General features: G+C 35.6%; 2 protein-coding genes and 1 long non-coding RNA gene across 6 annotated transcripts; 1 reads left to right on the top strand and 2 right to left on the bottom strand.

Moving 5' to 3' along the window:
* Positions 1 to 987: 987 nt before the first annotated feature.
* LOC114084802 (protein SET-like) lies at positions 988 to 2,578 on the bottom strand. Its single transcript, XM_027925831.3, has one exon. The coding sequence runs from the start codon at positions 2,576 to 2,578 to the stop codon at positions 1,709 to 1,711; it is 870 nt and encodes a 289-aa protein (XP_027781632.3). The 3' UTR covers positions 988 to 1,708.
* Positions 2,579 to 29,089: 26,511 nt separating this feature from the next.
* On the bottom strand, positions 29,090 to 93,221 carry Ap4e1 (adaptor related protein complex 4 subunit epsilon 1). 3 transcript variants are annotated; one of them, XM_027926207.3, is made up of 21 exons: positions 93,022 to 93,221; positions 91,316 to 91,387; positions 88,394 to 88,517; positions 81,144 to 81,217; positions 79,897 to 80,018; positions 76,163 to 76,322; positions 74,644 to 74,810; positions 71,622 to 71,695; positions 64,324 to 64,446; positions 64,119 to 64,228; positions 60,357 to 60,496; positions 57,553 to 57,665; positions 57,343 to 57,461; positions 54,215 to 54,517; positions 52,378 to 52,492; positions 45,669 to 45,792; positions 40,880 to 41,138; positions 37,892 to 38,446; positions 35,225 to 35,415; positions 33,407 to 33,564; positions 29,090 to 32,163 (listed from the first exon to the last, which is right to left on the bottom strand). In XM_027926207.3, the coding sequence occupies exons 1-21, from the start codon at positions 93,169 to 93,171 to the stop codon at positions 32,003 to 32,005; spliced, it is 3,414 nt and encodes a 1,137-aa protein (XP_027782008.3). In that variant the 5' UTR covers positions 93,172 to 93,221; the 3' UTR covers positions 29,090 to 32,002. The 3 variants fall into 3 exon arrangements, with proteins under 3 accessions (XP_027782008.3, XP_071464360.1, XP_071464361.1); XM_071608259.1 differs by having other exon boundaries at positions 38,036 to 38,446; XM_071608260.1 differs by lacking the exons at positions 91,316 to 91,387; positions 93,022 to 93,221 and adding an exon at positions 82,782 to 82,879 and having other exon boundaries at positions 88,394 to 88,482.
* Positions 93,222 to 93,359: 138 nt separating this feature from the next.
* Positions 93,360 to 119,498, top strand: LOC139704561 (uncharacterized). Of its 2 annotated transcripts, none has more exons than XR_011706431.1 (2): positions 93,360 to 93,450; positions 119,288 to 119,498. It is a non-coding gene; the product is annotated as an uncharacterized lncRNA (long non-coding RNA). The 2 variants fall into 2 exon arrangements; XR_011706430.1 differs by lacking the exon at positions 93,360 to 93,450 and adding an exon at positions 104,511 to 104,691.
* Positions 119,499 to 139,923: the final 20,425 nt, after the last annotated feature.

The raw sequence follows: 139,923 nt of genomic DNA, 5'->3' as shown, positions 1-139,923 counted from the left end.
CCTAAAACTAAATCTTAAAGGCACAAAGAGTGTCTGCTGTCTGACAAAGCAGGGACTGTCCTCCCAAGGAAGGGAAGAGAGAAGAAACTTTAAAGGAGAGAAGTTACCTGCACATGCTTACACTCTGTCCCAATTTCAGCCTCATCTGTGCAAAGTCCCAGGTCTCGGGAGAGCTTGTGTGGTTCCAGAATCCCAGGAGTTACTCCTGAAGAAAGCTACTAGTGACATCAAATTCCTTCCATTCCCAGAAAGGAGAGCTCAGCTAGAGTGAACACTCACAGTCTCTAGCAAGGCTACTAACATGGCCTTTCCTTACTTGTCCTCACTTTGCTGAGCTGGAGCAAATCTCCACACAGGAGTGTCCTGACAGCCCACCCAGGCAGACGGCCCTCCCAGGCTGTGACATACAGCTAGCTCTTCTTTGCCGGCTACTAAGGCCTTCTGGACCAGTTCCTAGGACAAGGGAGTCTGGGGCTTGGCTCCCAACTCAAGGAGGGACTGGGTGGGAGCCAAAGCTTGGCACAAAGTGAGTGCGGGAGGCTAGTGCGGAAGTAGCAATTTGGTTGTTTTAGGGAGAGAAGCACTTTTTCCGGCCCTGTGTCACTTGTGAAGGAAGAGATTGTGGGATGGTCCCCAGGGAATGACTCAGCTCCTTCTATCTCTGAGAAGCCAGTTTCTCTGCTAAGAGGGTCCTATTTCCTTTCTACAGCAGGCTGGGGTAGTCCCTTTGTGTTCCAGAAATTGTTACTACTTGGTTTCAGACATAAATGTTTTTTTTGTGTGTGTGTGTGTGTGTGTGTACACATTTAGTTTTATTGTAACAAAGCAACTTGTACACTTTTAACGTTTAAAACTGAGCATCATCTTTCCTTTCCAGTGAAAACAAAAAAGAAAATTTAAAAATAAACAAACAAAATTACCATAGAGAATGTCAATTCCAAATAAAATCCTACAGGTTCTGCTGATTCTCCCATTGAGTGGCAGGGCTCAAGTCATCATTAGGAGAGAATTTTATTTTAAAAGTGTCATCTTAAACTGCAAGGATGTCCGTTAAACATCACAATTAAACATGCCAAAGGAGAAGCCATGTTGTCAAAATGCCCACTTAACCCACCCAAACATCTCAAACCCACCCTTTGCTGACCTTCTATAACCCCATTTTTTAAAGTTTTTTTTTCTTTTTTTAAACAAGAAAAAGTAGACAGATACATGTTGGTAAATGCTAACTGTCCATATTCACATAGAGACACAGTGTAATCTCTGAGCCCAATATACAGAGAAAGGAGGAAAAAAGCTAGAATTCTATGCACTACTACACAGGGGCCTAGCACCCTCCAACTTCCAGCAGAGTGAAGGGAGTAGAAGGTTTTTCTTTTTTCCCACAGAGCACGGTGGTGTTGATTCCATACAGTTTTTTGGTTTTTGTTTTGAGACAGGAAGGGATAAAAATGAATTTCGAACAGAAGGGTGTAGAGATTCTTTTCCCATTGTACTCTGCTCAAGGTATTTCCCCCCAAAATAAGTTGAGAAGCATGGTTTGAGAAAAGAGACCTCAAGAACAGGGCGACTGAGCACAAGGGGGTGGGGGGGAGGGGGGAAAAAAGACTGCAACTTGCTCCCAGGGACTGAATTAAAAAAACAAAAAACAAAAGAAAAAAACATAAAACAAAAGAAAGAAAGAAAAAGGTTGGAATCCATCAGTGTTCAATTAGTCGTCTTCTCCTTCATCCTCCTCTCCTTCCTCCCCTTCATCATCATCTTCATCTTCTTCACCTTCATCCTCATCCCCTTCTTCATCAATATCTTCCAATCCTTCTTCTTCTTCTTCATCATCATCATCTTCTTCTCCTTCCCCTTCTTCATCATCCATATCAGGAACCAAATAGTACTGCAATGGATTTGGCCAAATATCATCTTTGATGACCTCTCCTAACTCATCTGCACCTGCATCAGAATGGTCAGTAAACCAGGTAAAGAAGCTCTCTGGTTCTTCATGCTGCCTCTTCCTGCTGGCTTTATTCTGCGTTTGACTTGAACGTTTCGTCAAATCCTTTCCAGATTTCCATTTGATTTCAGTGGACTTTGAAGATGGATCACCACTCTCATTCAGATGAAATTCTTTGGAGAGAACTTTATTTTCGAAGTAAGGATTTTCATCAAAATAAAAATCTATTCTGTAACCTGATTTGATATCTTCAAATTCTGTCACTTCAACTCTGGTCAAATAATGCAGCACCTCTTCATCTTCCTCCCCAAGCAGTGCGGACGCTTGTGGGTGGTTAACAAATGTTGTTACCCAAAAATTTGGGATTTTGGCGATCAATTCTGACCTCTTCTGAAAAAATGGTTGGCGGAGTTTGTTATATTTCTGTTCTACTTTCAATATCTCCTCACTGGCTTGTTCATTAAGTCTGTCTATTTCATTTTGTACTTCATCGATATGTTCAGTTGCTTCTTGTTGTTCTTTTTCTCCCTTCGGCAAACCCAGAGAGGCCGATGAATTCGCCTGCTCAGGGGCGGCAGGCAGTTTGGGTTTTTTTGTTTGAGACTGGAGCGAAGATTGGCGTTTGGGGGCCATCCTATGAGGGAAGTCAAGGAGCAGACCCACAAGTCTCATAGCTCACCAGGGAGAAGTGCAGAGCCATAAATGTTTTGAGTTTAGGTTTGGGGAGTTGGGTATTTGAGGTCTTGTTTTCTTTTCAGCTTTCATAGAGTAGGACATGGAAAGAGCCATTGACATAGATGCATTAAAATATGTTGAAAATTATTTTCTAGAGCCAAGGCCAGACATGGTGTTGCATGCCTGTAATCCCAGCGGCTCTGGAGGCAAGGCTGGAGGATCACAAGTTCAAAGCCAGCCTCAGCAATTTAGTAAGGCACTAAGCAACTCAATGAGACTCTGTCTCTAATAAAATACAAAATAGGGCTAGGGATGTGGCTCAGTAGTCAAGTGCCCCTGAGTTCAATCCCCAGTATTCCCTCCCACCAAAAAAAAAAATAAAAATAAAATAATAATAATAATAATAATCTAGAGCCAAGAGTCAGGAGGCTCAGTCTAAGCCTGCCTATCACCTGGTGATTTCCTACCACCTGATGATTTCCTTATACTTCACCTCTATGGGCCTCAGTGTCCTCCAACTGTAAAAGCAGAGAGTAGTACAAGGTCTTGAATCTTTCTAGTTCCATAGTTCTGTGTTCAATGCATCATAGAAGAGCAGCTCTGGGCAATTTTTTCACTGTAGGTTTTTTTGTAAGGGAACCTATTCATAATTCAATAAGCAATAACTTCTAATAGACTGAAAAATGACTTTTCAATGATTCTCTTTAGAAATTTTGAATGTATCTAAGTTCATGGATTTCAGAAGAAATAATCTCTAAGCCAAAAAAAAAGTGAAGCAAAATCAAGACTACATAAAGACCAGAAATCTGTATAACATGGGCCCCAAGAGTGATCTAGTCAGCCAGACTAGGAGGAGTCTGCTGGGATTCAGGGTCAGGGCTAACTTTCTATATAGAAAATTTCATTCTGAAATTGTGTCAGACCTCAGTAATTATCTGGACAGATAATAGGATAACAAGTAAAGTTGTGAAAGAGTCATTACTGATTTGAGTCAAATATTATAGAATACTGTATCAGAATTATTTAAAAATATATTAAGAAATCCATTCTTCAAAAAAAAAATTAAATGTTTTATGGACATCTCAAATCTATTTTCTTTAACCCATTAAGTCCCAAGTTTTAAATTCTGTGACTATTTCAATGAAATTGACATAGATGCATTAAAATATATTGGAAATTATAATCTAGAGCTTTTTAAATGATTTATTACCATTAATAATATTAATAAATATTATCACTAATCAGTCTCCTATTACTTTTCTCAAAAGAATAGAATTCTAAAAACATTTATTTCAAAATTATCAAAAGGGGTATATTTAGAGCTCCATAAATGGGATGATGGGACATAATATACAATTTCATTGAGATATAATTTATATAATATACAATTCACCTATTTACAGTATATAACTCCATGGGTTTTTATATATGCACAGAGATGTACAACCATTAGCATAGTCAATTTTTGAACACTTTCATCATCTCAAAAAGAAACCTGAGAGCTGGGGTTGTGGCTCGGTGGTAGAGCACTCACTTACCATGTGTGGGGCCCTGGGTTCGATCCTCAGCACTACATAAAAATAAATTTAAAAAAAGAAAGAAAGAAGAAATCTGATATTTTTAGCAATTGCTTCTCTACAGGCTTCAGACATTAGTAGCAATATGAGTCAATCTTTCCTCCCAAAATATGACAAATGAGAACTTCTCAATATTGCAATTGTTCTATAGTCTTAGATTCAGAGCAAGCAAATCCCAATTACATGAGTAATTAAGAGAGATTGTGCTGAATTTCATCCTAGGTTGAGACTCAAACATTCCACTGAAGAAAGAAGCCACATCAACCTCTTCATAGGGGTAGCCTCTGCGGGACAGTGGATTCTGCGAAGTGGACCAGAATGCTCAAGGCTGGCTGCTCCCTTATCTTCCTGTGGTTCCATTGCTGAATGCAAAGTTCATGGCCACATGCTGAGAGTAACATAGGAGGCATTCGGGCACTACCCATGGTAGAGGACCTCAGAATGTGGATCATGAGCTAGGTGCATCAGAAACTGCAGGGGTGGTGGATGGTTCTATTAAAAATATAGGATCCTCGGTCCCATCCCCAAACTACCTGACTCTTGTTGTTACCTCTTATCTTTTCTAACTTTCAAATTGATTTTACCCATTTCTCCCTTGGGCACTTAGCATATCCACACTGCTCTTCTTTTCAAATTTCCATCATCCTGGGGCTTTCAGCCAAGTTCCATCCTCACCAGCTATGAGTGCCTGAAGGACATCTGCCTTCACTGCAGAGCCAGTGGCACAAGGTAACCCATATCATCCTGCCATTGCTGTGAATTTCATATTTGCTGAACTTCTTCCATTTCTCATCTCTCAATTAACTGCCTTCTAAAGTAGCTCTCTGAAATTTTATCTCTAAGGTCAATCACCTAGATGCTGACCTAGAACTATAATTTCCAGAATATTAGGCCCAGTTTTCCCAGGAAGAATTAAGAGTCTCTACCTCTAGAAGCAACATCTATTAGGTCCCCTTTTGGCCCTTTTCTTTCCCAAACCTCTTCTCCAGTAACACAGTATGATCTGGAAGCACCAATATGGGGCAGGAGTGTTCCTGAAACCTGGAGGTAAAAGTGGGCAAAAAGAGCACTGCAGGTGAATGCCATTCTTTTAGCCAATGGAGAAAGAGAATCCTAAAAAATATATGAACCCAGGTTCAGATCAGCCAACCTTGAGTCTCCCAGATAGGAGAGAAAAGGGAAGCCAAGGCCACACAGAGACACAGGGGAGAGGCCTTGAGACACATGTACATTTGGTCCCGGGTGCTCTCAAGTTTAGAGACACTCAATCCCTTCAGTGTCCCCTATTTTAGCTCTCTTTGAGCCAAGGGAAGAGATCTTCATCTCATAAAGGGACCATACAGTCAATGAGTCAATGAAGTGATTAAAAAAAAAAGAATGAGGAAGCTCTAGCCATGTTGTGGGGACGGTTGCTCATAGGAGGGCCAGGTCCCTGAGTGCAGTTCCCCTAGAACAAAATAGGACAACCAGTGATGTTGTACAAGGTCACTTCTGGCCAGTAAGGCCCTACAAAAATGAGGGCTTGCCTCAGACCCCATGTGTCTCATCTGACAACAGGCATTTCTGGAGAGGTCAACTAGCTAGTACGTTATCAGGCCAAAGGCCATTTCCCAAACTCAATCACCCAGATCTCAGCAGGGTGCTTTTCTCCATCTTATGTGATGAAGATCCCTTCCCTCATCATTTATTTGGAAAGGGCAGGGAATTGAATGTGTCCTTCCTACTGCTCAACACAGTAATGAGCATCTTCACTCTTGAGTCTCCAGCCTACTCACCCCTTGCCCTACTATATGTATGACCTCCACCCCTCTTGAACATTTAACCCACTGAAGATGTCACGAAATCTGCTCAGCAACAGTATGGGTCACATGGCAGAACTCATCAGTACAGGAGAACCAGAGACTCACATTCCTCAATCTCTCTGACTTCTCTTCCTCCTTATCTTTTTTCAATTACGTATCCCTTCATGCTTTTGTTCTTTCCTACCAAAGAGATCAAAAAAGCTCAAGGAAAGGAGAGGGACCTTCATGATGTTTGTGCACACATGTGGATGTGCAAACACTTTCTTTTCTAACACCGAAAATCATAGCCAAAAAAAAAAAAATCTTTATTTTTCCTTTTCAAAAGTTAAACCTAGTTGATGAATTTCCTAAAACTCTTTCTGAGCTAACTACAGATAACAGAATTGTGTGAAAGATTCTTGGCTAAACGTAACATCCCCAGACCTTGAATGTGGACAAATGGCCCATGTGCACACCTGCATAATGCCTCTGAGTCTGAACAGGTCCTTTGACCATCACTGGAAGAGGGAAGAAGGAGTAACATCTCCTAGCTCACCCTACTCTTGCTGCCTCTCATCCTGAGTCACAGTGGACTCACTGATGTACTCATCAACACCAGGTTCTTATACTGAGAGACACTGAAGATATTGGGGGAGAGAGACTCCTTCATTCAGGAGAGAACTGCAAGCTTGGCAAAGCTGCTGAACTCAGCCTTTGTAGAGACTGAGTTCCCCCTGGCTCTCCTTCTCTACCTTGTAACTGCCCAAGGAGAAAAGACCCACAGGGGATTGGGTGACCCTCATCATCAAGGCTGGCCAATTCCTTACTTGCCTGTGAGTTCCCAGAGGAAATGCAAACAAATCAGACCACACTTGGCTGCTAGCCAATGAATCTTTGAACTTCTTCAATAAAAAGTCTTTAAAACTTTGATTCTGACCCAAATCTTTTGCTCTAGTATAAAAACTCCAGGGCCTCAAGTGTTTCTGTTTAGAGAAACAGTGTGTCTGTGGCATTTGAATAAGGGCATTTATCTCAAAAATGGTTCCTTGGGTTCCACTATGTTCTATAAGCTCACTGTGCCTCACTTTCAGCCTTTGAAGCTTCCTGAATATCTAGCATGTGCCCTATACCCTTTGCAGCCACCGTTGAATGCATTTACTTGTGAATGTTTCTAACTCCCATCTTCCAACTTTATAAGCCCCCTAATTATGCCTTATAGAAGACCCATAGGTTGCTGAGTTTCTACTAAAACCAGGATGAAAAAGAACAAATTCTCACCAGAAGTTGTTAAAATATAAATAATTTTTTTGAGAAACTGGTAAGATAATACATGTACTTTTTATCTTTTAGACTAAATGCTATATTATATTTGTTTTTCATTCCCTCTTTGCTGATGCTGACTTCTAGAGAAGATTATATGGCAGATACTTGCTCTCCAAAGCCACATTGCCTATCTTTACACAAAAGGACTGAGGAAGAGGGAAAAACAGTTTTTCCCAGATAGGTGTTCCTCTTCAACCCATATATGTTATCCAAATTAACATTCCTACCACCTTCACTTGCACACCTTCATAGATAAACTTTTATTGAGTTCACTTTGGGCCTCTAAGAGGAGTACTGAGGGAAATCAGAGCAGTTGCCAGCATAAACTAATCAGGTTCCTTTTTAAAACCATCCTACCGCCAAGCAACCTAAACAGCATGGACAGTCAGACAGCAGTGGAACCTTCCTTGTGTATCTCCTGGAGATATAGACTTGAGCCTCTTCGAGATATAGACTCAAGTCTCCTCAACCTGAAATCCACCTGCAATACATTAGGAAATCAAAAGCAATGAAAAGTTCCCCTGAGAGCCCAAAATCAGTGGAAAAGAAGCCTTGGAGTAGGGAAGGATTCCATACTCAAAGAGAGAACCACAGCCATACCTAGGACAAATTTTTTAGAAAACTAAAGTGAACAATGGGTTAATTACCCATTTTCATAATTTCTCCCTTAGCTGGGAATGTAGTTCAGTGGTAGAGTGTTTGCCTAGTATGCACAGACTGGATCCTCAGTACAAACAAAAGAAAAGAAAAGAACAAAAGAAAAAAACCCTTCCACTGTGTACAGTGGTGCACACCTCTAATCCCAGCTATTCTGGAGACTGAGGCAGGAGAATCCCAAGTTTGAGGGCCCAAAATTGCCTTCACAATTTTGCGAGACCCTGTTTCAAAATAAAATAAAAGAGCTAGAAATGTAGCTCAGTGGTAGAGCAGCCCTGAGTTAAATTCTCAGGACCCCACCCCCACCAAAATAGCCTTCATATTGCTCTTTTTTTAAAAAAATTTTTATTGTTGGTTGTTCAAAACATTACATAGTTCTTGACATATCATATTTCACACTTTGATTCAAGTGGGTTATGAACTCCCATTTTTACCCCGTATACAGATTGCAGAATCACATCGGTTACACATCCACTGTTTTACATATTGCCATACTAGTGTCTGTTGTATTCTGCTGCCTTCCCTATCCTCTACTATCCCCCCTCCCCTCCCCTCCCCTCCCCTCCCATCTTCTCTCTCTACCCCATCTACTGTAATTCATTTCTCCCCCTTGTTTTTTTTTCCCTTTCCCCTCACTTCCTCTTGTATGTAATTTTGTATAACCATGAGGGTCTCCTTCCATTTCATATTGCTCTTTAATTAACATTTTCATAGAACCCAAATTGTTCATTTTCACCAAATGACTTTGTGACAACAGATGAGAAACAACTTTGTTTCAGAATTAATTTTCTTTTATGGTACACATGTCATAGGGCATTGGGTATTGTAAAATAACATTTTTTTGGTATTCTTAAAGTGCCAGTATAAATTTATATGAGCATAAATGTGTTGGATCTGGTATTTTAGGTTACTACCAAGTCATTTATAAAAATGGACATCACTAGCCAGATTTAAAAAAAAAAAAAAAAAAGAGGATCTAAAGAGATCTGCTCCATTCCCTATTTTGGCATCATTTCTTTTTAGACTTGAGACAATACATGTAACATTACCTCCTCCATCACCACTGAAAATAACGGTTTATTTTAACCACCCATAAAACAATTTCATATTCTATCATAATATTTATGTATTAAGTGTGATACTTGACCTGATTTTGTTCTGTTTTCATTTTTTCTTACCATTACATTCATATGTTTACATGAAAACTTCCAAAATTGGCCAGAACCATGTTGAAGCAGAAAAAATGATGACAGCAAATGAAACAACATGTTTGTAGATATTTATGATGTTGTAACTTTCTAAAGCTTTAAAAGCCAGCTCCTTGTATCAAGATAATATTGGTAGTGCTGGTATTTATGGCAAATCATAAGTGAACATGTTGGGTGCCTATTTTGGGTAACGACTACTTTTAGGGCTATAGAAGAATCTCTCACTGTAGATCACTCTGCTTGACATTACTTGTCCTCAGGAGAATCTCTGGATGACTGTTTAAGAGAGGCTGATCTAAGAAGGAGGTGGCCAGGCTGCATACAAGGGGGTTATGGGCTTTATCACCTGCCCAGGTGAAGAGTGGTTTCTGTTGTCCTCAGGTTGTGCCCTTGAAGCAGGTGAGGATTCACAAAGCCCTATGTCCATTTCTGCTTCTTTTCCTCATCTTTTCCTCCTGCCTACATCCTAATTCTAGTTCTCCCTGTAGACTGATTACTGTGGAACTCAAACACAATTACCTGCCCTATCATTTCTCCATCTGCCTATCTAGGTCCTCTCTCAAGCCATGAAGTCCACACTCCTCTTCCACCCTTCATATATACCTCTAGAGAATAGGACTTAGCTATTCTGTTCATTTGCAGGTTTTTTCCATTTCAGGAAAAAAGTGCCAAAAAACCTTTGGCTGTTTTCAATCAGTGGCATCATTTCATGTTCAGCTTCCCAAATTCTGGTCAGTTTGAGAAAAGAGAAGTTTCTCAGCAGAAGAGCACTATGCGCCTAGTGAAGTTTTAGGAGCTCCCAGAAGAAGCCTGAAATTCTAACATTCATTAGAAATCCTTCTTTTGAGCAATTCACCATGCGGCCATACATTTCTGTGCAGAGTTTGAATACTCTTGAAAGCAATTCATAGTAATCCATTATCATGACATAACACCTTGGCAAGACAACTGTATGTCAAATAGCTGACTTAGCAAATTTTGATCGGAGATGGAAGATGAGGTATGTAAAATGCAGAAAATCCCAGGTCCCATTAAATAGAATAATGATAAGGTGGGCAACACCAAGCACCGAAGGATTATGACAAAAAAAAGAAGTGGGGAGAAGATCCAAAACAATCAAGGTTCAATCAGAAAACAGGAATCATTCCAAAAATTTCCAACAAAGAACTGAATACAGAGAATTAATTACCAAGTTGATGAAAGAGCTGAAAATCTTAGCAAAGATTAGTGATGCTCTCCAGAGTTAGCAAAATTGGAAAGATACTACCAAGCCCTAGGGCTGGCAGAACAGAGGTTAGACAATGTTACTTGCTCTCAGGAGCTTGAGATGTCCAGATGAAATAAAAATTTGAAGTAGATTTACACATATTCCCACTTCCATTTCTGTGTAAACCACCTATTCAGGACTCTTTAAAGACTTATCTAAAGATTACTTAAAAGATTAAAGACAGTCACCATATCCCATGGAACCCAGTCTAGATCCCATTAGGCATCAAAGAAAAAATTGTCATTTTCAGGTCTTTGAATAAACATAAAAGAGAAGAATGAATGTCACCAACCATTTCCCCTGTTCTCTCCTATCCCAGACGACTCTCTCTCCCAGACCATTAGAAGTAGGGAGACCACATATTCTGATTTTCCAAGGACAGTCCCAAAATACACTTTTTTCCTGGCATCCCCTCTTGTTCATCCTAGAATTCCCATCTTGTACTGAAGTATTATTATCAAAAATTTCATTAAAATAAACTGGGATAGATTTCCACTTTACACTTCTTCTACTATAGTTTCAGCTAGTGGCATGTGAGACTCATGCACAGGCACAAATTTATTAATTTAACACATTTGAAAGAAGATGATCTATAATTCCTCTTTTCCCAATTCTTCTCTTATACAATATCCCTTTCATAGATGATTTGCACTAATAAAATTAAGTACATCAACAAGTAGGACCAGCTAACTCCAAGGCTTGGAAGTATCTGTCACTTTTACCAGCCTGTTGTGTCATGGCCAATACACAGACTTTCCAATGCATAAAGTGCTTGGACCACTAATTAGAAGGGTTAGTGAGAAGTTATTAGGGTTAGTGTAGATGAAATATGAGATAAAAAAAAAAAAAGGCAGAACACAAGGGACGTTTTCTGGATGCTCTTGTTATTTTGGTTGTCATTTAGTATATGATGCTAATTTACTATTATTTATTTATTTTGTTATTTGTTTAATATTTTGTAGTGAATTCTTTTGGGAGCAATAAACTAAAAAAACGAAAATGTTTAGTGAAAATTTAAATACCAAATTTCCATTTCACAAGACAGTAGATGATGGATATGTTACTTGAACAAAATGTTTGTCTATATTTACCACCTACTGCTGTGATCTGACTACATAAGAATGAGAAGCATCTGCTTCAGAAATTAACAATCATTTTAAGAAGACGGCATCCAAGGATATTAATTTGTCATATGCAGCTGCAGAAGGTGTGTTTACAAATCATTCCACAAAGCACAACTTTTCATGTGAGCAAATGATTCCCCCCCAAAACTAGGTTTTACTCATTATTGATTCCAAGTTTTCTCATGCATAGACAAAAAACAAATTAACAGTAGAAGAACCCTGCCAACAGTTAAATGATGCTACCTCAAAACCAGTGTTATCAGATGGTTCAGACAGAAAATCAGTTAATTCCAACAATACCTCAATTTTTCATTGAATTAAATTTTAAAATGATTATTCTGCCAAAAGCATTTGACATTATTTTGAATGTTATAAATTCAATTAAAAAATTGACATTAAAGATAGAATTATTTATTTTTGCAATGGTTTTATAAGTACAAATTTGGTAGAGTTTTTTAATTATAATAAAACTAATGTGCATATCAAATTATGACTCTAATAATCAAAAGTGTACTTATAATTCATTGTGTACATAATTTTTAATTATAAATATATTTAAAATTATATTGTAAATTATGATATACTACCAAAGTAGCAACTAATTAAAATTTGTATATACTTTATATATTCAGAGTGCAAGATTTTTTTTAATAAAAATGTTAAATGTTTTTAAATGCTTCAGTATGACAGTTCAAACTTTTTACTATATATCATCAATTACATTTCAGAAAGTCCAAACCTCTAAGGAATACTTTTGAAATCAACTTAAGTATCCTGAGTGACACTGAACTTTTACATAAAACAATCTCCAAATTTGTTCTAAATTAATTGGAAATCTTTTATCAGAGCATCCTTAAATGAAATGCAAAAAAACGAGTTTTTGAGGTTTGTATCAAAATGTGGTTATCAATAGATACAGAAAAAAGGATTTGACAAAATCCAACATTATATCATGATAAATACACTCAGGAGACTAAGAATAGAAGGAAACTTTCACAATCTGATCAAGAAAACCATGAAAAACCCAGTAGTTAACATCATACTTAATAGTGAAAGACTGAAAGCTATCCCTCGAAGTTCAAGAACAAAGCAAGGGCTGCTCACTTTCACTGCTTCTATTTAATATTGTATTGGAGGTTCTAGTCAGGGCAATTATTCAAGAAAAAAAAGTCACTCAGATTGGGAAAAAAGAAAACTTATCTCTATTTTTAATTGACATCTTACATATAGAAACCTTTAAAGAACCTACTCTAAAACAAAACAAGCAAACAAAAAAATCTACCATAATTAATAATAAATTATTTCATCTAAGTTTCAGTATATAAGATGAATATACAAAAATCAGTTGTTTTCTATACAGTAGCAATGACCAATCTGAAAATGAAATTAATGAAACAATTAAATTTACAAGAACATCAAAAAGAATAAAATGGGGCTGGGGATATAGTTCAGTTGAGTAGAATGCTTGCCTCACATGCACAAGGCTCTGGGTTAAATCCCTAGCACCACAAAAAAATAAAATACTTAGGAATAAATTAACCAACAAGGTATAAGACTTATATAATAAAAACTACAAAACATCATTGAAAGAAATTAAAGACATTAAATGCAAAGACATAGTCATGGATTAGGAGATTTAAGACTATTAAAATGGCAATATTCCACAAATTAACCTATAGATTGAGCAGAATCTTTGTCTACTTTTGTTTTTGAGAAATGGACAGAAACCAAAAATATCATATGAAATTGCAAGGAACACAGAACAACCAAGACAAAAAGTTGGAGGACTCATATGTCCCAATTCCAAAGCTACTCCAAAGCTACAATAATCAAGATCATGTGGCACAAGGACAGATGTATGAAACAATGAGGCAGAATTGAGTGTCCAACCAATAAATCCAAATATTTATGGTCAATTGATTTTTGGCAAAGGTACCAAGGCCATTCAATGAGGAAATAATAATCCTTCAACAAATGGTGCTGGGACAACTGGATACCTACATGGGAAGAATACATCTGGGTCTCTGCTTTATAATACAAATAGAAACACAAAATTAATCAAATACTTAAATATAAGCACTGAAACTATAAAACTCTTACAAGAAAGTACAGGTGAAAATCTGCATTACCTTGGATTAAGCAATGATTTCTTAAATATGACACCAAAGATACTATCAAACAAAAAATAAACTAGATGTAATCAAAATGTAATACTTTTTGCTTCAAAGGTCCTCATTAAGAAAGCAAAAAGAGGGGCTGGGGCTGTAGTTTAGTGGCAGAGCGCTTGCCTAGCATGTGTGAGGCACTGGGTTCAATACTTAGTACCATATAAAAAAAATTAAAAAGCAAAATAAAGGCATTCTGTCCATCTACAACTACAAAAAAATTTAAAAAATAATAAAGCAAAAAGAGAGCCCAAAGAATGAGGGAAATATCTGTAAATCATACATCTATTAAGGGTCTAATATATAGAATATACAAAAACTCAAAAGACCAAATTATCTAATTAAAATATAGGCATAGGATTCTATAGACATTTCTTCAAATAAGATGTGATGCTGAGCATGTGAAAACAGAAGTAGAAAAATACAAACCAAAACCACAATGAGCTATTATTTCACACCCACTAGGATAAATGCAATAAAAATAATGGACAATAACAAGTGTTGATAAGGAGACAGAGAAATTGGCTGGTGGGAATACAAAATGGTATAGCTACTATGGAAAAGGGTATGGCTATTGCTCAAAAAGTTAAACATAAAGTTCATTAAAAAAACTCTTATTCACTTCCATAAGTGTCTTAATTTCCATCCTAAGTTATATGGTCACACTATTCAATTTAAAAAAATTAGTCCAGGTCCTCTGTACCATGCACCAAAACATGGAGCACTAATCAGAACACCACACCTTTACTGAGAAGATGATCCCCTCTGAACACCTAGTAGTGTTCCCACAGTTATCTGTGTCCCCACAGCAATTAGCCATTCAGGAATGGTCATTATGTAATTTCCCCAAACTGGAAACTCTCTAGGGCAAATGGCATTGCCCAGGTACCTAAATGATGTAAAGAAGGAAACAAGGAAAAGAGGAAGGGTAGAGGAAAGATTACCTTCACTTTTTAGCTCTATGATCTGTTCATGCAGCTGAAATCCCCAAGGGTCATGTTCCTTCTGTTCTTTATTGTTTGGTCTCTGGAGAATCATGGGAAGCCTAGCATAACTGGTACTTGACCCCTCTCCTCTCTGAGGCTCTCGGATTGGCAGCCATGAAGCCCTGAATCAGACAGAAAAACTGCATTTGGTCTAACACCAGCCTTAGCTCCAGCCTCAGACAGTTGGCCCTGAACTCCAGGGGTTCCTGCTGCCCTGGGCTGGCTCCCAGGACACTAGACAGGGCCCAGTAGTCTGATTTTTTCATACTGTGCCCTGTTGGAGGCTAATTGTGGCACTTTGACTGAAAAATATTTTATTTAGAGGGTCTCAAGTTTATGTGGCTGAAATAATTTATTAACCTTGAAAAGATATTGATGGTTAATAATATCAAACACATTTATTTCATTAAATATATGTATATACATGGGTAGATGTGTCTACATATTTATGTTGAATTTATCTGCTTGTTTATTTGAGGTGATTATTGTTACTACAATACAACAAAAAATGCCAGTAAATAATTAATCATCAGTGATTAACTTGCTGAAAATAGTTTTCCTCTGGCTTCACAATCATGTATTTCAATAAAATAAAATAATCACAGAATTATTTAATTTCCCAATTCAACTACCAAATTAATCTAAAACAATAAACAAGTTACTACAATCTCTCAATTTTCCTTATTCTAGCTGGACTTTTGGCAGTCAGAATGGCTTTAAGTCCACAAGTAACCAGGAAAAGAAAAAGCAAAATTCGTCTTTTTTTTTTTTTTAATTTTTTATTGTTGGTTGTTCAAAACATTACAAATTTCTTGACATATTTTTTTTTCAAAATTCATCTTTTCAGGAGAAAAAGAATCCTTCTCTGTGACAGGCTGTGACTTATCAATCTGCTCACAGACATTAGCATACCCTCTTATTGGCAGAGCTCCCAAAAGGCCAGCTGCTCCTCATCAAAGCCAAGAGGTGTGGAAGAAAAAAAAGAAAAGAAAAATGAAATAAGAAAAAAAGGCAGAGGATATTCAAGAAAGATTATAAAATCCCAGTGCAAGTCCTGACTCCATTACTAAATACCTATATGACCTCAGACAAGTCACTTAAACCCTCTAGGCCTATTTATTCATCAAGAAAATAGGAAAATCTGTGTTACAAAATTTGGGGGAAATTAAGACTAAACACATGATACTGTTTAGAACAGCTTCTAACTCAGTTGCATTTAATGTTTCCGTGTTGTAATAAGAATTTACATTTCCTTGGAGGCCTTTTAGAATGTCATTATAGATAGTAGATAAATCATATGGAGAAGTGACTCTGAAATAAACTTGCAATCTACAAGTTTGGAATCTCCTAATGTAAGGGAGGTTGTTATAAATTGATTTCACACAAAAGACAGAGAGGGCAATAGGTTTCATTTTGAGTGGCAATTCAGGTTAACTAGTAGTGAGTGTGTGAAGTGTTATGATAGGAAAGATTCTGAAGTTAAGTCTTGAATCCAAGAGAAGAGAGATGAGATAGATCGTAACATCGTGATCACAGAAGAGGAAGTGATGAACTGTGTCATTCCTGCTCCTATGTGCTCAAAGGACCTACCTACAATGAGTTTTGTGACCAAGTTCATGAGAAGAACTCAGCCAATGATATTAAACCAAGAAAAGATTTAGTCAAGAATCACTTCATTTAAAAAAATTAACAAAGGAACATGCCAGTACTGATAACATCTAGAGCATAGAAGGAATGACTCTTTAAAAATATCCTTTACCGACTCACACCCTTAACATCTGGGGAAGAAGTAAAGAAGGAATACTGCTGGGCAGTACAGGAGCATGCCATAATTTTCCACATTTAGAAGTTTAATGTCCACAGAGGGAAATCTTATTTAAGAAACAGCCACCCTATCTTCTCTTTCCCCTGAAAAATTATTGCTGTGTAAATCATTAGTCTAAATCAGTAATCCAGAGTACACAGTATTCTCTCACAAAGAACATTCTCAAATACCACTCACAATTCTGATAGGTCAGCTCAGACTGGTCTACCACAGAGTTCTCAGCCTTGGGCTGCTCCAGCAAAGGCTTCTGCTCTTGTGCCCTTCTGCATAGGTATCTCTTTATGCAAACCTTCAGAGACCTTATTCTGATGGGAAGATATAAGAATTCCTCTTCAATTAGTTTTCTTAATCCAACACTGAGTTGTCACAATTAGGGGCTCTTCTTTTGAGATAACTGCACCTACCTAATTTTTGCTGCATTATCTTTAATAACCTGGTCAAATCAAAACAACAAAGTAGTATTCTGTGTCTATACAGAGTGACATTTGCTTCTTAATGACTTCTTTGTGAAATTAAAACCTGGTTAGAGCTCTATATCTTATGGCTAAGAGTGACAAGAACTGGATTTGCCCTCTAGTCTTAAAACAACTACGAAAATGAAGAAACTTTATGAAATCATGATTTTCAGACAGTGAAAAACAACCAGTATAGGATCCCCCTAAGAGAAGGAAAAAAGCAAGGCAAACTATTTGGCCATCCCAGAGCACTGCCTGGAAGCAGTTTCTAGGGCACAGCACAGAAAGGAGAAATCTGAAGAGTTCAGGAAAGCCAGGGTTACTAGAATTGGGGATGGAAATAGTTTGTATCCAACAATCAAAGTATCCCCATGATACAGGGGACATCTCAGAAGGGTAGTGCCCTAGTGGGAATAAATTTAAGGCTGCTCTGGACCCAGATAATAAAGCCAAAAGACAAGTCTTAAAATTATACAACTTATTGCAAGTAATTCAACTGTGTACCCAAACATAAAAGAGTACAATAAAATTCAGCACACAATAACATAAAATTCATAATGTCTGGCATCTAGTAAAAAAAAATTACCAGGCATGTAAAAAGGCAGGAAAATATGACCAATAATCAGGAGAAAATGCAACAATAGAAATGACAGAGATGATAGATTATCAAACCAGGACATTAAGAAAACAGCAATTAAAAATACAATCCACATCCTGGGGTGTAGTTGAGTTACAGAACACTTACCTCACATGTGTGAAGCCCTGGGTTCAATCTCCAGCACTGCAGAAGCAAACATTCCGTATATTTATGAAAGGAGATGAAAACATGAGCATGATGGAGGCAGTGAAGATATTAAAAATACCTAAATGGAATCTCTAGAGATGAAAAAATATGATATCTAAAGTGAAGAACACACTGGATCAGATTAATACCACACTAGATAAAAAGAAAAGTTAGATATAGAAAGGAGGTAAAGAGGAGAACAATACATATTAAACTCTTCCAGAGTAGAGGGAAGAGTTAATTCTTCCTTTGAAAGTACAATTCCCTCTGAACTGCCATTAAAGTTTAAGTATAGCATAATTTAAGGTTAGAATTAGTAGTAAGGAAAGAACAGTCACTGATTTTTCTCCCTATATTTGATTTTTGTGGGAATATACATTGAGGTCTTGGTTGAAAGGTGAGAGGGCTGGGGATGTGACTCAGTGGTAGAATGCTTGCCTAGCATGCAGTAGACCCTGGGTTCAATTCCCAGCACTAAAAAAAAAAAAAAAAGAAAAGAAAAAGAAAGAAGAAATTAATAATAATATCAGAGGCAGCACTGTCCAACAGAAATAAAAACACAAGTCACGCTAACTTTAAATTTTCAACAACAGCAGATGAGGTAGAGGGGGAAGATGGGAGGGGAGGGGAGGGGGGATAGTAGGGGATAGGAAAGGTAGCAGAATACAACAGTCACTAATATGGCATTATGTAAAAATGTGAATGTGTAACCGATGTGATTCTGCAATTTGTATTTGGGGTAAAAATGGGAGTTCATAACCCACTTGAATCAAATGTATGAAAGATGATATGTCATGAGCTTTGTAATGTTTTGAACAACCAATAAATAATGATCAAGTCTTAAAAAAAATTTTTCAAGTGGTCATATCAAAAATAAAAAGAGGTGAAACTAATTTTAATAATATATTTTAACAAAATATAACCCAAATATTATCGTTTCAATAACATTAAGATTTTTAAATATTTTCCATTCTTTTTGTACTAAATCTTTAAAATCCAATGTTTATTTTATACTTAGAAAACATCTCAATTCTAACTAGCCACATTTCAAGTGCTCTCTTACTACCTGTGGCTATTGGCTAACATACTGAACATGGGTCTAAGCAGTTGAATTATTCAGGGTAGTGCTAGTGTTGTATCAAATCCCCAAATCTCAATGACTGACCCAACTAAAACTTATTTTTACTTAAGGGTATAATCTAGGGAAGTCGACAAGGAAAGAGACTCTGCTCTATTCAGGAACTCAAACTCCTTCCAGTTAGCAACACCCATCCTCTCCCTTTTGAAGTCTCACTAGATTCTCTCCATCTAGCCACCTGATAGAGTGAGGGCAGGCAAAATATTTTAGGGGCCATGCCTAAAAATTGTGCACACCATTTCCACCAACATCCATTAGAATAGAATTGGTAAGAATTCAGTCACATAGTCACATGGAAAGTCCAATTACAATGGAGCTGAGAAATATGGAAGAGCATGTGGACATAGTTGTCACAACTGTAGCATTTTACAGATTAGAGCTGATCAATGTCTGATCAGAGTCTGAACAACTGAAGGCCAGCTCTCCTGCACAGCAGAAAAAAAAAATGGCCATGAAAAAATGATTCCATTGAACATTAAGATTCAGTGAATTGGGTTGGGGTGTAACTCTGTGATAGAGTGCTTGCTTAGCACGTGTGAGGCAGTGGGTTCAATCCTCAGCACCACATATAAATAAATAAAATAAAGGTATTGTATCCATCTATAAATAAAAAATTTAAGAAATAAAGATCCAGTGAATTATGCTGAAACTCCATGAGTAAGAGGATGTTCTTCCTCATTGTTCTAGAGAAATGTGTAACAATCTGTTCCCCACTTGACAATAGGGAGAAGAGTAATCTCCTTGAACTAAGAAGAAAGAGTCAGGAACACAATCTGTGACAGAAAAGTCTTGATTTACTTGGAGCAGCCCTGAGACTCTGAATTTCAGAACAAATGAGGATGTAAAATCTATTCTGGTCCTATCGCTCCCTTTACCTTTCAAAGCTGAAAACTAAATCCAAGAAAGAAAAGGAATCTGTTCAAGGTCAGAACTAATTAGATCAGAATTATAAGTTATTATAATTATAAATATACAACTGCAGGTAAATGTTGGCTTCCTGAATTCATTCAGGCAAATGAAGTCAAAGGCAAAGGCAATCTCATGTACTCCTCAGCTAATGCTACAACAATCCTATATAATAAACCATCAGAAGAACTCAGCGGTAACAACAAAAAGCATTTTTTCTCATGTTCATAGATCTGCATGCAGGTCAACTATGTTTAGCTGATCCAACTGGCTTGGTAGGTAACTCTACATCAAGACAGCAGTGCTAGAGGGCTCTAGGCTCCAGAGTTAGGATCCAGCCTTGAAGTTGTAAATTGGGTTCAGCTCCGATTAATGCCATTGAAAGAGCTGCAATTACCAGCATATTATATTCTCATGGAGAATCACAATTATAGAATCACATAGACATTTAAGACCTCTATTCACATTATATTTACTAATATTTTATTGGCTACACTAATAATAATGGAAGGAGAAAGAAGAATGAAACAATAATACAAACTATCACATCTTGTGGATGGTTTAATAGGAAAAGGGGAGAAATCAAAGCTGAGCAACTGTTATCTGTCTCCATAGGTACTGATAGTCTGGCAGCCCTTGTATTCTCCAAAGAAGATACAACACAGATTAATAATATAAGCAACAATCCAGGTTGAAACAATGATTCCACTTTATAGAAAATTGCTCAAGCTTCATCACCAGGGGCCTCCCAAGTTGTTAGGATTACAGGCATGCACCACTGTGCCCAGCATGTCTATTTTTGATGACAGGACCATGTGGTTTTGGTTACTATAGCTTTGTAGTACATTTTGAAATCAAGAAGTTTGATGCTTCCAACACTGTTCTTTTTATTTAAGATTGCTTTGAATATTGAGGATCTTTTGTGGTTACCATATAAATTTTAGGATTGTTTTCCTATCTCAGTGAAGTATGACAGGGGTATTTTAATAGAGATTGTATTGAATGTATACATCACCTTGGGTAGTATAGACATTTAACAATATTAACTTTTCCAATTTACAAACATAGGATATGGTTCCAGTTATTTGTATCCTCTTCAGGTTCTTTTGTCAATATTTATAGTTTGCATTGTAAATATCTTTCACCTTCTTGGTTAAATTTATATCTAGGTTGGTTATTTGTTCATGCTTTCTTGATTTTTCAGATAGCTTGCTACTGACATAGAAACTACTGATTTTTGTATGTTGACTTTGCATTCTGCAGTTCTATTGAATTTATTAATTTTAACCATTTTTTGTGGAATCTCATGATTATATATATATAAAATCATGTAATCTTCGAACAGGCACAATATGGGTATCCTTTCTTTCTTTTGCCTAATTGCTCTGGCTAGAACTTCCAGTCCTATATTGAATAAAATAGAGGCAGTAAAAGTAGGCTTCTTTATCTTATCTCAGATCTTAGAGAAAAACCTTTCAGCTTTTCCCAATTCAGTGTAACATTCACTTGGGTTTATTGTATACGAACTTTATTGTCAGGAGATTCTTTCCCTTAATTTGTTAAGCTTTACTTATTTATCATGAATGGATGTTTAATTTTATCACAACTTTTATGACTATAAAAATTATCATATGGGGCTGGAATTGTGGCTCAGTGGTAGAGCATTTGCCTAGCATGTGTGAGGCACTGGGTTAAATCCTCAACACCACATATCAATAAATACATAAAATAAAGGTATTGTGTTCATCTACAACTTAAAAAAAATTTAAATTATCATATGATTTTTGTCCTTGATCCTATTGAGATGGCATATCACATTTATTGATTTTTTTAATGTTGTCTCTGCATCCTTGGGATGAATACCACTTGATGGTAAATTGATTTTTTTCTCTCTTTTTATGGTGCTGGGATCAATCCCAGGCCTCATACTACTAAGTGCTCTACCACAGAGCTATACCTCCATTACAATGATCTTTTTTAATGTGCTGTTGAATTCAGCTCACTAGTATCTTGTTGAGAATTTTTCAATCTGTTTGTCAGGTACATTGTTGTGTCATTTTCCTTTTTGGTTATAGTCCCTGTCTGGTTTTAGCATCAGGTTTATGCTGGCTTTGTAATGAGTTTGGAAAGAATTCTTTCCTCTTCAATTTTTAAGGATAGTTTGGAAAGAAACAGTATTAGTTCATCTTTGAATGATTGGCAGAATTCAGCAGTGAAGCCACTGGACCCTTGGCTTTTCTTTGAAGGAAGACTATTATTGCCGATTAATTCAATTTTGTTCAGGTCCTCTGTTCATGGTTCAACTATAGTAGTTGTATGTGCTCAGGAGTTTATTCTTTCTTCTAGGATTTTCAATTTATTGGCATACAGTTATTTGAAATTATCTCTTAAATCCTTTGCATTTCTATTGTATCCACTGTAATGTTTTCCTTTCCATCTCTGATTTGAGTTTTTTTTCTCTTTGTTCTCAACAAGGTAAGCATTTATCAACTTTGTCTTTTCAAAAAAGCCATTTTGTTATTTATTCTCTTGTATCATTTTTAAAGTGTCTATTTCATTTACTTCTGCTCTGATCTTTATTATAATGTCTTTGCTACTACTTTTGGATTTAGTTTGTTCTTGTCTATTTCCTTGAGGCAGATTTTTAGCTTGTTTATTTTAGAGCTTTCTACTTTTTTTTCTGGCAAATATCTTTGGTTTAATAGAAGATAGCTAGATTCTTAAACTGTGTTCCAGTTATTATATTTTTTTCCTATTTTGATATTTATTTGTTCTTTTCAGATATACATGATAGTAGAGTGTACTCTTGACATATTATACATACATGGAGTATTACTTATTCTAATTAGGATTCCATTCCTACGGTTGTACATGATGCCTAGCATGTATGAGGCACTGGGTTAAATCCTCAGTACCACATATCAATAAATAAAAGTAGTATTTCATTGGTGGTATATTCATATATGAACATAGGAAAGTTATGTCTGATTCATTCTACTGTCACTTTCTACTATTTTAATGCACATGTTTACTGCTATAAATTTTTCTGTTAGGACTACTTTCATTGTGTCATATAGGTTTTGATTATTGTGTTTCTATTTTCACTTGTCTCAAGGAGTCTTCAAATATCCTTTTTAAGTTTTTCATTAACATATTGGTCATTCAGGAAGATGTTGCTTCACTACCATGTTATTTGCATGGATTTCACCATTCCTCCCGTTATTAGTTATTGTATTCAAAACAGTTACTTGATATGACTTCAATTTTAAACAATTCATTGAAGCTTGTTTTATAGATGAACAAATGGTCTTTCCTGGAGAATGTTCTCTGTGCTGTTGAGAAGAATGTGTATTCTTCAGCGATTGAATGAAACATTCTATAGATGTCTGTTAGGTCCATTTGGTCTAGAATGCTATTTAACTCAGAAGTTTGTTAATGTTGATTTTCTGTATAGATAATCTACACACTAATTAAAGTGGGGTGCTGATGTAATCTACTATTATTCTTTTGTCCTCTCTCTCCCCCTTGTGTCTGTTCCTATTTGCCTTTATATATTTCAGTGTTCCAAGGTTGGGCATATATAATTGTTATGTCCTCTCATCATATTGATCCCTTTATCTGTTTTTACAGTTTTTGAGTTAAAGACTATTTTGTCTGATGTGAGGATAGCTACTTCTACTCTTGTTTGAAAGGTTTCCATTTGCATAGAATTTTCTTCTCATTCCTTCACTTTCCGGCAGATTCATGACCTTATAGGTGAAGTGAATTTCTTTTAGACAGCATATCATTGGTTCTTTTTTTTTTTTAACCCATTCAGCAGCTCTATGTCTTTTAATTTGAGCATCCAATCAATTTACATTCAAGGTAATTAATGATAAGTAAGGACTTACTACTGCCATTTTGTTGCTTTCCTGGTTATTTTATAGATCATGTCTTCCTTTAACTCTCTCTTAAATGTCTTTTTTGTGATTAGGTAATTTTCCTCTAGAAGCCCCAAACACAGACTCCACCTTATGCAATTTTGATAGAACAATTTCCATCTTTTTGTGTTGCCTGTCCCTTAACAAGTTTTACAGTTAAAATCCTTTGAGTAGTTTTGTCTTTTAGTCTTCATATTAAGGCTATAAGTGGATTACATATAATATTTATTGTATCAGAGAATTCTGAATTTCTCTATATACTTACTTACCAGTCCATTTTACACTTTTAGATTTTTTTTTTTTTTTTATCATGTTAGCATCCTTTCCTTTCAGTTTGGAGAACCCCCTTTAGCATTTCCTGCAGAAGAAATCTTCTCATCATGAATTCTCTCAGATTCTGTTTGTCTAGAAAAGTCCTTCTCTCCCCTTCAATTCTACAGAATACCTTCAATGGGTATAATAGTCTTGGTTAAGAGGTTATTTTCCCCTTCCACACACTGCTCATTCCTTCCTGACTTACAAAGTTTCCTCTGGGAAGTCTCATCCTGGGTATATTGAGTGAATTTTATGTTATTTGCTTCTTTTGCTGCTTTCTGAATCCTCTACTGCCCTTGACCTTTTACATATTTCATTACAATATGTCATGGGGCAGTGATATTTGGGTTGAATCTTGTGACATCTGACCTTCCTCTACCTGAATATTTTTCTTTCTCCAGGCTTAGAAAGTTTTCTGTTGTTACTTCCTTGAACAAACTTTCTACCCTTTTTTATTTTCAAGTCTCTGTTGAATGCCAGTGATCCTTAGATTTACTTTCTTGAAGTTGTTGAATGAATCTTGTTTGTTCATTTCTCTTCATCTTTTTTCCTTTTTTCTCCTCTGTGTATTTTCAGCTAGACTGTCTTCAAGTTCACTGATTCTTTCTTCTGCTTGATAATTCTGCTATTGAGGTTCTCCACTGTATTTTTCAGTTCATTCACTATAGTTTTCACACTCTAGGAATTTTTTGTTGTTGTTGTTAAATTCCTCTGGTAAATTTCTGAATTGTTTTCCTATCCTCTCTCAGAGTTTGCTGAATTTCCCCAAAATAGCCTGAATTCTTGTTCTGAAAAATCTCCCATCTCCATGCTGGTAAGCATTCTATTATGCGATCATGTTTTTTCTCTCACCTGGCACAAATTAGCATAAGCTATATGAAACCCTTTTCCATTGACTTATATCTAAAAATCAGATCACTTAACCTTTAGGAGAGACACAGGATTACATTTTTAGGAAACCTTCCTCAAATTGCCTATGGTCCTGTCCTGAATCTACAAGCAATGATCATCCCATCTCCTCATGAAAGTAAACCTTATAAAAGATGAAACTACATTTAAAATAAGTAATGAATTTTTAGACTGACATTAGCTATTTAGAGTTAAGATTACTAATTCTTGCATATTACCTGATCCCAGATTACTTATTTTGAGAAGACAAGTTTTTTTTACAGTCATTCATTTAATAAACTAAGTGTCTATTGCTGAGTGCCTATTGTATAATAGGTAAAAGGGACATAAAAATGTACATATCACAGAGAAAAAGAGAGGACATAAGTTACTAATACCAGAAATAAAAGAGGGACTATGACTACAGATTCCCTGGACATTAAAAGGACCACAAAAAGAAATATTATGAAAGCTCCCCCACAAATTGGAAAACCTAGAGAAAATGAGACAATTCCTTGAAATATAAAAACAATCTGAATAGACTTATGTCTATTAAAAAGAGACTGAACTGATAACTAATAAAACTTCCAAAACAGAAAACACTAGGCCCAGATAGTTTCACAGATGATTTCAACCAGACATTCAAGTAGTTACACCTGTTCTCTACAATCTCTTCCAGAAGATAAGAGCAGAAAGCCTATATCTTAACTCATTGTACAAGAACAGCATTACTTAACACTAAAACCAGGCAAAGATATTACAAGAAAACTTCAGACCAATATCTGTTATGAACATAGATTTTTTTTAAAAAATCAACAAATCAAACCCAAGAATATAAAAGAAGAATTATACACTATAACCAAGTAGGTTCTATCCTAAGTATGTGAGGCTGATTTCAAAAGTTAATTAATATTTAACTCATAACATCAACAGACTAAAGAGGAAAATTACATAATCACATCAATAGCTGCAGAAAAAGCATGTTAGAAAACCCAATGCCTGTGATAAAAACTTTCAGTTAACTAGGAAGAAACAGGAATTTCCTCAACTTAAAAAGAATATCTACAAAAAGAATATCTACAAAAAAATCTACAACTGGCATTAAACTTAATGGTGAGAAACCAGAAGCTTTCCCACAAAGATCAAGAAAACGGCAAAATGTCCCTTCTCACCAATGCTTTTCAACATTACACTGGAAGTCCTAGCTAGTATAATACAGATAAAAAAGAAAGAGAAAGAAAGAAAGGAAGGAAGGAAAGAAGGAAGGGAGGGAGAGAGGGAGGGAGAGGGAGGGAGAGAGAGAGAGAAAGGAAGGAAGGAAGGAAGATTAAAAAAAAGGAGAAAGATAATAAAAGGTATACTGAGAAGGAAAAAAAACTGTCTTTGTTTTAGAATGATCATTTATGCAAAAAATCCAAATGAATCAACAAAAAGAATAGCAACAAAAACCCTGAAATTAACTAGCTATTAGAGCCAGGTTGTAAGATACAGGTTAATACACAAAAGTCAATTGCTTTCCTATATGCAGCAATGAAAAAGAATTTGAAATTAAAACATGATGCCACTTACAATTAGCACCCCCAAAAAATGAACGCTTAAGTGTAAATCTAACAAAGTATAAACAAGATCCTTATAAGAAAAGTGACAAAACTCTGATGAAATAAATCAAAGAGAAAATAAATAAATGGAGAGCATTCTGTGTTTCCAGATAAGATGATTTAAACACTGTCAGTATGTCTCTTTTTCCTGACTTGATCTTTGGAACCAGCGCAATCCAATTCAAAATTCCAGCAAGCTATTTTATGGGTATTGACAAATTGATTCTAAACTTTATATGGAGAGGCAAAGACCCAGAATGGCCATACAATACTGGAGAACAAAGCTAGAGAACTGACACTTCTGACTTCAAGACTTCCTATAAAGCTACAGTAATCAATATAATATCCTACTGGCAAAGCAAGAAACAGGAATAATATATCAGTGAGGCAGAATAGAGATTAGACATTACAAAAATAGTTAACTGATTTTAACAAAGAAGCAAATGCAATATAATGGAGAAAACATGCCGGACCCTTTCAATGATAATGGACCAACTAAACATTCTCAAACAGGAAAAAAAAAATCTAGACACAGACGTTACACCCTTCACAAAAATTAACTCAAAATGGATCACAAACCTAAATGTAAAATGCAAAACTATAAAACTCCCAGAATATAACATAGGAGAAAGTCTATATAATCTTGGTTTGGTAATGAGTTTTTAGATACAACACCAAGGCATGATACATGAAAGAAACAATTAATAAGCTGGGTTTAAGTAAAATTAAACATTTCTGTTCTACAAAAGACTATAAAAAAGACAATCAGATTGAGAGAAAATATGGACAAAGACACATCTGACACCCAAAATGTACAAAGAGCTCAAACTTAATAATAAGAAATGGTTAAAATGGGCCAACGACCATAATAGGCAATCACCAAAGATATATAGATCATACATAAGCACACAAAAAGATGATTGACATATTATGTCATAAGGGAAATGGAAAATAAAATGAGACATCACATACACTTATTAGAATAGCCAAAATTCAAACAACTGATATCACCAAATGCTAACAAGGCAAGTAATAAAAACTTTAGTTCATTGTTGTTGGGAATGCAAGATGGCATAGCCACTTTGGAATAGAGTTTGGCAGTTTGTCACAAAACTAAACATACTTTTACCATACAATCCAGCAGTTTTGTTTTTTACTATTACTCAAGGATTGAAAACATATGTTCAAATAAAAATCTACACACAGATTTTTATAGCAACTTTATTCAAAACTGATAAAACCTGGAAACAAACAAAATGTTCTTCAGTAGGTGAGGTGAGTGGATTAAAAAGCTGTGGTACATCCAGACAATGGATTTTTTTAGCACCAAAAAATAAATGAGCAATCAAACCATGAAAAGACATGGAAGAAACTAAAATGCATACTATTATGTGAAAGAAATGATCTGAAAAAACTATACATACTTTTGACTCCAACTATATGACATTGTGGAAAACGCAAAACTATGGAGACAGTAAAAAGATCAGTGACTGTGGGAGATGGAGCACAGGAAATTTTTAGGGCAGTGAAAATACTTTGTATGATACTATAATGGTGAATATATGTTGTTATACAATTATTCAAACCTATAGAAAATATGCCAAAGGTGAATCCTAATGTAGAGGATAGACCTTGGGTGATAATGTATCAAGGCAGGTTCGTCAACTGTAACAAATGTATCACTCTGTTGGCAGGTGTTGACAATGGGGAAAGCTATAAAAGTCAGGAGTGGGTTATGGGAAATCTCTATACCACCATCCTCTCAATTTTGCGGTGGAAATTAACTTCTCTAACATTAAATAATAAGCTTTATTTTTTAAAAAAAAACTTACATGCTCACATTTGCATGCACGCACGCGTGTGCACACACACACACATACACACATACACTCATTCATACATTTCTTAATCCTAAAAAAAACTCTTTAAATCTCATTATGCAAACACATAAACAAATTAACTATCATGCAATCATTAATCCTGACCCATTTTCTTTTCATTTACAACAGTGGGCAGAGTACATTTAAACTTCTTTTTTCTTTAGTACACAAAAGATAGAGCTTCAAGTTTCAGAACTTTTTTCCTGCTATACAGTGTAGCCAACAAGAGGCATAAATCAATGGCTTTAAACTCCATTTCTAATCTAGCTTTGTGCTTTAGGATACGCAATGAAGAGATAGCTAGAACACTCAGATTCTTTGGTTAATAAGTTTCTAACTGATTTACTTGTATTTTACATATTGAAGTGTCCATAAAGAAAGGGCAACTTTAAATGCTGTGGCCAGCCTAGGATGAGAGAAGGGATACAGACAAACATCCTGAGAATCAGTCCACACTCTAATCTGTCTGAAGCCCACGAAGTTCTCTGATCATCATACTGAAGAGTTATTTTTATTTTTTAGGTTCTTTGGAGGCTGTTATTAGTAAACTATTGTTTTCATCCCACTCTAATTACTTCTGGGTTTGTTTGTTTTTCTTGCTGATGCCTACCAAATCACTTATCAGATAATTCAGCTATTTAAATTATGAAGAACATACAGACCAAAGAAAAGTATAGATCACTTAGTATTTATTATGTTTAACTGAACTTTTTTAAATTACAGAATTCAACTCCAAAATAAGGTAATAAATGGCTCTTAAATTGTTATTCACTTGGGTTTTTCCTAAAATTTTAACACAGCAAAACACCTTAAAGACACATGAATACGTTCTTTGTACTTCCAGTGGCTTACAATCATGAAACAAGAACATGTTTATCCATAAAAAAATTAGACAAACAGCTCAATATTTTAAAATATTAATGACATGAAATAAAAGTAAAGAAAAAATAAAAACAATATACTGCAGGTCTACCACAACTGTTTTGGTAAATGACAATAGAATCTTGTTTAAAATAATGCTCCTTTGCAGAGCATATGCTGTGCTTGGTATGCTTGGCACATTAGCACTTGGTAACTGCTCAGCCTCCCCCTGTAGTTTCTTGAGCAGGACCCTAATTCAGGGTCCACTTTCAAACCCTGAGCCTCTCATCTGCCTGAATCCCCAAGAACCCTTCTGATGGGAGTCTGACCCTTCTTCTTCCACAGCCTCTTAAGGCTTTCCTGTCTTTCCTTATTTTTCTCCAGGTTCAAACTAGATGCCATTTCTAATCTCAGCAACTCAAATAGCTGAGTATCCCTCCCACAACTCTTATCTCAGATGTTGTCCTTTCACTGACTAAATTATGGCTATAACATAAGAGACTGACTCTATCCACAAACATCATTTTCCTTATTTTATGATCACATCCCCTATAATGCAAAAAAGATTGATGATGCCTGATTTAGAACTTAAAAACATTCAATGAGTTTAGGTAGAATATATACTGATCTAAAGTCATTTAATATCTAATCTTTTCTATTATTGTTATTTGCTTTTAAAAATCATAAAAATATAAAAATTGTAAACATTCTACTAAACATTTCAGTAGAAACCCTGTTACTCTGCTTTTTATTTAGAGATTTCAAAAAGAACAAAAGTAATACCATGTTCTTTTTGGCAGACCCAAAATCCTGCTCCAACTCCTAGACCTACCACCATTATACATTTCCCAACACTAGACAGCTCTGTATGCTAAGCGTGTCGCTTGACAACTGCTGCTGCTGCTCCTGAACACAACCTGCAACAGAGCAGCAGAAAACTGATTGTAATCTCTCCCTGAGAGCTGTTCACGTGCTCCCTAGCATCTTACCCTTATCACTCCATACCTGACCCAGCCTCAGGAACCATGCAAACATATATAAGTTAGGACACAAAAAACTGGAGCACCTCCTGCACAAAAGGCTGCATTACTTGCAAAGTGGTAGCATTTCCTTTCTATTTGTCAGAAAAACAAACAGGATCAGGTAAGGTATAGGGGATGCTGCTGACAGGCAGGAACAAAGAAGAGACTGATGAGGCTAACTACCAGTGTTCACCACAACCCCAGAGTCAGCACATTCCCCTCATTATGACAGTACTGAACAAATCTGATCTTCTATTCAAAAGGAAGAACTGATCATGCAGGAAATTCCAGTCACTTATTGCTCTTCTAGCAAGGTTTTACTGCATGTTTTTAAGAGTGAAATTAATAAGATGTTACTTCTAAATGAATAACTTAAACATTAATTTTTAAAAATACAGTTTTTGCTTTTGTTCTACACACAAATGACTAATGAAATCTATCGGCTTTGGGGAATCCCCTCAGCATCTTTACCAGATATGGTTGATGAGATCATCTAAAACCAGAATGCCCGACCTGGGTGATAAAAGTACCACTTCTCAGAGTATTAATGCAATGACTTAAAACTGTATTACCTGAATAGTCTCCACGGTGAAGTGTCAGAAAAAGTGAAACAATAAATATTTTCCACAGCACCATAAGGTTTTATAAAATACTACTTCAGTAAATGTACAATCTCAAGATTTTGGTCCATCATTCATACTAGTCACAACCTCTTTTACTGATAACAATTCTGACAGAGGCCATACAGGCACACTATAACATGAAAATGATTATATTTTACTGAAGAACCTATATGATATACTTCGCTGGTCACTGCTTCAGCTATATCCATTGAGTACTAGTGGACTCAAAGGCCAGGAAAGATGAGTTTCACCATTTATACTCTAATCACAAATTCTGATTTGCCAAAAGGACCTAAGTGGTAACTGACTAAGATATTTGTTATACCAAAAAGTCTTTATATTGTTTGCTTTCATATTGTGCTCTCTGGGTTTTGTTTCTATATGATAATACTTTGTAAATGGCTGAGTTTTAAAAATAAGAATACAATGATTCTCTTTAAATTTTAAAATAAGCACAAAAGGAAAACAGACTGATTTTATAGCCAAATAATCTGGAATTATGTTTAACAAGTTAATAATAGTAAAAAATATGAGACTGAATTTCCCCAATATCCAGCATGCTTGTGTATCTCCTACGTGTGCTATACCAACTGACATAAGCAAAACATAATTGAAAGTATCAATTTACCTACCAACAAACACACTGCATTGCAAAGCCAAATATTAATTAGGTTTGAGATTATCAATTTCATGTCTCCCCTCCATTAATGCAGAGAACCAAGTCTTGTCTTTACTATAAATTAGCTAAAGCTAGAGTAACTTACTATAAAATTATTTGTAACAAAATAAATATTTTCAGTCCCTCTACACTAAATGATATATAAATCATTAGCATTTTATAATATTAGATTAGGTCACTTTTGGGGACACAAACATACTGTACAATCCTGAGTAAAAGGTTAGGGATACAGTTTCTTGGGGATCTTTCTTGACCAGAAATCAAAAAGAAAACACATAAACCACAACTTGTAATAATCCCCATTTGCATTAAAAGTACCATGAGTTCTTTTTACTTTGGTAAATAAGTTTATATATGTAAACCATTTATCTTGATAGAGTAAAATTAAGCAGAGCTTCTGCTAGGATCCCTCCATCACCTTTTGACACTGATATGATAAATAGTCCGGAAGAGCAGAGCAAGAGGATCTGAACCACAGAGCTATTACATTAGTATGAACTCGGCAATGCAGTAAGCAGGGAATGGATGGGAGCATCTGACAGGCCAATAGCCCTTCGTTGCCTAAAATAAAACAAAAATGAAAAATTTTTTTAATATAAAAGGACTTAAATGGACATTTCTCCCAAGAAGATACACAAATGAGCAATGAGACACAAAAAGATGCTCAACATCACTCATTACTAGGAAAATATAAATCAAATCTAAAATGAGATATTACTTCAGATCTAACGGTTGGCAATTATTTTTTTTAAAAAAAATAACAAGTGTTGATAAAGATGTAGGAAAACTGGAACCCCTATGTATTGCTAATGGAAATGTAAAATGGTACAGTTGCTATGAAAATGATGTGGCGATTCCTCAAAAAATTAAATATGGATAGCTGGTCCTATAATTTTTGTTACTCGAGAAGTTAAGGCAAGAGGATCACAAGTTTAAGGCCAGGCTGGGCAATTCAGCTAGACCCTGTTTCAAAATAAAAATTTAAAAAGGAAAAGAAAGTGGGAGGTATCCGTGGTAAAGCACTTGCCTAGCAAGTGCAAAGCCCCGGGTTTAATCCCTAGTACAGGAAGGCAGGCAGGCAGGCAAGCAGCAGTCAGGCATGCATATGGAATTCACATGTGATCCAGCAATACCACTCTTGCTATATAACCAAAAGAACTGAAAATAGGGACATGAACAGATATCTCTATATCTATGTTCACAGCAGCATTATTCATAAAAGTCAAAAAAGAAAATTTGAAATAATAAAAATGAGGTATATTCATGTAGTGGAATAGTATTCAAAACCAAGAAGGAAAGAAATTCTGACATATGCAACTATATGAATCAAGCCTGAAGACATTATGCTAAGTGAAATAAGCCAGATACAAAGGAAAAATATTATATGACTCTGTTAATCTAATATATCTAAAGTAGTCAAATTCATAAAGTCATAAAGCAGAATGGTAGTTGCCAGGGACTGAAGAAGGAAAGGGAAATGGGGAATTAATGTTTAATGAATACAGTTTCATTTGGGGAACATTAAAAAGTTCTAGAGATGGATGTCAGATGGTTGCATAACAATGTGAATGTACTTAATGCCACTTAACTTATAAATTTAAAAATGGATAAAATAGTAAATTTTATGTTATGTGAATTTTTCAATAAAAAATCTTTAATGCGATCTAAAAAACACACTCATCTGAAAATGCTCATAATAGTAAATAAAACTCCAAGCAATCTGACACTTGAACGACTTGATTTGAGTTCTGATTATAAGAAAGCTCCTATAAACACAAGACTGCCTTTACATAATTCTACGAACCTATAATGTCAATAACATGAAGTCTCAGTTTCTGTTGCAGTGTTTTTAGGGCAGAAGGCAGAGCAGCTTGAGATTCTGATGTTTTTATATTTTGCTTCACATCATTTGCAAAGGATAACCAGAGTTTGCCAAAGTCTTCAGTTGAGATTTTTAATGGCCTGAAAATAATTTTTAAAATTAGATTTGTGTGCATAAGAATGAAATTCTTCTAAACACATTTTTAAAAACTCATGGAAATAAAATATAATCACTATAAATCTGGGTCCCACAAAATTTATGTTTTTAAACCAAATATAATTAGAATGCTTACAGTCATTCTCCAACCTAATGAAAACACTGAAAGCAGAAGATATTATTAAATTGCAAATGTCTTTTCAATAAACCACTTGATTTTCTCTTTTTCTGGATATTAGTCATTCCAGTAAAATTTTACCAAGTAATCTCATGAATCATTCAAATATAAAATAAAACCTTTCTTTCGAGTACTCTTTTGATTTGGGGTTGATGTGATATTCTAACAAAGCCAGGTAAAAGAGTAGGAATACAAAGATCTAGTGTTTTAACTAAATTAGACCAAGAAAAAGAATTTAAACAAATATGGTTTTAAAAATAGTTATGAGGGGCTGGAGTTGTGGCTCAGTGGTAGAGCGCTTGCCTAGCATGCATGAGGCACTAGGTTCTATCCCAGGCACCACAAAAAAAAATAAATAAAACAAATAAAATAAAGTTATTGTGTCCATCTACAACCAAAAAAATATTTTAAAAAATAGTTATGACACTAAAAATAATATAGTTAACAATGGGCTTCTCAGGGGGTGGGATTATTATTGGAAACTTTCACTTTCAACTTATATTTTTCCATGGCATTTGAATTTTTATAAGCATTGATTTTACATTTAAGGGGGAAAAAAGATACTTTTAAAGATACAGAGGATTTTATCAGTTCCTACCAAACAACTGTTTGTGTGACACATATTGTACTTCTTCTTACTAATGTTCATCATGAAAAATACTTTCACAGTCCCAGAATAGAAGATCTTCTAAGGCTAGATTTTTCCTTATACAACACCATGCACATAAACCCTCTTTGAAAGATTGATAAACACATTTTTTACTAAAAAATGTTAAGGAATGGACAAAAATTATAGCAGTGTAACATAACTGGATGCGTGGAGATTAAAAAATTGTATAAATATTCACAGGCATTCTGCATTCTTGGTTCAGGCAGCCTTCATTTTTGAAAACTTAAAAAACAGTATATTTATAAAACTAAATTAGAGAAGAAGAGCTAAGAAACTATTTTCAATTATTTTAATAAATCTATACACTGCCTAACATAACACAAATGCTATGTTAATAAACTTTAATAACTGTGTTGGGTAATTTTCTTACCAATCTCTAGAGCTTAACAAACTGACTTTATGAAAAACTGATTAAATGAATGAAATACAAATGAAATTTTAAAAGCTTAAAGAGTCATGCAGAATCTATGACATTATTCCAGTTTAGATATTACTTCCTTTCAGAAGTTTCTCAAGATCACCAACCAACCCCAACCTAAATCAGATGTCACAGTATAATCTCTCATTATGCCACTTATTTTCTCTTAACAGCACAAGTCATAATAACATATATTTATGTGATTGTTCAATGCCTCCTCCCTAGACTAAAAGCACTCTGAAGATAGGGGCTGTGTTCAGTTTTTAATTGTTCTATTGCCCAGCATTTAGTATAGTGCCTCCGTCTAGGGAAAAAAAAAAAAGCCTAAAAAATATTTGCTGAAAGAATAACTAAATTAACATTCCAGAAAATACTTACCTAATGAAATCTAACAGTGATAAGTTTATGGAAAATTCCAGCTGAACAGAATGAGTATCGATCATTTGATAATTTATAAAGCCAGAAAGATTTCCTTCTGTAAAAGGCTTTTCCAACTGTACATTGTAATGAAAGTTTCTGGTGCTTTCTGCTTCCATTACAGGCAAACAACATCCAAGTTGTTCAGTGATCTTTCAATAAAAGTAATAAAAGTATTAAAATAAGGATCAATACCTCTATTATATGAACATCAATTTTCTATTTAATTGAAATGGTAAAAAAGATACTACTGTAAGAAGCTAACAAACTACATTATGAAGATGACCGACAACACACTAGAATAGTACTATACAGGCCAAGATTATGTTCACAAGCAGCATTACAGTTAAAACCCAGGTATAATTTTTTTAAAGAGTACTAAATTCTAGTCTGGTGGCTCTCAATCCTGGCTAGGACCAGATTCTTTTTTTTTTTTTTTTTTTTCCCAAGTATTGTGGATTGAACTCAGGGCCTCATGCATACCAGGCAAGCATTCTACCACTAAGCTATACTCCTAGCTGCTGGCACCAGATTTTTAAAGCTGGAAGAGTTCTTAAAATAACAATAATACAGATTTCTTGCATTCTCATTCTCTACACTTACTCAAGCTGGTAGGGTTCAGGCAACTGGAATAGGTTTTATCTTGGGTTTTATTTATTTTTTTTTTTATATTCCACTAGTGATTCAAATGTACATCTACAGTCAAGAACTTCTGCCCTCGTCAGTGGATCAGACCGTATCTCTTTCAACCCATTCTAACTCATAGAGGAAACTGGGTCAGTTTTGTGGAAGACAGATATACTGGTCAAACTTCACTGCAACTCTACCAAGGACATCTATATGCTAATGCAAGTACACATACTTCCAAAAATCACAATGGTAGTCTTTTGGAGCTGCAGAAGCAACAGAACAGTTGCCTGAACACTCAGTAAGAAGTAATACATAAGTGAGAGAAAAAAAGTAGATAGTAAACACTATATTCTTACTCTTTGATGTTTAGTTTTGTTTTATTAAATCTATGAATTTGATAAAAGTAAATGAAATTGTATAGTAGTTTTGATTTGCATTTCTCCAATTACTGGGAATTTTGAACATTTTTTCATATATTTGTTGATCGACTGTATATTTTCTTCTGAAAAGTGTCTGTTCAGAACCCTACTCTAAGATTTTATCTCATGCCAGTCAGAATGACAGCTATCAAGAATACAAACAACAATAAAGTGTTGGCAAGGATGTAGGGGAAAAGGTACACTCAGACATTGCTGGTGCCACTGCATATTGGTGCAGCCAATCTGGAAAGCAGTATGGAGATTCCTTAGAAAACTTGGAATAGAACCACCATTTGACCCAGCTATTCCACTCTTCAGTCTTTACCCAAAGAACTTCAAATCAGCATACTACAGTGATGCATCCACACTGATGTTTATAGCTGCTCAATTCACAATATCTAAACTGTGGAATGAACCTAGATGCCCTTCAATAGATGAATGGATAAAGAAACTGTGTTGTATATACACAATGGAATATTACTCAGGATTAAAAGAGAATAAAATTATGGCATTTGCAGGTAAATTAATGGAGTTGGAGAATATGATGCTAAGTGAAACAAGTCCATCCCAAAAAAACAAAAGCCAATGTTCTTTCTGATAAGTGGATGCTGATCCATAATGGGGAGTGGGGGTGGTCGGAATGGAAAAAATAGAGGAATTTTGATTGGGCAAAGGGGAGGGAGGGGAGGGGAGGAGACATGGGGGGCAGGAAAGATGGTGAAATGAGATAGATATCATTACCCTAGGTACATGTATGACCACACATATGGTGCAACTCTACATATTATACAACCAGAGAAATAAAAAGTTGTGCTCCATTTGCGTACAATGAATCAAAATGCATTCTACTGTCATATATACCTAATTAGAATAAATAAATTAATTAATTTAAAAAATAGTGTTGATGGGGCTAGGGTTGTGACTCAGTAATAGGGCGCTTGCCTAGCATGTGTGAGGCACTGGGTTCAATTCTTAGCACCACATATAAGCAAAATAAATAAAGGTCCAACAATAACTAATAAAAATTTTTAAAGTGTTGAAAAAATTACAAAAAAAAAAGAGTAAATGAGATATTTAAAGAGTGCAGGAAGAAAGAACCACAAAATATATATTGAAAATAATTTTTTAAAAAAATTTTCATGTGCCATTTATTGCTGTATCACAGATATTAACTCGTTTAATCCTCACAATAACAGGCATATACTGTTAACAAAAGAAAGCTGAGGCACAAAACTGCTAAATGTCTTGACCATGTAACACAGATAATATTAAGCTTTAGAAGCAAGATCTAAGTCAAGCAGTATGAGTCAAAAGCCTACATTCTTTGCTGTGCTTTATCTAAACTCGCTTTGTTTCTATGGCCTTTCCCAATAAAATCATTATTATGCTTCCTTGTCTCTTTTGAATATTTTGTCCCTACTCAGAACAATAAAATAATTATCACATCTCTTACCTATTTTTATTAAAGAGGTAAGAAGGATGTGGAAGAAATTTACAAACCATCAGACAAGCCAACAGCAGAAACACTAAGTAAGCACTATCCATTTAAGGTAGAATGATAAAACATTCATTGTCTTACCTTGAAATTTTCTGCAGGAAAAATTTCTAAGTTAGCACTTTTCAATTCGGAACCACTCTTACTAGCAACTGACCAGACCATTAACAAACAATCATCCTTCCAAATCTTGTAAGAAGATACTGATACAGCTTCATTATTACAGACCTCCATAAGATTTGAATGCATGTACTCAGTAGTTTCTTCCAACAAAGAAGAAGCTAAAGAGATTCCCTTGGCAACTGAAGCTGCAGTAGATGGAGGAGGATGAAAAATTTCCATGTCGTTATCAGCAAACAAAGAAGGTGCAGACAGGCTGCAATCTGAGAGTTTCTCAACCAAGGGCAGTTCTGTGAGAGACTCAGAATCCAAAAGTTGTGAGCTGAAAGAAAATTTCTTGAATTCTTTGTCTTCTTTCCCTTGCAAAGTATTCAAGTAATTATTTTCACAGGTCACCTTTGATAAAGAACTAAGGGAAGAACAGGTCACACTATGAGCACTGGTTGTTTCTTCACTTTGGGCTTCCTTGCCTTTTGATTTCCTTCTGAACTTGTGAGACACTGTGTCTGCTTTTCCCAGCTACAAAAATAAAACATAATAATAATATAAAAAAACTATTTTACTAGTCATGAGTTTTAAAGATTCTTCTATAATTTCAGGTGAGTAATTTACTCACTTGCTAAAATTCTATCTAAAGCATAGATTAACAAAAAAAATCAGAGATGAATAAAATGTTAAGCCCTAAAATTGTGACAGCTACATAACTTTGAACTATTAGTTAAACCTTGTTTCTCATTAAAAACATAAAATTTGAAAAAGAAATAAGGTCAAAAAGTCAGTCATGAACAATTCCTAAAAACTTGCTAGATTTCAGAATATTCAAAATAATTGGATAAATTAATAACTGTGAGAAACTCAGCACCCCCCCACACACACACACCTTTTTTCCCCAGAGTTGTCTTGCAGAAGCCTAAGTTACCCTCAATAAAAGGATGTTCCAAACCCTGATTTAGTAATCTATAATAATTGTGATTTCATAGCCAATGAGTTTATAAACAGGGAAGAAAAGCTGGTTTTACCTGAAGAATCAAATGGCAGAGGCTGACTGAAAAACTCAGCAGGAAAAAATTCTGTAACTGATTAGCAATGTTTGCCACAGACTGAGAAGACAGCAATGGCAAAGTGATCTAACCCTGAGGAATGGTCTAAAAATCTTTTTAAGGACAATCATGGTATAAGTGTATATTGGCCTCCAGAACCTAGAATCAGTCAGCAGACTAGCAGTGTTTTCAGTCCATGTCTCCATGCTCCTGGGGGCTTCAACACTGCATGTGAAGGTAGCTCTTCACATGATTCTAATTAACCAGAATTTTACTTCCCTTTTCATACTTTCTCTATCCCTCTCAAGCCCCAACACCTTCCAATTCTCAACAGATTGAGTTTATTTCATATCTCCCAATTGAGAAGTTGTCAAAAAAGAACATTCCATTAACACACACACACACAAAAAAAAAAAGAGGGGAAAGGGAAGAAGAGAGGAAGTGGACAAATATTTTCCATTTTTGGTAGTTATGGGATTCAGATTAGATGTATATTAGACTACCTGACACTGTCCCTCAGGTCACTCTGTTCCTTTTTTTGTTTGTGTCTAATGCTTTCTTCTGCACTGTCAATCTGCTATTAATTTGAAGCTATAGAAGCCAGAGGGCATCATCATTACAATACATAAAAAGCATTGCACTGTATGTCCAGACAAAACGTCTTAAAAATAAAGGTGAAATAAAAAAGGTGAAGGCGAAAAAATAAACTTTGACGCTTACAATAACATAAAAAAAAAACAACTTACAATAGACCTCAGGCCTACAAATAAGAACTAATTAAAATAGAATACATGACAGTGGCTCAGGAGGCTGAGACAGGAAGGTGAGTTCAAGGTTAGCCTCAGCAAAAGTAAGGTGCTAAGCAACTCGGTGATACCCTGTCTCTAAATAAAATACAAACCAAGGCTGGGGATGTGGCTCATTGATCAAGTGCCCCTGCGTTCAATCCCTGGTACCAAAAAAAAAAAAAAAAAAGGATGACATGAATATACCCTAGATTTATTTAACTAAGAGCTTTAAACATTAGAAAAAAATAAAAAGGATTGCTGGGGAAAAGCAGTCATCAATCAGGTATGATACAGTAAAAGCATATCCAGTTAGTCCCAATCCTGTTGGGGTTGAGAGGCAAAAGGATACATGCTAATTTTATATGGTATAGATTCTTTTCCTGCTTGCTCAGAACAAGCACCTGTCTTTTACTACAACTTTCATTCTTTTATTAAGAAAATAATGTCAGCAAAAGACATTGTAAAAATCATCATAATCCTAATATCTAATTATCATTATCAAAATATCATGTAGTTCCTTCTAGCCTCAATAATTTTATTTTCTTTACGTAAAGCTCTAAACAAGATATAAATAAAACTTTATACACTGCATTTTTTTGTTTAACATACCATAAGTATTTTCATTTCACAATGCAATTCTGATCATTTTAGTGGCTGAAAAATATTCTGAGAGAATATAATTTATGTAACCACTCTCCTACAGTTACACATCTATCTAAAATGATTCCTATTTTTCACTATTAAAATTCCACTTTGAGATGTACTTTTTGCACATATTCAGTATTGTTTTCTATTATTATTAACAATATTTCAATCAAGCCTCCTTCCTTTAGTAAACTGTCCTACTCACCCACAGGGGTGGTAATACCCATAGCCACATGTGTAGCTTTACTTGGACCCTGATTCTTGCCCTAGCTGACAGGACCAGAGAGAACACCTGGCTTAAGCTGACCAGATTTCCTCCTCAGGGACATAAAAGGTATGTTACTGGTCGCTATGGAGTTTAGGAGATGATGAAAGCCAGGGAGGCCACTTCTCGCCATGTATACAGATGAAAGCCAATAACTACGAGGAGCCAATAACAGGAAACACAAATTCTTTGAGGAGCATAACTGATTACTTACCAAATTGATTGTACCTTCTGATCCTAGCCCAACAAATAATGATGAAGCCAACAGCTGCTTTTCTTTCTCCTCTTTAGATTGTGTAAGCACTTGAGACTGATCCCTTTTTGTTATAACTTGATCCATATTCTCTATTGTTAAATTCTCTTGAGGAATAGGTGGAGCTTCCACTTCATCACCAATTTTGCTTTCCTTCTTAGGAAGATAGCCCTCTTTTCCCCACAATTTCTTTATACCTTCTAGCTTCAAGCCACTTGTTCTAGGGAAATACATAAGGAAAGCAAGTAAATTTAATAACTGTCAAATAGTTACTTTCTGGAGTCTTTTTTTTTTTTCAATGCGTTTTATTGCCAATGGCCTTTTAAAAGCAGGTTTAGTATTATATTTTATATACCAGAAGAAAACCTAGATCATTAGATTTCATTTTAGTTATGGCCAGCCTCCCCACCCTCAAACCAAAGAATTTAATGTAACAGAACTCCAAACTTAGTTTTAAAAACCTCAGATCATTTAATTTTCATTTAATTGCTTGAATAAGTTGTACAAAAATAGAAGTACTATAAATCAGTTCCTCTTCTCCATTGACTTTTCAAAAATATCTTTAATTCTGATGGAATAAAATCAGAAATGACTCTTAAGTTTCTTAGCTATATAAAGGGATTAAGCCTAAATTCACAAAATAATAATTCATAAGCATAAATTCACTAAATAAAATCTTGATGAAAGCAAAAAAAAAAACTATTCAAATACACTCCTATGTACAAATTTACTTTTAATCCAAAAGATTTTCTTAATGTGAACACTAACTACATTTTCAACTATTATAAATGTCATTTTGTAAAAATGAAAAGAAGGCTGGTGTTACAGTTTAGTGGCAGAGTGCCAGCCTAGGATGTTTGAGACCCTGGGTTCAATTCCTAGCAACACACACACACACACACAAAAAAAAAAAAAAAAAAAAAATTTTTTTTTGTTTACATAAGAAAAAAGATTTTAGGAAAAAGCACGAGACTTAGGAATTTTTTACAGCTGAGTTGAAGAAAAATTATAATGCTGATTAGAAGCCAGGTGCCCAATTCAAAAAGCTAAGACACAGTATCTCTGCAAAAACGCCACAGTCAAATTTAGCATACAAACTAACCTAATGTTTTCCCAAAAGTTACAACTGTGAATCTGGACTAACTAATACAATCATAAGCACATGTAGAAGTAGCCAGACTGTCTCTATTATTCTCACAAAACTGCATGTATCTGTTAATTACTGGACTGTGGTAATCATTCCACAATGTAAATACATTATCATGTATTTACATTTTGATACATTATCAAAAACACCATGTCGTATACCTTAAATATATGCAATTTTTACTTGCCAATTACATCTCAATAAATCTGTGGAGGGGGGAAAGCAAGAAAAAAAAAGTCTTTGTACTTGGCTCATCTGTCATGTTTCTAATAGCACTTTAAAAATTTATACTACAAAATAGAGTAGATGCTAAATTTAATCTTTAAAAAATGCTCAAAAATATTTGTACTCATTTTATTACTTGCATCTAATTTGCTGGAATCATGATCAATTTGGTTTTCTGTACTAAACTAATTAAAAATAATAGGTAGTAATATTTCATACTGATACTATTAGGTAGTAAGTAGTTGAAAGGAAAATTGAATGCTAATAAATCATTTCTTACAGAGGATTGGTTCATTTCTCCTCATGATTTTTACTGAGAGATATTCCTTTAAAAATATCTTCATTTCCCCCTTTTCTTTCAGGTACAGCACAGATTTATAGAAAGTTTTTAAAAGATAGGGAAAAGAAGTTATCTAAAAAACCTCTTGGAAGACGAACATTACATGCACATGTATAACTACATGAATGGTGTGACTCTGCATCATGCACAACAAGAGAAATGAAAAGTTGTGCTCCATTTGTGTACAATGAGTTGAAATGTATTCTGCTGTCCAATACAACTAGAACAAAAATAATAAAAAGAAATTGGTGAGGATGTGGGGGGGAAAGGTACACTCACACATTGCTGGTGGCACTGCAAAAAAAATTGCAACCAATCTGAAAAGCAGTATGGAGATTCCTTAGAAAACTTGGAATGGAACCACCATTTGACCCAGCTATTCCACTCCTCAGTCTTTACCCAAAGGACTTCAAATCAGCATACTACAGTGACACATCCACACTGATGTTTACAGCTGCTCAATTCACAATATCTAAATTGTGGAATGAACCTAGATGCCCTTCAATAGATGAATGGATAAAGAAACTGTGTTATATATACACAATGGAATATTACTCAGCATTAAAAGAGAATAAAATTATGGCATTTGCAGGTAAATAGATGGAGTTGGAGAACATGAAGCTAAGTGAAGTAAGCCCATCCCAAAAAACCCAAAGGCCAGGTGTTCTCTCTGATAAGTGAATGCTGATCCATAATGGGGGTGGAGAGGTGGGAAGAATGGAGGAACTTTGATTGGGCAAAGGGAAGGAAGTGAAGAGAAGAGGTTATGAGGGCAGGAAAGATGGTTGAATGAGATGGACATCATTACCCTAGGTACATGTATGACCGTATATAGAGTGGAACTCTACATATTGTACAACCAGAGAAATGAAAAGTTGTGCTCCATTTGTGTACAATGAATTAAAATGTATTCTGCTGTCATATATACCTAATTAGAACAAATAAAAAAACAATAATAGTAAACCTCTTGGAAGAAAACTGGTTGTCCTTGCCATAAGCAGATCTAAAACTGGTCATGGGAATCACTAAAATGACCTCTCGTACCTCCAGGATACTCAAAAGCAAGCACTTCTAGGGCAATCATGAATACCCACTGCTGGGTTACAACATCTCTGTACCCCTTTTAACCAAAATATTCCCTTTAATTATTTACAAAACAAAAACAACAAGAACAGATGTCCATAAATCATTTATTGATAAATGACTCAAATATTAGTTTAAGAAAGAAAAAAAGATGTGATGGATGCCTTTAATAAAGGACTGTTGCCCAACTGCTGAAAATGCCCAGATCTCAGTCTGTTCAGGGATTTAATCAGCTGCAAAAGGCTACCTTACCAAAGATCATGCTCCTACCAGGGCAGCCCATATCCAAAAACTGATGAACAGAAGTATAAAGTTGTGGTCAATCATCTTGGCCCAGCTCAGGACAACTAATTCTGAAAGGTCATTCTAACTCCAAAACTTCCCATGGGATCAGCTGGGGCTGTCATTGGTACTACATTGCCTCTTTGTCTGCCCAAACCTGCTTCTTTCCCTTTCTTTCTACAGATGTGGATCCGAAGGGCACCCACTTAATATTCTACAAACTAAATGCCATTACAGAATGTGCTCCCCAGGGAATCCAATCCATATCAGCAGGCAAAATGGGAAATGGGGGACAAAAGAATGTAAAAGGAGTCCTAAACTATTTTAAAGATTTTTCTCAATTATTTCATCTGCATACATGCCTAATATCAACACATTTTGCTGTGCATTATTACAGTCAGTCTAAAAAGTGGGAAAATAAGTACAAGCAACATAAAACCATTTAATACATAAAATATGCCTCTTAATGATATGAAACATACTGTAAAAGAATTTTTTTAAACGTAAGTCATCTTTGCCTAGATTTTGACAACACTATTATACATGGTTTTATATATTGTGTCTTTGTTTCATTTTTAATCAGACCATTCAGAAACCCAGATGTAAAATCTAAACCAGTAACCACTCAAAAGATTAGAGGTATACTTTAACTTAGCTCTAGGAATTCACACTTAAGGTAAGGTTCTATTTAGTAAAGGACTTATAGGTAAGAAATTCTAAATTAGGCTTGCTACTTATTTATGCTCAGTTTGCCAGGGACTACAAAAGAGTATCTGTCTTCCCTCTAAAGCTGATTCATCTTGCTGATTTAACACACAGGTTCCCAATCTGAAATAATATGTGAATTATGATCTTCTTTGAAAAGAACTTTTAAATTCATTTCTCATGTTCCATTTCACAATAATATAACACATATAATTTCTTAGCAGTCTTGACAAATAACTTTTCTCTGAGGGTGGTACAGGTAGTAGAGGATTTACAAGGCCCTGTCACATCCCCTAGATCCTCATTTAGTTCTAAAATAGCAGAGGCTTTCACCTGTTATGTAGGTGAAAGGGACTGTGTAAGTTTCTCCCTGAGTTTGGATGGTTTATGTCTCTCCTTCCCTTGCCCCTCTGCTTCCTCAATTAAAGTCATTCACTTCATTTTATGTTCATCTCTATATCTGTCAATATTCTAATGAAAAGGTTATAAGAAGCATTTATCAGAAGAATAACAAATAAATTATGAAAAATGTAGAATAATACACTTAATACTTACCAGGGTACACAAAATCTGATATGCTTCTTAAAAATTTACAGTATACAGTAATAATATACACATTACTACTATGTGTAAAGTTTAAACACATCTATTTTGAAAGTTAGGTTAGCTCTTATAGTATAAGGAAATGCTGTACAATATTAGTACCTTGAGAGCAATAAACAGAAACCACTGATAAAACAGCCCATACAGAATTTATGGGACTTTTAGGAACTCTTCAATGCTATTATATTAAAACACATTATCACAAATGAGCCTCTCTCTGAATTTCTTGAAAACCAATGGAACAATAAATTTCTTGGAAGTCATCATAAAATAAGGAAATAATAATCCAGATGACAAATGCTTCAAATGCTAAAAGACATTCAAATACTTCCATGTTCTCAATTTTAATAAGAAAAAGAACTTACTCTTTCAGCCCTGTCTCAGCACTATTCCCAGATACATCTGAACCAAGAGAAATTCCAGCAGGAGACTGTCGTCCAGTGAAGCCAGATGAGGAAAAGGAGAGTCCATACGGTTCAAAATTGAGAACTAGAATTTTAAAATAATAGTTTTATATTTAAAAAAAGAAAGAAAAAAATATCAGTTTCCATTCAATACTGAAATAATTGAACACTGAACTCCAGTAACAATTTTTAAACTACATAGGGCTTTGGAAATGATACAATCATATACTTGTAATAATAATAATAAAATAGCTGGGAGTGGCAGCACATATCCATAATCTCAGCTACTCAGGAGGCTGAGACAGAAGAATCACAAGTTAAGCCAGTCTCAGCAATTTTAGCAAGACCTTGTCTCAAAATATAATTTAAAAGGAACCTGGAGACATAGCTCAGTGATAAAGTGCCTGCCTAGTATTCACAAGGCCCTGGATTCAATCCCTATTCTCACACACATACACACACAAAAAAAAAGTAATAATAAAGCAACTACCATTTATTGAGCATTTACTGTTAGTGTTCATATACTAGGTGATTAGAGATAAACTATTCCTTCATTTTTATATTTTTACCTCCCTTAGAAGCTAAAAGATAATTTAATTTAAAAAGACAACAGATAAATTAGGTCTACTGAAAAACTGCCAGTCTCACAAAAAAAAAAAATATTTAATGAGCTATAAATGAAGAAAGGACCATGTTTTGTTTAATAAAATATTCCTAGGCACATTCAAATGAACTGATAAAGCCCTCAATCTGAAATCTCTTACAAAAAAACTTACTCAAGTTCTGATTCTTTTGAATCTGTATAACCTAAATGAATTCAATAGGAGCCATGAATTTAATTTAACAATTCTGAATTATTCAAAATTGTTATTATGGCAGAGCAAACACCAATCTCCATTACCTTTCAATACTTAGCTAAGTACATAGCAAGCCAGAAAAGAGACATTTCTAGACCTTATGGCCATGTGATTGGATTCCTAGTCAATAAAATTATGCATACATTTTGTATGCAACTTCTTAAAGAAGTCTTCCTGAAAGGGAAATCAATCACTTCTCTTCCTCCCTCTTTCCTTCTGGCTAGACTGCAACTAGCTACTGGAGTGCAGGCAATCACCTTGGATCATGAAGTCACACAGGATGCCAGCACAGCAAAAGAGGTGGAGCTTGAGCTTTTTATACTTATGAAGCTATCAACTCCAGGATACCTATTTCTTTTGAGGGCCCCATATTATTTGTGTGTGTTTTTTGTTTTTAACCTCATCCTAACTGGCAAACTTATCTTCTGCAACTGTATAGATTATAACAAAAAGGACTTTCTTAAGCCATAAAAAGTATGTTAGAAAATATCAATTTCTGAAATTATTGTCCACATTTTACAAATGAGGAAACTGTGGCAGAGTTTGTCACAAACTTATCTCAGATGTAGGAAATGTAGGAAATGACAAAGCCAGATACAAATTCAGACACTCTAGCTCCAGAGATATACTCTTTTTTGGGGGGGTTGGGGGGCGGTGTTGTTTGCTGGGGATGGAACTCAGGGTCTTGAAATTATTAATTTCACTGGTCAATGAAATTATGCATACATTTTGTGTGCAATTTCTGGGAAGACTTCTTCTGAAAGGGAAAACAATTTCTTCTTCTCTTCCCTCTTTCCTGCTGACTAGACTGCAACTTGGTTGCTGTCCATAATTTCACTGACCATTGATCTCTATCACTGAGCTACACCTTTATCCTAGACAGCTGTACTTTCAACTATTATATTATACAGTCTCCTCCAAATGAAACAACACCTAATCCAAAGAGTACTAAATAAATGCTTGTTAGCTAAATGAATGACACAGAAAGGGAATCAGTGTACATGGGCTAAAGGAGGGGGAGCTAATAATCAAGAGACAGGAGTTCTTGATGTAGGCCTAATGTTAAATTATGTGACTAAGACCTTTTTTATTTGTCTGTAAAGAGGTAGGAACAGTTCAACAGTTTATAAATGCTGATCTGATAACCAGGATCAAGCTAACTTCATAGAATCTCCTAACAATCTTTTTATAAATGTAACTAAGCTTTCAAAGACTCAGATACAGAAAATATATATAAGGAGAGCTCAAAAATATGCCTCATTAAAAAAAAAATGACTCAGCAGAAGGATCTCAAGTTCAAAGCCAGTCTCAGCAACTTAGTGAGGTACTTAGCAACTCAGCAAGACCCTTTCTCTAAGGACTAGGAATGTGGCTCAGTGGTTAAGTGCCCTTGGATTCAATCCCTGGTACCAATTAAAAAAAAAAAAAAAAACACATTGTGATTCTGATTCATATTTGCCTAAGTTTCTTTAAAGTCCTTTTCAGTCCAAATATCCTCTCATCCTAAGCTTTTCAATGATCCAATTTAACCTGCTATCCAATTCCAGCCTCCTCTTAATATCATCTATGATAGTTAGTAATCAGCCTCTGCATTAACACTTCAATAACAGTACCTAGCTCAAGACTCAAGAAATGTTGTCTATACACTATTAAAAACAGAGTTTCGGCTGGGGTTGTAGCTCAGTGGCAGAGCACTTGCCTCACACGCGTGAGGCCCTTGGTTCGATCCTCAGCACCACATGAAAATAAATAAATAAAAGTAAAGATATTATGTCCATCTACAACAACAACAACAACAAAAACACCAAAATTTAAGCGAAAGAAGTTCAAAATTAAAGGCAAGGAGTTCGAGAGACGAGAAAATTAGATATGAGTAAGGACAAAATCTGAAAAGCACACAGATAAAATTTCTATTCTAAGACTAAAGATTGTCATCTAAGGAAATATGGAAAGGCTCAAGTTTGAGATAGAAATTCAAGCCACAGTACTTTCATTCTTTAGTGAAAGCTCCCCCCAAGATTCATACAATGATGAATGACTAAAACAGGCAAAGATTTTGAGAAGTTAACTAGATGTGCATATGGGGAGCAGAAGAAGAAGAATGGTCTACAGAAAGAAATAAAAGGAAGAAGACATTTAAACTACAAGTCTGAATATGGAGAAGTGAAAACAGAGAATGAGGGCAAAGGGAAATTCATGCAGAAGACAGAGTATAAGCTAAAAATAGAATCCTTAGAGTTGGGAGTTAAGTAATACGGGTTTGAGAAAATATAGTATAAACTATTCTGGGTATAAGTAATTCAATATTAACCTCTTTGTATCTTCATGCTTTAGAAGACTGTATCATATACACATTTCTTTATTTTACTTCACACTTCAATTCTTTTATACCTTGGTCATTTGGCTATACTTCTCTGACTATACTCAGCTACTATTATTATTTAATTTTACTTATTTAAGTTACTCAAATAATTTAAATTATTTAACTGTTTATTTATTTATTTTGAGACTAACAATGTAATTTGACATGATTTTCTAAAAGCCACAGTTCAACAGATAACAAATTATACTGCTATTTCCCCTTACTATTTCTAGTGTTATTCAACACTGGGACTACAACATTTTAAAATAATGTTTTATTAAGTAATCTACACTGATTCCTACGTGCTTTCCTTAGGTAAAAACTAAAATTGGTAATAAATTTTATAAATTTTATTGCCTACAGATCTCAGAGATTTTGCCAATTCTTAGTTTCCTGGAGTTTAGATATATAAACTGGACATTTTTCTATCCACAAGAGCTAAGTATCACTTATTAAAGCTACATTTAATAATTTAAATATAGCTCTCTACAAATGATTTCTTAAAAATCATCAGTATCAGAACTGACTGATATGTGAAGGATTTCAGAATTAACTCTTCAAGAGAAAAAAATTATTTTTCCCCTATCATATCATAATTCTAAGATACATAATTTTACTTACAGCCAGTCACAATTCTAAGATACATAATTTTATAACTTATTCCACATATATTTATTAAGTACTTGCTATGTCCTATCTCATAGCCAATTTTCTTTTCTATAATAGTCTAAGCTCATAGAATTTCAATTTTGCTTTAAGGAACTTTTGCAAAACAGATTTGGAAGATGCTAATTTGAGAGCTTACTCTCATTTATAATGATGATTCTATGGGGAAAAAAATTACTTGGGAAAGGACTGCATCAGCTTGGAGAATTCAGGACTATCTATTATATTTGCATTAGCTACTTAACTTATTTTAAGAAAGAAACATGCAGTGTCAAGAATTAGTTTTCCCATTCTACCTCCCCTTCCCTACCCGACTCTTGACTTCAGTAATGATGACTGATGACTCCCAGATATATGAAAATAAAGAAACTGAGCAACTGGATCATGTCTCCACCGTGGAACTCCAAGAGACTTTCTCTCTATGTCCTGGATGTCATGGATCTTTATATGAAGTACATAGATTGGGCAATTGTAATTCAAAACTTTACCCCCCCCCCAATATATTCTATTAATACATAAGGAGTTATTGAGGAAAGAAACTGCCTGAATATTCTAGGCCATAACTATTACTAAATAACACATCAAATGCCTCAGAAGATCAGGATTGCACTGAATCTGCAAATCACTTGTAGTAGTATGAACTTTTAACATGAACTTCCAGTCCATGAACAAAAAATGTCTTTCTATTTATTTGTGTTGTTTGATTTATCATTAATGTTTTATAGTTTTTCGCATACAATCTTTTACCTCCTTTAGTTTATTCCTAGGTATTTTATCTTTTGGGGGGGTACTATAAATAAAGCTACTTTCCTAATTTCCCTTTCAAATTAGTGTAGTACACAGAAGTGCAAATGATTTTTGTATATTGATTTTGTATCATGCAACTTTCCTGTATTTATTTATTAGTACTAAGATTTTCTTTATGGACACTTCAGGGTTTCAAGATCCCATTGTCTGAGAATACGGTCAATTTTACTTCTTCCTTTCAAAATTGGGTTTATTTCCTTCCTTCAAACCACCCTCCCTCCCTTCCTTTCTGCCTCCTTCTCCTCCTTCTTCCCTTCTTTCCTTCTTCTCCCCTCTGCTCTTTCTCATACCTATATAGCTAGGATTCCTAATACTATCTTGACTAGACATAAGACAGTATGGACATCCTTGCCTTATTCCTGATTTTAAAGGAAAAGCTTAATTAATGTTAGCTATGTGATTTTCATATATGGCCTTTATTATATTGAGGTATTTTCTTCTATTTCTAGTTTATTGCAAGTTTTTATCATGAAAGAGTGGTGAATTTTGACAATTGCCTTTCCTATATCTATTGAAACAATCATGTGACTTTTATCCTTTATTCTATGAATATAGTATATCTTATTAATTGATTTTGCATACCAGTGGGATTTCCTACTTAGCTGTGGTATATGATCCTTTAATATCTTGCTGGATTTGGTGTGCTAGTATTTTGTTTAGGATTTCTGCACCTATATTCATAAAGAATATTGGCCTATTGTTTTCCTTTTTTGTGGCATCTTTGTCTGGCTTTGGTATCAGGGTAATGCTGGTCTCATAAAGGGAGTTTTGAAGTGTTTCCTCCTCTTCTAATTTTTAGAAGAGTTTGAGAAAATTGTCCTTAATTCTTCTTTAAATGTTTGGTAGAACTTATCAGTGAAGTAAATAATCAAACCAATCTTGAGAAAGTAGTATAAAGCTGGAGGTGTCACATAGCCTGACTTGAAAATCTATTGCCAAACTACAATACTCAAAATGATATTGCACTAGAATAAAGAAAGACATATAGAACATACAAAGGAATATTTTTTAAGCCTTAAAAAAAGAAGGAAATTCTGCAATGTATAACATGGAGGATATTATCTTAAGGAAATAAGCTAGTTACAGAAAGACATACACTATATGATTTCACTTATATATAGGGTATCAAATTCATAGACCTGAAGAATGAAATAGTGGGGAGGAGAAAATGAAGAGTTACTAATCAACAGGTATAAATTACAGTAAAGCAAGATGAATATGCACTAGAGATCTGCTGTACAATACTGTTTCTATAAGGCAACAATAGTGTATTGCACACGTAAAAATTAGGAGAGATTTCATGTTGTGTTCTTACCCCCAAAAAAATAACATGAAAATAGACTTTTAAAAATTAAAGCCTTAAGACTTAAAAATGGCATACTACAGGGACACAGCCACATCAATGTTTATAGCAGCACAATTCACAATAGCTAAACTGTGGAACCAACCTAGATGCCCCTCAGTTGATGAATGGATTAAAAAATGTGGCATATATACACAATAGAATATTACTTAACAATAAAAGATAAGTAAGATCATGGCATTTACAGGTAAATGGATGGCATTGGAGAAAATAATGTTAAGTGAAGTTAGCCAGTCCCAAAAAAACAAATGCCAAATGTTTTCTCTACTAATGTTTTCCATACTAATCAGGGTTTTTTCCTGAAACTTTCACACAGATTGCTCACACTAAATGTGTCAGCTATCCAGGACAGTGACCAGTATAATTTCACCTTCCAGTTCTTTGAAAATTCCAGAATGGTGGTCACACCTTGGGCATTTCTATATATGGATCTTGTAGTTTTGATCTGAGCTTTGTGACTTTATTTTTGAGTTCTGAAAACCAGGTGGGGTAAACAAATCACAACAGATTTAAAGAAGAATAATAAAAAGTAAATATCCCTTGTTCTTTAATATCAATTACATTAAAAATTTACATCTCTACAAGCTAGCATGTTATAAACTCATGAAAAATCACCTTTTTCCTGAGAAAGCTTTTCCTCTTGGCGTTGGTGGTGAGGTTTATAAGGTGCTGCCCCCTGACTGAGTCCTTCAGCCACAAAACCATCGAGAAAAGATAAGGAAGCATCTACCTACATAAAAATTTAGTAAAAATTAGGAATTACAAAATTTACTCTAAACAGTATATTGACATAAATAATTTTAGCACATATATCCTAAAAATATTTAAGCTAAAAACAGAAGCTTTAATTCTAAAACTGCTACCCAATTCTCTCACTTTCTGAAATATATCATCAGATCACCTAGCTATGAATCAACTTAAAACATTTGCAGTTATTATCAATTTTACTGCATAGCAGAATGTTTTTGAATATCTAATATGTATAATATCTAATATGTATAATATCAACTGCTATGATTAAGACAAAGGAAGACAGAGTTTCAAACCTTCAGAGGATCTATAACCTATAAGAAGAGACAGACATACCTGGTATGAGTTAGAGTAACTGCCAGGGACTAAAATCAATGGTGTTGGCAGAGCCTTCTGGATCCTCCAGGGGAGAATCCATTCCTTGTCTCTCTGAGTTTTTCTCTAGACTGCCTGTATTCCTTGGCTTGAGGCCACATCATTCCAATATTTGCTTCTATTACTACTTTGCCTTCTCTAACCCTTGTGATTATATTACAGCATGACTACCTCGATAACCTAGGATAACCTTCCTGTCACAAAATACTTAATTTTATAACATTCACAACATTTTAACAATTAAGGTAAGATATACAGTTTCCTAGGATTAAAACATGAACATCATTGGGGGCCTTTAATCAGTCTCCCCACAGTGAAGAAATTATAAAGATGACCAAAGTGAAGGTAAAGGGATAAGAAAAAGAGATAGCAGAAATAACCACTGATTTGCTTCTCCTGACTTAAAACTTAATGTACAAGTGGCACCTCACACTCTGAATTTGGAAAGGTTTAGTTTCACTGAAATTCTTCAGAGATGGGGATGTGTCATCATTGTTATCTTTTATTGGGGGAAAAGAAAAGTGTAGCTACACATAATGAAATACTATGGATAGCATATTCATTCATCATTTAATGAGAGTATCTAGAATGCCTAATAAATGCTAAAGAAAGGCCTTTGTTTTTCAGATGCTATGGAAAAACATTAAAAATGTTCAAAATTAAAATGATATAAAAACCTGAGTCAAAATTAGTGGGAATATTAGTGAGGATAGGCATATCCTCTTCTCTTTCTCAATTATATGACAGCTAATGCACCAAAACTTAACAAATCTGGCTTCCTTTTAGAAATTTTCTGCTTTACACCAATCTGAAGGAAGGGATAATATGAATTAAGAAGGTGAACAGTAACTGACAACTAGAGATTGAAAGGTGTGGCAGGTCAAAGTAGATGAGAAAAGTAAAGGTGATCAGGTTCCAAAGCAGTATTCAGATAGGAAATTAACAAAATGAAATTAAGAATCACTTTTTCTTTTTTTTTTAATAATCTCAAAGAAAAGAGCATGACTAAAATGACCTATAGAATTTCAAAGGAGATAAAAATAAAGGAAATTCATGAAATATTATATATTAAAAGAGACTGTCACAGGATATAAATATTTTTACTATCATTCTTCAGAAGAGATACTCTTTTCTTCCTGACAATTTAGAATCTACACTAAATGGAAGTTCTCAAATTCTCTCCCCTACTAATGTGAGAAAACTACAACCTTCATTCTGAATGTTACAGAAAATTATATTTTGATATATTCCTTATATATATATCACAAATGCAAGAATTACTGTTTAGACAACACAATTTTTAAAAGATCAAACACAGATGTCTTACCACCATTTCTTCACAACTCTTATCAACTGGAAACAAACTCTTCATAAGTTCTATATTTTCATGCAAATATTTTAATTCAAATGCATGCTGTCTCATACAAGTATCCAAAGATATGGTAAATTCCTGGATTAACCTCTCAACTAGATTAGAAGAATGTGCTTGGGGTGTCAACTTGGTCACAGCAGCAAACAGCCAGGCTTTTGTTTCTGAAGAAATGGAGTCATTCATAAGTAACTTGTAAAGCCTAGTTACAACATCCTCTGGCTTTTCCTTTTCTAAGAGGTAGGAATACTCTCCTAACACCTATGGATAAAACAAAGATTACATACACAGATATCAAGTTATACAGTAATACACATGCAGAAACCTAAAACAAAGTGAATTTAATCTAGATTAAACATACTTTCATGGTGAACGAATTACTAAAGAAACCATTGTAGTTTTTTGGTTCAAAATTATACCAAGAATTATATGCTCAATACAAAAGAACTGAACTCAATACAAAAATATTTTCCACATCCTTGTCATTAACAATATATAAGCAAGATACTTTTGTAACTTGATTTTCTTCTGAACTTTCAGAGTTAGTTGCCAGTTTCTACAAGCACTTTCCTCTAAGAATTTAAATCAGTGGTTCTTACATACTAATATGCATGAGAGTCACCTGAGATATTTCATAAAATACAGATTCCCAGTCTATCCTCAGATATTCTAATTTAGAATGGCTGTGGTGAGGATCAAGGATATATATTAGGACAAGTATTGGCAATTTTGATATAGATGGTCCACAGAACAGACTTTGAGGAACACTGATATATGTTACATATCCTTTTTCTTTTCTTACATCTAACTTACTCAGGTGACACTGATATATGAACCATAAAATGATAATTCAGGGAATAAAAGATCTTTCCTAAATGATATTTTGGAACTTTTTGTTTTTGGTACCAGGGATTGAACCCAGGGGCACCTTTACTACTGAATCATATCCCCATCCCTTTTTATTTTATTTTAAGACAGGTTCTCATTAAGTTGCTTAGTGCCTCACTAAATTGCTGAGGCTGGCTTTGAACTTGCAATACTCTGCCTCAGCTACTCAAGCCACTGGGATTATAGGCATGGGCCACTGTGCTCAGTTCTTCAAATTTCTAAAGAAAAATTAACAGCAATTCTACACATTTTATACACCTTAATACCAAAACCAAATAGAATACCAAAAAAGAATATAGAAACAACAGACTAATATACCTCATAAACATAGATACAAAAATTCTAACAAGCTCTCAAGGAATCTATAATTTAAAAAACTGCTTGAACACTAAACGAGTGCAACCAAAAGATCAAAATATGAAAAATCTGTATATATCAGCAACAAACACATGGAAACCAAAATTTAAAATATCATACATTTAAAAGTGCTCTAAAGAAAATGAACCAAGTATAGAAACATGTATAGGAATTACATGGTATAAGAAGAAATTAGACAATCTAAATAAAGTGACATGCTATGTTCATGGAGAAAACAAAAATTAATGATCACCAAATATATCCATTAATTCAAGAAGGATTATCAGTAAAATAAATAAGATCCATTATTCTGTATAATTAATCTCATTCTTAAGAAATTCATATAGAATTTTTTAGAAGTAAACTGTCATGCTATCTGCAATTCAATTTTTAAAATTTTTTTATTTGTTCTTTTTAGTTGTACCTGACAGTAGAATGACATATCATATATACATGGAGTATAACTTCACATTTTTGTGGTTGTACATGATGTGGAGTTACACTGGTCATGTATTTACATATGAACATAGGAAAGTTATGTCTAATTAATTCTACTATCTTTCCTATTCCTATTCCCCCTACCTTCTCCCCACTGCCCCCTGTCCAATCTGGTGAACCTCCATCCCCTCTCCCCACATTATGAGTCAGCGTACATACATCAGAGAGAACATTTGACCTTTAGTTTTGGGGGATTGGCTTATTTCACTTAGCATGACAGTCTCTAGTTCCATCCATTTACTAGCAAATGCCATAATTTTGTTCTTCTTTATGGCTAATATTCCATTGTGTATATGTACCATAGTTCCTTTATCCATTCATCTGTTGAAGGGTACCTAGGTTGGTTCCATAGCCTAGCTATTGTGAATCAAGCAACACTGATGTGGCCACATCACTATAATATGCTGATTTTAAGTCTTTGGGTATATACCGAGGAGTAGGATAACTGAGTCAAATGGTTTGGGTTCCATTCCAATTTTTCTAAGGTATCTCCATACTGCTTTCCAGAGTAGTTGCACCAATTTGCATTCCCACCTGCAACGTATAAGTGTACCTTTTCCCTCACATTCTTACCAACATTCATTGTTACTTGTACTCTTGATACCTGCCATTCTGACTGAAGTGAGATAAAATCTCAGTGTAATTTTAATTTGCATTTCTCTAACGCAATTCAATTTTAAATGGCTCAGTAAACACACTGTATATAGGCAGACTGACCTAGATATAAAAATAGATGCAGATGTAGTAAAGCAAATATAGTTAAGAAAGTTAACTGGGAAGCTAAATTTCAACTTTCCCACAGATGAGAAAATAAATTATGAGATTATAAATCTGTGGGTGTTTTTTAAATTTTATTTTATTGGTTCTTCTTAGTAATACATGACAGTAGAATAAAGAAAGAAAGAATGACTTTACACCATTTGCCAGTAAATGGATGGATATGGAGAATATCATGCTAAGCGAAATAAGGCAATCCCAAAAAACCAAAGGTTGAATAAATCTGTTTTTATAAACCACTAAATTTGTGGTAACATTGTTATATAGTTACAGAAAGCTAATATATAAAAGATATGTAAGTATTCACATATTCAAAAAACATACTGTTTACATAAAAAACATACTGTAAACACAGATATCTCAACAACTACCCATATTTAGAAGATCAGACAAGTAAGATGGCAGAGAGAAAGAAGAGATAAATAAATAGTTAACTGATAGATGGTAACTTGGGAAAGAAAAAGATATCTGAAGCAATTAGCTGAGTAGAACTGAATGATTTCTGGGGGAAAATATGGTAATATTTGGGTTTCATAAAAATTTATTATATAATGTAAATTGCTCACCCAACTCATAACTTGAAGAAATCTCTGTGGATAAAATGCATTTTCCATATCTAGTAAAGTAAGATAAGACTGAACTGCATAAAGCCTCAATTGCTGATCTTCTGTTTCATCATCAAAACCTACAAAGAAATTGGTATACCATTTTAATTTCCACTAAATTCCCTAATTACTCTGTAATGAAAAACATTTAATTTTAAAATCTTTACCAACCTTCTGCTAGCAGTCTCAGGAAGTTATTGGGAATATCAGGATGCATTACATCTCCACCCACTGAAAACACAGCATTCATTGTTTGAATAAACCATGCATTATCAGGAGCATATGTGTCCACAGTGTTAAGAACAAGTACACTTTCAAACTGAAATTATCTTTCTGTAGCAATCTTTTTTGCCAGAAACAAAAAACAAACAAAAGACCAGTTTATCTTTATCTTTAACCTCTGCTATAAATGTTCTATGTCCCAACTTTTATGTAAAATGTCTGCTCAATAAAGTCTATTTAATAAACTGCATTTATTTTATCTAGCACTAGGCTTACACATAATAGGTACTCAATAAGTAAATGAAAGAAATGAACTAGCTAACTAGGAACAAATAAATAAAGGAAAGTCATGCACACTTCAGAGAGGTTAAATGTTGTGAAGTGTCTACTTGAATAATTTATTTAACTTCTTTTCTAATATGTTCCTCATCAGTTCTAAAATTCTATCATTCTGCTGCTGGCCAGTGCTATATCACTGTCTGGATTAAATCACACTTAAACAACTTCCAAGATAATTTAATTAGCATTATTCATTCTTTCTCTCTTAGAATAACAGACATCTTTAAAAGAATGCAATATCCTCATGACTTACAAAGTTCCTCTGACTTTTAAAAAAGGATTGGAGAGAGAAAGGGATTCAGTTTCATTTTGTTGCATATGGATTTCTAGTTTTCCCAGCATCATTTGTTGAAGATGTTATCCTTTCTCCATTGCATGCTTTTAGCACCTTTATCAAATATAAGATAGTTGTAATTTTGTGGATTGGTCTCTGTGTCCTCTATTCTGTACCATTGGTCCACCCGCCATGCACAAAAGTTAACTCAAAATGGATCAAAGAGCTTGATATCAAATCAGAGACTCTGCATGTGATAGAAGAAAAAGTTGGCTCCAATCTACATATTGTGGGGTCGGCCTCCAAATTCCTTAATAGGACACCCATAGCACAAGAGTCAATAACAAGAATCAACAAATGGGACTTACTCAAACTAAAAAGTTTTTTCTCAGCAAGAGAAACAATAAGAGAGGTAAATAGGGAGCCTACATCCTGGGAACAAATTTTTACTCCTCACACTTCAGATAGAGCCCTAATATCCAGAGTATACAAAGAACTCAAAAAATTAAACAATAAGAAAACAAATAACCCAATCAACAAATGGGCCAAGGACCTGAACAGACACTTCTCAGAGGAGGACATACAATCAATCAACAAGTACATTAAAACAAATGCTCACCATCTCTAGTAGTCAGAGAAATGCAAATCAAAACCACCCTAAGATACCATCTCACTCCAGTAAGATTGGCAGCCATTATGAAGTCAAACAACAACAAGTGCTGGCGAGGATGTGGGGAAAAGGGTACACTTGTACATTGCTGGTGGGACTGCAAAATGGTGCGGCCAATTTGGAAAGCAGTATGGAGATTCCTTGGAAAGCTGGAAATTGACCCAGCTATTCCCCTTCTCGGACTATTCCCTAAAGACCTTAAAAGAGCATACTATAGAGATACTGCTACATCGATGTTCATAGCAGCACAATTCACAATAGCTAAACTGTGGAACCAACCTAGATTCCCCTCAATAGATGAATGGATAAAAAAAAATGTGGCATTTATACACAATGGAGTATTACTCTGCACTAAAAAATGACAAAATCATGGAATTTGCAGGGAAATGGATGGCATTAGAGCAGATTATGCTAAGTGAAGCTAGCCAATCCCTAAAAAACAAATGCCAAATGTCTTCTTTGATATAAGGAGAACAACTAAGAACAGAGCAGGGAGGAAGAGCATGAGAAGATTAACATTAAACAGGGACGAGAGGTGGGAGGGAAAGGGAGAGAGAAGGGAAATTGAATGGAAATGGAAGGAGACCCTCATTGTTATACAAAATTACATATAAGAGGAAGTGAGGGGAAAGGGAAAAAAAAACAAGGGGGAGAAATGAATTACAGTAGATGGGGTAGAGAGAGAAGATGGGAGGGGAGGGGGGATAGTAGAGGATAGGAAAGGCAGCAGAACACATCAGACACTAGTATGGCAATATGTAAAACAGTGAATGTGTAACCGATGTGATTCTGCAATCTGTATACGGGGTAAAAATGGGAGTTCATAACCCACTTGAATCAAATGTATGAAATATGATATGACAAGAACTATGTAATGTTTTGAACAACCAATAATAAAAATTTTAAAAAAATTAAAAAGGATTGGAAAAAAAAAGTAAATTATGAGTGGAGTTTTCAACTACTTTATTGTGACAATTCCCAATGTAAACAGTATCATAAAAATGCATTTTAGAATCCTGTCCCTCCACTTTATCCTCTCCTACCCCAAAACAAGAACTTTTACTTAGAAAAAGAAGCTCAGTAGAAAGTCAAAGATAAGAAGAGACTGAATGATAAATCATCATGAGAGAAAGAGAGAGAATGAGAAGAGACAGAGAGAAAGAAAAAGAAAAACAAGGGAAAAGAGAGAGAAAGAACAAACGTACAAATGAATGAATAAACGAGGTAGTGGCTGCTATGTTTTCCTGCTCAAAATACTAACCAACTGAACAAAAGAAACCAGGGAAAAAGCCATCCTCCAAGAAGTCTACATAAATTCCTATCTTTGACAATGACAGACTTAAGCATCAAGAATGCAAGTTATTGGTGGGTCTCTGACCTCAACTTGCAAAAATCATATATATACCGATCATTTTAAAGTTACTGCATAACTAAAGGTATTTTATGACTCCTGATCCAAACAAAGGATATTTCTCAGCCAGCTCAGCTATTTTGCCAACCAAATTGACAATGATATACTCTTCTTTGCTCTGATGTAAATATTCAAGCATCTTCTGGACAATAACTGTTACATTCTGTGCATTTGTAATTCTGTAAAGAAGTTCCAGAGTCTATTTAAGGAAGAGAAATAAAAACAATATTATAAAACTATGCATGATAACATTAATAAACATAATAATATTTTTTATTAAATAGCTGATTATTTCACTTTTATGTAGATCTACTATTGACAATCAGTTAACAGATGATCAAGAAATACAAATTTTAACTAAAAAAAAAGCTTAAGTAAAAATTAGCTGGGTGTGGTGGCACATGCCTCAACTCCCAACTACTTGGAAGGCTGAGGCTGAGTTACATATTTGAGGTCAGCCTGGGCAACTTAGCAAGAGCTTGTCTCAAAAATCAAATAATAAAAGAGGGATGGGGAGCAGGGGGATGCAACTCAGTGAGTGTGTTTGCCTAGCATGCATAAGGTCCTAGCTCAATTCCCAATACTACCAAAAAAAAAAAAGTAAAATTATATTGTCAAAAAGTAAACTGTGATCAATCTCAAAATGTAAATATTTTCTATTGGGATAATTGAGATATGACATTTCTATGATAGAATATGCAAAAACTAAAAAGTTAAAAGGTTTATAATATATTTTCTAAAAATGTAACAGCTCTTAAATGTTAAATGTACATTACTTATGTCTATGGTTATATGGGTAGGCACACATGTATCTATAGTGTGTGTGTGTGTGTGTGTGTGTGTGTGTGTTTATAAATTCAGTGTCACAAACTATTCAGCACTACTCAAACAACAAAAAACAGCACTTAAATGCATTTGGCAGTTGAGGGCAAATGGTCTCTAATGGATAGACAAAGACTGATAGTTCAACTGGTTCAAATGTAGCAAGGCTAACATTCAGAATCTCAAATATCAAGGAAGAATTTTTTTATTTTATTGGTGGGATTCATTATGGTGTATTAATATATGTACATGGGAAAATTATTTTGGATTCATTCCATTGTCTTTCCTTTTCCTGTCCCCCCTCCCTTCCCTTCATTCCCCTTTGTCTAATCTACTGAATATCTATTCTTCCCCTCTCCCCTCTTATTGTGGGTTAGCTTCCACATATCAGCAAAAACATTAACCTTTAGCTTTTGGGGATTGGCTTATTTCATTTAACATGATAGTCTTGAGAACACCCATTTATTTGCAAATGTCTTAAAGTCATTCTAAAGAAGAACTATATCCCATTTGGCTGGCTTTCCAAGTCCCTAAATTAAGATTCTAAAACATAACTCAGAGAAATCAGTGAGTCCAATCAATATGTCCAAAGGCAATACTGAGAAAGCATCATTTACTGGTGTTTTAGGGCCAAAAATATTATCTACAAAAGAATTTCCATCTATCCTAGTTATCAAACATGTTAAAATATCTTTAGGGCTCTTTCTGATTTTTTAATCCTTACAGCCAGAATTTCTAGTACAAATGATAATACATTTTGAAATGTGTTTAAGTTGTTTTAGTTAATGCCTAATTCCATTTAAAATCTATAAACATACAGTTCTCCATTATCAATAGCTCTCACTCTATTAAACTGTTTCAGATATGCTCTCTGTGGATTCCAAACTGTATGTTTTATGTTATTAAATAATCTACACTTAATTTCTTTCTTACTCTAAGAATTTAATTTGGCATTTCCAAACTGGAAGGGAGTACTATGTGAGAAATTACATGGCTGGAGGTTTTTTCTGTTTATCCTTGATAACTCATTCTTGCCTTTTTTCTCCCTATAGGAAAAATAATAAAACCATGTGAAAAGGAATCCCATCTCATATAACAGATCACTCCATGCCCAAAAAACAAAGCTCTTGCCATGTCACTATTAACAGAAGTTAAAAGTAACAAAGGCATTGAGAAGAAAGTACAACAGTACCCTCTGTGGGTAACCACTGATACTCAATATCTTCTCCAAAGAATTTGAACTACTTTCCTCACTGTAAGCAATTGATCTAACAGATTAGACCTGGTAATTTTGAAAGTTGCCTATTTTCTAAGTCTCATTTCTAAATGAGAGTCCAATAATTGCATATATTAATAAGAAAACTATAAGTCAGCCCTGTTCAACCAAACCCCATTAGTAGTTAATCACACAAAGAAAACACATGTTCTATATCTGGTATAGCAGAAGGACTGTATAATTATTTTTTTATTTTGTTGTCCCTGGAGCCTTTTCATTTTTCTATAATGCCTGCAAACAGAAATTTGTACATCTGCAAACTTCCCAGATTCATTCAAGGCAGGTGACAGGTAACAATTTTCAGATGATTAAAAATATGAATATGCCAGGCACGGTGGCACACACCTGTAATCCCAGAGGCTCAGGAGACTGAGGCAGGAGGATAATGACTTCAAAGCCAGCCTCTGTAAAAAGTGAGATGCTAAGCAACTCAGTGAAACTTTGTTTCTAAATAAAATACAAAATAGAACTGGGGATGTGGCTCAGTGGTTGAGTGCCCCTGAGTTCAATACTTGCTACCCTCCCCCAAAAAAAGAATAAATATATGTGTTTCACATGTTAATATATACTTAGGTAAGTATAAGAGGGTAAACTTCTCAATATTTTTGTTTCAAAATGCCTTTTAAAATTAAAAATTCATAATTTTTTAAAATTACTATTGTTAAGTACTATATAGTATTCATCTAATAAGCTCTATTGTTATCTCACTGCTCTTAAGATATTAAGATATCTTAATATCTTAAGAGATAACAATAGAGCTTATTAGATGAAAGTTTAGTATATCCTATTATTTTAACCTTTATTATTTTTAAGATCAAAATAAAACTTTGCATTCTTCTTAACTCTTTTGTGGAGTTAAATAGCCTTTTAAATGAAGATACTCTTTGAAATGAAGCTACAGAGTGATTTCTCTACATGAGAATTAATAGAAATATTTATACTGACACCCAATGGAACATTGAAATAATTTTACAAAAGGAAAGAGTTGAAACAGAACTAAGTACATAAATATTTATTCCTGTACGTGGAAGCTAGAGAGAAAAAAGCGGGGGGGGGGGGGGGGGCAATCTCATGAAAATAGAAGGGAGACCAGTTGGGTAGAGGAAAGGGACCAGAGGAGGGTAAGGGGAGATACTGGGGAATAAAACTGATGAAATTATGCTATAAGAATGTATCATTAGGCCATAATGAATCCCACTACTATGTAAAACTATTACACACTTAGTTCTGAAGAAACAAAACTAAGTACAAAATTATACCTTTTCTTCCAAGAAGTTCAAATCATTTTATGGATATCTTCATTCTTTCAATATTCTTATCTAAGTGAATTCACTAACTCATTTTACAGAAGTAAAAGAAAATAATGGAAAATATTAACCATCATAAATTATAACTTATGTAATAGGAATACATCTTATATTGTAACCATAAGACCTAGGACTAGAATTCAGGTCTCTATTGGTATAATGCTTAAGCCAAAAAGATATTAATGAACCCATACAGATAATTAGAACTAACCTCTCCAACTCATTAATTTAAAAACATTCCTACAGACATTGATGATACTTTTTTAAAATGTTACTTACATTTCAGTAGAATATATGCAAAAGCTAAAATACATAAAATACACACACTACCCACTACTTTAATCTCTCTCCAAAATACCAACAAAGAGTTTTAAAATTTTAACACTTCAAGTGCATTATTCAAAATACTCATTTACCTCTCTCTTAATAATGGGATCAGGATGGTCTAAGCATTCAATTATTGTCATCTGGTGCTGAAGAGCCAGAGTAGGATCCTGTTGAATAACATAGGTAAGAGCCTTCAGTCCTAGAAACAAAAATTACATGAAGTGACTTCAAACATGTATCCAGAAAATTTCAAAAGTTCTCTATAACTTCCATCAAAAGAATCAATTACCTTACCTAAATATTTAAGATTGATTTTAGGGGAGAGAACAAATTTTCCAATGCACTTAGCAGCCTTCTCAAGTAATTCTGACTTAGGATAAATAGAATAGACTGTATGTACGCATTCAAACAGAATAGCTAGAGAAAGAAAACATAAAAATGGAAGATATATTAGGTATAATACATGAACATATTTGTGTAGAACTTGTAATAAAAAAAACTAACTGAAAATTCAGCTTTAGTAAAAAATTTTTTATGGAAAAATTTCAAAGAAAGTACCTTTACTATTTCCAGGCTTATACAGTTATTAGGATTAAGTTATTATAGTACAATTTAAAGAAAATTACATTACTAATGATAAGAATGATACATTCATTCATGCAACAAATATTTACTGAACATCTCCTATGTGCCAGACATGGTATTAGTACTATGAATACAGCAGTGAACAAAACAGAGAAGAAAAACCCCTATCCTCAAGAAGTTCACATTGTAATAGGCACTTAAGCAATATATTCATAATTGGTGTATAAATAGATCTTTCCAACACTCATTGACTGCTTTAAAAATAGTTTATTCACATGTAGTTTCTACCACATACACAGAAATTGCATCTGTAGTTTATTTCAATATAATCATTTTAGGGTACTCTAACATTGACAAAGATAGGGTCACTATTTTTAAATGTTCAGGCTACTTTAAAATTCACTTCAAATATGTAGAAGAGTCTAGTATACATCTTGATACTGTCAAAATTTAATTTCCCAATACAGTCATTAGTCTACAGTGATCAAAGTGGAAACTAAGATGTTTTCAAATTCTTTTATTTTTTTAAATTTTTTATTTTTTTATTTTTTAGGTGTAGATGGACACAACACAATGCCTTTATTTTGTGTGTGTGGTGCTAAGGATCGAACCCGGGTCCCGTCCGTGCTAGGCGAGCTCTACTACTGAGCCACAATCCCAGCCCCTCAAATTCTTTTAAATGTGAGTTGACAAGTTGGAGTTTTGCAATGGAGAAGAATCACTGAGACATCATTAAGTCCCATAAGTACCATGGAATCATAGTATCAAAAATGATACACAGAGAAGGCACAGAATCAGACAACTTAAAAATAGTTGTACCACAAACTGAAGCATATCAAGTGTCAACAGAATTACTCTTTATTTCTAAAAGCTTAAAAAATAACAATCAGATACTTTCTTCATGTATAAGACATATTAATGAGTATTCAACTTGCTGTTTTATACTATGTTGACTATCAATTAATACACAAATTTTACCAAAAAAATACATAATCTATTCCATAGAGGAAAAAATGAGGATTTGAATTATTCTTTATCAAGGACTCTAACACAAATACTATACAGTAAGTTAAATAAACTTAAAGATACTTTGCATATTCAGAGGATCTGCTTTATTCTGCATGGGGGGGGGGGGGGTGACTTTGATTTTGTGAACTAAATAAAATAGACAAAGAGGACTTTGATTAATCCACTAACTACCTAAGTCAGGAATGGGCAAACGTACACAATTCAGCCTTCAGTCTATTTTTATAAGCCTATGAACTAAAATTATTTACATATTTTTAAGATATTGTATAAAAAGAAAACCCAAAAAGAATATGCAATAGAAACCTATGTGACCTACCTGAAATATTTACTGTCCTAGTCTCCCGTGTTTAAAAAAAATTAAAAATTGCCAAACCCTGAACTGTCATGGCAGCCCTAAGTAAGGTTAAAAATGACAATAATCTGTTTTCCATTATAACTAACAAATTTTTCTTTGCAGTCACCTGCTACTGAGAACTCTCCTAGTATCAAATATGTTTTACTAACTAAAACATGTCATTACCTACCTAAAATCCAAACTCTTATATATAGAGATGCTCATAAGATTTCTGAGATGCTAGGAAAAATTAACAGTTCAAAAATTATAGATATTATTAGTCTCCCCAGGCATAATTGGGTTGAAAATCAATTCAATGGACTTTTAAATTATTTCCCACCTACAGCTAAGTCCATAATTGAAAGAGCAGCTACTTGCTATCTCCTCTTTGCAGTGGTTAAAAAATGAATGTGCTTCTAAGGATTTCTAAACTTAAAAACATATCATAGAACTTTGTTTACTCTTCAGTAGTAACCCAGGTCCTAATTCAAATACCAAGTAAAATTTACTAAATTAAAAATAATGTTCTAACATTCACAACACTAATTTTATCATTTATATTTTGGGTTGGATTATATTCAGACAAAATTTGAAGTTTTTCTGGTACCTTATCCTTCAGACTGGACTGCACTTTCACTTTAAATCTCTATCTACTAATACCATTCCGGCAGGGGAGAGTGAGGAACTGCCCAACATGAGTGGAAGTCCAAGTTCTCCACTCTGCCTCCTTTGACATGTGGAGAGAGATATTCCTTGTCATGCTGGGTAAGAGGGTTATCTGCTCATATCACCTGCCTGTGAGAAGAAGGGGTCCCTCATTATTACTCCCAATAAGGACTCCACTAATACTGAGAGGGGGTTAACCTCATTGTCAATGATCAGTGGTGAAAGCCCTGACTCCATCAGGCTTCTTTTAACACAACCCCAGCAGACAGAGTACCAGGTGGATATGAAATCCAGCATTCCCATACTGCTTCCACTCAAAATGCAGGAGATTGGGGCCTTAATCCCTGCCTAACAGGAGTAAAATTCTAGCTTCCTTCTAGGGTTCCTCTACCACTACCTAATAGGGAGAGCCGGAGGTTGGGGTACCTCATTCTAACTGGTGAGAATGGAAATCTTGGGTCTCCACTTGACTTTCACTGGTTGGTAGTCACTTTTTTTCTGTGTAATACTTGGCTAGAATAGAACATTTATTGTCAGCAAGTTTTCTGTCTTGCTAGTTTTGGCCTTTTCTTCTTGGTTGTTTGGGATTTTTTCCTGTGTTTATTGGTATTTCCAGATTGCTGGCTCTCCAGTACCCAATAGAGGTATTGAAGCAAAAAGAAAACCCAGAATATTCAACACTGTGTCTTTCCTTGTGCCTCAAGGTTCCCAACGAGCCTGACATTTTTTCTCCATCTTCCTGAGTCATGTTTTTCTTACATTATTAATATCCAGGTTTTCAGGTAAAGTCAGTGGGGAAAAAAAACAGGGGAAAGTGCTTAATATCTACTTTTGATGGCTCTGTCCCTTATGCTGCATTTTATATATTTCTCCCAAATTACAAGTTTCCTAAAAATGCCATTCTCATTTCAGCATCACTCTGCCCCCAAATTTCTCACAGCTCCAGATTTATAACTCCAAACTTATTTGGCTGCCATGAGAGGAACTTCACAATATCGGCTTTCCACTGCTCCCCACCATGGTCATCATTCAGAATGCTGTTCTCTGAAACAGTATTAAACATCCCCAGTTCTATACCTTCTCAAATGTCCCTCTGCCTAGAAGTCCCTTCAACCTCCCTTTTGCCTATCTAAATCCCACCAACTTTTCAGGATCCTACCAAATCTACTAATGTTCATCTTTGCCCTCAAGCCCATAGTGATCTCTACCACCTATGAACTGCTATAATATTTATTCCCTGTATCACCCCTTCACTTTCTGCCTAATACTGGTATATACTTTCATGAATAAGCTATCTTTTCCATTATACTATAAATTCCTTAAAAAAAAAACTACAGCTTATACCTCTTCATATCTTCTATACCACTTTATACAATGCCTGGCACACAGCAGATACCCAATAAATGTCTTTGATATACTTTATTTCTTGATTTGATACTAAGATAAGTTATAATGATGGAACTTCTATAAAAATATAGTTTAGAAAGTACTGAAACTGAAACCCAATTAGATAAGTAATTAACTTTCTCTTCCTCTAAATAAAGCATATTAATCATTGATTAACCCAGTGCCAAATACTGGAATATGCTGGTCAATCAGACATAATCCCTGCCTTATGAAGCTTATAATTTAAAAATCACATTTTTTAAAAAACAATACTTAAATTAGATTATTAGATAATACTCTACCAATGATGCAATCAATGTAAGTATAAACTATCAATACAAATATGGGGAAAACATAACAATGAAAAGCTAAAGAAAATAAAACAACAGAAACTCTAAGGTCTTGGTGGGAAGGTTAAACACTGAACCAACAACCTATAAATATAAAAATTGTTGGTGTTGGACCAAGCAATAGAAACAAAAGGGTCCTAGTGGAGAACAATAAAAAATATTTCCTCAGGTATACAGTATTCTCCAAGTCAAAAGGAATAGATAGTAGTAATTATCTCCAGGAAGGGGAACTGGGTGGTGGATGATAAGGGTAGGAAAGAGACTTACTGTTCATTGTATACCCTTTTGTATCTTTTGAATTTTGAACCATGTGCATATATTACCTATTCAAAAAATAAAAAAATTAAAACTGAAATGTCAATTATATATATATATATTTTTTTAAACTTTCTGCCAAAAAAAAAAAGCAGAGTCTAAACTAATCTTTTTTTTTTTTTAGTTGTTGATAGACCTTTATTTATTTGTATGTGGTGCTGAGAATCAAACCCATTGCCTCACACATGCCAGGCAAGTGCGCTACCACTGAGCTCCAACCCCAGCCCTCTAAACTAACTTTTTTTTTTTTAAAATTTTTTATTGTGGGTTGTTCAAAATATTACAAATTTCTTGACATATCATATTCCACACTTTGATTCAAGTGGGTTATGAACTCCCACCTTCACCTCATACACAGATTGCAGAATCACATCAGTTACACATCCATTGATTTACAAATTGCCATACTAGTGTCTGTTGTGCTCCGCTGCCTTTCCCATCCTCCACCCTCCCCCCTCCCCACCTCTCCCCTCCCCTCCCCTCCTCTCTCTCTACCCCCTCCACTGTATAACCCTGAGGGTCTCCTTCCATTACCATGCTATTTCCCTTCTCTCTCCCTTTCCCTCCCACCTCTCATCCCTGTTAAATGTTAATCTTCTTCTCCTGCTCTTCGTCCCTACAACAAAAGTCTTTAAGAGTCTTTCAAACCCTATCCTGGACACTGATTACATCACAGGCAAAACATTTCCATTTACTTCATCTGGCTGGAAAGAAGCTGACCCCTTTGTTGAATCTTCTGACACCTCTTGACTGAACCATCTGCCTCAGTAAGGGTCATCCTCATCTGCATCCCCTTATTCTTACTGTATAGCTAGAACCTAGATAATATCATCAATTCATTATAACGTGCACTCATAAGGGGAGAACTGTGTCTACCGTATTCTTCCTTTATCTCCTACACCTAACACAGAGGAAGACTTAGTCCCAACAACTCTCTCCTCAATCTATATCTTGTTTAAAACAAATATCAAATTTTAATTGCACAGGTCTTCAAATAAATACAGGTTGAACAAACGAATAAAGTACTCATATTGCCTTAATTACCATTTGTACACACAAAATATAAATCTCTCCTTCAAAATTTACTATTCCAACCAAGGGCAGTGGCACAGGCCTATAATCCCACCTACTAGGGAAAGTGGGGCAAAGGGATCTCAACTTTGAGATCAGCCTGTTTAACTTAACAAGACCTTGCATCAAATAAAAAATAAAATAAAATAAAAAGGACAGGGAATGTAGCTCAGTAGTAAAATGCCCTGGGTTCAATTCCCAGAACCACGGGGGGGAAAAAACAATACACACACACATATACAACTATTCCAATTCACTATCATATTCATTATTTTTCTGAATTAGTCTCAGAATCCTTTCTCCTTATAATACTTGTCAAACAACTTTTTCTCGGGGGGTGGAGAGGGTACCAGGGATTGATTTCAGGGGCACTTGACCACTAAGCCACATCCCCAGCCCTATTTTGTATTTTATTTAGAAACAGGGTCTCACTGAGTTGCTTAGCACCTTGCTTTTGCTGAGGATGGCTTTAAACTCACAATCCTCCTGCCTCACAAGTAATGCTGCTAACCTGCTACTTCATGGTACAGTAAGTCCTCTGTACCCACATGTTCCACATCTATGAGTTCTACATCTACAGATTCAACCAGCTGCAGATCAAAAATATTTGAAAATAAAAATCTGAATCTGTACTGAACATATAAGGGTGTTTTTTTTTTCCATTATTCCCCAAACAATATAGTATAACAACTATTTACATAGCATTTACATTCTATTAGGTATTATAGGTAATTTAGAGATGATTTAAAGTATGTGGGAACATGCGCAAAAGTCACCTACAAACACCATGCCACTTTAGGTAATGGACTTGAGCATCCAGGAAGCTCAGTTGGGGTTGGGGTTGGGGCTGGGGTAAGTGGGCCATGGGTGGGGAGTCCTGGAATCAATCCCTTCTAGATGCAGAGAAACAACTTTATTTTACCAGATTAAAAATATATTCTCATTTGAGATATTATCTCTCAGTGCCCCTTCTACTGATCTCCTCTAAAGCACACAAAATTTAAACAGTTTTTTTTTTCCATTTTTAAACAGCTACAAGAATCTAAATTTCTTCACTGATCTTTCACAGACGGGTCAAAAAAGAATAGTTCCTCTCTCTGGCTGAATGTTTCTTGGTTACTTTCTCAGTTGTCTACCCTTCTCCTCCAACTTACCTTTTGAAGTCAAATATAACATTTATTGCCTCATCACAAAATAACATTATTACTCTACAGCTACGTATTTTTATCTATATCCTACTCATCCTTCAGATGTCTTCTTAAGCACCACTTTTCAGGAAAACCTTCCTATTCTCCTACTTGTCAAGACTAGCTGCTATATTCTACCAGAATACCAAGTAAGTCTCTCCTGTAACATTTTACAACACCTTTCCATTCCCATCTATGTAGTCTGTAAGCCCCATGATAATACTATTTTATTCACGGCTGTATTCCAAGCACCTTGTATGGGACCTGACAAATAACAGAAATTTAATTACTTGACAAGTAATTGACTACTTAAAAACTTTCTTCAAATATAAACTTTCACAAAACATGCAACAGACTTATAGTTATCCCTGCAATCAATTAGATATTTGATTAATGTTTTCAATGAAAACACAAAGTATAATGAATTTAGGTCCATATTTAGAAAATGCCAAGATTTCAAATTATTGCTATTTACTTATTTAAATAAGAAAATTTTATTTTTTATTTTAAATAAATAAATAAAATTTATTACTTATTTAAACCCAAAGAAGTACCATAAAAGTAATGCAAAAAATTTTACTGGAATTTATGGTTTATTAATCACAGATTTAGCTATAGTATAAAAAAACACCATTAGTCATTAAAATAACATATACATACATTACCTACCATAAGTGACATTGTGATTTAACTCAGCTCTTCGTAAGGATTCATCAAGAACATCATACATTAATTCACTTGTCCTGTTTAAAAGACATTTTATTTGCAGTAGAATTATAGTATTCTAAACCAATAAAACATAGTTTTTCAAACTTCTCTCTTTAAAACTGAGGATCTACAGAAGAGAAGTGAAAGAAATTCATTTTATGGTGAAGTTATACAAATTTCACTTCCAAAAGATTTCATTTGCTCTTTTCATGAGTAGAACTTCCACTTTATCAAAGTTGACTAATAAGTCAATGAAGAGATATATGTATAAGTCAATCAACTCTTTCCTCACCTATTCTATGCTGACAAACTAGGTTATTTGATCAAACACATTATCTTTTACATTTCCTTTGCAACAAAATATTTCCACCTGTTTTAAATTTCTATAGTAATACCTGACATATCCAAATAATTCTAGATAGTCTATTATCTGTTTTTTAATCAGTTTGTCATTTTTAAAATATCCAAATACTAGTCTTTCCCTTAACAGCAATAAGGTTCTCTAGTGAGAAAATTTTTAACTTTCATTTATATTAAAAATAAAGAAATGTTTTTTGAAATTAACAGATTTGTACCACTCACGTTTCTCTGTGATTATTGATTACAGTAACCATAACTGAGTTGAGACAGATTATTAAAAATAAATTAAAATGCAATGCCTATGAAATCCTAGCACTCTGACACCAAGTCTCCAGGAGAAAAGTTCTTGCCAAGAGACCAATGTGAAAACTATTGCCTCTGAGCTGGTATTTTTGTATGTTTTACAAATTAGAAAAACACTAATGGGGGCAAAAAACAGCAAGCACATGTTACATACAGTGGTCTTGCTGAGAAACCAAACTATAAAACAAAGAAATATCAAAGTAACCTAGGGCTATATATATTAGATATCATGAATATTTTACATTTTCCTTCAAAAATTTGTCTTCTCATTCCAAATACAGAGCTATAAAATTTAATTTTAAGTACATGTATTTTCATTCTGTCTTAACATATAAATATCCAATAATAAGAATCTAGAACCATATTCTAAAATCTCTCATTTTATTATACAAACGTTCCACAACAACAGGTATTACCAATCTTCATCCATGAAGAAAAGAAGATAATGACTTAAGGAATTAGTAAATAAATTCATTAAATGCCTCCTAACAATATATGATGGCATAAGTTTCTTTTATACCAATAAAATATAATGCTCTCAAAAAAACTAAAATGTAGCCAGGCGCGGTGGTGCATGCCTGTAATCCCAGTGGCTTGGGAGGCTGAGATAGGAGGATCACAAATTCAAAGACAGCTTCAGCAATGGCAAGGCGCCAAGCAACTCAGTGAGACCCTATTTCTAAATAAAACACAAAAGAGGGCTGGGGATATGGCTCCATGGTTCAGTGCCCTTGAGTTCAATCCCCAGTACCTTAAAAAAAAAAAAAAAATACTAAAATGTAATCAAACTGCCTTGAACAACTCAGAAAAAAATTTTAAAAATAAAAATAATATGTACCCAAAGAAAGAGAATAATAAAGCAAATATAAATAACTACTGATCTAAGAACAGGGTCTAAGGGACCTCCTTGTACCCAGTACTATTCTTGAAACTTAGAAAGTTTGTAAATTTTAAAAGTATGGTAGCAGGGCATGGTGGGGCACACCTACATTCCCAGCAGCTCAGGAGGCTGAGGCAGGAGGGAGGATCAAAAGTTCAAAATCAGCCTCGTCACTTAGCCAGGCCCTAAGCAACTTAACCCTGTCTCAAAATTAAAATAAATAGGGCTGGGATATATAGTTCAGTTGGTATAGTGCTTGCCTCACATATACAAGGCCCTAGGTTCAATCCCCAGCACCACCAAAAAAACAATTAATTAATTAATTAATTAAAATAAATAAAAAGGGCTGGGGATGTGGCTCAGTGGTTAAGTGCCCCTGGGTTCAATCCCCAGTACCAAAAAAAAAAAGTATGGCAAAATTTAAAGTTACTAAAAATACATATAGTTGGAAAGATAGCCATAAAAACTTTGACATATGTCACTGGCTGAAAAAAATGATTCAAAATATGAATTTAAAAAGTGAGGCTCTCACATCCAACTAGAGCAAAAGTTGGCAAACTACAGCCCACAGGCCTCATCTGGCAAAACACCTGTTTTTTAATGGCTGTACACTAAGAATAGTTCTTACATTTTTTTAATGGTTGGGGAAAAATCAGAAGGATAATATTTTATGATGTAAAGACTATATAAAATTTACGTTTTAAAATCCATATTTTCTTGGAACACAGTCATGCTCATTCATTTAGGTACTCTCCGTGGCTGCTTTCACACTGTTAACAGCAAAATGGAGTAGCTGCAACACATATGGCACACATAGTCTAAAATATTGCCTGGTCCTTTGCAAAGTTTTGCAACCTCTACTAGAAAAATTAAGAAAGCTTACAGGCTGAGTCTGTAGCTCAGTGGTAGAGTGCTTGCCTTGCATGCATGAGGCACTAGGTTCGATCCTTAGCACCACATAAAAATAAATAAGTAAAATAAAGATATTGTGTCTATCTACAACTAAATATATATATATATATATATATATATATAAAGAGGTTGGGAATGTGGCTCAAGTGGTAGCGCGCTCACCTGGCATGTGTGAGGCTCTGGGTTCTATCCTCAGCACCACATAAAAATAAAATAAAGATATTGTGTCCACCTAAAAAAACTAAAAAGTAAATATTTTAAAAAATAAAAATAAAAAAAGAAAGAAAGCTTTGCATGGAAGCCTACACCCAGTTACCTTTCACAATAGGGAGTATTAGGATAAGCTGAGTACCAGGACTACATCAGCAACTTGAAAGAATTTATTTACTTCTTTCACTGGTTTATTAACTATTAGAAATCAAAGCAAAAAGTATCAGAATCTGATTTATCATGAAGCCTCTAGATGACTAAAAAGCCTAAGATTATCATATGGTATAAGATCATTAAATAACTTACTTAGAAGTTTACCTTTGATCGTCTTTTCCTAGAAGTCCCAGTATTCTCAAGAGCTGAATTTGTAACCATGGTGCTGGTACACTGTGGTAATTGAAATCTACTGGGAGCTTTCCTCCAACTACTTGCTTTAAAATAGTTACAAAACTCCCAGTCAAGTCTTTATATCCAGATGAATTCTCCTATACCCAAAAAAAGCAACTTTCTGTTAATAATAAAGTCTCATCAAATATAAAACAGACCTAGTTGAAATGCCATCTGGAACCTAACTTAAACATGCACACTTAGAAGCTTATGTTCACACTTAATGAAAGAGTGCATATATAATTTCTTCCACAGTGAAATTCCTCTGGCTACCTGATTCAAAGTTAAATCATCCCCAGAAAAGCTCCACACTCTCTAATTTTTCCTACACATAGTTTAATCACATTTCAAAGTTCTTAAAATTATGTCTTTCAATAGAATCCTCTTATTAGCCAATACTAGCAATAAAAAGTAAAAAAAAAAAAAAAAGCATACTGAAAAGGGGCAGTAATACCACTATTTTGTATGAAAAATAAGGCCTATCTGCAAGCTTTCAGCTCTGTACAAAAGACTTCACTCTCATAGAAGAGCAAAGCCAAGACTATTTAAATGTTCAAAGCCCCCAATAGCAGTGAGCTGTCAATCAAAAATTTAATTAGCCACATAGTAATAAACATACTTCTATTTCTGAATGAGAGTGCCTTGATTATCTGACTAATCTCTTGGACTGGTCAAATTAAATAAACACTATTTAAAATGAACATTAGATTCTTCATTGTAATTTTTATTAGATATCAAGGACAAATTTTGGAAGGGAAATACAGCTCTTTCAAATTTTGGTTAGAAGAAAGAGAAGATTTAATATCAAATACGTCTAGTACCAAGCATCTATTTACACCATACTATTTTGGAATATAATGCATAAAAGACAAGCTTTGGTTCCATAATTTTGAGTGAATTCAACAGCATATTTCATTTTGTTGTTGTAGGTGCTTGTGAAATCTCTCACAAAGATATGTGATTTTGAACACAAAACATTTCAGGCAATACAATGAGAAAGAATTAGTATAAACCCATCATCATCATTTACAAAAATTTCTTACCATACCATTCAACCCTCTTTCCTCACCTGATGACACAGTCAACACTGTAGTCTATACCTGACACAACCCACACTGGCTTCCTCATTTCTAAAAACTGTTATATAGCCCTTGAGGCTATATAAAAAAGAACCACTGCTTGAAAAACCATAAATCTGGAAATTCAAATCACTTTCCATAGCTATCATTTTTCCATATTTCTTCAGGAAAATGAAAAAAATTGTAGGCATTTTAAAAAGTCCAATTCTATAATGTGCCTACAACTCATGTTACCAACAACTTGTAAAACTCACTATTAAAAAGTCAATAATAGCCTAAAATGTTAATCAAGCATTTTGCTGAAACATCTGACTCCTCTTTTAATTATACAATTACATTTTTCTCAGTACTTACTGAAATTTCCAACTTACCTTAATCATCCTAAGGTATATGTGCAAAGAAGCAGCCATGACCCCAACATCTCTGTCACAAAGTGCCTTCCGAAACTTAATGTGGATATGTTGTACTTGATTAGGAGCAATGAGATAGAATTTGTATAATGCCAGAACAGCTTTTCTTCGTATAATCTCCCTATGGATAAAAAAATAAAATCTAAACAAGATAATCTGAATCATCAGGCTCTTAGTTGAAAATATTATGTGCCAGATGATTTCAAAATGTCAGCCATTACCTTAATCTAAAAAAAAATACAGAATGATACATTTATTATTAATGTCCTTATTCTAATATGACAAACTGTAAAAAGTAATTATCTCTAGAAGTTAAGACCTGAAAAGACTTTAACTGTCCATGTTAAAAAAGTTTCTAGTTATGGAACTTTTTAATAAGATGCATGTATTACTTTTGAAATCAGTTAAAATAAGAAAAATTTCTAAGTTCCCTGATTTCATTTTTAAAACCCTTATCTTTAGAAATTGAGAAAACAGCCAATGTTAAGTTTAAATCAGTAATAGGTAATTTCAGTCAGTAATATTAAAATCTCTTCATTAATATTAAATTTTTTTTTTTAAATCATGGGCAAGCCTACCCCAAATACTCTGGAGACCAAATTCAGGGCATCATGCATACTAGGCAAGCACTTTATCACCAAGTTACATCCCCAAAGCCCCTCTTTTCTTTCAATTTTTGTTATTTCAGACAGGTCTCCCTACATTGCTCATAGTCCTCCTGCCTTAGCCAAGTAGCTATTACTGGGATTATAGATGGACACTGCCGCACTCAGCTCTTTATCTTATATTCTTGACATAGTTTCCAATGAAATATATTACTTGTTATTCTCATGTCTATTTCTACATATCTCATATTTGTAGACTACACTAGCAGTGATCACAGTAACAGCAAACATGTCAAAAATGAAGAACTTAAATTTCAAGTGTTCCTTAACATATATTTATATTACCTAAAATCATAGAAATTATTCAATGCAATCCCTGATGTTCCACTGAAGAATGTCTTCTTGTTTTTTTGGTACTGGGGATGGAACCCAGGGGCACACAACCACTGAGCCACATCCCCAGCCCTTTTTTATATTTTATTTAGAGACAGGGTCTCGCTGAGTTGCTTAGGGCATCATTAAATTGCTGAAGCTGGCTATGAACTCACGATCCTCCTGCCTCAGCCTCCTAAACTGCTGGGATTACAGGCATGCAAGATTCCTAACAAGTGGTCATCCAGCATCTGCTACATTCTACTTAATAAACAACTCATTATCTACCTAAGTAAACTATGTCACATAAATTCTTCCCACATTAAAAAGAAAAAAAGCAGATTAGCAACATATTTGCCATTAGTTTAATACTTTGGTAACTGCAAGCTATACACAAATATATTGCCAATCGATATTATCCAATATTAATTCTGGCAGAGATTAGGTAAACAAGGTGAGGGAAAAGAATTATAAATTCTGAAAAGGCTCAAGAATCCCTAAGGCTGGCCCTAAGTGGTAGTACTAACACAAGACATCAAGAGACTTGGATCTGGGATTGGTATATTGAAATACAGGAAGGGATTTAAAAGTTGAGCCCAAGCCTGTCTCACACCTCTGTGACATCTACTGGCTTACCCATAGTTCTATTCCATATTCTTTAACTCTTCAATGCTTAGCACAGAGTTAGGTATAGCCATAAACTGCAGAAATAGAGTTTTAAAAAGTCTAAACTTTAGCCAGGATCTGAAATTAAACTAGATGGGAAGCAACAAGGAAAATATTGACAAGTGGCCTTTTAATTCATAGAATGATTTCCAAAAAAATGGTCAATAAGTATGGTCACCACAAAAGAGTGGTGGCGAAAAGAAAAAAATTACACAAATAACAGCTGCTACAATCAAATCAACCTATATTTTACTTCCAACAACCAAATGCCCATAATCACCCTTTTTCTTCCTAAACAAACTTAATATATAAAACATAATTAAAAAGTCTGAAAACCTTCTGATGTTATTCTATAGTTATTAGTGAATAGTATCATTTTAGCTGGAAGATTAATAATCCAAGATTTCCTAAATAATATAAAATACAAGACATTTTTACTATCTTAGAACATTAAAAACATTGACTTAAAGCATAGGAAATAAACGTTGTATGAGTAACAAAAAATCTTCATCAAGAATATAATCATGTACAACCAGAAAAATGAAAAGCTGTGCTCCATTTGTGTAAAAAAAGTAATTAAATTTTTATAAAAATACTAAAAAAAAAAGAATGTATGTGTATCACCGGGCAAGGTAGTGCGTGCCTGTAATTCTAGCAACTTGGGAGGCTGAACCAGGAGGATAACAAGTTCAAAAGCCAGCCTTAGCAACTTAGCAAGGCCCTAAGCAACTTAGCTAGTAAGACCCTGTCTCAAAAATAAATAAATAAATAAAAAGGGCTGGGGATGTGGTTCAATGGTTAAGTGTCCCTGGGTTCAATTCCCAGTATCAAAAGAAAAGTGTATGTGTATACAGCTGGAGATTATCTCAGCAGTAGACAACTTGCCTAACATGCACTGGATACAATCCCTAGTATTACAAAAAAAAAAAAAAAAGAGAGAGAGAGAGAGTGGAAATCAAATACTGTAATCACAAAGAAAGAAGGAAAATGACTGCAAACTTTTCTCTAATTTTATTTTTATTTTATTTTTTTAGTAGCACTGGGAAATGAACCCAAGGGCACTTTAACACTGAGCTATACTCCCAGACTTTTTCATTTTGAGACAGGGTTTCATTAAGTTGCCAAGGGGCCTTGCAGTGCTAAAGCTGGCCTCAAACTTGGAATGCTCCTGTTTCAGCCTCCCAAGTCTCTAGGATTATAGGCAAGGGTCACAGCACCCAGCCCTTTTTACTTACTTTAAAGATTTTGAAGTTAAGGAGCTTAGTCAAAACAAACTGTAAGTGTGGTGAAAAAGTGATTTTAAAAATGAGTTAAGTGTGGTGAAAAAGTGATTTAAAAAATGAGTTAAGTGTGGTGAAAAAGTGAGTAGAAACTGAAGGAATCTTGGACTGGGGCTGTGACTTAGTGATAAAGTACTTGCCCAGCAAGTGTGGGGCACTGAGTTCAATTCTCAGCACCGTATATAGATCCATATACAACTAAAAATATATATATAATTTTTTTTTTAAAAAATAGAGTGAAGGAATCTTATAAAAGCAGATTACCAAAATACTACAAGTAATGTTTATTTAGATATATCCTGCTGTAAATCAGAATTTGAACATTGTGATTTTGATATAAAAAGCATCTTTCCAATACACTAAAGTTTTAAATAAGGGAAAAAATACACTGAAGCTTTGTATTCATAGCACTGGAATTATTTTCAAATGTTTTCTATTATTTCACTCTATATTCAAAACAACTATATGAGAACTAAGGAACTTTGCCAACTCCATGTAGCCAAGGGAAAAATAAGACAACGTAGAATTGGGAAAAAAGCAAAGGACTCCTGATACCAAGGCTTACTGTCTCTCAATTTAACTTCAGAAAGCTACAGAACATTCTTTTAAACACACATAAAAACAATGATAATTCTATTAGAGACTTCTGTGTTACACCTGCCAAAGAATATTCTCTACTCTATTAGCACTCTGTTTACGTTATAATAACATTTTTAGAGTATAAAATATAAGCTAAAAGGTGTAGACGTCTATGCCCAAAGAATTTACTTACTTGGAATGCTGAAGTTTATCTTCTATTAATGGAAGAACAGCTGGAATCATTTCTCGAGGGAAAATCTGGCTGACGATAGTAAGTGCCATACATACTTCTACCAGGTTAGTGCTCTGTAAGTCCTAGCATAATTATTAAGCAAAGAAAATATTCAATATAAATTCTGAAACTAGGGATGCTAACTCAACACTGAAATGGTCCTATATACTTAGTAATTTTCTCCTGATTTATAATTAATTTGTACATTCAGACTTATGTAATTTTATAGGCATAACCCTATTTATTTCTTATGCCTTTATTGTCAGTAGATAAAGACAGCAAAAAAGCAGCTGATACAAAAGGAAACTATTTCTGTTCTGATACTGGTCAAACTAGTCACCTTTATTATAGATTGAAAACTTTTCCAAACCAGTAACAGAACATTTTATGAATTTTTCTCATTTAATAATTAGTACAAAGTTAAAAGGAAATAATTCTATGCAATTACTACAATTGCAAAATTCTAAAATTTATACAATAAAATAAATATGTTCCTCTATATTTACTTATGCACAAGGTATATAAATCATTCTAACAGAATTTCAAAATATATTTTTTAAAGAAAAAAATTTAAGCTACTCCAACTTTAGTATATGACTTAAAATTCAGAAAATTCCTCACATAAACACACTCTCACATATCAAAATGGACACAAAAGGAAAAAGCTCAACAATTCAATTATATTTCATTATTAATTTTAATTAGAAGCTTAGAACAAAATTTTGTGAGGGTAGATTAAACTGTGTTTTTATCTGTACAATTCAGTTACCCAATATATTCTATTGCCATTTAAAATGACTTTTTGGATTTTAAAGACAGTTATATCTATATCCTATAAAGACACTTGTATCTATATCCCTTTAGATTGAACCTAAAGAGAAAAAAATAGTAGCATGGAAAGTGCTTCTGTCTAAGAGTCTAGCAATCTGGATTATAATTCCAAAAGTGCATTTCAAAATGAAATAATAATACAAACAACAAAAGCAGATGCAACAGCAGCAGCTAGTACTTCAGTGTTTCCCTTAATCCTTACAACATTATAAGTTCTATTATTTATCCCCACTTTACAAATGCAGAAACTAATCTAAATTATCTTTCTAAGCCCTCCTATTTTCCAAAATTATTTAACTCAATATAATTGAGGAGAAACATCAGGTGCCAGCAGGAATAACTGAACACTTCATATTAACCAATATACAATACGGTACCTTTACTACTGTATTCACAAGGAGAAGCAACAGTTCATGGTTTTCATGTAGAAATAAAGAAACAGCCAAATAACCTACATAAAAATTAAAAGGAAAGGTCTAATTACTACCTATAAAAAAAAATTTTTTCCCAAGAAAATTTTCCCCAAGAAATTAAACAAAACAATACTAAATTCCAAGTTTTAGTCAAATAATCAGTTAGAGGTAAACATAAAAACAAACTGAAAATATGAGGTTAAAACACTTCAGTAACAAAGATTTCAGGTATTCTTCATCCTGAAGTTTTTCAAAATACATATTTCACCAGGCATGTGACACATGCCTATAATCCCAGCAGCTCAGGATGCTGAGGCAGGAGGATGGCAAGTACAAAGCCAGCCTCAGCAACTTACCTATTAACTTAGCAAGACCTCTCAAAATTAAAAATAAATAAATAAATAGAGATGGGGATATGGTTCAATGGTAAAGTGCCCCTAGGTTCAATCCCTGGTACCAAAAAAAAAAAAAAAATTACATATTTCACAGATGAGTGCCAACTTAAAGTATTTAAATAACATTAAAATATGCCTTCTATGTCTCTTATGAAATTTCTATACTATCAATCAAAACATTCTCTATCTTATAGCCACATATATAATTATTCAAAAACAAATAATTATTGCAATTATTAGTGAGTTACTGGTTATTTGCATTACTGAATAAGCCACCTAATATCAGCCCACATAATGTAAATCATATATTCAGTCACACACACAATACCTTATTAAAAACACACTGTTGAATGAATAATAACTGCAAAAGAAAGAAACACTGTCTACCACATTAGATGTATTCATTGGCTGAAATAAGCATTTCTATTTTAAAACATTAAAAAGTATATTTTAGGATTGAGGAAATACATTAATAGCATAACAAATGTCGTATACCTGGAATCCACATAATTCATGCCATTTTCTGTGTCACCTTTCATGTTGACAATAACATTATTAGACAGTTAACTCTGGGACAAGTACTTTTAAAAAAACCTTATTTAATTCTTGAATCAACACTATAAAGGGTAGGTATTATTCTTATGCCAATATAACAATGAGACCAAAAAAGAGGTAATTTCCTAAGGCCTACAGCTATTACATGGTGTAGACATGATTCAAACCCAAAAAGTCAGAGTCAAACAATGTGTACTGCCTGTCTATGTGTTACCATTGTTTTTTATTCAACTCTTTCAAACATGTCATTAGAGAATCTAATATTATTCCATCATTACCTAGGATCAATACTGTCTCTGTTGTGCAACAGGAGAAACTGTTCTCACAGCCAAGAAACAGCATCATGACTGATAGTAACATCTTCACTGACAGAGAAGCAGAGTTATTTCTCTCACAATCATAAGAGAGAAAGACAAAAAAAAAAAAAACTGTACCAGATTAGTACTGACTTAATAGATACTAAAACAGATTAGGAAAACCCCAGAGAGCACTTAAAACAGAGATTAATTCTTATGAGATGCTGAGAACTCACTTGTTCACAAGTCACCCATATGAAGGCCCAAAACTCCAAAGATCATCTCAAGAAAACCTTGATTCTATCCATTACAAAGAATATCCTAACTTTTTAAACAATCAAAGAACAGGGGTATACCTCAGTGGTAGAGCGCTTGCTTTCCACGTGTGAGGCACTGGGTTCGATCCTCAGCACCACATAAAAATAAATAAATTAATATTTTGTGCCATCTACAACTAAAAAAAAAAAAAAATTAATTAAAAAAAAAACAGGGGAAAATACTATATATCTCATAAAATGAAAAAAATTTTAAAGCAAACAATAATAGCTATGATTATGAAGTAAATTTGATATGACTAAGATTGAGTTATAAAATAATAATATTAATATAAGACTTTGACTCAGAAATTTAGGTTCACATTCTGGCTCCACCATTTTGTTCTATGACCTTGACAAATGACTTGACCTTTCCAAGCCTTATGTTTCTCATTTAAAATGAAGATAAATACTATCTCAAAAGATAAGGCACTTAATAGATGTCTGACTTAATAGATACTAAAATTTATTTATTCAACACTATTCACTTGAATCACAGGAAGGCATTCTCCACCAGAGAAAACACCAAAGCTGGCCTTAGAAATCCCAGGATGATGAGGTAAAAGCAGCATACACCTGTAATCCCCAGGGACTCAGGAGGCTAAGACAGGAGGATGAACAAACAGCTCAAGGCCAGCCTGGGCAACTTAGTGAGACCCTGTCTCAAAATATAACTTAAAAATTGAATCAGTTCAATCCCAGGAGAATAGATGAGGCAACAGTACTAGAGTGAAGATTTACAGAAGGTTTAAATCTTATCTTTAAAAAAAAATATTTTCATTCAATAGTATACACTAAGAGTATCTGATGCCTATGGATATATGCTCTCTCATTGGCAAGAAAATATTTTCCTAAAGATCATGAATCTCAGCAAAAATTACTCTGAGATCTCATTTAAGATGAGCTTTCATAATTACGAAATAATACATGTATAATATTATCTACTGCAACATCATTTATAAGTAAAAGTCAAAAACAATCCATGTGTCCAAGAGGGACCAAATTGAAAAAAATATGGAATGTCCACCCAATGAAAATTATGCAACTATATAAAAGTATGACAACATCAAAATAAAGTATAAATGCATCAATTAAAAAAACATTTAAACAGATGATAAACCATCAAAATTTTTAAAAACTGTAGTACAGAATAACCCATATAATATGCTCTTTTGTATAAGAGACAGTGTATGTAACATGCTGCCTTTTGTAACAGTTGAGTGTCTGGTTTTTTTTTTTGTTTTTTTTTTTTTTTTCTAAAAGAAACAATGGAGGGGCTGGGATTGTGGCTCAGTGGTAGAGCGCTCTCCTAGCATGGGCGGGACCCGGGTTCAATCCTCAGCACCACATAAACGCATTGTGTTGTGCGCATCTACACCTAAAAAATAAATATTAAAAAAAAGAAACAATAGAAAGATTAATCAGATATTAATGAAAATAGTGGCGAGGATGCGGGGGAAAAAGGTACACTCATACACTGCTAGTGGGACTGCAAATTGGTGCAGCCAATTTGGAAAGCAGTATGGAGATTCCTTGAAAAGCTGGGAATGGAACCACCATTTGACTCAGCTATTCCTCTTCTCGGACAATATCCAAAGGACCTAAAAACAGCATACTACAGGGACACAGCCACATCAATGTTTATAGCACTGATTCACAATAGCTAAACTGTGGAGCCAACCTAGACGTCCTTCAGTGGATGAATGGATAAAAAAAAAAAAAAATGTGGCATTTATACACAATGGAATATTACTCAGCAATAAAAAAGAATAAGATCATGGCATTTTCAGGGAAATGGATGGCATTAGAGAAGATAACGCTAAGTGAAGTTAGTCAATCCCCAAAAAACAAATGCCGAATGTCTTCTCTGATATAAGGGGGGGTGACTCAAAATGGGGTTGGGAGGGAGGGCAAGGGAGGAAGATTACCTCTAGATAGGGAATATGGGTGGGAGGGAAAAGAAAGGAGAAGGGGAATAGCATGGATGGTGGAAGGAGACCCTCATCATTATACAAAATACACATATGAAGATGTGAATTTGGTGTCAACATACCTTATATACAATCAGAGATATGATAAATTCTGGTATAAAGGTGTATTAAGAATTGTAATGCAAAAAGAAGAAGAAGAAGAAGAAGAAGACAGCTCATGTATAATGGCATAATTTGGAGTGAACATACTTTATATACAGAGCTAACGAAAAATGGTGTTGTGAATGTATAATTATGATTGTAATGCATTCCACTATTGTCATGTATGTAAGAAATAAAAAATAATAAAATAAAAAAAGAAAAATGAAATTATGCCATTTATATAGGAAAATGGGTGGAACCAGAAACCATCACATTAAGCAAAATAAATCAAATTTAGAAGGTCAAGGGTCATATGTTTTCTCTCCCATGCAGAAGCTAGAGAGGGAAAAGGAAAATAAAGGTGGGTGCATATTTCATGAAAACCAAAGGAAGAAATCAGTAGAGGAAAGAGACCAAGGGTTGGAAGTAGGGAGAAAGGGGGAAGCGCTGGGGATGGATATTGGCCAAATTACATTGTTATATTGTGTGCAAGTATGAATATGTAACAACAAATTCCATTATTATGTACAACTATAATTCACTAATAAAAATGTGGGGAAAAAAAGAAGAAAATAGTCACCTTTGAGAGTACGGTACAAACTGGGTAGTGGGGCTAGAGATGAAAGTGAGTATTATTTGATTATACACTTTTATAAAGTCTTAATTATGCAATGCTGTATAATGCTCTATATAGTTTAAGAACAGACATGAAAGTAGAGGAAGAGAATAGAGAGGGAGGAAGAAGGGGAAGAAAAGGGAAAGTATTAGGGCATGAAATCAACCAAACTGTGCTACGTGCATGCATTAACATAGAAAGTGAATCCCATGTTTATGTACAATTATAATTCACCAATTTAAAATAAATGAACAGAAAAAAAATTAGAGGCTAGGGGTACAGCTCAGTGATAGAGAATGCACAAGACCCAGCAACAAAAAAGAAAAAATTTTAAATAAAATTTGAAAATGAAATCTAAAAAGCAGAATGTAACAATAGCTGCACAAAATAATTATACCAACTATCCAACATTTATTGATTATTTTCAAAATTTCCTGCCTGTGCTAATATGGAAGTCAGCCAAATAACAAAGAAGAGCAAGTATAAAGCCCATCTTCGTGCCAAAGGAAGCCAAAGGAAATTGGCAGGACCAAATCTAATTCTAACTAAACTCTAGCCATGCAATATTTAAACAGATTCTAAGTGATTTTGTTACAGAATGCTCATATGAAATCTAATAAGCACATTCTCCTCTAAGTCTCAGAAACCAAGGAAATTGAGGTTTTCATAATTGTTCTTATGCCTGACTACATGAGTACAATGTGTGGCATCCCTTCATGAAGGCAATTATGACATCATAATGTAACTACTAATTTCTATGTTTGTCTCTATCCTCCACTCTACCACTGCAAGGGATTCTCAAAATGGAAAAAAATACATATGTCTGACTGCAGCACCTAACATACAATGGACACCTATCATATCTATTCTATGAATACTGAATAAATTTTATAAGTAGACAACCTCTAAGAAGACTTTCTACTCATAACATCTTTGCCACTCAAGCCAAAAGTTCACAATTAAGGTTTTATTTCTTTGGATCTGTTTTCCAGAGTCCTTAACAAAAAAAATAGCTACCTCTAAGAAGGATATCATATTTTTTTTAAAGTGCTGTGAAATAACATGCAAAGGGAATAAAGGAGAATTAAAACTTGAAGAGTTTAAAAAAAAAATTATGAGGGCAGAGAAGCAAAAAAGAAAATCAGAAGAAGAGGAGGCAAAGAAATACCAGACTTCTGCCTGTAATCTCCATCACTGTCTCTTCTTATAGCTAAATTTTGGACATTTCCAAATGTATTCACATCTAACATGGTTCTCCTTAAAATGAAAAAAAATGAAGTTGGTTTTCATTTTCCCCAAATGCTCAACAATTGTTGAAAGTTCCTTTTTTATCTTTTCCTTCTTAGGGAAAAAAATAAAAAATAAAAAAAAAACACTCCAAATACAAGAGTGACATCACTTAAAAAGACTTGAGACATATAAAACTCTTATTGAGGTGAATTTTCAAAGTGTAGGGTGATCCTGAATGTGACAAGAAGGGTTCTGCAAGTCTATGTGAAATAAAACACTAGTAGAATAAAATTCCACTTTCATATGTTTAAAAAAATCAAAATTTTAAGAAAAGTAAATTACTAATAAAGACTACTTTAATAACAAACAAAGTCCTGCCTTTAGAAAGCTTCTAATTAGTTCAGAAGCTAAGACATTCATATATGAAAAGACAATACCATAAGGTAACAGACTATAGGAGCCACCTGGGTGATCTTAGAACTGTTAAAACTTGATTTGGAATATGAAAAGGGAGAAACAGGATGTCAGAGGACATTCTAGTTGAAGAAAAGAACACAACAAATGTATAAGATAAAAAAGTATTGGGAGTGAAATGGGGTTCAACAAATGGAACATTTTGTGCATACAATCTCAGAATCTGTAAACCCAGACATCTATCACTCCCTCACCATCATCCACAGGTGAATATAACTTATGAAGAAGGCATGGGCACAGTGGTGCATGCCTATAATCCCAGGGACTCAGGAGGCTGAAGAAGGAGGATCCCAAGTTCAAGGCCAGTCTCAGTAACTTAGTGAGACCCTGTCTCAAAAATAAAAAGGGCTCCGAAGTCCAAACAACGCATCCCTATGCTAACATGTCCCTTCATCCATAATCTTACTTGGCATCTAAAATGCAGCATGTCAATTTTAATATACTTTGTTAAAACATTCAAAAATTACAAATTGTTAATAATTTCTAATGAAAACATTTTTCATATTTAAAAATCAAATTGCAGGTCCCTCGATAAAATTTCATCCATAATCTTACTTGGAATCTAAAATGCAGCATGTCAATTTTAATATACTTTGTTAAAACATTCAAAAATTACAAACTGTTAATAATTTCTAATGAAAACATTTTTCATATTTAAAAATCAAATTACAGGGCTGAGTTTGTAGCTCAGCTGATATAAAATTGAGCCTTTATGAAATGGAAGACTGAAGTCATTGAGAGAATTTTTCCTAAAAGCCCTACAGGATGACAACAGGGACAAAACTTTTTAAAAGATACCTCTAATCCTCATAGCTAACATTTGTGAAAGTGAGAACAGGATATTTAAAATTATTCTAGTCAATTTAAGTTTTTGATTTTATAAAGAAACGTTTCTAACCATTAAACTGATAAGATTAGACAAAGTTCTTCAAATAAGCTTTTTTAAGGTATAATTTACCTTAAAAAAATCCGCCCATTTAAGAAAATTCACCGATTTTAAGTTATAGCTCAATGAGATTTGACAAATATATATAATTAGTTATCTAATCACCAAAATGCTGTAACTATTCAAAATTCTATGAATTAGGAAAACCAATTTTCATTAATAGGCTTTGAATTTCTGAAATATTATCTTTTCAGGCTTTGGAAATTATAATGCAATATTCTAAAAAGATACTACATACCTGCCATCATTCATTTTATATAGTAGATGAAACTTTAAGGACATCATAAAAGTAGAAAAGTCTTAAACGCATACATACCTACTCTTTTTTCTAAGAGGTTTCCTTGTTGAGCCAACTTGATTGCATGTATATAGCCAAAAGAAGCATCATATCCAAGCATTTCACAATATATAAGTCTCACCATACATTCCTTCATCATTTTCTGAAATGCAAAATATCCAGTCACTATATAACCAAATAGAATGTTCTAAGTTTGTGTGTGTGTGTTTTCTACTCATTTAAAAGGAAAATCCTTCTATTCTGGCACTGAAAACATAATTATATATCAAAAATTGATCACCTAATATCAAATTTGAACCCCATCTTAATTACCAATAGTATCAATTTTAGCAAAATCATTTCAAATATTTTGTTGGTAGTGATTCTACAAAATAAGCCAACTATCACTATTTCTATGTGCTAATAGTGTAAACTTTAGTTATAATGTGATACATGCGGTCCCTCGATAAAATTTCATCTATAATTTTACTTGGCATCTAAAATGCAGCATGTCAATTTTAATATACTTTGTTAAAACAGTCAAAAATTACAAATTGTTAATAATTTCTAATGAAAACATTTTTCATATTTAAAAATCAAATTGCAGGGCTGGGTTTGCAGCTCAGTGGTAGAGCACTTGTCTTGCGTGCCTGAGGCACTGGGTTCAATCCTCAACTCCACATAAAAATAAATAAATAAAATAAAGATATTTTTAAAAAAATCAAATTGCACCCCAACATTTTTCAGAATTATTATGCTACAAATAATTTATAATAGTCTACTTTATAGGTATTTTTAAATATACAATTATTATGAACTGAGAAGCATTTAATACTCATTCCAATATTTAATTTTTAACGGGGTCTTTCAATTATTTACAATATAAACAAAATTTTTAAGAGATTTACACATTTGTTTTATTAGTATGACAATATTTACTTTCTAGTATTTACAGTAAATGATTAGAGCTAATAAAAACAAAATAAAATAAATATATATAGCAAAAATTAATCAGAAATAAAATACAAAATGTTTCCATTTGTTTTAATGTCTAAAAATTAATAGAGTTAGCATATTATAGGATTACTAAGTTACAAAATGCTTAGGAAACAGTAAAATATTTTAAAGCAAGGATGGTAATGTTTAATATTCCATATGTAGGTTGCATTTGTATATAAAGAGCTCAATGAGAAACCATAAAAAAATCTTAGGGAAATGAGATTTAATATAGGTCACTTGTACTTAAAGCAGAAAAAGATAATTAACATATTAATTAAGACTACTAAATACTAAGAGAAACTTAAATGATACTAGAAGTCCTTCTTCAAAGACTTCTATATCAATTAGGAATGAAAGCATTAACATAAGCCATTAAATTTTAACTCTGAATTTGTAACATTACCTCAGTTTGTTTGTTTGTTAGTTACTGGAGACTGAACCCAGAGGATCTTTATCACTGAGCTACATCCCCATCCCCAGTCCTTTTATTTATATTTTTTTATTTTGAGAAGGCCTCAAACTTGCAATTCTCCTGCCTCAGCTTCCAGAGTCTCTGGGATTATAGGTAAGCTTTACCACAAATGGTTTACCTCAGTTTTCCTAAAGTCACAATGATCTTTATTTAAGCAAAATTACTGCCTACATTACTATTTTCTTGTATTTAGAGAAGAAAGTACATTTGCCAATGCAGGAATTCTCTTTACAATTTCTCTAACAGTCATCCTACCTCTACATGATCACCTTAGAAACAGACTACTCTGAGGTATGCCCAGAGCAGGATGGCCATCATTATACTATCATCCTTCCAAATTCTGACTCCTGAACTTCTACCTATTAATCTTAAGTTCTACCCAACACTAGGTTTATATCTTTTAGCAACAAAAACTGTATACAGTAATACCAATTATAGAAAATGAAAATCTAATGTGCTCATGCAAAATGATTATCTTGATATTTTTATTGAGGGGAGAGAAAACATCCATCCCCACAGTGACTTAAACATAAAAGGCAATCATTAAATATTTGCTGAATAAATGTTGTTTGGGAAAAAAAAAATCTCATTAAAAAGAAACAAGGGCTGGCTGGATATTCAGCTCAGTGGCAAAACACTTATCTAGCATTTGAGAGGCACCACAAAAATAAATAAATTTTTTAAAACCTGGCATTACACATAACATACAAACACTGAATTATCATACCATATCCCATAAAGTTATAAAAATCATTATATGTCAATTAAAAATAGTAATAATAATGATAACAACAAAAGCCTATATTTTAATCTAACTATGTGGAAATAGCCTCACAGTGGCCTTCATATTCAGAAGCCCCCAATACAGTTGCTAAAGGAATGCTGTTTGAAAAATCAAATTATATAGAACCAAGTTTAAAAACAACTAGAAGTTGATTTAACTAATATGCCATATACTAGGTTTCATAGCAAGAAAACAATTATTCTACTTGGTCAGCCAACCTATACTCCAAAAGGTATAGTATCAAAATTAAAGATCTACAATGTAAGAGCAGAAGATACAGCTCAATGTAGAGCATGAGCTTCAGCATGAATGAAGCCCTGGGTTCAAATTCCCAGTACCACCAAAAAAAAAAAAAAAAACAAGAAAGATTTGTAATATATCAATTTAGGTCCAAAGATATTGTTAAATGATAATATCTTAGCCTTTTCCAAGTATACAATATGATAAGTACTGGAGTCCTATGAAGATTGTTGTACTTGCGCAATTACCATTACGTTTGTCCCGACTTGACATAGGCAGGCAAGTCTTCTTCCAATGCAGCCAGTCAATGAAAAAACCTAAGTTAGTCTGACTTGCTACGATATATAACTGATTTTGATATAATTAAATTAAATTTTAGAAATATCAGTCAGATATCAAGATTGAATCCATCCATAGTGGATCAGATTTCAAATTCAAATGTTTGACACCGACTATAAAAACTTACGAGTGTGGTAGTAGGAGCAGAAACAGTTGCTTTCAGACTATTCAGTTCCTGCTGGATTAATTTCTCTTCTTCCTAAAACAGTGAAAATAATTAAATGCTTAAATAACTGTCTTTTCAAACTGTAAACATATTATCAAGGGAAAAATAAAACATAATAATTAAAAGGAAACATGATCTTAAAAGTGAGTTATAAATATTATGTGCTTAAGATCTACCTAAAGATACTCATTTCTCCAACCCTCAAAATCATCCCTCCAGAGAATAAATGTTCCAGGCTAACCTACCATTTTTCATCTTTTCATTCAGTTACTGTCCCTTTAAAAACCTATTTGGCAGAAAATGCTAAAAAAAAATAAAAGTGGAGAGAAAGCAGAAAAAAATTCTCCATGTTCTGGCCAGCATAAGAGTCTCACATCTTCCCCTTAAAGAAGACTTTTTGCATAGGGTAAGAAGGCAGATTCCCCACATTATTTCTCTCACTTTTTATATCAAAAACACCAGTGTGGTCACTTTCAATGTTTGCATTGTATATCTCCTAAAGCAGTTAAAAATTGGCCCCATTTTAAGCTAATATATTGTTATCTTTAAATTACACATGAAATTAGCAGGTGTTCATTAGACAGTTAACCCAGAACTACCAGTGAAGTACTGCCACAAAGCTATCTACAGTTTCAGACTACCTTTTAAACTTTCAGAGCACTTTGCTTTTTTTTTTTTTTTCTTCTTCTTCTTCTTCTTTCCTGGCACTTATCTTACATTGTAGTCATCTCTTCCTAAACCCAAAATGAATGATCAAGTCCTTGGGAGAGGGAATGTATTTCACTATTGTCCTCAGTGTGTAACACATAACCTTGCTTCGTAAAAGTATCTGTTGAACAAATCCTGACAAAACTCGTGTTTTTAAGATATCAACTCCTTTGAGGTTTTGAATCAGAATCTTACACAATCCATGTAACTACCAAAAGTCTGTGGGGATTTTTTTTTTTTTTTCATTTATTTTGGTGCTGGAGATTGAACCCACAGCTTTGAGCATGTAAGGCAAGCATTCTGCCAACTGTGCTATACCCCAGCCCCAAAGGAATTTTAACAACTTATTATAACTGCTCATTCTCAAAGCTCATCTGAAGCACAGACTTACTCAGCAAATATTTTAGTTTGGAAGAATGAGGAGGTGGTATTATTGTTGGCATTCTTTGGTCCAACCCACTGATTTAGCCTAAGAACCTCAAGCTCCCCCATCCCCAGAGATATCAACAGCAGGCTCAGATGGCACAGAGTGGCCGGTTCAGGTTCATGAGGTCTACCAGGAGAAGGGACTGGGGAGCAGAGCAAACTGAGCAGGGAACCAAACTTTATAAGCGCCCGACACTTCCAAAGCACTGGGTATTTTCACATTTTGACATTTCATCTAGTCCTCACAACAACTTATAACATTTGTATTGGCACTCTTCCACTTAAACACTGAGAAAACATACAAAGGGTCGGAGGTTAAACAAATTTGCCCCCAGATCGGAATGAGTCAGATTCAGGGCCAGCTGTAGAAACCCGGCCTCCCTGCCGTCAGTCCCGGCAGGAAAGTGAACCTTCCAGACAGACTGCAGCACGGGTCCACACAGGCAGTCCCCTGATCCCCGCGGGAGCGCGGGCGCTGACCCTCGCCGCGGGCCTCCCCCGCGCCCCGGCCTCCCGGCCCGCTGGGCACCTACGTGCTTGGAAGTGAGAGCGGTAATGCCGCGGACTAGGCCGCCCAGCCTCGAGGAGAAGGTCGCCTTGGGGGCCGCGGGCCCGCCAGCCGGCTGGTTCTGCAGAAACAGTCCCGGCAGCGCCGTCAGCGTCTTCTCCACAATGTCGCTCATCTCCGCCGCCAACCGCGCTCGGGTCACCGCCCGGCTTCATGCCCTGCCTCCCCCAGCGGCTCGGCCTCCGTAGGCACTTCCTGTATTTTGAAGAAGAAATCTTTATTCGCGTCCCGCGTGTTCAAACAAAGTGTCGTTCTCGGGTAAGGCCGCCGGAGGGCGCAAGAGTCTACGGGAACAGAGTCTCCCCGAGCTGGTGCTCCGAGGCTGGCCGCCAGTGGAAGCTGACAGGTGTCCGAAGCTTGCGGTTTTGATGAAAGCGCCAGAGCCTACGCAATTGTGAGTCCTCCTGAGGAAGCCTCTCGGGGCCTGTCAGTCTTCTTAGCCCCTTTCTCCTTAGCTATCTCCGCCAGCCTCTTTAGGGACGCCCGAGGTCAGCCACCCCTCAGGGTCTGCAGACTGCCGGCACCCCGCCCCTCCCACTGCGGCATCCCAAGAAGCGTCTCCACGTGGGTCCTGGCGTTGTGCGCGGCGGGACACACCCAAGGTGTTGAATGACAGCCCTGGGGACTGCCAGGGTGGTTCCCCGCCCTCCCCTATCCTGTATCCTGGGTCGTCTGGAGGCTGACGCGGGGACGTGGGCGGTGTGACTCTGCAGAGTCCTACTCTGTCCGCCGCAGTCTAAAGGTCACTCTTCTGAGCCGACTGCTTACTTGGCAGGCCAGGAGAGGTCTCCCTGTGCCACCTCTCACAACTCTGCTTTCTTTTCCATTTTAGAACTGATCACAGTTGCCCCTACATAATATTTACCTCTCTCTACAGAGAATATTCTAGTCATAGCTACTACCCCAGCTCCTAACTAGAGCAGAATCTAAGACAATGATTCTCAAAATATGGTCTGGTGAATTCTGAGGGGCCCTGAGACCCTTCCAGGAAATCCCCCAAGTAAAAATGATATTTATAATAGTACTTAAAAATTATTTGCAGTTTTCATTCTAGTTTTCTGGAACTCTCAAGAGGCTAGATGACACATGAGCGCTTTGTTAGCTGCTGAAATGTGTGTGCTTCCAAGGTACTAGGTTAAAGGTATAAATATGAGCGTTTGCAGAGGTTAACTGTCCTCAGTATCTTAGTGTATTTTTTCAGGCTTTCTTTTGAACTAGCTCTCATCTCTGAAACCTCCTTATAGTCCAATATGTGGGTTTTTCTGAAATCCTGAAGTTGTTCTTGTACCTGAGCAGGAATTCGAGAAAAAAAGGTCTGCTTGTTGACTTGTTTTGCAAGAGTCATTTTTTGTTTTGTTGTTTTGTTTTTTAAATTTCTTGGAAATTTTTCTAAATATTTCAACTTTTCTGAAACTCAATTTCTTTTAGAATTTAATATTTTATCCCAAAATAATTTTTTTTTATAATTTTTAAATTTAGGATTTTCATTGGCTAAAAAAAGGGGGAAATTAGAAGATTTGCTTTCTAACTTTTTCACATTTAAAAATGAATTTTGTAAATGATGCTAACATCAATATCAGAGAATTATCCGACTCAAGAGAAATCTGTGCAAAACTGCAAGAAAGGGAAGTATCACAAAGGTTTCTTTCCCTTGGCTTAGGAGATGTTTATCATTTACCTTATTGTATCTTTTTTTTTTTTTTTTTTTTTTTTTTAGTTTTCGGCAGACACAACATCTTAATTTGTATGTGGTGCTGAGGATCGAACCCGGGCCGCACACATGCCAGGCGAGCACGCTACCACTTGAGCCACATCCCCAGCCCCTACCTTATTGTATCTTATTTAATAGAATATTTCCAAATACTGTTATGGAGCCAGTTTAGTGGAGGCATTATTTTCAGATCAGTCAGAGTTTAAAGAACAGGGAGAATTTAGTATTTTAAACATAGACATGACAAACTTTATAAAAACCAATGCTTTGTTGTAAACACTTCTGAAAGTAGAATGAAAACCTCACTAATGCATCTTACTGCAGGTTAAATTATTGTGTTCATTGCATTGGCTGAAGAAGGGCATGCAATAGCTGAAAGATCTAAAAAGCCTTGAACCTTACTGGATGAATGTCTGCTATGTCAAAAATCAGTAAAAGAAATCATGGTGGTGCCACTTTCCAAAGATGCAGCAACTCACCAAAAGTTACTATAAACCACAGTCATCAAGACAGTGCAGTACTGGAGTAAATATTGTACTCAAATATTCACAGTAGCGTTATTCACAATAGACAAAAGCTGAAAACAACCCAAATATCAAAAAACTGATGAATGAATAGAGAAAATATGGTATATCCATACAATGGACTTGTTATTCAACCATCAAAAGAAGTAAAGCACTGATAACATGCTACAAATGTGACTACCTTGAAAATATTATACTATGTGAAAGAAGCCAGTCACAACAGACTAAATGTTGTGTTAGTCCATTTATATGAAATGACCAGCAAAGGTCCATCAGTAGGCAGAAAGCATATTGATAGTTGCCTAAGACTGAAAGTGAAAGTGAGAACTGACTGCCGATAGGGAGCTTTCTGGAGTGTGGAAATGTTCTAACACTGCACTGTGACAACGATTGCACAACACTATAAATTAATTGAAAAACCATTGGCCATACACTTACAATAGTGAAGTTTTATGATATGTACAATGTACTTCAATAAAACCATTAAAAAAAGGCTTTGTGAATTTTGAAATGCTGATTCATATTGATTTACAATTTGCTATAGGATCTTTCTGGGACTTATTGACCAGAAATGAATGCAGTCATAGAATTCATTTAGAAAATAATAATAATAATACATTGAGGAAGGTCTGTAAATGATGCCCAGAGAAAAGCCTTAGGAATAGTGAGCAGATGGTCAGGAAGCTTTCCAAGTGGAGAGGCAAGGCCTACTTTATCACTACTGGGTGGTGTTCTAGGTACTACAATGATGGGGATTTGGCAACTTTAAAGAATACAGCCCCCCTCCTATGCCCAAGGGGGCGCCAGAGGAGCAAGACTGGGTCATGACTGAAGACATTCCCAGCTCCATTCCCAGCTGGAGCACTATCTGAGTTCGTTCAAATTCTAATCCAGGTTCTTTAGAAACCAGAACTGTCCATTTCCTTGTATTTTTCTTCTTAAAAGGAGGAGGGAATTTCTTGAAGGTGGCTTACTTTTAAGTCTGAAAATGCATCATGGAGAGCCAAGAGAAGCTCTCCAGGGGAGAGGCAACAGTTATAGCCAAAAGAAACGGCCCAAGAAGAGCTTTTTCAGGATGACACATGCTATTTTCTTCTCTCCTTCCATGACTCAGATTCACATTTCACACAGACCTCTGCCTGTGTTTTCTTTCCCCTGCCTTGACCTCAAGCCAACACAGACTCTGTCCTCAGTATTTTCCCACTCCTGCTCCCCAGCCTGAATCAGCCTGGTAAAAACATTAGCTGGAAGAAATCTGAATTTACTGGGTAAATTCCTGTACAACATCTATTGAGCCAAAATTGTGCACAGCCCAGCTTATGTCTAATGTAGTTCAAGTCACAATCCATGAAACAAAATTCTGTTTATTACTATGTATTTAGACCATCTTGTTGAGCTACTTGTAAAGAGATTTGCCCTATAATATTTTCTTTTCCCCAAGGAGCTTAAAAAATAAGTAGAGGCAAAAACAGAGCCCCCTCCATGCTTGGAGAGTATTTTCCCACATGCACTCATTTTAAAAATCTAGTTCCCAGAAAATCTTTGTAAAAACTTTTCCCAATAGTCTACTAGATTGAGGACAAGGAAAAGAGATACATTCCAGAAAGGGTAAGCTGGGACCTTCCCAGAAGGATGGGAACATAGCATCTAAAAGGGTCCTGATCCAGAGTATTGTAGGAAGTGATCAAGAAATCAGAAATGAATTAAATTTAAAACAAAAGTAACATCCCCAAAAGGTGATAGTACTACTGAAGCCCAACACTACACAAATGAGAATCAAGTATTTAAAAGCTACAGTTCCTACATCATTTGACAGAATTAATTGCATCTGTAGTTTTTGTACACTGCTGAGAGCAAAATGTTACACACTGCCAAGAGCATCCCTATTGAAGGAAGCCTTTTCACTTTCTCAGATCCATAAAATGGATACTTCTAATTCACAAGATTGTTGATGAGAACATTTAGCTTCTGTTCTTTCCTCGCTCACTTCTCCAGGAAGGAGTGATTTATCTTGTCACCAAACAAGTTTCGGTTCTGCCTGCCACAAAACAGCCAATATTTGAGAGATGAGAGTGGGAAGGAAATCAGGTTTTATTACAATAAACTAGTTAACAGGAAAATAGCCAGACTGTCATCCTCATGGCCATTTCAGAAAATTCAGGTAAGTAAAGAGGGTTTTGAGAGGAGGTTGAATGGGAGAGTGAGGTGATGGACAGGAAGGCTGTGCGCTGATTTACACATCTTCAGGGCATGCTTTTCTTTCTTTTAGTGGAAGGGTCCTGTGCTTACAAAGGACATTAGCTCCTGGGCCAGTCCTATAATCCTTTAGATAAGACATTATTTTCATGCAAGTTAAACATTATTCTTCTTTTAATTAGAGAACAGGATTAGCAATTCCTTGGTTACATGTTGATGTTATTTGAGGACTACCAGGTGTTCTAGTTTCTATAAAACTAAAAAAAGGGGACTGAGGTTGTGGCTCAGTGGTTAGAGCACACACCTAGCACGGGCAGGGTGCTGGGTTCGATCCTCAGCACCACATAAAAATAAAATAAAGGTATCGTGTCCAACTATAACTAAAACAAAATTATTTTTAAAAAAAAAAAGAGAAAAAGTTTATATTAGGAAGTCAGGGGACCAGTTTTTTCCCTCTTTTTCCCCTTTTCCTGGAATAGTTGCCTCTAATGGGTAATATCTCAGCCATTTAAAGGGGCTTTTAAAAGTTACAATATTGAGCAAAGGGGAAAACAAAGAATAACTTTACAAGGGGCAGTTTTGCAGAGTAAAGCTAATCTCAAATAGGGCAACAGAAAACAAAGTGGTGTAATCATTATTGATGTTACAGTCTTACTGGGCCACCAGGGAAGGAACTAAGCACACTTGCCCCTTTTTTCATCTCTTTCCTGGGACTAGCCTGTCATCTAAGGAAGTGCATTCCATACCCCCACACCAGCCTCCAGTGCACTGGGGCCCTCCTGCCTCCCCAGAAGGTCTGAGGACAAGTGTTAAAAGTCTGATTGTGAACCCTGACAAATGACTTTTTGGCTTTGGCCTCACCTCTCTGAGGATTTTATCTCCAACTATTTTTTTCTTGCGTTAATTTCTCAAGATGTTCTGAATCAAAGGGGCTCTGGCTGTATTAATTGGTCTCTTCAAAGCTCCCTAATCAAGACTTGAAGTAGCTTTGACAATCAAAGTTTGAAAACCAAAGACTAATACAAAGAAATGACTCTAGCAGGGAGCTAAGTTAGCTGTATGCCCTTGAGCAAGGATTGAGTTCCTCAGTCAAGGAAAGATGCCACTTCTTCCAAGGGAAAAAATGCAACTTAAGGGGATTTCACACCAGGCTATGAGGGAGGAATAGATAGCTTCTCAGAAGATTGGAATGGGGGAAGTCAGTGTCACTTAACTATTTCCTTGTGTCTGATGTGTAAAGTGATGGCAAGAACCTTAAACTGGGACCCAAAAAAACTTGTAAAGTCCCAGGTTTTATAAAATGCTCAGCCTTTACCATGTTGAGCTTTGGTTTTCTTATTTGTAAATGAACATAAACATGGTTCCTGCCTACCCTTTAGGGTTACTGTGAAAATCACGTATTATACATATGAATGTTCATATACACTGAACATTGGAACAATAGAAACAGGGTAGTGTGAACAAATGGCGAAAAGGTTCTAGAAGATATTTTGGAGTGAAAGTGTTGGGTATTTTCCATTTGCTCCTCCAAATTACTCTCAACTCCAATGTGTGTCCTGGAGGCTGAATTGCCTGAATTCCATCAATGGGCTCCCTTGCCTTTTTGGCTGCTGGTTAAATTTGATTGATGAAGAGCAACAAAGGGAATTGAACAGGAGGGAGATTTGGCTGATTGGGTTTAATTTCTCTGGTGCCCTCCCTGCTGGGTCTCCTTGAGTTAGCCTCATCTACTCTCTCCTTTGTGCAGTAGTAACAGGAATTAAACCCAAGGGTGCTTTACCACTGAGCTACATCTACAGCCCGCCTATTTATTTACCTACCTATCTATCTATTTATTTATTTAATATCATGAATTGAACCCAGAGGCACTCTACCACTGAGCTACATCCCCAATCTTTTTTTTTTTTTTTTAAGGCAATTCTGCTGAATTGTAGAAGTTGGCTTCAAACTTATGATCCTCCTGCCTCAGCCTCCCAAATCACTGGGATTAAAGGTGTGCACCACCTTGCCTGGCTTGACCTCATCTCTATCAAGTACATAGTTTTCCCAGACCAGTAGCATTGTCATTCAGGAAGTCTGTGGAAAATACAAATACTCTAGTCATACCCCCTGACCTATTGAAGCAGGAACTGCAGAGGAGTGGGGTCTGCATTTGAACAAGTTGTCCAAGTGATCTGATGCACATTGAAGTTTGAGAACCACAGCTGTAAGGAACTACGACTCCCTTTCCTCTGCTCACAGTAACTAACCCTGGGATATAAATAACCCAATCCCTTCTTGCTTCCCCAAACTCCATTTACCTTTGTAAGTAGTCTTTTATCATACTTTCCTCCTATTACTCATCTTGAGTGTGGCATCATTTCCTGCAGGATTCTGGTGTTGTATACTTGAAGGTGGCTTGGGAATCTCAAAAATAAGCAACTGCTTTGTATTCCACCTGTGCAAGAGACAAGCCCACTGTCCAAGGTAAAAGGAAAAATAAAATCTGTCAATGGGAAACCCAAACAAGGAAATCTATTAAACAGCATCATAGGCTGAACAGTCCCAAATATTTTTAGGCTGAAGCTCGCAGTGGGTCTCTGTGTTTTAGGAAATGTCTCTGGTAAACTAAGAAATGATGTAACATCCTAATGAGACCTATGACTAAAACCTGAGGTTTTTGTGTGGGTTTGAGCTGACGTGTTGGTGTCTACCAAGGCCTTTAGTCTGAAGACAGAAGCTGCTAAAATAAGTGGCTATGGACAGAAGGAACCCTGCTATTATTTTACCCCCTTGGCTAAGGCCAAACCTATAGTGAGCTAAATTCATACCCCCTAGTTTTCATCCAATCTAAAAGTTTCAAGGGCCACAACACAACATTTGAGAAGCTGTGGGTGATAAACAAATTCAAAGGAGTTCAAAGTATACACTCAGTCTGACTTGTGTGTGTAAGGCCCCAAACAAAGAGAGACTGTTCTACGTGTTTGTTTCCTCTCGCCTCTTGTCATAGAGACTCTTCTTGTTTCCAGGACATAAGTCCAGGGCAGGAATATTCAACAGAGGCTGAGAAGGGAGCCTATGTAGAAGTTGAGAAGCCAGGAACCAGCATGACATTTCCTTTGGAAATGTGTAAGGGTTCAGAAGTCTTGACTCAGTAAGAAGAGGGGTCTGGAAAAATTTAGGCCAAAGTACTACCCAGATTTCTCTCACCTTTGTGGACTGAGTCCATTGCTTTTGCCTACAAGTAAAGAAACCAATTTTCAGAGTAGCATCTCTTATTTCCATCTAATGATTAATTTAACCAGTAAGAGTTGGACCCTGAAAAATAGTGAGGCAGACTAAGCTTGTCTTCAAGTTTTTCCATTTAGCTATTTATTTATTTGTTTGCTTATTTATTTATACTAGGGATTGAATCCAGGGGCACTTTATCAATACTACACCCCCAGCCCTTTTTATCTTTGAGGCAGGATCTCACTAAATTGCTGAGGCTGTCCTTGACCTTGGGATCCTCCTGCTTCAGCCTCTGGAATTTCTGGGATTGCAGGTATGTGATACCATGCCCAGCTGTCCTTAATCAACTTTTTAGAAACAATCTCCTCCACCACCCCCACAGAAACCTGGTATCCACAAGCTGTAACATTTCTCTTCATAGCCCATCACTTGAACACTCTTCTCAGGTGTTTCCTTCTTTGAACTTTTTCAGAACCCACTCAGAATTTAAAGGAACAGGATCCTAACCTCAGGGCCTGAGTTTTGCTGATGGGATTACCCACTTAGCTTTTATCATCAATAACTTGATTCTAATAACACTCTTGCTCAAAGCATTTAAGGAGAAGGTCTTGCCACGTAGTAGCTATTTGACCATGAGAAAGTTACAAGGAAAGATACAAAGAATCATAGATTCTAGGAGTTAAAAGGGACCAATATTTGAATACAGATTATAGTGCCTCATGGAGGTGTGACCCATCTTTTACAGTATTTAGTTTTCTTCTAAAAATAATTTCTACCACTTATTGAGTACCTCCTATAAGTTAGGGCCCAGGTTAAGCATGTTGAATACATTATCACTAATCTTGAAAAGTAAGCCAGCAAGGTAGTTAGTACTAACTCCATTTTACAAATGTAGAAAGTGAGACTTGATAGAAGGACATAATTCACCCATGTAAGTGGCAGAGCCAGGGTTCATGTCCAGTTATATCAGACTCTGAAGTCAGTGTTTATCCATTTTGCTGTGTGATTTCCTTCTTTCACTCTTTCAGATATCTGAAGACCACAAACTACTTTGCCCATACTCAAATATTTCAACCTTCCCGCCTATGAAAATTTAAAATTTCTTAATTACCATGGGGCTTCCCATTCAGTGTGCCTATGTCCCTTTAAATAAAATGAACCAAATAAACATACTTACAGAAAACTGCCCAGATTATAAATATACAGTGCAATCAATATTTACAAAAACTGAATACTCCTTATTCAAGAAACAGAAACATGACTAGTCCTGGAAACCCATGGTACCTCAGTTCCTGCCTCCCCAGTGTCTTTTTTTTTTTCTTGGTACTGAGGATTGAACCAAGGGGTACTTAATTACTGAGTTACATCCCTAGCCTTTTTTTATATTTTATTTAGAGATGGGGTCTCACTGAGTTGCTAAGTTGTCCTGACTTTTAACCCAGGGATTATTCAGGTAGAATCACACTGTGTGTACCTTTTTATGTCTGGCCTCTTTTGTTCAACATTATAAGAATTATCTTTGTCAAAATGGACACAGTGGCCCACACCTGTAATCTCAGCGACTGGGGAGACTGAGGCAGAAGGATCACAAGTTTGAAGCCAGCTTCACCAACCTAATGAGGCCCTAAGCAAGTGAGACCCTGTCTCAAAATAATAATAATAATAATAATTTTTAAAAGGACTGGGGTTGAAGCTCAGTAGTAAAGTATCACTGGTTCCAATCCCTATTGCAGAAAGAAAGATCTATGTCATATTATGTATGATAGCTTTTCATTCTCCATTGCATTCTGTGCCCTTTTTTCTAAATGTGATAAAATACATATAAGATAAAATGTACTATCTTAGCTGTCGTGAGCCAGCCATGGGCTGTATGTGTGAGCTATGTACATTTGAGCATATGATGGAAATGGACTGATGTTGCTGTACTGACTGGGCTGTGCATATACATATGTGTCCTTTTTGCTCACTCTGCCTATGATCCCCACACAGCATCTGAGATAGATGTGACTTTCTAAGATGTCCATCAAACTACTGACCCCAAGACATCACCGCTCCAAGCTCTATTCCTCCCATGCTCCCCCCTCCCTACCCCACTATGAATCAGTCACCTTATATCAGAGAAAACATTTGGCATTTGTCTTTTTGGGATTGGCTAACTTCACTTAGCATTATGTTCTCCAGCTCCATCCATTTACCTGCAAATGCCATGATTTTATTCTCTTTTATTACTGGGTAATATTCCATTGTGTATATATGCCACATTTTTTTTATCCATGCCTCTACTGAAGGGAATCTAGGTTGGTTACACAATTTAGCTATTGTGAATTGTGCTGCTAAAAACATTGATGTGGCTGTGTCCCTGTAGTATGCTGTTTTTAAGTCCTTTGGGTACAGATCGAGGAGAGAAATAGCTGGGTCAAATGGTGGTTCCATTCCCAGTTTTCCAAGGAATCTCCATACTGCTTTCCATATTGGATGCACCAATTTGCTGTCCCACCAGCAAGGGCAGAAGGGTGGGAGTGGGGAGAGGGGGCAGAGGGTTAGCAATGATGGTGGAATGTGATGAACATCATTATCCAAAGTACATGTATGAAGACATGAATTGGTATGAACATACTTTATATACAAACAGATGTGAAAAATTGTGCTCTATATGTATAATAAAATTGTAATGCATTCTGCTGTCATGTATTTAAAAAAAAATAAAATCAATTAAAAATAAATAAATAAATATTTAAGTAGTCAAACCTAAAAAAAAAAATCATCAAGCAAGACTCCACTCTCCGAAACCCAACCCCTTATTATCTTGTAATATTACCTCTCTGCCTTATTCTCCAATAAAATCCAGGGTTCGCAGAATGCTCACTCTCTCTTGCCTGCCTCTCTTGCCTTTCTCTTGCCTCCCTTTTGGAAGCTGAGGCCATGGAGCTGTTACTGCACTCCCAAAAAGGTATTTTCTGTGTTTGTGTGGTTTTTAGTTGCCAGCTCAATTCACACGAGTGAACCTGATTCAGTCTTGTGTCACGGTACTTAACCACTTTAAGTATGCTGTTCAGTAGTATTAATTCACATTGTTGTGCAGCCATCATAATCACCCATTTCCAGGACTTTTTGATCTCCCCATACTGAAACTCTGTACTTTAGAATATCAATTTTTCATGTTCCATTGTGGGTTTTTTTTTTTTCGGGGGGGGGGGGGAGGGTAGAACACAGTACCAGGGATTGAACCCAGGGCCTTAGTACATGCTAGGCAAGTGTTCTACCACTGAGCTACATCCCAGCCCTTGGAACTCTCTACTTTAAACAATAATTCCCCATTTGTCTCTACGCTTAGGACCTAGAAATCACATTCTACTTTCTATAAATGACTACTTGAGTTATTTCCTGTAAGTCAAATCATACATTTTTGCTCTTTTGTAACTGTCTTGTTTCAATTAATACAGTGCCCTCAAGGTTTCCCCATTCTTGAAATAAAGGGTTTAGACTGTGAATTTCTCAAGTCTTGCTTGACATTTCTGATTTTATAACTGACTTTCACATAAGAAGGCTCTTCAGTGGCCTATTCCAAGGGTTTAGCTAACAAAAACAATAGTGATTTTGAAAAATACATTGATGTTGTTCCAGCTTATATAATTTCATTGTATCTCCTTGGTCACCCTATAAGGTAACATGAGAATTTACGACTCCATGTGAGAGATGCTTAAACAAGGAGAGAGGAGACATATTTGCACAGTATGTCATTTAAGTGGTCTGTGTTAGGGGAGGTTTGCCCACCTAATTTCTCTCATTTCATATCTGAATTCACAGGGTGAATTGACAGGTTTCCCCAGAACTGGAGGGAAGCTGCAATTCCCAACCCTGTCACTAGATGACTACATAACTGCATCCAGAGTGGAAGGAGAAAGAAGACAACTAGGCCCCAGAACCAGGATGGTCCTAAAGTGGCAATAAGCCAAATTAGGCTTTTTCTAGGAGTCGTTCCAGATATCAAATGGTAAGGAAGCCCCGAGCATTCTGAAACATACCAAGAGTGTCATTAAACTTAAAATGTTACTCACTCTGTTCCTGGATAAATTAAAATAATGACAATAATATTTTATCCTCCATAATGTGACTTTTTCATCTTATTCTCTCCTTTCTTCTTTCTCCCTCATCCATCACAATTCATAGGAGAGGCAATTTTTGATAGACCCATGATTAAAGCACCTTGACTTAGAATGCCTCGAGTGACAGTAAGTGTACAAGCAAATTGGTAGATCTCCAGCTGTAATTTTAAAAGGAGACTGAACTTACTGTTTTATGAAAGAGAACACTTTCACACATATTTCAAGAATATTTGGAAACTTCTGCATCAGATAGAATTAAGATCCATACAAATGAGAATTATTTTACCTAACAGTTTCTGCTAATACAGTGGTGTTATATGTGCCTCCAGATATTTTTTTCCCCAAGTAAATACTAGGATATGTTTCTTCTTTATAAAAAGAAAAACTAACATATTAAAATAAGCTTTAAACTTCATTATGAAAATAACTATTGATAAAACCATGACACCTAAGTATTAACCTCACTCCACATCTTTTCATACTTTGAATATCATGGATTTTGGTAAAGCTTATTTAGGCCTTCTCCTGCATCCTCAAATTCTGTTGGCATTTCTGCTACAAATATTGTCTCACCAATTCCAACCAACTTTTGCTTATCCTTTGAAATTGCACATTTAATGACTGCATCTTGGTTATATTTTATTAGATTGATTTATCACTTTTGAAACATTTTACTTTATTTTGTTGTCCTTGCTATTCTTGGCTTTAAGCCATATTAATTTTGGGTGGATGAACCCCTTAGAATTAATTCTGTTATCTTTATGAAAGTTCTATGACATGCCTGTCATGTTCATTCTTTAGCATTTATAATGCCCTGATGGCATAAAACAGAAAAGTGAGAATAAATAAATAAATAACTGATTTGGAGACCACAGAGAACAATTTCAACCATTTAAACCCAGATGAGATTAAATAAATGTGAAAGCACTTTGAAAAATGCAAAAGTATGCTATGCAAATGTAAATGAGCATAATATTTGACTTGACTTAAAATGGAAATCAAGAACTGCTAAAATAATAGGAAAGACAGTAAAATGAATCAGACATAACTTTTATATGTTCATATATGCATACACAACCAGTGTAACTCCATATCATGTACAACCACAAGAATGGGAAGTTATACTCCATATATGTATAATATATCAAAATACATTCTACTGTCATGTATAACTAAAAAGAACAAATAAAAAAATTTAAAAGAACTTCTGAAATAATGCCTTGTTAAGAATTAGCAAATGTCTGAAGTTAAATATCTGAGAAGAGATTGTAAAGACTCCTTGATGATAGCATCATTTCTTAAATACTGTTTACATTATTTACAAAGGGTTCTGGCTACTATTGTGACTTTTTTTTTTCTTGTACCTGGGATTGAACCCAGGCACACTTAACCACTGAGCCACACCTTCCGGCACAGGCATATAGATAGATAGATATTTTTAAATTTGAAGACAGGGTTTCATTGGGTTGCTTAGTGCCTCACTTTTGCTGAGGCTGGCTTTGAATTCACAATCCTCCTGCCTCAGCCTCCTGAGCCGCTGGGATTACAAGAACATGTGTCATTGTGCCTGGTGACTCTTATTAACACATGTTAGTAACAGAAATGGGAGAATTCATTTTTGCAGTAATCCAGTGATTCCAGTGAATATCAGGGGACATAAATCAGCATGACATCTTAAAAGTGCCTGGTTTGACAAGACGGAGCCAGTGTAATGTGGCTTTTCTATTAGCTTGACTATAAAGTTGGCTATTAACTTAGTATTTAATTGGATCCTCCTGCACTAGAACCATAAGAGCATTCAGTCCTGCAGGCTAGAGAACACGTTGTACCAGTTGAATAGTGTTAAAGGTATTTTAAGAGTCTGGTCATAATTGAATAATGACTAAACACAACCTATTATATCAGACTTTTAAAGGTAGTTGGTATGGTGCCTGCCTACACAGAATCATGCCTGAACAACGGAGTCTGAATCCTAGCTCTACTATTTACAATCTGCGTCTTTGGTTGTACATTTAAGCCTTTTTTTTTTTTAATTTTTTATTGTTGGTTGTTCAAAACATTACATAGTTCTTGATATATCATATTTCACACTTTGATTCAAGTGGGTTATGAGCTCCCATTTTACCCCATATACAGATTGCAGAATCACATCAGTTACACATCCATTGATTTACATATTGCCATACTAGTGTCTGTTGTGTTCTGCTGCCTTTCCTATCCTCTACTATCCCCCCTCCCCTCCCCTCCCCTCCCCTCTTCTCTCTCTGCCCCCTCTACTGACATTCATTTGTCCCCCTTGTATTATTTTTCCCTTTCCCCTCACTTCCTCTTGTATGTACTTTTGTATAACTCTGAGGGTCTCCTTCCATTTCCATGCAATTTCCCTTCTCTCTCCCTTTCCCTCCCACCTCTCATCCCTGTTTAATGTTAATCTTCTTCTCATGCTCTTCGACCCTACTCTGTTCTTAGTTACTCTCCTTATATCAAAGAAGACATTTGGCATTTGTTTTTTTACATTTAAGCCTTTATGAGCTTCAGTTTCTCCATCTTCTTAATGAGGGTAACAGTATGTGTCCTTACTTCATAAAATTATAAAAATTACCTAAGTTAAATCATATATAGAAAAGAACTTTGGAGACATAAGCACTTCACAGACATTAGTTACAATTACCAAACATAATTCTTATAGTTTACAGATGAGGAAATGGCCCACAGAAACTGAATGATTTGACTAAGGACCTATGGTGATTGAGTTAGATCTAGAATAGATCCATCTCCAAGGCCTCTTGCTTTTCAGATAATCAATCAGTACTGTTTTTTGACATTTTATATAAACTAAGGTCTCCATCCATGACTCATTTACATACAATTTATTACCCAGTCATAAAAAGTCATTAAAAATTAACTTGAAGTTTGTTAGAATCAAGATTTAATTACCATGTATGTGTAGATGCATTACTGAACTTCCAACTATAGCACAACTAGCCCCTGAAGGAAAAAAAAAATGTTTTTGTTTTTATTTTACATGTTAGTGCTTGGCTAAAACTTCTATTTTTATAAGAGAGTCACATGAGTTAATCTAAACCCTAAGTCTAATTACTGGGAAGAATCTATAAAACAAATCCAAACCTATTATGAAAGCCAAAACGTTCACTCTATTTTCACAGTCTTTTGGAAATAACCTTTTTGACTTTCTTTTTAACATATATTTCAAACTTTTGAATTTTGCTATTAACATAAAAAGTACCAGTGACCTCAATATATCTTATTCTTAAAACAAATTCCAATTTGTTTTAAGAGAGTCATTTAGTAATAATGTGTGAAATTATCTAAAGATACTTTTTTTGTATCTGGGAATAGTAGTGCAGGCCTGTAATCCCAGGAACTCAGGAGACTGAGGCAGAAGAACACAAGTTCAAAGCCAGACTCAGCAACTTATTGAGGCCCTAAGCAATTTAGCAAGAGCCTGTCTCAAACTGAAAAACAAAAAGGGCCGGGGATGTGGCTCAGTGGTTAAGTACCCCTGGCACAGTGGTTCAATCCCTGGCACACACACACAAAATGTTTTAAATAACCTATTTAAGTTTTTAATTATAACTTATGATGGATTTAGATTAAGTTAAAGTTTGCTTTTAACTGTAAGTTCCTGTGAACTCAAATTCAGAATTTACAGGAGGAAACAAGATCAATATTTATTTTTCCAGCTATAGTTGAGTAGAGATTTGATGTTAGTTTTTTTTCCTCAGAAAAAATACAGAGTCCATGTTCAGCCTTGACCTCATTAAGAAATGTCTTTCAGGGCTGGGGATGTGGCTCAAGTGGTAGCGCGCTCGCCTGGCATGCGTGCGGCCCGGGTTTGATCCTCAGCACCACATACAAACAAAGATGTTGTGTCCGCCAAAAACTAAAAAAAAATAAATGTTAAAATTCTCAAAAAAAAAGAAGTGTCTTTCAAAGTCTTTGAGAGTTTATAATAATTTAATTTTATAGTGTTCTACAATGGAGAATTAATGGAGTTTATACCTGAATATTTGACTCATATCCTAGTTGATCTTAAGCCTCTTTAAATCTAGTTTTCTAATCTTTTGAATGGGATTATTTGAACAGGATGCACAGATTTTACTATAAGATTAATATAGCAGGGTAGAGGCAGGGGACCAAAAAAAATCTGAAAAAGCTATTGTGGCAAAGCTAGAACGTTTTTCAATCTAGAAAGAGGTAGAAATTGTAGTTACCCTTTGTCCTCAGGAAGTGACCCAACTGAGATAATTGCCAAAAAGTAAGATTCACAGACCTGGGTCATGGAGAACACACAGAAAGCCTAACTGCAGATATTTCAACAGAGAAGCTAGCTAGATGTTCTTGTTGGTAATGCAATTATTGTAAGCTTCTGAGCCTTTACGTTATCTCTGCCTGCTTCATCATTTTTGAGGTGGAAGCAGTGTCTCTTTTCTTTCTATCAAAGTCTAAATGATTATACATTCCTGTTACTTGTTCTCAGGGAAAATAAGCATTCTTGCCTGAGAAGGTGCTATTTGGAAGTCTGAAACTGAGGCCCAGGAAATGGCAGGTGTTCAAAATTCATCCTCACTTGACATGGAATGACACCCTAGCTCCAGAGTGGGATGTTTTCTCTATTCACACTTATTTCTTCAAGAATATACTAATTTTAACAAGAATTTTGTTGGTGTTGTTTAACAGTTCAAGATCTCATTTCAATTACACTGTGGGAAAAAATGCTAGCATTAATATGTTCCAGCAATTAGCTTTGTTTACCTTTTTTTTTGTTTTGTTTTGATACTTCTGGAGAAAGGAGGAAGGGACACAGACATTCAGTCTATTACACTTCTATCGTCCCTTTCTCCAGGGATTAGTATGTATTAAAGGGATAGAGCCTTCCTCCTTGGAAAGTATGCTTCAATGGGAAGGCAAAGTATTTTAGACTATTTCAGATGATGTCCTTGTAAGAGGGAAGACTACAGGCATGGGCTATTTAACTTCATTCATTCTTTTTATGGGCATGTTATATTTAGAAAAAGCAAACAGCAAAATAAATTAAATGTATGCATTCATTCCACAAATATTTGTTGAGGGATTACCTTAAGCCTGACTTCCAGGCACTAGTGATAAAGTCTGGCTTTCCAAAAGTTTATATTCCAGTTGTTACAAGAAGATGATAACAAATAGGTAAATGCACAGTAAGCAAGGTGGTGATAAGAGCAATGGAGGAAAACAAAGTAAGGTAAGGAGGAGATAGAGTATCATTATGAATGTGAGAGGGATGGAACTTGCCTTGACCTCTGTCCCAGATATTCATTGCTGCACAACAAAACACCCTAAGTCCTATTAGTTTACAACAAAATATATTATGATTTTGTAGGTGGACTGGGTGGTTCTAACTTGGGGGTCTTCACACAGTTGCAGGAATATGGTAACTGAGGCTGGAATCATCTAAAGTATTGACTGGGCTAAACATTTGAAATGTCTTCTTAATTCACATGGCTGGCTCCTCAGCTGGGAAGGAGCTAGGAAGGTTGGAACAACTGGGTCTGGCCAGACTTCACTCTGTCTCCATGACCTTTCCATAAAGCTATCTTGGGCTTTCTCACTGTAGGGACTGAGTAGTCAGGCTTCATATATACTGGTCACTTCCCCTGAAGCAAGTGTTCCAAGAAATCTAGACAAAAACCTTAAGGCTTCTTATGACCTGACCTCCACCACATTCTATTGATCAAAACAAGTGTCAGTGCTCACTATATTATAGGGGAGAAAGCCGTAGAAGGCTGTGAATGCCAGAAGATGTGGCCATTTTTGGAAATTAGCCACTATGGTTGGTAAAGGGGCAGCCTTGCTAATGAAGTACCATTTGAGCAAAGATCTACAAAAAATGAGGGAGCACAGTCCTGAGACAGAGGTAGTCATCATGTGTTTGAGGAAAGCAAGGAGATTAGTATAGCTCAACTAAGTGAGATTAGTGGAGAGAAGTAGGAAATAGTTCAGAATGGGAAGGAGAATCAATAAGATATATAGCCTTGTAAGCCATTATAAGGACTTTGAGTTTTATTTTGAGTAAAATGAGAAGCTGGTCAGTGATACTGAGCAGAAGAACTATATGACCTGACCTTTGTCTTAAAGGCTTGCTCTGGATTGTAATACTGAATAAAAGCCGTAGAGGGACATGAATATAGTCAGGAAACAAGATTTTGCAATCATCCAGACCAAAAGAAAATGAAACTAGGCTCAAAGTAAGAGCAGCAATAAGAAATAGGTTTTAATATGTTTTAGAGGTAGAACCTTCAAGATTTCTTGATGTTGTATGACAGAAAGAGAAGAATTAAACATGGCACCAAGTTATTTTTGCTGGAGCGTCTGGAAGAATGGAGTTGCCATTTAATTGAGGAAGAACACATGAGGTATAGTAGTCCTCAGGAGTTTGGTTTGGTGTATGGTAATTTTGAGAGGCCTGTTATACATCCAAGTGGAAATGAAAATAGATAAAAAATGTAATTTATCATATCTTGTTCATAACTTGGTTTGATAAAAATTTTAATTTATCAGATCTTGTTCATAACCTTGTTTTATATGATTGGATATATTAATAAACATTATGAGACTTGACAGAAGAAATTAAAGATTGAGTAGCTCACAGCATTCTAGGAAATCTTCAGAGAGATGCTGAGGGTCTTCAATGAACTCTAAGCTCTCATTTGGACACAAATGGATAGATGTTATGAAAGAAGCACAGGTTTTGAACTCAGGCACACTTCAGTCTGAGTGAAGGCTCCATCCTTTATTAACACTGAGGCTTCGGCACATCACACAATCTGAGTCTTAGTTTCTCATCTATTAAGTAAGGATAATGAAACTCACCTTTGAATGCAGTTGTGAGAATTAAATGAATTAATTCATGTGAAACATCTGGCTCATAACAGATTCTCCATAAATGATAGCTATTATTAATATGCACAATAGTTTTTTAAGACCTACCATGGTCTCTTCCTCCAGCAGACATCAGAGGAGGAGGCAGAAAGCAGGACAGTCCTCACTGGACAGCCTTACACATGGGCTGCTGACCTGTATAGTCCTACCCTACCCTTGGGACATGCACCTGAAAACCTTGGACAAGGTTCTAGGTAGCAGCTGGACAGGATTAACAACAGTGAAAATTAAAGCAGTCTGTACAGTAGGATCCTCCCAGGTAGCCTGGCGATCGTGTGTGAACCACCAGGGGCAGGTCCCTAGTTTAAACAGGTTTGCATGCACTTGAGAAGTTTCAAAAAAAAAGAGGCACAACAGCCCAAGACATAAGGACACATCAGCCAAGGGAGCATGTGGGGGACAGTGCTATCTTGATGCTTTCTGGTTTTCCAGTCAATATACTGCCTTTGAAGTAAATGATAACTAGAGTAGAAGAATGTAGTTGATACTGGGGCCATCTTCCAAGGGCTGATATCAGTCCTTAGGGAACTGGGATAATGGAGCACATGGAAGTCTCCTCTGATTGTTCACATTGAGAAAATAGTAAGCAAAATGATCCACCAAGAGTAAAAAGAGGGAACAGGCATGACAACTAACCATCTAGAGGAATGGTTGATGTATGGGATAGACAGGCAGCATGGAGGGCTATGGGATATACATGATCATGAACTTAAAGTGAGTCAGTCTCCATGGCTACATGTTTTCCCCTAATGCTTTTAAATGTGAAGTAGGCAGACAGTTGGATTTAAATATAGTTAGGATTTTGCCAGACACATACTCCAAAAGGAGGGGCAAAGAAGTTGAGGGTGCAGCCAGGACTATGCATGAAGGTTGGGTAAGAAGAAAGTGATGACACCATGAGGTAGTAGGGTGGTGGAGGTGGAGTGTCAACTGAGTCCAGGTCCCGGTGGCATTGAGGAAGTTCTTTTTTTTTTAAATATATTTTATTTTTTAGGTGTAGATAGACAAAACACAATGCCTTTATTTTTATGTGGTGCTGAGGATCGAACCCGGGTCCCACCCATGCAAGGCGAGCGCTCTACCGCTGAGCCACAATCCCAGCCCAAGGAAGGTCTTTAAGCAAATAATTTAAAATTACTTCTCATCTTTTTTTTAATTTTATTTTTAAGGTGTGGCATTTCCTCACCATTTTCCCTCTTCACCTTCCTTGTTCCGCTTTTTTTTCATTCACCTTTCCAAAGTAAGTTCCTGAAGCTCCCTACTTTGCTGCTATAGGGGCAGAGGCAGGGGACATCTCTTCCATTGTAGACTCTTGTAATTCTGGCAAAGAAAGAGTTAGATGGTGTTATTTAGAAGTCTTTTAACATTATCCAGATTTGGCTTAGGGACAGGATTATGCTCCTGATTATTTTTCTCCTTAATTTACAAAGAGCTCTCTTACTTCAGACATTCGGATGCTTTGTTGGAATTTTCTGTGTAATGTAGCCCATTACAGAGCCATCTGGGTGTGTGGAATTGCAAACTGACTCCTAAACTGGGGCAGAAGCCTAGCAAAATAGAGGCCTCCTAATCAGAACTTCCTACTCAGGTTTCTAATAGAACCTCTTCTCACCGGAATGGCTAAAACAGATCAAATGACTGGCTGTTTTATCCATTATAGTGTGGCTTTTCACTGCCTGAAGAGTATCTTTAAAAGATTACTTTCCAAAGGTGATGATGCAGCAGTCTAGTCTAAAGACTTTAAGTTTAGTGAGCTCCTTGCTCAGAATGTTTGCCCTAGTGATTTCAGAGGTGCTTTAAGATAGAAGGAACACTTCACAAGACACAGAAAGAACAAAAACGAAGTAATAGAATCCAATAGATTTTTGAAATCACAGAAAGTGAAAATGGCCCACTAATAAGTCTACCACCCCAGCCTTGCTGGAGGAAGCTTAAATGGTCTCCATGTCCATCTTCCTGCCTCTACACAGGGTTCAGAGAAGTCATTCTCGAAAGAGAGCTCTCTGCCAATTTGGAAATTCAGTCTAATTCCCTGCCTATGCCGCAGGAGTTTTAAAAAGTTATATGTATCTTTAAGCAGATTGACTCACTCTCCTTGTTGCTGAAAAAAAAAGTTTTTTTTTTAATTTTTAATTTTTAAATTATTCTGTTACTACAAGAAAAATTGATCATGATAATTTAGGGCTTAAACCTTGATTTTTTGGCTTTTTAAATTTGTGAAAAGCATAGCCCTTTTAAAGGTGACTTGAATTCTCCCTGAGTTCACCCAAACCCCAGTCACCTTTCATGGCCTATATGGAGTGGTGGGAAGAGAAAGAGCTGAAGTCAGAAGCCTCAAATCCCTGCTCTGCCTTTATAAACTACATCATTACAGTTCATATTAATTTATAACCCCAGGTCCCCATTTGCAAAATGTGATAAAGGATATCTATGCCACAGACAAATCAGGTAACAAATATAAAAATGCACTTTGTAAGCAGTAAAATAGTGAGAGAATATATTTATTTTTTTAGAGTTTACTCCAAAATGCCCCATGTTAGCTTGTTTGGGGTCCTCCTGGGGCCCCCTCCTTCCCATTCCCTTCCCACTTCCTCCCTGCTTTCCTTAGTGCCTTTCTTCCATGGAAGGTCCCTGTAGCAGAATTCTCTACAAGATGTACAAAAACTAAAAATACTGCCAAAGAAGAAATGAATACCTGTGTGCCGAGACCTTCCTGCTAAATACACTTCTTAGAGGGCACTAGAAGACTGGGCAAAGGTGGAAGAAGAGAGGAAAACAGACTGGAGAAGCCAGTGATAAAGCAGGAGAGGGGGAGAAGGAAGAGTAAAGGAGGCAGAAAGAATCAACTAGAAAGGAAAAGAACTTACATCACACCCAAGCCTGTGAATCTGGTTGGGAAAGGAGAGGAGAGGGTAGTATAATGCAAACACAACCCAAAAGTACATGAACAGGAATTTGTATAGAAGGGAGCAAAGTAAGCATAAGATAACAAGATTCTTATTAGGGAGAGAGTATCACTAGCACTACGGGTAGGCACTGTGATAAACTGAAGTTATAAAGCAGTGTAAACTTCTGGGAAGAGTTTAATAAGAGCATGTGATTCCTAACGGAGGGATACCACCACTTAGGCTTCTGCTGGGATTCACAGAGGGAGCAGATTGGCAGGGACAGAGCAGCAGTCCCATTAATGGGCTAGTGTCTCTCTAGAATTTTTTGAGCTGGGTAATTGCTAACACCTAATCTACTTTGTCCTTAAAGGAGGCTACACTTACAGACCTAGGTTCCTGTGGAAGGTCACTAACCCATCCTCAATCTTTTGACACATGTGCATAAGATGTCTTTCTCTAAGCCTGGACCACATTATATCCTGGTCTCTTCCCCTCGCAAGTCTGTTTCAAGACCTTCCATTAGGGGTAGCAACCAAAATGGTGAGCTATTTTTGGGAGAGTTCATATTCTGCATCTTCAAGCTCCCCAGGGAACAAAGTCATAGAAAAGGTAGACTATTGCAGTTTTCACATTCCAAAAGTACCACATGACTCTTTTGGTACTGGGTGATTGAACCCAAGAGTGCTTTACCATTGAGCTACATCCCCAGTTCTTTTTAAAATTTTTATTTTTTTTTTAAATTTTGAGTCAGGGTCTCACTTAATTTCTGAGGTTTTTGATGGCTAAGTCTGGTCTTGAATTTGCAGTTCTTCTGCCTCAGCCTCGTGGGATTGCAGGTGTGTGCACGACCACATCCAGCTGGCTCATCTTGTTTTTCTTTTCCCTTGGTCAGTCCTTCTTTTTCTGATCACATCCATCTCATCTTGGGTAGTGCTGACCTTTGTTAGCACTAGAATGAGTCTTCCTATTTAGTATTAATTTGACATTTACCAAGTTGATTTCACTGTTACTTTGGCTAATATGAAATCAGCCATTTTATGCAAAATTGAGTGTTCTAAAGATCAAGCAAAAGGTCAGTGAAAAGAGTGGCCTTTTTCTTTTAACTGGGAAAGACTGGAGTTTCTTTTCCAAATAGTTTGGGTAAATGCACCTGCTGCTAAGCTTCTATGGAGTTTTCATAGCTGTAGGTTCTCTGCTTATGCTCTTTGTCCAAGAAAAACAAACAAACGACGAGGACAACAACAACAAATTAGGCTATTCCATGGACCTAAAACTAGTACTTGATTTCTGAGGTCTGACCTCACTCACAGGTTCAGAATCCTAAGGCTATGGCTTCTACCTTCACATTCACCCAAACAAGTTAAACAACATTCATCTGGCTATTTTCCCAGGTCATTGTGTAAGGGAAAGCACTCAGAAAGAATTAAAACCTTTTGCCTTGAAGGCAAAATGCTTCAACTTCCACTTCAAGTAGAGCCAAGGAGACTGAGCAAGAAAACATCTTCCATAGCTACCAGCACACCATTTTAACAGGGGAAGGCAAAGTTAAATTCTGGGTCTAAATCAGGAATGTCTGGTTCTTGAGATGGGAACACAAATGTGGAAAAGTCACTCTTACACTTATAATCCTTGACTTCAGGCCTATGTATAATCCGATAATAGACCTCTCTGTGTTATAGGACAAATACAGTTTTATATTCATGTTTATATGGGGAAATTCCAGAAAATCAGATATATTTTATATACATATTAATTACCAAATAAAATGCTCTAAATACAATCTATCACATTTCCCCTTTTGTCTTGATTTTCAAAATAGGAAGCTAAATTTTCTCTTTTCAGTAGCTCATTTTAGCATAAATACGTTTCTAACATTACATGCATGCCTCCTTACTTGACTTTTGTCCTTTTGCTCTTGATTTAATAGGTTTATAATTTAACATTCCTTTTATTATAATTACCCCATCTCCCATTTCTTTTATTATAATTACCTACCACCATCTAATTTGGGAGAATAAAAAATACACAGAAGAGAATTTATTTTAAAATACAGAATGTATTTTAAAATAATGAAGGTGATAACTTCCAGTCAATGAAAAGGTCTTTCCTCCTTGTTTTGAATGTCTTTGTCCTGCCCCACCCACCAACCTCCCCATCCCTCCACCTCCCATGGAAGTATTTAAGTCTAATCCCCAACAGAATGTATTTAGAAGTGGGGGGTAGTGCGCTTGCCTGGCATGCATGCAGCCGAGGTTCGATCCTCAGCACCGCATACAAACAAAGATTTGTGGTGCCAAAAACTAAAAAATAAATATTTTTTTAAAAAGTGGGGTTTTTTGGATATAATTAGATCCTAAGGGTAGAGTCATCATGAACAGGATTGCCCTTATTAGAAGAGACTATAGAGTTTCCTCCCTCTGTCCCTGCTTTCTGCCAAATAAGGATACAACAAAAAGATAGCCATCTGCAAATCAAGAAGCAAGCCCTCATCAAACCTTGGGTCAGCCAACACATAGATCTTGAGTGTCCAAAAAGCTTCCAAAACCAAAAGAAATAAACATTTATTGTTGAAACTACTCCGTCTATGGTTGTTTTAGTCAGTTTTTTCACTGCTGTGACTAAAAGAACTAACCAGCACAATTATAGAGGAGGCAAAGTTTATTTAGGGGCTCACAGTTTCAAAGGTCTCAATCCATAAACAGCAGGCTCCCTTCCTCTGGGCTCAGGTCAGGCAGGACATCATGGCAGAAGGGTATGGCAGAGAGAACCAGCTTACATGATGATCAGAAAGCACAGATACAAAATACATAACCCAAAGCCACACCCCCAAATCCCACTTCCTCCAGCCACACACTACCACTTCAGTTAGCACTCAGTTAATTTCTGTCAGGGGATTAATTAAGACTCTCATAACCCAATCATTTCTCCTCTGAACTTTCTTGCATTGTCTCACGTGAGCTTTTGGGGGACACCTCACATCCAAACCATAATACTGGTATATTTGTTACAGTAGCCTGAACTAAGTCATTTAGAAATAACATAAAACAACAAACACTTAGAAATAAAATAAAGCAACAACAAAAAAAAAATGAAGTATGTTTATGAGTTCAAAAACAAAAGAACCAAAACCAGGATGCCAAAAATGAAACAGAAACCAAAAGACAAGTAAATGCATGACAAGGCAGTCAACTCAGTAGATGCCTTTTCTTGAACCGGAAAATGGACCAAGACTCTGAGTTTATGGAATTAAGACTTAGTGAGTGGAGCTCAAACTTGATTTCGTTCCTTGCATCACCTTGCCCATGTGCCTTTGTGTAGGACATAACCTGCACTTCTTCTGTACCCAGTAACCCTGTAAAGTGAGAGCAGAAGCTACAACTCAGAGGGGTTTTGGAATTGGAAATAGACCTTTTATGCTAAAGGATAGAGTTTAGATGGATATACGAGGAAAGAACACTAAGTCTTAAATCCATAAAGCATGGGAAGCTAATTGTACATCCATGTGTATAGCAGCATTATTTCCAACAAAGCCTGAAAAGAAGCAACCAGTGTCCATCAATTGATGAATTGATAAGTAAAATTCAGTATATACACATTATAAAATATTATTTATCTTTCAAATGGAAAGAAATTCTGTCATTGCAAGATCATGTATGAACCCTGAGAATATTGTGCTAAGCGAAATAAGCCAGTCACAAAAAAGACAAATAGTATGATTTTCCACTTATTTGAGGTACTTAATATATTCAAATTCACAGAAGAGGAAAGTAAAATAGTGATTGCAAGAAAATGGGAGGAGGAAGGAATGGGGAATTATATTTAATGGGTATGTAATTTCAGTTTGGGAAGATGAAAAGCTTTGGAGATGGATGTTGGTGATGGTGACAACAATGCAAATATAATTACTGTCACTTGAATGTTCACATAAAGGGGAGGTAACAAATATTTTGTATTTGATCACAATTTTTAATAGTTTATTAAATTAAAATTTTTTTTAAGAGGGAGCTGAAACCAAAATCCTTACATAATGCCAACAGCCACAAAGGGCTGTTTCCTGAAGTAAATCAGGAAATAAGTACTATGGTTCTCAGCAGGGAAAGTGGCAATTAATCCTGATGACTATGGGGGACAATGAATCAAATGAATCCAAAGAAATCAGAAACTCAGGCCTATGTCATTTGTGAATATGTCATTGAATTCATACTACAAGGTGTAGGAACTCTAAATAGAAAAACCCACATGAAAAGAGATCCAAATCTAGTGTTTCTTATAAGAATAGGAACAAGAAAACATGAAACTTCCTCTCTGAGAACCCGCCCAATCCAGAGCACAAGAAACTCCCATGTAAAACAACCCCAGCCAAAGATGAAGTCACAGCCAAAACTTACAAATCATAAAAAACAAAACAAAACAAAAACCACCTTCCCAACTCCCTGGGAAGACAAGATAAGTGCATTGCTTATCTTCCATCATTTGTCCCTCCAGACCGCTCCCCCACCTCCTCCACTGCCTTCTGTTGCAGATGATAGACCTGCCTGGACTGCAACCATGGGTTATCTTGCTCTCTGGCTTCTTGTTGGATCTGTCAGTAAGAAGCTCTAACAGAAGATCAGTGAGTGGAATTCAAGTTTTTGTTCCCCAATCGTCTCTCTTTCAGATGTTGGCTGTGATGTCCCTCAACAGTGATCTTCTCTTCAAGAGCTGCTTATCTATAAACTTTTCCTTGTCTCACTTTCTTTGGGTCAAGGAGAGGTAAAGGCTCCACTGCTGCTACTCACAGGCTACTGCACCATCCTTTGTGGTTTCCCTGTACCCTGTCCACACCTCTGTAAATTGTCCTTCTGTAAATAAACCTCCCTGAAACTATCCTAATTTGATTATGTCCTCTATTTCCTGCTGGGAACCTGACTATAATCATAAACAGAGGAAATAGATTTGAAATGCAACAACTAAATTTTTTTTAAATAGATAGAGAAAAAAATCAAATGAATAGGTTTAAAATGTTCGGAGATAAATGAAGTAATAGATACCACAAAGCCAGAACAGTATCATATTTTAAAAAACAAGTATTCCTTCAAAATGTACATTTTTAAAATGTGGAAAAAAAGAACAAGTAGGTTTTCAAAGGACCAAATAAAAATTCTGGAAATAAAAGGTTATGATGGATGAAATTTTTTAAAGGAATTCAAAGTGGCTAAAATGTAAATTTTTCATCATCAAGGAGAAAAGTGGCACATTGGGAGATAAATGTGAAGTAGCAGAACACATTACAGAGAGATAGAAAAATATGAAAGAAAACTAGAATAAGAAGAATCATCATGCTTTTAATAGGAGGTACAGGAGACCTCCTATTAAAGGAGCAGGAGAGATCAGAAAGAATGGGAACTGGGGCATAATATTGAAAATATTATGCTGAGAGTTTTCTGGGATTGAAGAGAGATTATTTTCATATTTAAGAAACATGCTGGGTCCAGCTTATAAGAACTATTAAATTTTCAGAAAATTTACAAGCCAAGCATTAGCCATTATTAAAAATTAAATTGCCTAAACTTCTAATTAGAAGATTATATTAGGAGCCAGGCCAGCGCAGTGGTGCACACATGTAATCCCAACAGAAGGACGATGAGTTCAAAGCCAGTCTCAGCAAAAGTGAGGTGCTAAGCAACTCAGTGAGACCCTGTCTCTAAATAAAATACAAAATAGGGCTCAGTGGTTGGGTGCCTCTGAGTTCAATCCCTGGTAATTCACCCCTCCCCCAAAAAGAAGTTATATTAAAAACAAAAGTAATAAATATTTAAAGCTCATTATTTCCTAGTTATTTTACTACATTTTATTATTATCTATGCTCCTAAGGTTATTTATGTCTATCATATTTGTATGGCTGAAATACAAGGATGGGCTACTCAACTTCTGTTCCAAGTTTTGCATTCAAAGATGTCACATTGATAACTTGAAATAGGACATAGTGAAAATGTTTATACAATGGGAATTGGTAAATTCACAACTCAGTTCCCACTCCCATTCTAGTTGTTAAACATTTACCAACACTTCACTGTTCAAGCATTAGACATATTTAGACAACTACAACAAATGCTTCTGGACAATACTTGGTGAGTGGAAAACATTAAGAAAAAATCCTCAAGACATTAGTGGAAAAATGAATAAAGTTAAAAATAGAAAATCAATAGAGAAAATCAACAAAACAAAAACTAGTTATTTGAAAAGGTCAATAAAACCAATAGGCCTATACTTACGTGAAGAAAAAAGAGTGAAGACACAAATTACTAATATCAGAAGAGAAAGAGTTGACATCTCCAAAGGGTCCATAGACATTGAAAGCCTAATAAAGGAATACCATGAACAATTCTATGCCCACAAATATGATAACCTAGATGAAATACACCAGTTCCTTAAAAGACTTGCAAAACTTCCACAAGAAGAAATAGACATTCGAACAGTCCCAGATCTATTATAGAAATTGAATCAATAATTAACTTTCCAGTAAAAAAAACACCAGACCCAGATGTGATCACCAGTGAATTCTACCAAACATTTAATATTTCAGAAAGAAATCAGATCAATTTTCTATGATCTATTTCAGAAGCTAGAATATAAGGAATCTTAATAACTCATTTTATGAAACTAGCATCATCCTAATAACCAAAGCCAGATAAAGTAATTACAAAAGAAAACTACAGACTAATATGTACTTCTTCTGAACTTAAATGAAAAAAAAAAAAAATCCTTAACAAAACATTGGCAGATTGAATCAAGAAGTACATAAAAAGAATTATATACCATGACCAACCAGGACTTATTCCAGGTATACAGACTGGTTCTGAAAAAAGTAATGTGACTCCATTTTTGAGAAACCAGCCTCTATCTCAGAGCAAAGCCAGTCCAAGGAAGGGGCATGACCCTTGTCCTTGGAAAAGCCCACAGAGCACTCCTAAGCACATACCTGCTGAGTTATTTGTCTGTAAATAACAGGAGAGGTCTGAGGAGCCAGATGTCCCTGACTCAGTTAGGCTAGGTGAGGACCCATAGCAACCCACCACAGCAACCTCCAATCAGCATGAGACAGGGAAAATACCTGGAATGCCATGTGACCCCCATAGTTTATGGTGGTTGATAACATGTTGGGAAACCGTGTAGTTTAGCACGTACACCCCTCATGGTCTAAACCAAATCAGTTCAAAGGAATCCCCCTCTTGTACTAGCCAATCACCCCTACCCAGCTTGTTCCTACCAATGAATGTGCTAATCAATGTTAAGAGTTGTTGTTTGACTTTCCCTCAGTACGGAATGATTTGCTGTGTGATGTTGTGACGCATAGAGATTCCTCCCAAAACCTATAAAATCTCACTGAACAAAAGACGAGGCTCACTCCCTGGGATCACTGCATTGGGAAAGGTTGTGAGGCCAGGCTCAAGCTTGCAATAAAGAGTCTTGTGTGATTGCATCGGATTCAGCTCCTGGAGGTCTATTGGGGTCCCATGAATCTGTCATAACAGTTTATCACTTGAAAATTAGTTAATTAAATCTGTTGATCAATAGACCAAGTAAAAAAATTACCTGATTATGTCAGTAGATACATAAGAAACATTTAACAAAATCCAACACCATTTTTTTTTTTTGGTATGTGTGTTAAAAATTGAATACGAGAGGCTTTGCCACTAAGCTACATCCCCAACTTTTTAAAAATTTTTTATTTTGAGACAGAGAGTGTCTCAGTAAGTTGCTGAGAATCTTGTTAAGCCGCTAAGACTGGCCTCAATCTTGTGATCCTCATGTCTCAGCCTCCAAACTCGCTGGGATTATAGGAGTATACCACCACACCTGACCCAACACCCATTTATGACAATCAAAAAAAAAAATTCTCAGCAACTGAAAGCTAGAAGGGAACATATCCAACTTGATAAAGAACATCTACCAAAAACCTGCAGCAAACATCATACTTAATGTTGAAAAACTTGAAACTTTCCTGCTAAAATCAGGAACGAGGAAGGATGGGCTCTTTTGTCACTGCTTTTCAATATCTGGGAATTCTAACTAATGCAATAATATTTTTTAAAAAGCAAATAAAAATGCATACAGATTTGGATGAAATAAAGGAATTTGTTCACAGATGACATGATCATCACATAGAAAATCCAAAATAATCAACAAAAAAGAACCTGTAGTTAGCAAGATTTCAGGACACAAAATTAATATATAAAAGTCAATCACTGTTTTATACATCAGCAATTAATAAATGGAATCTAAAAATAAAACCCATTAACATTTACATCATCACCCTTTAAAAATGAAATACTTAGATATTATGATGATTAATTGTACGTGTCAACTTGATTGAGTCATGGTATGCCCAGATATATGGGTAAACATAAGTTCTAGGGTATCTGTGAGAGTGTTTCTAAAGAGATTAATCTTTCATTTGGTGACCTAAATAATGTAGATGACCCTCCTCAATATAAGTGGGCATCACCCGATCTGTTGAGAGCCTGAGCATAACAAGAGATTGAGAGATGATTGAATTTAATGTTTGAACTGAATTTTAGTCTTGTCTTGCCCTCAGCATTGGTTCTCAGGCCTTCAGAATTGGGCTGAAATCTAGACCATTGACTTGTCAGCCCTCAAGCCTTTAAGTTACACCATTGTCAATCTAAAAGGCAAGTCCAGGCAAACCAAATGTGAGAATAAAGAGTTTATGCAAGACAAAATGAAGACAGCCACATAGGGAAGTAACAAAAACTCTAGTTGCTCAGAATAAGTCAGAATTGTGCTCCTGAATGGCATCTGAAGGCTCTGGGTTTTTATAGATCAAAAAAAAATAAGAAGGAAATTACAGCAAAATGGTTGTTATAATTGCATTGGTCAAAAACAATAGCACTAGACTGGTATGTTGTCAGTCACTTAACTATGCTATACATTCCAGCTGAGATTGTGATAGGAGGAAAAGGCTCTTACTGGGGTGATGTATTATCTTATGATAACAACAGGTCTGAAGAAACTTGCCATGCTTGTTTCCCACATTCCCCCCCAGGCTAAAGAAATTTGTGACTTCATTCTTGTGACTTTGTAAGTCCTTACTTACCAGTAGTTTTTCTTGATCTCCAGTTTGCAAACAGCAGATCTTGGGAATTCTCAGTCTTTTAATCACATGAGACAATACTTTTAAATTTTATATGTATAATTTATATAATTATAGGGCTGGGATTGTGACTCAGTGGCAGAGCGCTTGCCTAGCGTGTGTGAGGTACTAGGTTGGATTCTCAGCACCGTGTATCAATAAATAAAATAAAGGTGCATTGACAACTAAAAAAAATTGAAAAAAAATTATAACTCTCTCTCTCTCTCTCTCTCTCTCTCTCTCTCTCTCTCTCTCTCTATATATATATATATATATATATATACACTATATATATATATACACACATACGAAAAGTACTAAGCCACATCCCCAGTCCATAAATACATTTCTAGATATGTGTTCTATTGATGTTTATTTAGAGAAATGAGAATTGCTGAAAAGAAAGCCTTTATCTCCTTAGAGAATGCAAAAGTAACTATGTACAGAATTTTGGTGAACATATGGACAGTAAAGCCACTCTGATGAGATCTCAGATGAAAATGAGGAATATATTGTTCAACGATGGAGAAAAGTCTATCCTTAATAAAGAGGCAAAGAACATGGCTAAATAGTGTTCATGTTCTAGTGTTCTCTGCAAAGTATAATTTATGAGCAATGAAATTAGATATATAATTGAGGAGATCTCTAAGAAAAATATTGAAGGAACAATTTGTTTCCTTCTTACTACTTATAGTAAAATGCAAGAAATAAATTGAAAATGGAATTCCACTGCTAAATGGAATAAGAACTTAAAGATTTAAAAATTCTCAGTCAACTCATATTATCAAAAATGAGAAGATAATTTCAGAAGAAAACAAGAAGGGTATTTCAAACCAAGGATTTGATAAAGAGATTAATAAGGGTGTGAACCATGAACCTAACCAGTCATCTCAACAGAAGCCAGGAATAAAGATGGAATTATAACAGCAGAAACACTACTAACTTGACTAAAGAAGAAAGCTGTCAGACTTCTTAGACCCTACAGGATTGAATCATAGAGGTATTCATCTACGTACATTCACTATTTTTCAAGAAAAGAGAAGATGTATCCCAAAGGTGATTCAGAGATTTTTCAGGACTGCCTCTTCCATCACAAGACCAGAGTGCATGAACCAGTGCTAGAAGGGAGCTCCAGCCTAGAAAAGTTGGAGTTGGGACCCACATCAATGGGAATAATGCCCTTTTGTTTAAGTCTCCTAGTCCATAGTCTTCTGTTACAGCAGTCAAACAAAGATAGGCATAAATCTTAAAAATGCATATATCAATATGAGTAAAACCACAAAGCTAATAAAAGTTATCAAATAATTAAATAAATGAGAAAAAATATCCAGATTGGGAGAAAATATTTGTGATAGGCACATATATAAAGAGCTCTTAAAACTCAACAATATGAAAACAAATAACCCAATTTAAAATTGAGTGAAAGAGCCACCTCATCAGGTAGACAGATGGAAAATAAGTATATGAAAAGATATTCAAAATCATGTATCTAGGAAATAACAAAATTAACCAACCATGAGATTTCACTACTGTTTCAGTCAGGTTTTTTTCTTGCAGCTATGACCAAAAGACCAGACAAGAACAATTAAAGGAGGAAAAGTTTATTTGGAGGCTCATAGTTTCAGAAGTCTCAGTCCATAGATGGCTGACTCCATTCCTCAGGGCCTGAGATGAGGCAGAACATTATGGCGGAAGTGAATGGCTGAGGAAAGCAACTGGGAATGTGACAACAGGAAGCAGTGAGAGAGAGTGAGCTCAGCTCAACAAGGACAAAATATCAACCCCAAGGGCATGCCCCAGGGATCTGCCTCTTCTAGCTACAGACTATATTTACAACCAAGTTAATCCCTATTAGGGAATTAATACACTGATTAGGTTAAACCTTTTATAACCCAATCATTTCACCTCCAAACCTTCTTGCATTATCTCACACATGAGGTTTTGGGAGACATCTAACATCAAAACCATAGCAACTACACATCTATTAAAATAGCCAAAATCCAAATACTGACAACACTAAATGCTGACAAGAAAGTCTTATTCTTCTCTAGTGGGAATGCAAAATGGTACAGTCACTTTGGAAGAGAATTTGGCATTTTCTTTAAAAACTAAACATACTCAAAGGCAGCAGAACACAACAGACACTAGTATGGCAATATGTAAATCAATGGATCTGTAACTGATGTGATTCTGCAATCTGTATATGGGGTAAAAATGGGAGTTCATAACCCACTTGAATCAAAGTGTGAAATACGATATATCAATAAATTTGTAATGTTTTGAACAACCAACAATAAAAAAAAACTAAACATACTCTTATCATACAATTCAACAATGAATTTATGGTATTTACCCAAAAGAATTGAAAAATTATGTCCACGCATAAAGCTGCACAGATGTTTCTAACAGATTACATAATTGCCAAAACTTGAAAACAACCAAGCTGTCCTTCAGTAAGTAGTGGTTAAATAAACTGTACTAAATCAGACAATGAAAAAAAAATGGTTAACAAATCATGACAAGACATGAAAGAAACTGAAATTCCTATTACTAAGTATAAGGAAATGATCTGAAAAGGCTATGTATTATGTGTTCCAACCATAAGACATTCTGGAAAAGGCAAAATTTTGGAGACTATAAAAATAAAAGTGGTTTCTAAGGGCTGTGGCAGCTGGTGGGGTGAACTGGTGGAACACAGAGGATTTTTACACAGTGAAACTTCTTTGTAGGATACCAAGACTGTGAATATATGTCATTATATTTATCAAAACCTATAGAATGCACACCACCAAGAGTGACTCCTAATGTAAACTATGGACTTAGGGTGATAATGACGTATCAATATAGGTTCATCAATTGTAACAAATGTACCACTGTGCTGTGGAATTTCCACAGTGGGTGGGATTGTACATCCATCAGGAAAGAGGGTATAAGAGAACTCATTGTACTTTCTGCTGTGAACATAAAACTACTTTAAACGGTTAAGTTTATTAATTAAAAAAAAAACTACCAGAGAGAAAATACCTGTAAGAGAATGACATCAGAAATAGACTCTTCAAGCCAGGAGCAGTAGCACATCCCTGTAATCCCGGCGGCTCCGGAGCAGGAGGATGGTGAGTTCAAAGCCAGCCTCAGCAAAAGTGAGGCACTAAGCAACTTAGTGAGACCTTGTCTCTAAATAAAATACAAACTAGGGCTGGCTCAGTGGTGGAGTACCCCTGAGTTCAATCCTCAATACCCTACCCTCCCCCCAAAAAGGAAAAACTCTTCACCAGAACAGCATATTTCAGAAGGCAGTGGGTTATTATCTAATGAAAAAAAATAGTAAGGTAATAAAATCTATATGTATTATTTTAAAAAATATTTTTAGTTGTAGATGGCACACAATATCTTTATTTATTTTTATGTGGTTCTGAGGATTGAACCCAGTGCCTCACACATGTGAGGCAAGTGCTTTACCACTGAGCTACAGCCTCAGCCCCAATCTTTATGCATTCTTAATTTAGTAATTTAGTTAGATGGTACTATGAAGGAACAGACAAATCCAAAATCGGGACCTTCTACAAGACAACTCATTTAATTTCTCCTGTAAGTTATTGTCATATTTAAAAAAAAAAAAAGGCAAGTGTTGTGGTGCATGCCTATAATCCTAGTGGCTCAGTATGCTGAGGCAGGAGGATCACAAGTTCAAAGCCAGCCTTGGAAATTTAGCAAGGGGGGCTGGGAATGTGGCTCAAGCGGTAGCGCGCTTGCCTGGCATGCGTGCGGCCCGGGTTTGATCCTCAGCACCACATACAAAGATGTTGTGTCCATCGCAAACTAAAAAATAAATATTAAAATAATTCTCTCTCTTAAAAAAAAAAAAAAAGAAATTTAGCAAGGTCCTAAGAAACTTAACAAGACCCTATTTCAAAATTAAAAAATGAAAAAAAGAAAGGCTGGAAATGTGACTCAATGGTTAAGCACCCCTGGGTTCATTCTCTGGTAGAAGGAAGGAAGGAAGGAAACATTCAATCCCCAGTACCACAGAAGGGAGGGGAATAAAAAAGAAGAGGGTCTGTACTACCATACTGGATCAGTGTTCACATTCAGGAGCAATTTTGTCTCCTGGGGACTTTTGATAATGTACTTTTAAATTTTATTTTATTTTTAATACTGGGGATTGAATCGAGGTATGCTCTACAATGAGCTACATCCCCAGCTGTTTTTACTTTTTACTGTGAGACCAGGTCTTGCTAAATTGCTGAGGCTGGCCTCAAATTTACAATCCTCCTTCCTCAGCCTCTCTGAAATTATAGTATGTGCCACTGTTTGCCCAGCAACAATATGCTTTTGTTTGTTTGTTTGTTACCCAGGAGTGAATCCTGGGGCACTTAACCACTAAGCCACATCTTCAGCCCTCTTTTGTATTTTATTTAGAGACAGAGTCTCACTGAGTTACTTAGGGCCTTGCAAAAAATTGCTGAGGCTGGCTTTGAACTTATGATCCTCCTGCCTCAGCCTCCTAACAGCTGGGATTACAGGAGTGCACCACCACATCTGGCTAATACACGTTTTTGATTGTCACAATGTGAGAGATGCTGCTGGAATCTAGGGAACAGAGGCCAAGGAGCCTGCTAAACATCCTACAATGCACAGGACAGTTCTCCACAACAATTATTTGGTCCAAGTGTCAACAGTTCTTCTATACTAGAGAAAAAGAGATTGAAAAATACAAAAAAAAAAAAAAAAAATCTAATGTGGGCTTTCTTTGATCCTGATTTAGACCAAAAACACTAAGAAACAATTTTTTAAATAATAAGGAAAATTTGAATATAGTCAAGATATTAGGTGACTGAAGAATTCTTGTTGAGTATGATATTACTATTGTGGTAAGGTATGTAAGAAAATGCCTATAATTTTTAAAGATACATGATAAAGGACATAGGGATTAAATGATATGATGTCTAGGAAATTCTTCAAAATATTTCAGGAAACAAGGGCAGACTAAGCAGTGGCACATGCCTGTTAATCCCAATGGTTCAGGAGGATGGATCACAAATTCAAAGCCAGCCTCAGCAATTTAGCAAGGCCCTAAGCAACTCAGTGAGACCTTGTCTCTAAATAAAATATATAAAATGGCTGGGGATGTGGCTCAGTGATTAAGTTCCCTGGGTTCAATCTCTGATACAAAAAAAAAAAAAAAAAAGGTAGATTACAAAAGTATGGCCAATGTTGATAATTACAGAATCTTGGCAATGGCTTTATGAGAATTCCTTATATTTTTGTGTATGTTTGATAAAATGTTTCATTTAAAGGCACAGTGGTGGCTCCTGTAATTCAAGCTACTCAGGAGGCTGAGGCAGGAGGACTGCTTGTGCCCAGGAGTTCAGGGCCCACCTGGGCAATAGAGAGAGAGAGAACCTAGCTCTTAAAAATAACAAAAACAAACAGAAAAACTCAACCATGAAGTATGGTCTTCATGAAGAAGGAACTTAACCAACAAGGACAAAGGAAAAGGCAATAAACAATAGCTATTATTCATGGAGAAACTGGATTGGACTGAGGATCCTCTGTATAGACTACATGAGCATGCTAAGCTGCTGTGCTCATACAGCTTCTCAGCATCATGCACTCCAGGCACCTTGAAACACAACTCATGGAAGAAAACAAGACTCATCAAAACCACTATTTGGAAAAAAAAAAAAAATGTTGATAGGTTAACTTTAGTTCATGAGTTGTGGTTACGAACAATTTTTTTCTCATTCATTTTTTTTCTCATTCATTTTTGTAGTAGAGGCTTTCAAGAAATTTGAAGAGACTTCCATGCTGAGGATTCTAGGTGGCTGGCAAATTTGTTGAGAGCCAGCTGCAGGAGAGTTAGGAGACAGTGAGTTTGCCTCGGGTTGAACCAGAAGAGCTATTTGTATGAGTAAAGGGAGCTGCCATAGCTCCTTTTGCTTTGGAAAACTCCCACCTTCTCTCCCTGAGTGGTACAGGTTGCTCTATTGTGGTCCGCTTTGAGAAAAAGAAAAACTGAACTCAGGAAAGTCGTGACAACTTTGGCCATCTGTACTCTAGATTGAACCCAAGGTGCTCTACTGTAAAGCTACATTCACCGTTCTTTTCATTTTTTGTTTTGGTACAAGGTCTTGCTAAGTTGTCAAGGCTGGCCTTGAATTTGCAATCCTCCTGCATTAGCCTCCCCAGTTGCTGGAATTATAGGTGCAGAAAAAAAGCCCATGTTATAAATGAAAACCTATTCTTTCAAGAAACATATTTGCAAAGAGACTTTCATCCTTTGTACCACTTCTTCAGAAATGCCCTCTGTGGACCTGGAGTTCCTTCTCCTTTAGTGGTTTATAATAGGTCAATTGAGATTTTTTTCTAGTTGATAAACACAAAAAGGATGAAGAACAATGAGCCTCAGAGACACAGTACATCATGAAGTACACCCACCAACGCATAATGGAGTCTCAAAAGGATAGGAAAAAGAGAAAGGGGACAAAAGAATGAGAAAATAATGTTCAGAACTTCCCAAATTGCTGAAAAAAATCACCAAAATGTTCATCTAAGAATCTCAAAAAACTTCAAAAATTAAAAAACAAAATTGAAGAGATCCACATTTAGACACTTCCTAATCATTCTTGAAAGCCAAACAAGAAGACAAAATATAAAAAGCAGAAAGAAGAAAGTCATCATGTACAAAGGGATGTTCAATATGGTGGACATCTAATTTTCAGTGGAAACCATGAAGACCAAAAGTGTTATAATATTCAAAGAGCTAAAAGAAAAAAATACTGTCAATCAGGGATACTACATAGTATAAAACTGTCCTTCAAAAATGAAGAAGAAATTAAGACATTCAAAGAAAAATTAAAATGGTCAGAGTTTTTTCTTAGTAGATCATACTTACAAAAAATAGTAAAAGGAGTTCTTCAACTGAACTGAAAGGACACTGGAGAGTAACTTGAATCACATGAAAAAATAAAGAGCATGAGTAAAGGAAACAAAGATTATTATGAAAGTTGTCATAATCCAAATGAAGTCACTTCTGTAAAACACTAACAAAAATAAACAAATAAAGCTAAGAGCATCTCATGCATTTATTCTTGATAGCAAGAACTATCACAAAAGACTCTACTTGAATCACAACTTTGCACAAAGATCACCACAACCTTATGTAATAAAATATTTCTGTGAGGATACTGTCCAACAATTCCTTGTCCAGCCTTGGACTGATGACTCTTATTGGTCCTGATAGCCAAGGATAATTGTTTCTAAATAACTTATGTAGCCCTTTTCATTTTATCTATAAATCTTTATCTTCTTTTGCTTCCTTGGATACATTCATTCATGTTCCTATTGCAGTGTTCATTACTGAATACATTTATTCTCTTTGGGGAAAAAAAGAAATTTGGAGACTAAAATTTTTAATATCAGGAAAAACTGTTGAGCAATAGAGAAGGAATCTTCTAATATGCCTCTTGTTTCTCTATATTTTCATGGACTGCCTTTTTTTAATGTCTCGATTTATTTGACAACCATATCTCTCAAAGTATTAGGACAAGATGATTTTCTGTTCGTGATTTCCCTTAGCTTGTTATCATGCAAGATCTGAACACCTAGCCTGACTTTCGTAGTGTTGGCTGCAGATATGGGTATGTTCCTCATGATGCCTGGTGATATCATTGGAAAGCCAAAGCCACACTTGCACTGGCCAAATAGAATCCTACTGGAAAGCAGCTATGGGAAAAAGTTATTCACTTGTAGGGTGCAAGCATGAACCACAGTAGTAGTGATTTTTACTGGCGTAGAAGGTTGAACAGTGATCACTAAGATGATGTGTCAAAGTAATATCTCCCAATATCTATGAATGTGACCTTGTTGGAAATTAGGTCTTCATAGTTTAAATCTCAGAGCTGGGCACAGTAGTGCACATCTGTAATCCCAGCTACTCAGGAGACTGAGGCAGGAGGATTGCAAATTTAAGGCCAGCCGGGACAATTTAGCAAGACCTTGTCTCTAAATTTAAAGGGCTGGGGATATAACTCAGTGGTAGAGCCCTTGCTTAGCATGTGCAAAATCCTGGGTTCAGTCCCTAGTACCAGAAAAACAAAACAAAACAAAGAAGCCTCAGGATGAGGTCGTCCTAGATATATTGTACATTGTGTCTCTATAAGAGAAAATGGAGGAAAAAGAGGTAGATTTGATAAGCAAGGGAAAAGCCATGTAAAGACGAAAGCAACTACACATAATGGAATGCCAGAAGACAGGAGAGGGACATGGAACAAATTCTCCCCTAGAACCTCCCAGAGAAGCCAACCCTACCAACGCCTTGAATTTGACTTTGGTCCCAAGAACTGTGAGAGAATAAATTTCCATTGTTTTAAGCCTCCCAGTTTTTGTAGTATTTTAGTTTGGCAGCCCTGGGAAACTAATACAAATGCTATGGGGCAGATTCTCAGAGAAATACCCTGATGAATTAGAACTGCTTTCTCAGATGGCCTCCATTCATTCGCTCACCCATTCACTTATCAAATATCCACTATGTGCTGGGCTCAAAAATATAGCTGGAACTTCTTAGATTCTTTGACATGTTCCTAACCAGGGTAAATTTGGTTATTGCTAACTCTGTAACTGGGGAAAAGTTTACCATAGAGATTCTGTACTTCACTTTGAAAGCATTGTAATCATCTGGATTCTGGGGGGGAAAAAAAAAAAAAACCTTTGAAGTCTTTCTACCAGATGGCTAAAAAAATGGCAATAATGAGGAGAAAAATGGGATTTTTTTTTATTTGGAATTTTACCTAAAATAACAGAGTTGGAGCCAACAAGCACAAATACTCTCACACTGGGAGAAAAGGTGTTAGATACATCCTTGCAGGATTTACAAATATAAATCTCTATCTATGCACATTCTATATAGAGGGAAAAACAGTCTTTGAGGGAATTCATAGAAGCAGAGGTTATTGAGATTTTTCTTCTTGGGAACACCCCTCATAGCTGGTCTACGTGTACATTGCACAACTCCAGGGGGCACCATTTATTACACAGTTATTACAGATTTATGTAGTATTATGACAACATTCCAGCAGATGGCAGTAAAGTATCTTGAAGACTAAAGTCCTTTACACAGGGTCATATAGTCTCTCAGAAACTGTTTCTTTCCCTCTTCTCCCCCATACCATACCCAAGTCAAACTATGTAAAGTTCTGAAGAACACTGATGGATGTTGGTATTGTGTTCAACAAGAGTGATTAGCATCCTGCCCCTCGAGTGAATGCCAGCTAAGTTATTCACATTTTTAAGACCTGCCTCAGGATACTTACTATCAAAGTCTAGGATTCCTGGGAAAACTAAAGTATCCCAGGAATCTTAGGCCAGATGCCTGCTCCTTAACTGAAGAAGTCTGAATGCAGGAGACTGGCTAGAGCTACCATGACAGCACAACAAAGAGAGGAGTCAGAACTGGTTATACTGTAATTCCTTTAACTGGCAAGACAAAATTATATGAGTTCTCTGGACCAAATGGATACTCTTGCTTCAGGTAGTCAGGCATGTACTATCTGAAAAAAATTTGTCTGAGGGAACTGACCACTGAGTGCCAGCCCTGTCCAGAGAGAGAGAAAGAGAGAGAGAGAGAGATTCAACTAGAAACAGAAAGTGAGAGGAGATTGCCAAAGGTCACTGGGAGAAGGGATTAACTTTGGCACAGAATGGTATGTGAAATTACCAAAGTGTTGCCAAATAACCCATAAAAGTGTTCCATGAGCTAACTGGTCCCCATGACGGTAGCGCAGGACCTGGGCAAGTCTGGGAAGGAAAAGGTTCTTTTCTATTTTATCCCAGCCCTTTAAGCTCCTAGGAATTTTAGATGTTGAAAACATTCCCTCTGCACAGGATTTAATATTTTATGGTTCATTAGGATCTGTTGTGGCTGGTCTTGGACATTTTTTGTTACTAGTAGACATTTTTAGTTACTAGTAGAATTTGAAGACCACTTGATGTTGAAGTAGGAGGATTTATCTTAGTGACTTTATGATGCTGGTTTCAGTGTAGATATAGTTATGCAAAGCAAAGAATCCAGGAAAGAACTGCCAGAGAAGGAATTAAAAATCAGATTGTAGATGAAAGAACCCACTTTGATCCTGAAAGAAAAAAAAAACAACAGCAGCAGCAGCAGCAATTGAGCAACTTTGAGCATAGAAATCCAAAACATCTCCCTCAAGTCAGTGTGAACAATATTGGGACCAAACACATAAAATATTATGTACAATAAAATCAAGTAAATTTTTTAAAAAAGTGTTCCACAAAGGAAAGAGCATTTGATTATCTGTCATTACAGAGGTCATTCCACAGCCAAGAGAAAACTATTAACAGTACCATACTTTGCCTATTTTTTGGTCATCTCTTCACCCCTCCCTACCCCAAAGGACCCAGAAGCTACAAAAGAGCAGAAGAAATAAGAAAAGCAAATAAATTTACCATGTCCCATTTCCCTTTTCTCAGAATGGATTCCCAAGTCACTAGTGAAGCCTAGGGCATTACTTTTCAATGTATACTCTTTAGTTCTATCCGAAGAGAACCATGACTATTACTTAGTAGCCTCATCTCCCTCATGAAGCTCATGTACATTAGGGAAGCTGGACACACACTATTAACAACAACCAGCTCTTCACTACCCTAGCATAGCTTCTTATACTCTGAAAACTATAAAAATTGTCAAAGAAAAATTTAAAGAGCTAAGTAAGTGGCAAGACATCCCATATCCATGGATCAGAAGATTTAATATTGTTAAGAGTAAGCAATACTCCTCAAACTGATCTACAAACCCAACACAGTCTTGATCAAAATTCAAGCTGGTTTTTTGTTTTGTCTTGTTTTGTTTTGTTTTTTGCAGAAATACGTAAAGTGAACCTAAAAATTTGTATGGAAATGTAAAGGACCTAAAATCACCAAAATCTTCTTTAAAAAGATCAAAGTTGAACTCACACTCAGATTTTAAAACTTATACAAAGTTATAGTAATAAGATACTGTAGTACTGGTGATAGGACAGACATATACATTAATGGAATAGAATTGACAGTCCATAAATGAGCCCCCATGTATGCAAATACAAAGAACAGTTTAAAAAGAAAGAAATAATCAATGCAAAATGTTTCAAAGCAGTTAAGGTTGAAAGAACTGTGAAATTAAATTCATATTGATTTCTATCCAGCAGCCATGGTACATTGACAAAAATGACATCTGCCTATGGATCTATACTGACAATACAGTGGTATATAGAAGCCACGAGTGACTATCAAAGTTTAAATTGTTTAAAATTAAATATGAAATAATTTTTTATTCTGAGCACCATTAGCTGGATTTTGATTGAAAAATAGTTAAGTTTGGGCAGCAGAGTTATGAAACACTTTCATCCCCACAGAAAGTTGTTTTGGAAAGACTTGATCTAAACAATTTGGAACCTCTCTTAGACATTTTTTTTCCTTAATGATTTTTATTAGGCATCTTTTTTCCCTTACCTCATTCTACTTGAAATAAGTTTCATGGGTTCAATTCCCAGCACCAAAAACTATACTTAGCTCTTTACAGTAACTTACAGTGATGACATGTTCAATCTTCTATCCCATGAGCATCCTTCCAGCTGCCTAAGGGTTAAGTAAATTTGTCTGCAGCTGCCATAAACTGTTCAAGTTTTCAGGATATAACAGGCACACCTGCATTCTCCGATCATGAATTAACTTTTAAGAGTTCTCATTGTTTCTTAGGCTGGCTATTAATAACTCCCGTGGTGGTCCTGCCTCAGCCTACTATAATTGGATTACAGGCATATACCACCATGCTCAGCTTCACTCCTTTGCTTAAAACTTGTTGCACATTGCTTCATAGCCAAGCTGATTCTTTGTACCTTTATTTAAAAGGTCTCTAATCTAGACGCAATCATGCAATTCTGATAAAAATATGTATCCAATAATAGAAAAATAAAGCAGGTCCAAACAAATCAGACTCTATTGTTTCTACTTCTGGTTTTCTATCTAGTCCCATGTCCCCATGGCTAGAGAGACTTGCTGTTTAGGACCTCAGTTCTCATTCCTTTGGCACATAACTGTTCACAAGATGCCATCTGGAGCCACATTGCAACTACTCTGGGAAACAGAAGCAGGTGGATTCAAAGTTCAAGGGCAGCCTCAGATACGCTGTGTCTCATGTCTTTCAGACTCATAGTCCCAAAGCCTCTTAGACATTTTTTTTTTTAATTTTTTATTGTTGGCTGTTCAAAACATTACATAGTTCTTGATATATCATATTATACACAATGGAGTATTACTCTGCATTAAAAAATGACAAAATCATAGAATTTACAGGGAAATGGATGGCATTAGAGCAGATTATGCTAAGTGAAGCTAGCCAATCCCTAAAAAACAAATGCCTCTTAGACATTTTGAATCCCAAGTCCTCCTTCTATTCACCTCTCCTTCCCCAAAACCTAATCTTTAGAGAGCAACAACTACTCTATCCATCTTACTTTTCAGAGATAAGCTAGTTAGAGTTACTCACTTTGTGTGTGTGTGTGTGTGTATGCACATGTTATTTTTCATTTGTCCTTTACACATACCCTCCACTTTTTCCCATTCTGCTATGTATCCCAGGAGGCTGCCCTAGATGAAGCATATCAAAAGCTTCCTTCCTTCTTATTGTGCTTGACCAATGGAAAGCACCAGCAGATCAGAGGAAGAAAGGAGAGAAAAGTCAGAGTATTTATGCCATGGCTCACTCCCTGCAGGAGTGTCCCTCCATGTGTCCCTCCATCAAAGGTCTCAGCCCCCAAGCAGGTGGACGGCTTCATATATCCCTCTGTTTCAAGAATCCATCTACCTACCATCTCCAGCTCCTTGCAATCACGACTTCAAGCCCAAGAGTGTAAGTGTAGCCCTGCTGTTACCAGTCCTGGAGTACTATACTCTGCCTATGGATTTCCTATATACTGCCCATACCTTTTCTTTATATATGTATTTATTTTTTAGTTATAGGTGGACACAATATCTTTATTTTATTTTTATGTGGTGCTGAGGATAGAACCCAGTGCCTGACACATGGCAGGCAAGTGCTCTACCTCTGAGCCATAACCCCAGGCCCCGCCCACACCTTTTAAAAGCAGTCCATTATTAAACTCTCCTTCTAATTAATTTGAATGTGCAATTTTAATTTGAGTGTGTAACTAATAGACTTTCTTACTTTCATTAACCCTCCAAGTAGATAGGTCTTTATAAGTAAGGTGAGCAAATGTCCCAGTTTGCCCAGGATTGAGTATTTTTCCAAGACAAGGGATATTCAGTGCTAAAATCAGGACAGTCCCAAAGAAAGGCAGGTTGTGATTACCCTCCCTATAAGTATATTTTAATATGATGTTTACTCACATAATAGTCTTTAAAAATTCCTGGTTCCACATAATTATATTTTTATTAAACTACCTGCTTAATTTTTGTTCCTCTCTACCCATTTTGATTTTTATCTTGGGAGCTATTGGTTTCTGTCAGATTTTTCCCATCTACTTGTATTCAGTACCCTTGTTCCTCAATATTTTTGCTTTCATATCTCGTGATTTCTTCTTCCATGTGGGAAGAAATCACATACAGTACCTGTCTGGAGATAAAGACCACTTTAAGATGTTTCCTTAAGTCTATAATATTTATGGAAGAAGATACTAAAGCTGAGTATAATTGCTTACACCTGTTGTCCTAGCTACTTGGGAGGCTGAGATAGAAGGATCACCTGATCCTGGAGTTCAGTGTCAGCATAGGTAACATAGTGAGACCCCATCTCCAAAAAAATAAAATGCATTCTAGTTATTTTCTTGAAACTTTCTTTCATGGACTCTGTGAGTGATCTTTATCGAGCATTATTAAGACCTAAAAATTTTTCAATGATTTCTGGTATAGATAAAAAGAATACAAACTTGCTTTAAGGTTTATTAAAAGAAGTGACTTCAATGCACTCATGATGTACTCTTCAGGGAGCTGGCTCCTAGTTAAAAAATAAATTCTGTTAAGGGGATACCATGTTTCCTAAGAGTTCTTCTAAAGTTCAGAGTATGGTTTTGGCTCCTGGGTCTGAGACCCCAGAACTATAAATAGGAGTTAAACTGCTATGCACTATTGCTCTATCCCTGAAGGTAAACCTGGGGCCAAACAGAACTTATAGAGGCTCTGGGATGACAAGTGTCCCTTTCCCTGGAAAGGTTGCATAACAATCTCTCTAATTTTCCCTGATGCCAATGGCTACTGTCAACTTAAAAGATCAGGCCACACACTTCTTGGAATTTTCCTGAAGAAGGAAATTTTTATTATCTACTCTATGATACTTCCTCCCTCACCTACATTCTCAAATAGAGGCCTTTTGATTCCTGTCCCTTCCTTGTTTGCTGATTGTGGAAACTTCTACTATTGTACTGTCAGGACAATTGGTGAATAAACATTTATGTATGTGGTTCTATGCAGGGTTGAGTTATGTTTAAATGTTCAAGGAATTAGAAAACTTTTTGATGGGCTGAATTTGCAGTTAAAGAAGGGAAACATTTCTTCCTCGGAACTTGGTAAAACTTCACTTTACTCACAATTCAGATTACCTTGCCGCTCCATGGTTGTTAACCCTGACCACTTGTTAGAATCATCCAAGATGCTTCCTGCTCCCAGGCAACTGAGTTAGACTACCTGGGATTTGAGGCCACCAGGGTGGTTATTTTCTAAAGCCCCTTCAAGTGATTCTACTGTGTAGACAGGGTAAAGAAGCCCGGCCCCATATGACTTAGGGATATGACTACATATGGGTATTGTGATGGTCTCCAGCATAAGCAGAAATCACCGATGCACCTAGAAACACATGGATAGATTTTCATTCTCTTTGTTTCTCACCATATAAAAAAACTACCAAAGCCAATACTGTTCAGCATGACACCAACTGGCTGACATAGCACATTCCTTATGACCATTATCCCGAGTTCCCTTTGAATCATTACAGTTTTTTTCAGTTGGCCCAATTTTCCTCCCACATGCAGGTACAGGGAACAGCTGTCTGTGGAGCGATTAGCAGTGGACTAGGAGATAGAAGACATGGATTTTTAACCTCATGGTGCTTCTAACTAGTTGTGAGGCATGAGGCAATCACTTAATGTCTCTGACTGTATAAAATAGCAATTATTGAATTGTCTGGTCTATTTACATCATAGATGAGCATGAAGATCAAATGAAATGTGAAAGTAATGATAAATCATAAATTGCCACATCAAGATAACCATATGACTATGTACTTAAGAACCTCTGAGATAGAAAGAGCCCTTTCCCTCTTTATTTTCCTGAGATTGTCAGCTCTGCCCCTTCAGTTTCCCCTTTAGTCTCAAGGAAGGGCATATGGTGCAAGCACAGGGTGCAGTGTTGGCAGTATTTAAAAGGAATACCATGTAGCTGCTGAAATAAGATGAGAAAGTGCTATATGACTCATACAGAACAATGTTAATGATGTATCGTTAGGTGAAAAAATAGTCATGGTGAAAAACAACATATAAGCTATGACCTCAATGTAAGATTATGTAAGAAAGTTTATTAATGTATAAAAAATGTCTAGAGGACATATTTCAATCTGTTCACATGGGGCATTAGGGTTGATTAGGAGAGGGACTTTTATTTTATAGATTTCTATAATACTGGAATAGTTTGATAATGAACACATATAATTTTTATCATTTAAAAATATATGCTGAAGTGCAAATTGGGGGAAAGCAGGTGGTGAGGATACCAGAGCCTATGATTAATAAAGGGAGGCAGTGCCTGGACCCACAGCCTGCTTCATGAGAAGCATGAAGCTCTCTCCATCTATTACCAATAACTCAGAGAAAACTAGAAGTGAAAAAAAGACTGGAAATGGTCAAAGGTTCTGATTTTTCAGAAAGAAGAAAAGTGTTGCTTCTGGAAAGTGCCAACTACAAAGCCTGAGAATTACCACCGGGAAAGTCCAGAGTGGGATATTAAACAGTGGTAAACATTAAAAAGGCATGTTGTAGTCAGCAGCAGTTGACACAGATTCACTAAGAACAAACTATAGCCTATTTTATTTTTAGTAGGGTAACTAGATCTATAGCTCAGGAGAATATCACAAACTCAGTAAATCTTTTTTTCTT

The sequence above is a fragment of the Marmota flaviventris genome, chromosome 2 (assembly GCF_047511675.1).
Source record: "Marmota flaviventris isolate mMarFla1 chromosome 2, mMarFla1.hap1, whole genome shotgun sequence".
NCBI lineage: Eukaryota > Metazoa > Chordata > Mammalia > Rodentia > Sciuridae > Marmota > Marmota flaviventris.
This window is presented reverse-complemented; position numbering and strand designations above follow the sequence as displayed.

What these genes read in the sequence shown, in the direction of transcription:
- Ap4e1 (XM_027926207.3), bottom strand. Translation starts at nt 93,171, where the DNA reads ATGAGCGACATTGTGGAGAAGACGCTGACGGCGCTGCCGGGACTGTTT. An exon ending in TATACCTTAGGATGATTAAG is followed by an intron (nt 74,811 to 76,162) that starts GTAAGTTGGAAA and finishes TTTTGGGTATAG; the next exon opens with GAGAATTCATCTGGATATAA. An exon ending in CCTGAGACTGCTAGCAGAAG is followed by an intron (nt 57,462 to 57,552) that starts GTTGGTAAAGAT and finishes ATTTCTTTGTAG; the next exon opens with GTTTTGATGATGAAACAGAA.
- LOC114084802 (XM_027925831.3), bottom strand. Translation starts at nt 2,578, where the DNA reads ATGGCCCCCAAACGCCAATCTTCGCTCCAGTCTCAAACAAAAAAACCC.